The following is a 115,630-nucleotide window of genomic DNA, read 5'->3' as shown; positions in this document are numbered from 1 at the left end:
GTACAACATCTTTTTACGTCTTTTGTGGCGTCATCATACCGACAAGGATTACAGGATACATGTGTTCCTGATGCCATATAGACTATCGAAAGAATTGAAAAGCACGTTTAAATTTTTTTATCATTAATAATAAGACGATCTTATTTTGAATCAAAATTGGCAATAGTTTTATCTTTTTACATTTTTTTTCTTTAAGAAAACCTCTGTTTTAACCCGCACATGAGATCCAGTAGCCAGCTGTAACCTTATATTTTTATGTGTAAATCCGAAAATATAATTCTTTCTGTATATGCTAAGACTTTTGTATATCTTGCGTATGATCCTCGCCCCTTTAAAGATACTAATTTCCATGAATTGTCGTTTCATTTTAGTCCTTCATTTTTATAAAAAGAACGTTACAGTATTGTGCTCCGCGACAAATATCATATCGTTAATTAAATTTTTAGACAAACTGACTGGAAGAATCAGTTGTTTTATAGTAGCTGGTTGTTAACTTTATACTATCTTCTGTTATTTGATATGCGACGACACCATCTTAAGAATTATATTTTTTGCACTTAAAAGCCACATCCACAGTTGTTTGGGAGGAAAGAATTAAACACATTATTACCTCATTTTTTTTGTATGCGACGACCTTACCTTCGAAGAGAATTTATGTTTACTCTAAATGATCCTAGTAAACCCATTTTGGGGGACATGAGTTTAATGCTTGAAATATAAACATTATTGACTTTCATTTGATATGCAACAACCTTACAATCAATTAACCCTCATTACCAGAAAATAATGTGTGCGCTAAATGACCCAACTCTACTTTTTGTGAAAGAAAAGGGGATTCAAAATTTTTCGTATTTCAATACGGTTTCAATTTCTAATGTCACATGACCCCATTTTTCAAAGTCCCAAAAATATGCAATATCAATGTTATAAACATGATAAATAGAATTATGAAACTTACAAAAACAAAGTAAAACGTAAAATTTTCAAACTGCACATTTTCTTTCTTTTTATGCCCCACCTACCGTAGTAGAGGTGCATTAAATTTTCTGTTCTGTGCGTCTGTCCGTTCATACGTTTGTCCGTCCTTTTGTTCGTTCGACCGTTCGTCCTGCTTATGGAAACTTTTTGGTCAAGGTACTTTTTGTTGAAGTTGCTGTCCAATCATCTTCAAGGTCATGTTTTTCTCTGACTGTTTATGACGTCTTTACACTAAATCCATTGGATGTTGGATGTGTACGGATTGATAGTTTAGTCTTAGATGAATGATTTTTTTATTAGTTGTTAGTGGCTTTGAACTAGCTGTCAGATAACTGCGAGTACTCTCATATATGTTCCTAGTGTCTTTTTGTTGTCGGGATGTATAAGTAGCCGGCCACGTTCAATTGTATTTTTGTCCATCTGATGAGTTAAGACTTTTTCAACTGATTTTTATAGTTCGTTCTTATGTTGTACTGTTATACCATTGTCCCAGGTTAGGGGAGGGTTGGGATCCCGCTAATATGTTTAACCCCGCCACATTATTTATGTATGTGCCTGTCCCAAGTCAGGAGCCTGTAATTCAGTGGTTGTCGTTTGTTTATGGGTTACATATTTGTTTTTCGTTCATTTTTTTTTATAAATAAGGCTGTTAGTTTTCTCGTTTGAATTGTTACGGTCATCTGAACATAGAAAATGATATTTTGGTTGAGGTAGTTTTTGATGAAGTTGATGTTCAATCAACTTGAAACTTATCAAACATGTTCCCTATGATATTTTCATACTAATTTTAATGCCAAATTAGATTTTCAACCCAATCTCACGGTCCACTGAACACAGAAAATGACAGTGCGAGTAGGGCATCCGTGTACTGTGGATACATTGTTGTTTTTCAAAAAAGGGGACGAAAGATACCAGAGGGACAGTCAAACTCATAAATCTAAAATTAACTGACAACGCCTGGCTAAAAATGAAAAAGACAAACAGACAAACAGACAAACAATAGAACACATGAGATAACATAGAACACGAACACAACCAAAAACTAGGGGTGATCTCAGGTGCTCCGGAAGGGTAAGTAGGTCCTGCTCCACATGTGGCACCCGTCGTGTTGCTCATGTTATAACTAATCCGGTAAATAGTCTAATTCGGTGGGTCACATTCATGAGGGGAAGGGGATTGTAGTTACGACGTAAGGAACATATCCGATATCATTTGTTAAATTTGTCAAATGTTTTAGGTACTAATATTAAGTCAAACATATAACATGAAAAATTTCTTCCATTTCTTCCATTTCAGTAAACTAGCAGTTGTTGAATTAGAAATATTGACCCCTCACAAAGTTTCAAATGACAACATCTCTAAACGACAATAGATATTTCGAATATGCTTAGTGTAAATTTCTTTGAATGAAGTACAACACTGTTGATAAAAGAGGAACTAAAGACACCAGAGGGAGAGTCAAACTCATAGATAGAAAATAAACTGACAACGCCATTGCTAAAGATAAAACGACAAACTGACAAATAATAGTGCAAGAGACTCAACATAGAAAACGAAAGAAACACGAACCCCACTAAAAACTTGGGGTGATCTCAGGTGCTCCTGAAGGGTAAGCAGATCATGCTCCGCATCAATAAAAGCTGTGGCAATTCAATAGCTCATTACGAGTTCAAGGAATAATCAATTATATGATATAATACTTAACATGAGAACCAGAAGGTGTTAAGACATGGGACTACTACTATTCAACTTAGGATCACTTAACCTTTAAAAGGTCATACGGTCAAGATAAAAGTTTCCTTAGAAGGTGATGACCCTTACCCTGACCTAAATTTGAGATCTGTTAATCTTAAATACTGATAATTTATTTAGACAACAATTTTTTTTTAAAGAATTATCTCGTCGTAACTTTTGGAAGGATGATCGGGCAGATTTTTTTCTATAATGTATAAAATGTAGAGGTCTACAATAAGAACATTAAATACGCTATACAGAGGAACAATAAATCAGTATTTCTTATCATTTTCCTACAAATTGACGTCCTTCCACTTAGAGAAAACAGTGTGCCTGTCCATGCAAACTTTTTTTTATATTAGTCGGAATCCGTCAGACATTTGTCAAAAACGAGAAGATCAAAGAAGCCAGATCTTTTAATTTCACATTCAGATATATCGATGATGTTCTTTCCATTAGCAGTATAAAAATTCTATTATTGGATTCCATATACATGAGACAATATCTGAAAAAGTCTAATTTTTGGAAATAAGAAAAAACAACAATGTTTTTTTAGACCCAGTATTTTAATAGCACAAATCGAAGAACACACATTGGGGATCTAGGAACTGTTGTCTGTAATTCAAACAATTGTTTAATAAGGAAACAATGGCTATTTTAAAAATGGTACAAAAAAAAATCCAGTTCTTTCCTGTTACCAAAGTGAATCAATTTTAAAAAGTTTCTAATGGGAATAAGGAATAAGTTTAAGACACTATTTGTGGTTTACTAGTATATCCTGCAATAGTTTATCAAATGCCAATTATTGATTTTAGCATTTGCAATACAAAAGGTTTAGAAATATACGTAAATATAGTCAGATATGTCGGTAACATGAAAGAATCTTGAGTAACAGCACAACGGTAACATGACAGAGTTGGTAACAGAAAGGATTTTTCTGCTTTACTTTAATGTTTAAGAAAAATACATCATTTTAAATTGGTCACAATTGGAAGATAACAGCAAACAGTGTCATTTATCCTTTGAAACTGTATTTGCAAGATGAAAAATCTGCCTAGGTAATGAAAAATTCTAAAATAAATTCCTTTCTGTTACTATCTACTATACTAGAATTGCACAATGTTCTCTGCTGTTATCAAAAGCAAAAAACCTATTTTTTTATTCAATATACTGTATATTATTTTGAAATTAATTTAATATGGTGGTGATAACTTATATTAAATGAAATGGTTGGCATATAGTAGATTAACTTTTCGATTCTTCAGTAAAATTGTCTTGAACATCCTTCCTGTTACTGATGATGGTTATGCTGTTACTTTTTATCAGGTAACATGACAGAACGTAACAGAAAGGAATTACGCGATAGTTTTTGTCCTTTTTATCACATTAAATGTAAGTGTATTTCCTGTGACATATAACTTTTAAAAAAATGATATAAAAACACACTTAATTCTGTGGTGCACACTTAAAAATATTCTCAGAAAGTGTAAGAAAAGGCTGTAACAGGATAGAACACCAATAAGTATTTTTCTATAAATTCTTACCTTGGATGGGCTTGAATTTTCAAACCTGGCCGCCTTTCCAACTATTTCTTTGTACTAATGCATTCAGGAAATGATGCTCTTCACAATACATAATGGGAAAATAACTCTTGGTCTTGTAAATGTTTTCACAGGTAAAAAAAACCCAGTGGTAACAGGAGGGAAATCACCCCTGGGGACAAATTTTTTTTCTGTTAAAATTTGCAAAATTTTATTACATGCTATAGTTATAACATAAAAAGACAAATTAGGGGCAAGTTTATTATATAATATATGTGAGAATCGGACGCCTGTTTAATTAATTTGGATATTATTTGAATGATTTAGTTTTAAAAAAAAACACAGGGGACAACATGATTTTAGGGGGGGGGGTTGAACATTTAAATTACAATATTTTATTGGAAGAAATATAAGAATGAGTGTTTAATTGGCAGGCCATGGTGCATTATATAATTTAGTTTATACTGAAACTTAAAATTTTCAAAAAAGATGGTCGAATAAAAAAATAATTGCTGGTGAAGTGCGGGACATGAAAATTAGACTTTTTCAGATGTTGTCTCATATATCTTCTAGAACTTAAAATACAAAAACAACATTCACAGTTGTTTTAAGACTTATACTTCGAATTTGACATGAACTGTTATCTCAGTACCAGAATCTAGGACGAATAAGGCGATTGCAATTTTGAAATTTATTTAACAATTTTCCCCATCTTAGTAGCAATATAAATAAATAGATAGATAGATAGATAGATAGATAGATAGATAGATAGATAGATATTTTTATTTTAAAGTACAACTTGGTACATATACATGAAATACAATATTTTACAATTTTAAACATAAGTAGTCAATTAACATGCATATGTATACCAACCAGCCTTAAGAGGCTTATGATGCACTATCATTTATGCACTAAAAATTATATGAACAAATTTCAAATCCATTAATCCTTATTATATCATAGGCTTAATTCTTATTAGATACAATGTAGAATATATATACCAACTTCACATGCATATGAGATATACATTTCCAAACTCATTCGGTATTTAAGATCTTGTAGCTGCTATTCAGACTTTATTATTATATCACCAGTGTCTAAGCAGAAAGTTAATGAACCAGGGGTATGTCAATGAACGTCCCGTACTATAGTTAAAATGCAACCTCAGTATGTAATTTCCATGATTTATTATCAACTGTTAACTACCGATTACGAATTTACCATATGTTATATATTGTCTAATATTGATTGTGGAAACAAGATTTGTCCAATACGGAGGAATATTACGTCACATCTTTTAAAACTATCTTACATTTGTTTTCACAAGATTTATTAAATGAAATTTGACATTTGTCACCAATAATAAGAAAAATAAAACAGCAAACCCAAACCAGAACAGATAAATCTGCGCAAGACTATTTTCAAAATAGGGAACAAAAGTAAAGTCTGTGTTACAAAAAAATTAATTTTGTCATGACAAAACTAAGTTTTGTCCATTCATATTTTTGTATGACAACATCTTACAAAAAATGTACCACAAGAGTTCCATTCGGTGCCCCGTAATGACTAAATCGGGATCAGTGAATATACCTTTCCTTTATCTTGAAACATCTTTAAAATGTTAAGGTAAAGAAAGCGTACACATTTAATCAACGGGATTTTAAGTCACCAATCGGTCAGTAACTAAAGTATATGTCATCTCATAATAGCAATACCAACTACTTATTTTAAAGCACATGGATTTTTGAATAAAACATGTTCTTGTATGTTTTAGAACACACTTTTGCTTTTGATTTATTAGTACAAACCCTCCTATAAACAAAATATGAAGTATCGACGCTTAATTTCTGCTATGGTGCACTATCTACGTGGGTGTGATGCCAGTAAGGTCAATTCACATCTTGTATTTGGAACAAAAAAGAATACTTTTCAGGTATTGTTATTGTACATTTAATAAATGTCTTTTGGTATACTTTAAAACATAAAATACCTGTATCCTGTATTGTTTCATGCGAAGCGTTTGTTCTTTTAGTTTGGTAAGTACTTCTTTTGTTGATTCTAACTTCTCGAGGAATTTTGTATATTTCGAACTACAAGTGTGAGATGAGGATCTTCGTTCGCGTAGCAATTTCTCCTGAATCTTATCTAGGTGGCTGTTTATGTTCTCGTTTCAAGTATTATGGTTTCTATCGTCGATTCTTGTTTTTCAATTGTATCATTAGCGGATTTTCGATTCAGTATGAATTGTTTCGTGTTTTGCAGAACTCCCTCAATAGCCAATTCCAGGTCAGATAACGCAGTTGATTGTCTTGAATTTGTTGAAGCAATACTTGATACCATGATGCTCACAGACCTGCGATACCGAAACGTTTTCAATTTTTCGATAATCTTGCATTGAAATAACTTCATGGTTTCTTGATACCTTGCATTTTCTATGAAAATTTTCCTAATTTTCACATAATCCTTCTTCGCAATTCGTTCACCATCTTTTCGCATCCTTTGTCTGTTTGTCTTTTTCATTTTTAGCCATGGCGTTGTCAGTTTATTTTACAAATGTTTTAGATTTATGAGTTTGACTATCCTTTTGGTATCTTTCGTCCCTCTTTTGTGACGTCATCATACCTACACGGATCACAGCGAGCATGTGTTCCAGAAGCCATTTAAATAATCTGAAAACAAATTGATCAATATGTTTTAATGGTTTTCTTTTCATCCTGAAGGTAGATGGGGTGTCTAAATTATAATCCATAGAATAGATTTAATTAATTTGCCAAAATGCAGTTTATATTATGCGCTTTAAAAAATAACAATAAAAAGAATGGGTCACGGGGCTTATTTTCACCCTACACGGTGTTCAAAATTGACAGATTTTTTATAGATTATGCTTGGAAAACCCAATTTTCTGTTATAAAACGAAAACTACACCATCATGACCATAGAACTTTGAGATAACATATGAGAAGATACCTTTAATAGTATGCTTTCAGTAAAGAAAAAAGAAAAACTGGGGTCACCGGACCCGTTTTCTTGATACATTATAAAATATGTAAATTCCTAAAATATTCTATTGTAAAAGTCCCTTAATCTGAATTATCTGCCCTCATATTTGAGTTGCCTCTCCTTGTGTGGTAAAGTTGGAAAAAAATTAATCGAACAAAAGTTTTCTGTTTTTTGTAAAATACAACCATAAATATGATAAAACATGTCATTTTCTATATTGAAATGAAAGTTCTTACACATGAATTACATACCACTCTAAAACATTGCACATTCTATTAAAAATCTAGACGTTGTTTTCTAGTATTTCCGAATCCAAGATCGAGGAAGACACCCTATCTACCTTAAGAGTTAACGGCCCTTTTCTTTTACTAAAAATTGTGATAAAGTTACCTGTTTTACTTGTTTTTCTACTTCTTACAGAAGAGGTCTGAGATATAAGAATAATAAAACCTAACATGTTTAACCCCGCCACATTATTTATGTATGTGCCTGTCCCAAGTCAGGAGCCTGTAATTCAGTGGTTGTCGTTTGTATATGTGTTACATATTTGTTTTTCGTTCATTTTTTTACATAAATAAGGCCGTTAGTTTTCTCGTTTGAATTGTTTTACATTGTCTTATCGGGGCCTATTATAGCTGACTATACGGTATGGGCTTTGCTCATTGTTGAAGGCCGTACGGTGACCTATAGTTGTTAATGTCTGTGTCATTTTGGTCTTTTTTGTGGATAGTTGTCTCATTGGCAATCATACGACATCTTCTTTTTTATATTATCTACTTTTATTTGACTAGTTTTCTGTTCCAAACAATTGTTTATGATCCGTGTTCCTGAAAATGTTTTACTATCTTCCTAAAGATTGTCTCTTGTCCGGCCTGCGACTTTTGTAGCAAAAGTGATTCCACATTCCATGATCGTAGTCGTCGTCATTGTCGGTGGAGGTGTCTACAAATTTTCCATCTGTGGTTAAACATGTTAAAGTTTTTGAAAGTTCAAAATGTTTCTTAAACAATTCTAGATTTGAACCAACCTACACTACAAACCATTAAAAGTCTGAAATGGCCTATATCTGTACTCGACTGTACTGATTTTTACTCGACCAGTCTGAATTCGTCTGAGATTTACTTGATAATACTCGACTGTAGTCTGAACCATACTTAACAGTCTGAATGTGTACTTGACCAGTACTTAACCATTTTATACTAGTCTGAACCGTACTCGACCTAGTCTGAACCGTACTGGACCTAGTCTGAACCATACTCGACCAAGGCGTAAACATACTCGACCTAGTCTGAACCATACTCGACCAAGTCTTAACCAACCTAGACCTATTCTTTGTATCTATCAACTGAATTTTATCAATTTAGGATTTTTTTTGAAATAAAAATGAAATTTGAACAACAAATTGAAATTAAAAATTTCACAATAATCAATCATAATATAACGTCAACACAATATTAATCAACACTTACATAATAATATATATCAACTTTTAAAATATAAATAAAACAAGCTGATCACATAATCTTAAAAAAATGAATTGTGACTAACAAATGACTAATATTTTCAAAATTTATTCAAAATTTTATGAATACTTCGGAAGTATTTTATGGTAACTGGACTATTTTCACCATTTACTTAAACCTAGTAAAGATTTAGTTGAGTTGAATTAATAATGCAGTGAATGTTTTATTTTATTAATATATATATAAAATAGTATATAAAACAACTTAATAAATTCAAAAAAATGAGAGCTTAATTGTTTTGTTTTATTAAACCAAGAATTTAATGTAATCATGATAATAGAATTTCCATAGCAATCCTTGATAACCTTTTTAAAAAAAGTAACAGTAAATATTTATTTCAATTAATTTAAGTAATTTTTTTTTGTCAAATTAAAATGGCATACAGAAAGCACTTTAGTATGTTCTAATTACCTCTGTCAATACATGTGTGTTTTACAGGTAAAACGAAAGCCCTATTTTCTTAAATTCGTGTATTACTTATCTAGTACATACATGTATATTTGAAAGGCCTTGTTATTTAACTTAAACAGGATGTTGCAATTTTGAATCAATGTTATTTAGAATTTAATACCTCTGACCAGGTGTGATCTCATTTATGAGTTTGCCACAAGCAGAGGTTATTCTTTGTATTTCATCACTAATCAGAAAAACAATTTTATTTATTTATCTAATATTATCCTTTTTTGATATAAGTTTTATATAATATATTTTTTTTCATCATAAATATAATCATAGATATATTTCTAATATAAGGTTAAATTTGTTTATTAATTTTGTTGGCTGTTGTTAAATATGTCATTAAATAGAAATTTATTTTAACAGTTAAAAAAGTAGAGTTTTTTGGTCTAGTATGGTTCAGACTGGTCGAGTACTGTTCAGACCTTTGGTTAAGTATGGTTCAGACTGGAAAAATAGGTCGAGTACAAGTTGAGAATGGGTTAAGACTGTTTCAGACTGGTCGAGTAATAGTTCAGACTATTTTCAACGGCAAAGATAAGGGTCAAGTACGATTCAGTACAGTCAAGTATGGTTCAGACTGGGGTCGAGTAATGTCAAGTAAAAGTCAGACCAATTCAGACTGGTCGAGTAAAAATCAGTACAGTCGAGTACAGATATAGGCCATTTCAGACTTTAATGGTTTGTAGTGCTAGGACAAAAAACTTGTGTATGATCATAAGATAGTATCCAGATATTTTTTTTTAAATCATGTTGATCCGTATTTTACCTACAAATGAAATTAGTTTTTTCTCCAGTTAACATTACATACAGTTTGCAGTTTAAGCTTTTAAAACATTTATTAATACAGTCTATTGAACTGAGGACAGGGGACTCTTAAAATATTTTCTTTTATTGTGTATATTAATGATCTTGTTATTATATATTTTATTTTCATTTTGTTATGTTCTGTCACACACTATAAATATGTAGTTTTATGGCAATAAAGATTTGAATTGAATTGAATTTAATTTAATTAATAAGTCATCTTTGAATTTTACCAGACTTGGACAGATGTTTGTTAAAATCAAAAGATAGTATCTAGAGGAATATATTTGATATGTTTTAATCCATTTTTGTTAAGCCTGCTTTTAACATCAAAAGAAGACTAGACACTTATGCATATTGTTGTATCTTACTGGAACTCATTAAGATAAAATTGAAGAAACATTTTTTTTTTATAGTATTTAAATGTTTATTCTGTTTTATTTTATATGACTTGTTTGAATACATAGGGTATTTAGAAGATTGTTTAGTTGGTCATACACTTAACGATTGAGCATTGATTCTTATTATAAAAATCGAACTTGTACCAAATGGACTTAATTTTGCTAATCTAAAACAATGTAGCGAAAAATGTGTCTATCAATTACACAAATTTTATTTTCTGCATCTACAATTTTATATCTAAACACCGATAAATTTAGGAAGTGTGCTAGACATAGTCTTATGAAAACATAATACGACAGTAAAACTGAGAACACCACAGCTTATAGGTAAACCCTTATAACATAAATACATCTAGCAACACTACTTTTGAACTATAAAGATATTACGAAATACTGCGTTTGTATTATATCTTTGATTTTCAATACAGTTTTTCCCTCGATCAGTACTAAAGATTTCATAGTGCGTTTCTAGAGCAGTTCAATGGTAATCTTTGTAATTTAGTTAATTGCTCACAATAGAAAACAACTGTCCAACATTTATGTTATTGTAATCTCATTGGGCCTGAAAAGAATCTAAAGAAAAATAAACTCATCATAGAAACTAGGATTGAAATTTTGTATTTGCGCTAAACGCGCGTTTAGTCTACAAAAGACTCATCAGTGACGAATCAAAAAAGTTAAAAAGGCCAAAAAAGTACGAAGTTGTAGAGCAAAGTACATAGTATAATATCTTGATTAAAAATGTCGTATATGATAATGATTTTTTGTTGATCTTATATAACTAAAGATGTTGTCACCAAATATTCTGTCTATCTAATATGGTTTCAAAAACAAACCAAACATGTCAAAAAAGGTTTGTAAGTGCAATATCTTCTATAAGTGTGCAATTGACGAGTATTATTTGGTGCTAATTTGCTGAACCGGTTTTATTAAATTTCTGTTGATCAATTATAGTTTTCAAAATAAATAACAGTAACTGGAAAATTCCTCCTAATTATTATTTCAAGGGCAACAATTCAGTGATAAATCCTCTGATTTTACAAACTGGATGATATGAAAATATTCCATAAAATACTTTGCAACGAATGCAAAAATATGCGGGATTTAAATTACTGTATCAAGTTTTTTCACAGTGCTAGTTCGACGTAAAATTTATGATTAACAACAATTATCGAAGAAAGTAAAAAAGGCAATAATAAAACAATACACATTAGCCAAATTCAAGTTTACCTGTTATTTGTTACGAGCTTTTTCATCTTTTTGTCTGGACACACCTCCTTTATATTATTCGTCGTGTTTAATGTCATAGTTGAGTTATCTCGGTATAAGTTAAACTTAAAGCGCGAAATTTCAAACTGGTATTGGTATAACTTAACCGGAAGATTTTAAAGTCTTATAAAATAAGCTGGTGGACTAGTACTATCACTCCCCGATGGTATAATTAGCTTCGGTACTGATATAATTTATAACAAGCTATACATATGTCTGTTTATAGTTTAAATTAATTACACAGCAACTAAGGTTTCAACTACATCGGGTAAAGGTTGCTTGAGATTGATTTGGCTATTTTTAAGTACTTTTTGCATATGCCTGAATCATCAACAGTACGACAGGCTAAATTTCATTTCAAGAAAACACTAGAAAACATAAACGGAATGTTCTGAAGGAATTTTCTGGTAAAGTTTTATCAAGTTTAGCCCAGTACTTTCAAAAGAAAAGAATTTTTAGAAGTTTACGACGTGAACGGCAGACTCTCAGATCGATACCTTATGTTTTTTGCTATTATTTGGTTCTTATCGTTTGCGATTATGAGTCCGACTTGATTCAATAGATATGTATATTTTGTTCTTATGGTTTAATTCCCCATTTTCTACATTTGAAAATGCCTGTACCAAGTCAGGAATATGACAGTTCTTGTCCATTCCTTTTTTATGTGTTTTGTCATTTGATTTTGCCATGTGATTAGGGATTTTCCGATTGAATTTTCTCTGAAATCTGTATTTTTTGTGATTTTACTTTTAGGTAGTATTGTCTTAACACTTTTTCCAAAAGTAATGCAATACATATTAAAAAGTGCATGATCTAGGTGGATTACAAGTGAAATATAAACAAATTGATATGCGCACTGCTCTGACAGAAAATTAGATATCACTTATGAGAAAACTTCAAAAATATGGATGGATTTACAATCAAACTATCCTTTAAAAGAGGGACGACAGATACCAGAGGGACATAACTCATAAACCGAAAAAAAACTTACCAACACGAACCCCAGCAAAAACCAGGGGTGATCTCAGGTGCTCCGTAAGGGTAAGAAGATCCTGCTCCACATGCGGCACCCGTCGTGTTGCTTATGAGATAACAAATCCGGTAAATAGTCTAATTCGGTAGGTCAAATTTATGAAAGGGACGGGGATTGTAGTTACGACGTAAGGAAAATATCTGATCTCAACTTCAGCATTTGGAACTCTATATTTAATAGCTTCCTTGTGAGCAACAACCCTCTATCAAGAAAATTATGATAGGAAATGCAAGCAAGGGAATATCGTATCAATTGGGAGATATATATATATACCGTATGCATGTGCTTCTGGAATGTTGCTACTTAGAAATGGAAAGTTCACAATTGGAAAGATGAAATCATCTCTTTTGTCGTAAAGTTTGGTTTCAATCGACCCCTATTGTCAATTTCTAGATGTAAGTCAAGATATGAGGCCGACTTTAAGTTAAGATATTTGATGCATGAACCGTCTTGTTAATGGGGTAATGTTTCCTATGAATTTGAAATTGCGGAATAATTCATGAAACGAATGAAATCGTTAGTAAGACGTCTGAAAAAATAACAGATGTCTGTTATGCAAAATTTCAAAAAAAGAATACAAGAAGTATTAAAGAGAGTTGATAACTTTCTAGATCGAGAAAATCCGAAACAAATTCTGCTGACATTGTTTAAAAACTTACGATGATGCAGCAAGTCAAAGGTACGATTTAAATTGTAAGCATAAACAATATTATGGAACTAAATAAAATATCATTACAATAAATATGAAAATAAAAGAAGAAAAACAATAAGCTATGAAAATTCAAAAAAGGTGAAAAAAGGAAAATATCAAAAAATAGTTTAAATGTATTACATAAAAAACATGATCGTTTAAAAATTATTTAATCTGTGTTCTGCTTAGGTGTGAATATACCTGCATGCAATTATAAATGTGGTAATAACCTCGACATATTGTTCTTAAACAAATACCAGTCCTTATAGTTTCAGCAGTACATCAGCATATTACCAATATTTGAACAAATATTTGACGATAATAATAATGATTGCATTCAAGTCTGGTATCAATGATTAGGGTATTTGAATAGAAAGATAGACTATCTCATTAGTTTAAAAACATAAAAAAAATTTAGCTACGATGTAGTTGCAGAATAATATAATATTAATTCAGTGTTCTTTCAGTGACATACATGTTTGACGAAGATTGTGAGAAAAAGGGAATATATTCGAGGGTTTCGCTTGTGATCGTGGAAACCTTTCCACATATACTTATATATATAAGATTGAAAATTCCTGCAAGCAGCATGTACAAAATGTGCAAGCCATATCAACTCTCTTATGCACAAGACACTATCCTGCAGGAATTACAATTGTCAAATTCTTATGATTCATTGGATATTTCTTTTATATATAAAATATTAAGACGTTTTTCTGTAATCCCCCCTCCCCCCACAGCTTGGTTTGGAGTTGATTCCGGTGAAGGAGATACTAATTTAGCAGATGGTGTAGAACGTATACGTATTTATAGAAACCAAAAATAGCGCACAAATGTAGAACAAACATTGGAAAGGTTGAATTTGATAATTATTTAGACAAATTTCGTTATATTGGTCGTTTTGATTGATTTTGAAGTTTCTCCATATTACAAACTATGAATACCAGATTCTTGGATATAAGACGTGCATGATGGACATGCAAATGCAAGCTAAATTCAAAACGCCCTGAAGCAGCTAAAACACGTAAAATGTGAGATATTAATAGTAAAACATTTATCTAATTGAAGTATCTGATTAGTTGTCATGTATAATTATCACTTTGATTCATAAATCTACAAATATAAACGTTATAATTATATAAGCATGTACATTCTTTATCATTGATCATATCACATTCTTGTCCGTAGCTGTTGTTTTTAAATACTGAGGTCTTTCGTAACGATTGTTTCTTATAAACAAGATGGATCGCGTTACTGGAAAGGGTTATGCAGTTAAACCGTACAAAAATATGATTTACAATTTTGAAATTTGAGGTGTTATTTATATGCCATCCGGATAAGAATTTGGTTTGTTTTTGTCATCCATAGTCGCTTGATTACAGTTGTTATAAAATGCAAAAGATACTTCACAGATGGTAACGCATTTCATTATTTTACAGTGAGATTTAAAAAACGTCCAATTTAGTTTTTCTGGAGTGAACGTTTTGAAAGATGTTCGATGAATCTGCAATTGATGTTGCAATTGAATAGAAATTAGTACGAAAGAATAATAAATAAATTGATGAGAATACAGTACACTAAATTGAGAGAACATCTGTAATCAATTCCAAACGCAAAAAAAAGGGGGTTACAACTTTTTTAGGGCGAGGGGCTATTTCCCAACAGCATTAGTGTATTGCACAAAAGCAAAACAATGAATATAAATTAGAATCCTATAACCAATTTTAAGTTCTTTGAATACAGTTATTCTGTGTCAGAAACCTATTATGTGTCATATATTTAAGTACAATTCAAATTCAGAACTGTATCAAGCGTGAATATTGTGAACATTTTTGTCCCAACTTTTCTGGGTCGTATCCAGCTGCGTTCAGCAAAGCAATTTATATATACTATTTCGAATAGACCGACAACATATTACAGTCATTCCTTATGATGATGAGGTCATGATCACATACCCTGACTAAATTATGCATACCAGCTAGTATACAAAAAAAAAACGTTCAGCCAATTAGACAATGTGTTGCATCTAAAATGATTGTATCAGAGTGTCCGAACTTTCAATATACAAGACAGTGGTCTATATGTTAAAACATAAGTTTAATCTTAAATGGTCTTCTAATAGACACTATATTATCATAATTTTGTGTTCGTGTCGATAGTTGGCTTTAACAATAATCTCCTCGCGATCCATCATCCTTATCCCATTCCTGAATTTCGCCACTTAAAAAATATCAAAATACCACCATTTCAACTACACAGAAATTAACAAAGACATAAAACACTCTTCTTGACTATCCTGCCTTTGATGAAAATAATTGACATAAATTAACATACATGAATAAAAGTTGATAATGATACAAACAATCAACACAATAGTTTCATCATCGTGGAATTTCTATTTAAGACAAGATAAAAAAGATTGACGCTAATGTAATGATAAAAAAAGTATACATAAGATAGGAGAAATTCCAAATAAATTGACCATTTTAACTATTTTAAGCTTCTAAGTTTTAACACAGGCTATCGAACTCCTTTTCAGACGCATTCGTTAAAGTGGGTACCTTACTATATAATGAGTGGTTGGGTTGAGCGGCTGGTAAAACATGTTAAATGAGAAATTTCAATACAAAATATAACACGATAACTAATTAACCTGGATAGAAGGGCCAGTCGAGCTTTTCTCATCACTTGGCGTCTATCGACAGTCGTCCGTCGTCTTTGTTAACATTTTGAACTTCTTCTATCGAAATCCTGAATGGTATGAACCAAAGATGACATACATGTTCCTTTAGAAGTCCTGAGCAAATGTTCATACTTTGAAGCCGATCCATCATCCATGATGGCCGCCAGAGGGGGATATATTTTAACGAACGACCCTATTGGAAATACAAACAAAAAAGCAAAATCACAGCAAAAATGAACTCAGAGGAAGATTCAAAACGGAAAGTTCCTAACAAATGGCAAAATCAAATGATAAATCACATCAAACGAATGGACAACAGCTGTCATATTCCTGATTTGGTACAGGCATTTTCAAACGTCTTCTTTTAGAGAACCACTAAATAAAATGAAATAAAACATGTCATGAATGTCCCTAATGAGGTGCTGACCATGTGTTGTTACTTTGTAGGGGACCCGTCATCCAAGGTGGCCGATGGCGGGGGACTTCACATGACATAGAACCCTTTGTATAATACCTTTAGAAAACCACTGAATGGAATGAAACCTCACATAGCATGAATGTTCCTAATGAGGTGAGGTCCAAGTGTTGTTACTTTGAATCCGACCCATCATCCAAATTCGGACTTAGTTTCACGTAGGGCTTGATGGAAAATACATACAAATGTCTTCTTTAAGAGAACCACTAAATGGAATGAAATCAAACATGGCATGCGTGAATGTTCCTTTTGTGCTGACCAAGTGTTCATACTCTGAGGCCGATCCATCATCCAAGATGGCCACCAGAGGAGGGCTTGGTTTAACAAGGAAACCCAATGGGAAATACATACAAATGTCTTCTTTCATACGTGTTTCTATTTTTTTTTATAACACTAGACTGTTGTTTTATTTTGTTTGATTTATTTTACACTAGTCATTTTGGGGCCCTCTATAGCTCACCAAAGCTCCGTGTTAAAGATCGTACAAATATAAACCTATAATGGTTTACTTTTACACTCTGTGACTCGGTTGGAGAGTTGTCTCATTGGCACTCATACCACATCTTCTTATTTCTATTTTTATTGTAGTAAGCTTCAAGTGAGTATCTTGACCTTCAACATTTGAGTATATGCGAAATAAGGAAAATTCCTGGTTTAATTATATTTATCTATACAGCTATAGTGGATTGGGAAACAAGTTTTGCAACTTATATTAATCCCTTTACACTTTGCGGTTGCGAGTGCTGCCTTGTAGCAGCATTAGTCTGCTCTTTTATTAAATCTACAAGGGTGTCTTTAACGTGCAAGAGATATGGCTCTTTCTTAACACGGGTCAGCCATTTATCGTCCCCTTCCGGTCTATCATCGTTTCCTCAAGACCATACTCGCAAATGGTGTCAAGGGAGAGCCGAAAATTCAGTTCCTGAAATTTTCATCCCAGACTGGAATCAAACCAAGAACCCTTGTGTTAGTAGTCCGATGCATTAACCACTATGTTGCTTGTATGTGAATTTTAAAGAAGAAAACATATGTATGTACATAGTTTGATTATATTTATTAAGCTTGAAAGTTGACCCAGAACCTGCATTCAGGCCTGACCTTTGCAAAACTATTGTATTTGTTCTTTTTTGTTATTTTCGTTGGATGGTTGCTGTTCATTGAAAAATATACTATATCTGCTTTTATTCGTATCGATCAGTATATCAACTCAGTTTGAAACGGAAGATGAACTAATAAGTGCTCTAGAAAGGAAGCAGACTCAAAACCCATGTAAAGTGATCGCATCTTGTTGTATATCAGGCAATTTTACTAAAAATCATTGTATCTTGCTGTTACCGACAGCAGCATACAAAAGTCTTTTTTTTTCTCTCTGTTGATACCAGTCTCTATGTTGTGTGGATAAATCTTACAGACCCCCCCCCCCCCCAAAAAAAAAAAAAAACAACAGATGTTTGTTTCAGTGTATGTGATGTATAAATATGCAGCCGATGTCAGGAAGGAACGGTCACATTAGAGGTCAATGTGCCCTAGCTGGAGCATGAAAATATTTCTGCCCTTATTCAACAAACCATAGTTTTCTAGAGACAGTCAAAATGTCCAATACTGTTTTCCTCTAGACTTACCTTGAGCTTGCAAAACCTATTTGTTCCTTTTGTAATAACTGCAGTCCTTTTTTTCTTGTCCTGAAAATCCAAGAAATATTTGCCACTGGGTATTAAATAAGCACCAACCAATGATCCAGTATTTCGTAAGATTTTTTATATGAATTATCCATGTTGTATCATTTAATTTTGTCCACCTGCAGCTTCAGTTTTACTGTTGGTGGTAAATCAGAAATAGGACATTGAACTTAAACGTGTAAAGATGTACTTAAAATGATTGGTCATCATGGTTACAATTAAAACTAGACAAAAAGGTAAAAAAAGTATTATACAACCATACACAAAAGAGAGACAAAAGATACCAAAGGGACATTTAAGCTATAAGTCGAAAATTAACTAACAACGTTTTTTTCATCACTTACAGTCAGGACAAGAATGTGGTTCATTTATTAGTTATATTTCATTAATTTGAAGAAAACAAATTCGAAAATCTGTATAGATCTAAACATTTTCATCCAACTGTCCAGTTTCAAAATGTTTTGATAATAAACTTATTATGATTTTTAATCATAATTTTGTATCTGTGTCGAGTACTGGCTTTTCAATTATAATCTCTTTGTGATCCTTTGCCCATTCCTGAATCTCGCCACTTGAGAAAAATCCAAATACCACCATTCCAACTACACAGAAAGCTGCACATACATAAAACACGTTCCTCCACTCTTCTGGACTATCCTGCATACATATGATAAAAATAATTTACAACACAAAAGTTAATAATTCATCACAGAAACTGAATGAATTATGAAGTCACTTTTATGGCAGACTAATGTCATTGTTTTGTCATTGTACATATATATGTTCAATGAATTTATTGAATTAATATTAAATTACTGAGAACAATATTTGATTAATTTATTATTTTAATATACAAATGAAAATGGAATTACAAAAGAACATTAGTTCAATTTAATTTTAAAAGAAACAATTTCGCGTGTCTGACGTCAGAAAATATATACGACACATATTATACTTACGTTTGGTGTTAAGGCTCCAGCTACTATAGGGGCCACCATACCAGGTACAGTGGCAAACGTATTAGTTATACCAAACAATACACCGGCATATCTAAAAAAAAAATAATTAAGTATAATTCAAATTTGCAAGCTTTTACCATTGAAGGAATATTAGTTTAAACTTGCATTCGAATAAACACAAACAACCTCTTCCTAGCACCAGTTAGAGCGGAACTCTTTTCAAAATTTGTTTTACTTTCAATGATGTATAGCTTTTCAGGCATTTTCAAAATCAAAAACAAAAGAGTGCAAATTTTATATTTACTTTAAGCTTGCACGATGGAGTTTGATACACTATTTCCACTAAAAGATATATTTTTTTGGAACTGAGAACTCAACACAAAAATTGTGAGGGAGAGTACAAAACCATTGATTTGTATTCATAAAAGTGTAAGTTTAATATTTTTTTCGACTGCAAGCGTAAATAAAAAAAACAACAACACCGAATTAGTGAGGAGTGCAATTTGATCGTGATTTTCTATTAATAATTAGCATGCAAATAAAAGTTAAGCAAGCACTATTAAACCCACAAATTTTGATTTTGATGTGTGGTGTTTGGTTTTTTAACGCCACTTTTAAGAACACATTTATACTATTTCGCGGCGGCCAGTTTTTATTAGCGGAGGAAAACCGGAGTGCCCGATGAAAACCACCGACATTCGATAGGAAAACTGACAATCCTAGTCAATTGAGATTGGAGTCGAGTGCACCCTTTAAAGTGTAACAGGAAATATGTCAATCGCTAAAATGAATTCTAACATTAACAGTATTACACTCAGTGGTGATACGTAGAAATACATGTGGTGGTATACGTCAATAAGACAGCAATTCAACAACAAGAACATACTAAATGACAAACGTTTATGTAAAACTTACTTTGGACCGAAGTCTACATGGTTTACGACGTATCCAGCCCTATGAAATCCGGTAAACATAACAGCTATCGAGAGAAAAGCAACAGCTATATTACGCTGATCACATGACACAAATCCTGTACCAATCAAAAAGGCGCCTGCTCCGATAAACGCTGAAACAACATATATTAACATAATATTGAATAAGAAGATGTGGTATGATCATTGTAAACGAGACAACCATCAATCAGCAGCCAAGAGAGAGAGAGGTAATATATCAAAGGGACATTCAAACTCATAAGTTGAAAAAAGCTGACAACGCCATGCCTAAAAAAAAAAGAAAAAGACAAGAAGACAAATTTTAGTACACACTAGAACACACCCGTGGTATCGCGGGTCTGTGACTGAATTAAAGAATATAACTATGCGTAAGCCTTATTTTAGTATTGGTATTGTCATCTGATAAAGTCATGCCGATTATAAGATGCACAGTTTTCTCTGCTTTCAACATCTTTCTGTTTGAACCCGTCGACCTGGAACTTATCAATTATTGGTATTATAAATTTTATTTGGAAAACAAAAGTCCCTGGAAAGGAGTATTTTTTTTATCAACAGCATTGTCCTTAATGAGTTATAATTAAAGTTGAATTCTTTGATTCGCTGTTTTACGTCATTCCGGCTAACAAATTGAAAACTGTACATGCTGTACCTATACGCTTTATTTTAAGTCCAGAATTATATTATTCGTATTGTCATCTAATTAGAAATTAAGTCATACTGATTAAAATACTACAATCGGGAACAATGTGACAATGATTGAATTTAGTAGTGTCAACCCTGTAATTACGACCCGTGTATATAGCAAAATCCTAAATACAGCGTTTGATGGTGCGCTTGTCAGATGCGGAACGTACAGATAAGGTAATAGGTAACAGGTGAATATACTATTGGTATCGGTATCGGATTCGGATTCGACCCGGAACTTCTTAATTATTGGCAATAGTAATTATGTGGGAAATAAAGGGGTCTGGAGTGGTGTAATTTTTAATCAACAGCATTGTACTATATTAGTTAGATATCAAGTTGAATTCTTTGATTCGTCGTTTTACGTGATGACGGCTAATAAATTGGACCTCGTAATTTTAGTATTATAGATAAACGGAAAAGACAATCAAAGACCTACGTAACATGAACCACACCAACAAGTGGGGTAGATCTCAGGTGCTAAATAAAGGCAACAGCAGTATACCACTGTTCGAAATTCATAAATCGATAGAGAAAAAACAAATCAGGGTTACAAACTAAAACTGAGGGAAACGTATCAAATATAAAACTGAGGGAAACGTATCAAATATTTGATACGTTTCCCTCAGTTTTAGGTTGTAACCTGATTTGACCATGTACATGTACGACACAACAAAAACACACCATAAAAATGTAACATACACAGAAACGAACTATAATATAACAGTGGCAATTCGAAATTCATAAATCGACAGAGAAAAGTATTTAACCATTGTAAAATTTATATTATAAAATAACGATATAGCCTTATAATTCAGAACAAACAAGGAAATGAGTCATTATAATATCGCTCATGTTGCAACTAAAAACTGACATGCTTCGAACCAACACAATAAAGATGTTTTTTGTTGACCCTTTATAAATTACTTAAATTGAGAATGGAAATGGGGAATGTGCCAAAGAGACAACAACCCGACCATAGAGCAGACAACATCAGAAAGTCACCAACAGGTCTTCAATGCAACGAGAAATTCCCGCACCCGGAGGCGTATGTGCCAGAGTTACGTTTCTTTAATTCCGTTCATCAATAAGTAAGGGTTTGAAAAATGCGGAAACGTAAAACGCCGGTGTGAACAAGTTCATACAATTCGGTATACACAAATTATTACAGCCATTTTTCTCTTTTTCTTTCATATTTTGCCCATTATTATCTATTCTTTATATTTTTTCCCATTATTCGATATTCTTTATATTTTGTGCCCATAACCATTATTCTCCATTTTTTATGATTTAACATCCCAAATTATTCTCTATTCTGTATTTGTTTGGCCTATTTTTATCTGTATTTTTTTAACCCTATCTTGACCATCATTAATGTATAGTAGCTTAAGTTTGCAACCCGACTAAAATAAAATTCCCTCTCTATTGTTAAATTGTTGTCCAGTTATATCGACAGTTGTCAATTGATTTATGTATCCGTCGCCGACTACCGGTTTTAAGTGATTAACATGAATAATTTTTGATTTCCCTGTAGTGCACGACGTTATCTGATACGGATATTTGTGTTCCTCAACATTTAATTCCATCGTGTGGTTTAGTTGCGTTCAAAGTTATCAAATTATCGGCAAACAGGCCAATATAAATTCCAATGTTACCTCATTGTGGCCAGCTATCCATGCACTGAAACAAGTTCAGTTTAAACTCACAACACAGGGCTGTGAAATATATCAAACAACTACACCTTAATGTATATTATTACCTATGCTGCACCATAAACGTCTTGTCCCTGTAGTAGATAATAATTGTTTAGACCGCATTAGATCTGCAATTAGTCCTACCCCTAAGCCTGACACAGCTTGACATACATATGGTAAAGCAGATAACACTCCATTCTATATTAATAAATAAAATATATCAAGTCATCAACTTTTAAATTGTAAAGTCTCTAAAAAAGGAATCATTTCTCTTAAGTTGAATTTGACTGCTATTGACATCTGAACACACATTTACTCCAAAAAGTAACTTGAACCAAAGCTTTAGTTTACTCCCTGAAATATAGCAAGTACCTATAGGCGATCAAAAACCTAAATCGGATGAAGATCTGTAATACTTTTATATTAAGTTTTGTAGCTTTACTTTTGCTATCGAATAGGATGAATCAATCAAAAACAAATAAAGCAAAAAATTATCAAAATGTTTCGACCTTCTGTTTATTAACAGCAAAATCCCTAGCTGATTCGTTTGAAAACTGTTATGACGCATTCACGACGGGTGCCAAATGTAGAGCAGGATCTACTTACCCTTCCAGCACCTGAGATCACCCCCAGTTTTTGGTGGGGTTCGTGTTGCTTATTCTTTAGTTTACTATGTTGTTTCATGTGTACTATTGTTTGTCTTTTTTTATTTTTAGCCATGGCGTTGTCAGTTTATTTTCGATTTATGAGTTTGACTGTCCCTCTGGTATCTTTCGTTCCTCTGATAGCTGACCGTCATGGAATACTGGTTTGGCACATTACACAGATGTTGACACACAATGGACACGTGTTGTTGTTTATAAAACGTATTGGATTTCAAATCCCATATACGCAACATTACTGGTGGCAGCAGCGGAGCTAAATCACTTTTCTGTTTATAGACAGATCATCGTATCGTAGTTTCACCGGATTTCGTGTTGAATAATTTCGAGTTTTTTTATACTGTTTTGTGGTCTATATTTGCCTAACCTAATTTTTTTTTGGTAACGGGTTTGACGGTTTTCATTGCCTCTTCGTCTCTTCTCTTCTTTTTTATGAATAGTATTACACACTGATTAGAATACATAACCATATATTAAGGATGAACCATAACTGACGAAACTTTGATCCCACATATAAATGTCAAAAACTTACACTTTTGATGTTAAACTTCAGGACTGCTTTCATGAATGCCGGTAAACTTGTTAAAAGAGTATAATTTATCCAGTTATTACAGACATGCGCTGTTATACAAGCAATAACAGCTGGTGACTTCGCTATTGCAACCCATGGAACTGTTGCTGACTAAATAATATGCATGTAAATTAACAGTTAAACACAAATAATGACGTCAAAAAAACTCGAAATAGAAATTCATAAACTAACTATTTAGTCTTAGTTGCATGTTTTTTTGTCATTAGTTGTTAGTGGTTATGAACTAGCTGTCGGAAACTGCGAGTATCATCTGTACTTAGTGTCTTTTTGTTATTGGAATAAACAAGTACCCGGCCACGTCCACTCTTTGCTTTTGTTAATTGTATTGCAACCGTAATTTATAGTTTGTTCTTATATTGTACTGTAACACCAATGTCTCAGGTTAGAGGGTGGGTTGGGCACCGCTGACATGTTTATTCACGCCACATTCTGAATGTGTCTGTCCCAAAGGAGAAGCCTGTAATTCAGTGAAATGTCGTTTTTGCTGTATATTATATTCAAGTTTCGCTTATTGTTATTTTACATAAATCATGCTGTTAGTTTTATCTTTTAAATTGTTTTACATTAACTTTTTGTAGATTTGTAACCTTTAGAGCTAGTAATGCAGTATTGGTTTGCTCATTGTTGAAGGCCAAACGGTGACCTGTAGTTGTAATTGTTTTGGCATTTGGTTTCTGAGGAGAGTTATCAGCGGCAAACTTAACGTCAATTATTGTGTTTACATTTAATATAGGGTTGATTTAAAAAAAGTTTCGTTACTTTTGTTCGCAATTTGTCAAAAAATATCATATTGGAGGGTGGTAATAGGGGTACCTTAAAGACGAATAACGGTAAAAATCCTAGCGGTAATTTTTGATGCATGACGATAAAATCTACGCTATCTTTTAGGCGATAAACAAATTGACTGATTTTAACGAATCACGTTAATTTTTATCGAAAAATGACAGTGACGATAATTACTTGAGACCGCTGACGAATCACGATAAGGAAATTTTGACGAATCACGGTAAATTTTAAACAATTTTACGCTAACGGTAGCTATAAATGACCGTTTGATGCCTGACGGTACAGGGCATTACCACCCTCATATTGACCTTGTCCGCAAATTGTCAAACAGTTATTAATATCACGGGAACCTAGTATATACTATGCTATGGTTCCGCAGCTAGGGGTGTGAATGGGAGCTTACAGAATAGAGAAAAAAAAGAGCAAAATTTTTAAAGAATGGAGAAAATGGGAAAAAAGAGAGAAAAAAAAGAGGTTCTAAAATAAAAGATAATATAGAATAATTGGCAAAATTGATTTTGAGATACCGGTATAAGCAAATGAAAATTTGGCGGGAAATGATTCTCTCTAGACTTTTCATACATTTATGATAGCAACTTTTTCCAACTATAAACTATGAAAAATTAACAAGGATTTTATAAGATATATATAAATCTGGCATCCTAAACTATAAGTAATGAAATGATAAAAAAGCAGGTTTTAGCGAGCTGTTTTTTTCTATTTGCACTGAATCTAAAGTTTTCTTTGAAATCCTTCGTTAATATGTTTTCTACTTTTAGGTCATATTGTTTAATGCGTTTTTTCGTCTCATGCTTTTGATCTTTTTAAAAAGTTTTATCCACTTACCCTTTTTGTGTTGTCGTATTCTATGCTGTTATTTATATAGTCTCGTTCTGCTTCACTGATCCAGGGATGATCCGATGGAGTATCACGGACAAGTATGAACCATGCAACAACCCATATACAGGCTAAACCACCTATTATTAAAATAGTAAAGCTCAGACCTTACACACTGTCACATGTTTGACTCTTATATAGAATTTTTGAAAGATCTTATTTTGCATTTAATAGGCAGATCAGCACGTTTAGCAAAACCATAAAAAATAAAATACGAAAGAGGGACTAACTTCTAGTCTAGTACTATTGATTAATTTATGTTCGTTGGCACAAATTTCGAAATTCGTGGATTGAGGAAAAATTGCATTTACATGCATATTTTGACAAAGTCTACACATAAAGGGTGTGTGAAAAACTGTGAAAAACTTGCACGATTTAAAACCTGCACTGTTTAATCAGTTTTAAAAAATAACACATTAAACAACCTTATATTGTTTGCACCTGTCCTAAGTCAGGAATATGATGTTCAGTGGTTGTCGTTTGTTTGTGTGGTTCATAAATGTTTCTCGTTTCTCGTTTTTTATATGTATAAGACCGTTGGTTTTCCCGTGTGATTGGTTTAACACTAGTATTTTTTGGGGACCTTTATATCTTGCTGTTCGGTGTGGGCCTAGGCTCCGTGTTGAAGACCGTACCTTGACGTATAATGAATTATTTTCATGTATTGTGACTTGGATGGAGAGTTGTCTCATTGGCACTCATACCACATCTTCCTATATCTATTTATAGCATTAAAAATAAGTCGACCACGATACTGGTGTCACCTAACGTTACACACTCAAAGACGCAAGCCAAAATAAAAACGTTGGAATGCATGTTGTTCAGATGGCTTTTTACAATAAATTTTAAAGGATTGATTTTTTTCATAAGAAAGGATCAATTATTTTTTCTTAGATAAAAGATGTTGAGCTTTAGTTTTATTAACAAATTAAAAATAAAAAAAATAACTTGAATTGAAACCATTTGTTTTATATACATTTAAATTATTAAGGCAATCGATTGCTTTTTTTTATGGATAAAAAATATGCACTGCAAATGCACTCATCTTTGTACTCCAGAATGTCAAGGCGAAAGGATTACGGCATATCTAGCATGTCAGTTCTGCACAAATATATGCAAGGGAATTAGCGGGAACAATTATTATTGCTGGGTTTTTTTCTATTAATTTGTATTATGGCAGATCCGACTATTATAGTCCGGAAAACACTTCAGTTCCGCGAGAAAATCTCTCCCAACCCCTTCTCTATGAATCGATAGAGCTTCAACATAAAACATTAATTTTAAAGTTTTCTTATTAAGCAACAAAATGAAATAGTCGTATTCCAAATCGTCTGTGAAAACCGCAATAATGACAATTAGACGGAACGTTAGAAGTATATAATTTTATTAAATAACGTCAAAATCGTATGTGGGGACATTGTATCGGACATTTGAGTTTTATCTGATATCTCGTATATTAGATTTAATTTATGGGAATTTAATATCAAAATAGAGATAATTTTTTGTACTTTTATCCATTATACATTTTTTTATGTAGCGAATGGCACTGTATTAAATAAACATCATGAAAAAACAGAAAACGTAACCCTACGTTTAATTTGGTTTGAAGGGGACAAAATGTCGGACATTGCTATTCAACTCGAATAATAAGAATTTATTTTAAAAATTCCTGATTATTGCATGAGGCGAAAGTGTGATCTTTGTACAAAATACTAGTATAAGAATTATTTACTTTCGACATGGGGATTGCTCTGGAATTCCCTTTTTTGGGACAATTTAACAAAATTTACGGCAACCTTTCGTGCATGGGACACATAATTTGTATCATCTTGATCCCTTTTTTTTATATTTTCGTCTTTTCGAGAGAAAAAAATCGACATTACGTAATCGCCCAATTATGAATTGCTTGTTCTAGACAAACTTTTATATCGTTTGGTAATAAAATTTATATGTTTTTTACGGTATTCAAAATTTCACAAAACTAAAAGTGTAACGCGGGACAAGGAAATCATATTGCAAAATAAAGGTTTTATTGAGTTTTATCTAATGAAAATGGTCTGTTACATATACATTGTACAAATGCAATAATCTGAAAGAAGATTTTAAAAGCTTTAAAATGATATACAACACTTTATAATATCAATTTTTATGTTTAAAAATTAATAAGATGAATGTGTCTTGTCCGTGATTTTACCAAAGTAACACCAGTAGCGTGCGACGTTTCTAACAAATGATTGAGCCACGACTCATAAAAGATAATGCATTATTCAAAAACTCTTCATTATGGTACTTACCAGTAATATAGAATATAGACCCCCATCCATTATCAAAGCCATATTCACATAAGTACCCGGATGAGGCAAATGTTCCTACGTTACCAAACATGGTTCCTGCAAGTTGCACAATAGTTTAAATACATAAATTAAAACAAGAATGTGACCATAGTACACGGATTTCCCATCCGTACACTATCATTTTCTATATGTTCAGTGGATCATGAAAATTGTGTACAATCTCTAATTTGGCATTAAATTAGAAAGATCATATCATAGGAAACATGTTTATTAAGTATCAAGTTGATTGGACTTCAACTTCATCAAAAACTACCTCGACCAAAACTTTAACCTGAACCGGAACAGACGGACTGAATAACGGACGGACGAACGAGCGGATGAACGCACAGATCAGAAAACATAATGCCAATAAATGGGAAATAAAAAAGTATAATAACAAAAATACTGAATATCAAAGTAATTTCAAAATGGATCGTCCCTCATCAAATAACAATATGAAAAGTCCATACACATCAAACGAACTTGGTTCAGGTATTTCCTCATTGTAGGAAATGGTGGTTTAAACCTGATTTTATAGCTAGCTAAACCTCTCACGTGTATGACAGCCGTAAAGGATCATATTTGCAACAATATAATAAGCATAACTAATGATGAACAAAAACTAATAGTTTAATCAAATTCGGAATAATTTCTCCTCGGTCAGTTTCAGAAAGCAAACGTTTTTCAAATTTATACTTCCGGTCCAAATACCAGGGTTTTCGATACTGTAAACAGGGAAATTTTCGCGGCAGTTTTATTTTCGCTATTTTCGCGGTATGAATTGAACGCGAAAATAAAACGACCGTGAAAATATCAAGGAAACAATTTTCATAACATGAAGACCATACATTTATTTTTACAAATTGTGACTTTTATGGACAGTTGTTTCATTGGCACTCATACCACATCTTCTTATATCTACGTATATGAATAGAATATCTTGAGGACTACTGTATAACATTGATTTAATAGAGGGACACATCTATACCTCAAATCATAACGGTATTTCTTAATGAAAAGCAGTGTAAGATTAGTCATGTCTTTAACTCACGTCAGTAATCTTATTAACATAAAAGATATCTCTAGTAAGCGGACATTACGGATATTGTTATGTAAACAACACTCGTTACAAATATGTAAATGACACCTGTCAATCAGTCATAAAAGAATCACCTCGTTGAATCCACTACACAGATTAACTAGATCAAAAGATCGATTAATTAGCATTAATCCTGACAGCTTTTAATTTTAATTCATTCCTAATTAGGTCTACTTTTTGTTATTGTGAATGTGTTTTTACAAGCAAACATGACAAACTTTCAATCTAACATTAATGAACTGAAAACAAAAGATTTCTAATTGATTTTATCACTTGATTTAAGATACGTGTAAAGCTGTGCACTTTCCAAATCATTTATGAAAATATTTATATAGGCCACTGGAAAATCGCGAATTCAAAACGGCGCGAATTGAGATTGTGCTAGTAAATCGCGAAATAAAGACGGCGCGAAAATTTCCCGGTTTACAGTATCACAAACTAGTCAAAACATTTACTAAATTTTATCATCGGTATAAAGACATCATTCGTAAATATAGCTCAACATGCAGACTTCTAATACGTTCAGGTATTTCACATCCATTTTTTTTATCAAAATATTCTTTATAAAGCACAAAGGTGTCAGTATTCACCTCAGAAACTTACAAAACCTTTGAATAGACTTATTAAGAAGGGATATAATTACGATACTGTTGTCAAGTCATTAAAGATTGCATATTTTGGCGTTAATATTGAGTCACTGATAAGGTCTTTGCATCGGAACTAAACACTTTTTTTCTAAAAACAGTTGTTGGCATGACACGGGTTATGTTCTTCTCATATATGTTATGATGGTATGATACTAAACCCCTAACGGGAAGGATTGTGCCTGATGTTCATATGATGAAATCATAATCTTTCAGTCAGTTTAATTGAAGTCTGGAGCTGGCATGTCAGTTAACTGCTAGTAGTCTGTTGTTATTTATGTATTATTGTCATTTTGTTTATTTTCATTGGTTACATCTTCTGACATCAGACTCGGACTTCTCTTGAACTGAATTTTAATGTGCGTATTGTTATGCGTTTACTTTTCTACATTGGTTAGAGGTATAGGGGGAGGGTTGAGATCTCACAAACATGTTTAACCCCGCCGCATTTTTGCGCCTGTCCCAAGTCAGGAGCCTCTGGTCTTTGTTAGTCTTGTATTATTTTAATTTTAGTTTCTTGTGTACAATTTGGAAATTAGTATGGCGTTCATTATCACTGGACTAGTATATATTTGTTTAGGGGCCAGCTGAAAGACGCCTCTGGGTGCGGGAATTTCTCGCTACATTGAAGACCTGTTGGTGACCTTCTGCTGTTGTTTTTTATTGGTCGGGTTGTTGTCTCTTTGACACATTCCCCATTTCCATTCTCAATTTAATTTTAATTTTACAAGTAAGTGTAGTGAAATTATGTGTATTATAGTGCAACATGAATATATACATAGTTATACAATTTACAATACAAATATTAGCCAGCCTCCGTGGGCTAATAGACCAAATTGTTCCTAAAATATTTAAGATCAATTATATTGTATGAGATCAAATTCATCCTTCACGACACTAGATTAAGATTTGGTAAAAGTAGAAATAAATACAATGTACACGTCAAACTATTTGAAAATTATAATATAGATCGACACCATGCAGTTCCTAAACTGTAAGAAGATTATTTTTTACACATAATTTTAATCTAGTTTGAATAGTAAGTTTTCTGTACTAACCTAAGTAAGAGACGGTGACAAGTTTGCTACGTTCCAAAGGAGGTGCCCATCGCCCCCACATAGACTGCATTGCTGGGAAAGAAACTCCCTGGAAAAAAATAGAGTATTTTGATACGATAACGAGGTATCTAGCAACACTACAGATTTTATTATTTTACCCTCTTGTAACGAATATTAGTTTTTCCATTTGCTTCTTTTAGAAAACGAAATATTTACAAACGAATATCCTTTAATCACGTAGGATCTACTAGCAGAAAAAACTGTATTAACTAAAAGTTTGTAAAAGACAAACGAACGATACTAAACAGGTAGCCTATGGTTGCATTTCTTTCTAACACAAACGATACAAACGGCTAAGCGCGCGCATGTTTTGATCATTTGTTTCTAACATACGTTTGCAAAGTTAACATGTAAATTTTGACAATTAAACTATGCACTCGCTAGAAATGCGTCTACAGTTTGTCGTTCATCGTTTGTTAGTACAAACGCAATATTTGTTTCTACCATCAACCTAATTAAACGATGTATTTGTTTCTACGTTTGTAAAAAAATCTGTTTACCAACAACATGTGCATGCATTATTGAAAGTTCAAACAGGGTCAGTAAACAAAGATTAAACGATGAATTTGTTTCTACTTTTTAAGCGTTTCGAAAACAGTAACAAATACCACACGACGTTTACAAAATTTTGGTTAGAAAGAAATGCACTCTAATTCATAAGTTGAAAACAACTGACACTGCCAAAGAAAAAAACAGAAAACGACCAAAAGACTAACAACAGTCTACAAAACACAACATAGAAAACTGATAAACAATAGACCACTTTCGAGTTCATCCGTCACCGGAAAAAACTCCTCAATTATACGCGCCTTTATGTCGTCATTTACCAGATAGAGGGGGTCGCCTGTATCCCTGCATTATTTACGTTCATCAAGCGTCTTAGTGATCCTCATTGTGCAGGATAAACTAGAAATAATGGTTGTTCTGTAGGTACTTAATGACAATTCCCTAATGACAGCAATGCTGATTGTCAATTTTGAGAAATCAATTTGCCGAATAATTCGTAAAATATAGAATTATAGTTTTCCAACCACTCGCTCAACATTGGAATGGAAGTGACGACGCCCCTAAACGCACAAATGACGTTCACTAAAACCAGAGTTTTTGACGGAAATGCATCGAACTCGAAAGTTGTCTATTGTCTCACAAAAAAGGAGTTGATCTTAGGTGCGCCGAATAAAGAGGCGTTAGATACACACACAACAAAAGACAACTATTCGAATTACAACCATACAAAATATAAATCCGCTTCATTTGTCTCTGTTAGGACTAAGGTAGTTGTTATATTGGCAATCATACCACGCCTCTTTGTTTAGTTTATATTGTTTGTCAGGAACTTTTGTCATTGCTGTAGAATCATCTGTTTTTGGCATGAGCGATTAGGACAATGGTTTATAATTAAACGTTGACTTTTTTATGTTGTTTTGTGTTTTTTTTCTCTCGATATTTTGCTGTCTCTAGTCCATACGTCCATTCTAGTTTCCAGGGGATGTGTGATGATGAAACTGTATTCATTGGAACAAGATAAATGTTAATGGGTTATTCGTCTTTTTATTTAATCTTAATGTCCTGTTAGTTAGGATTTTCTGTTTCTCTATAGCATACTTTTTAGGATATCTTTTTAATTATGAAAAATAAAGAATGAGTTGAATCGATTTATCATGACATAAAATAAATAAGCGTACACGAAAACGACAAAAGCATAGAAACATCGCGTTTTTATTGCTATTCTTCATATCAAAGTCCCAATGAAGCCATCAACATAGAGCATAAAGTTTCACCTCACTGTAGTATCAAGACGGCCATACCCTTAAAAGTCAAAGGCCTAAGACAAAATCCTATTACTGTTTTTTTTAAATGTTACAAAAATGTACGAATTTTAAGTGTGCTGAACAGTATTATTAAACGTGACTTAATTGATCTTATTGTAAAGTTCATACGTGTATTATTTATTGATATTTACATGAGGTTGTAATCTGCGTATAATGCATTTTTTTTCTCACCCGAACTTAATATTAATAGTTTGTCAAAAAGTTGCAGATATCTCACATCACGAATCTTACCGTTGCTAGTCCAAGCAGAACTCGGAGAACGTAAACCAGGATAACAGATACTCTCGCACACACTGGCATCACCAGTGTACACACGCATGCTACTGCCATGGCGGTACCAAATACTCGTCGTCCACCGAATCTGTCGGACAAGTAGCCACCAGGAATTTGAGTAACAATATACCCATAGAAAAATGAAGCAAGAAGGGTTGATTGAATCTGTTTTTCCCATTCAAACTCAGCATGCTGCAATGGTCAATAAAAGTATGAATTCGTTATGCACTTGTGAAAAAAATTGCAATAGCAAGTTACAAAATGTAACTCTAGATTGTTTGCTTCAATTGGGATGGTTTTTGTTTTGAAGTATATAATTACAATAAATTAGAAATAACAGTATGTAGCCATGGTTTCCATTTCCAATATCAATAAACTAGAATATGTATCAGTATTCCAATGAATTATGATGTAGTGTGTATTTTTGGGTACTGACATGATTTAAAGGTGTACGTTATCTCGGAACTCAAATTCCAATTGATAATGAAAAAGTAAAATCACAAAAATACTGAACTTCGAGGAAAATTCAAAACGGAAAGTCCCTAATAAAATGACAAAATCAAATGATAAAACACATCAAACGAATGGACAACAACTGTCATATTCCTGTCTGGGTAAAGGCATTTTCAAATGTTTTGCTGTTTGTATAACGTCCTGTGGCAAATATCTAACCCATAGTTAGGACGATAACTATGGGTTAGATATAAAAGTAATGGGTTCAATTCACTGAGTAACATCTGTTAGAGGGTTGATTGTTGTGAATTGTAGGAGATCTAGGTTGATACTTAAAAAGAGCATTTATTTGATAGAGACGAACATTTTATCTTCAAAACAGGCCACACACACCCAGGCCAAACATAGACCTCTCAGAAAGTTGTTTTACATTGTAAGAGTCCGTAACTAACGACCAGAGAGAATAGCCTTTTCTTACTCGAGAAATCGCAGTCAAAGTCTTTATACATGGCGTTTCTTTATATACACGTACTTCTCATAACAGCCAAAAGGGCATCCAATAAAGAAATGAAGTTGAATCACCGCAGGCAATAATCATTTGAAAGCCTGTAGACACATGGACTTGTATATTTTTTCGATCCTTATATTTCAATATAATTACTTAATGAAAATTCAACAAGTATTAGTGTGTCTTGCAAACGAAACTGACATTAAAAAGTACTTTAACGGTACAAGTTGGAGATATGTTTTGCGCGAAAAACGGAGGCTGGCGTTAAAGGTTTGCGCCCAACGTGGCACATTTCCCCTAGAATTTCATTTGTTGATGAAAAGATGAGTTTTTAAAACGAAAAGTGTAGAGGTGCTTTCAAAACAATATATTTCCATCTTTCGCGTTTATGTTAAAAGATTTTACTTTTGTTTTTCAATCACTTTTTTTTAAAATAAATAAGGCATTAGTTTTCTCGTTTTACTTTTTTTACATTGTCATTTCGGGGCCTTTTATAGCTGACTATACGGTATGAGCTTTGCTCATTGTTGAAGGCCGTACGGTGACACTGACCTATAGTTGTTAGTTTCTGTGTCATTTTAGTCTCTTGTGGACAGTTGTCTCATTGACAATCATACCACATCTTTTTTTTAATATTCATACCTTCAAAACAAGTTATTCTAATACCTTTATTATTATTCAATACCTGATTAAAAATTTCTCTTTCCGCAGCTTTGCCTGAACATGTTGATGACGTTTCATTGATATCACTGATGTTGTTCGACGATGACGAGTTCAAAGACTTTACCATACAAACTATAGCAACACTAAAGTTTACTCGTAATGCGTAAACAAAAACAAAACCGAAGAATCCGGTATAAGCTAAAATCCAACGCTGTGAACAGCAACACGGTTCATCTTTAAAAAAAATATGGTCTTGTAGACATTCAAGAAATACTTTTTAAATTAAAACTTACTTTATTTACACTTTTATGGTGATTATCTAAACACTGTTGATCTAAATACATACTTGTTTTGATTATTTATTTATTTATGTTTTTGATAGCTACATGTATGCTTTGATCCTTGTATAATTTCGATATACTGTTCATTTTTTAATCTTTTGAAAAGTTGTATTTCTATAACTATACGTCTACTCGTGTGACCACAGCACGTGGTTGCGAGAGTGGTATCATTTTGTTTTGGATTTGAGCGTTCCTCATGAAAGTTTATCTTATTAACTAGCTATATATAGAGTATCTAAAGAGCTGTGTTGTCCTCCTAGGTCTATGTACAGCTACATTATTATGAACACTTTGCAACATTGTTGAAAAGAATACAATTGGAATTCATGACTAAAATCTCTTTTGGTAATCTTGTATTGATGATAATTTTGTCGATGTACTCTTGCTTTCAATCGTCTTTACTTTTTGCCACAAATAGTTATTATAAGGTAACTTGAAGAGTCTACTAACGATTTTGACAAACTTTGACTTAGTTAAAACATGTATTTGTAGATATTCTCTTGTTGATAATTTTTGCTATTTGAAGAGACTATCATTTATTGATATAAAAGATACAAACGAGCAAAAAAACATCATTATAGAATAATCACTTCAGTTCATATGGAGTCATACTTCTGAAAATGTTACCCCCAATGAAACAAATCAAAATACTGAAGTACTGAACATCATACGTTCTTAAAACAAATATTTTCATGAATATTTATTGATGAAATTGATATATTACAAGCGATAAGAATGTAAAATTTGGCCTCGATAATATCCGTGTTATTATACGGTTACCATTCAAAAACTCATGTCACGTGGGTAGAAATGTCTGTGGCAACAATACGACGGGATGCCCTCACGGTCATCCAATGTTAAATGCAGTACGGTGTTCTATGAGGGGCTGGATAGGGTTTCATCATATTTTGTCCAATATTCTCTATATTTTATATATTAACACACTATTATTTTGTATAGTTCTTTTATGGGGCCTACACAAAAATTGGTCATTTATTCTGCAATTCCTGTCTATTTATTTCTATTCTGCATATACACTCAAATGCAGATCCTCACCATGTTGTATTCAGTCAGATAATAAATAAAGGCAATAGTAGTATACCGCTGTTTGAAACTCATAACCAGGTTAAAATTTAATACGCCAGAAATACGTTTCGTCCACACAAGACTAACCAGTGACGCTCAGATGAAAAAAGTTCGAAGGCCAAAACAAGCACAAAGCTGAACAGCACTGAGGACCAAAAGTTCACAAAAGTTGTGCCCACTACGGCTAGGGTTTTCTGCTTGGGATAAGAGCATCCTTATTATTTAGAATAATTTATACTTTTGCAAACTGTAAATTCTATAAAATGACTATATATTAGATACTCATGATAAAACAGAATTATTGACCAACTACAGAATAAAAACGGACAAAACTTTCTTTTAAAATTGCATATATTAACTTTTTCTGAGGGTACAACTAAGACCAATATTGTCGAGAAATCGATTGAACGGCTTTTAAATTCATGTATACAATTACGTAAAAAGAATGAGTTCTTACCTGTTTCATTATCCTCTTTTTCAACCTGTTTACCCATTTTGATCTTTAGTATATCGTTAGACTGATAAGTTAAACGTCAAATAATTTAGAAGTAGGGTCATATCTGACGGGATTAGAAACGGAGGAATTGTAAATGTATAATAGTTGCGATATAATTTTCGGCACGTGTATTATCATTTGCTCTTTTTTAGTTAAGACCTTTTGATTTTCCTCCGCCAATTTTTTTGTTTTTATATCGCAAAGGGCCGCGTAGATGTTTGGTATATGATATTGAGTAGTTTAGGCATTTTAGAAAAATAAATCGTAGCAAACACTATTGTTTGTAAGTTTTATCTCCTGGGAAACTATTTGTCTGAAATCATTCTACTATTTTGCAACTGTAAAACTGATTAATAAGTAATGGATAATATAGGTGGCGAAAAAGGGGAACATTAAAATGATATAAACAAAGATATGAATAAATACATTGATATTCTTGTTTGAACTATTTTGTATTTATCGTAGCTTATTTTGACGTATATATTGTGTTAACTTTTTGTGTGGTACTTGTATTTGTTTTTTTATAACGATTCTTTGACCTACACTTTCTACGTGGAAAGGAATAAAACCATAATATATAGGGTAAATAAATGCAATAGTAGTACACCGCTGTTCAATAGTCATAAATTGATTAAGCGTAAAAAAATCCGGGTCACAAACCAAACCCGAGGGAAACAATCAACAAAAAGAAGAAAAAAATTAGAAACATTAAACTGCTTCAAAAACAAACGCCAATATACATAGAAACAGACTATTTAGTATCAACCGTCACATTCCTAATGTGTCACAGGACATTTTAAGGAAAAAAAATGTGGGTAGAGCCTGTTTTATGGCTAGCAAAACTTCCCGCTTATATGCCAATGTAAAAATACCGGTTAAATGACACCATAACTTGACATGAATACAGTATAAATAAATGCAAGAACTCACACCACATCTGCCTTTATCTAAGAACACCCAGGACAGATACATAGTTACATAAATAGATGATATAATAGTACGAAACAGCATGACAAGATCATCCAAATACAATTATGAACTGTTTGTCGCACGAATGTACAAAAGCCACATATAGTGACGTCACAGATAAATTGATAAACATAGAATATAAAATTAGGATTAAGTTTGTAATGGCGCTATATTATATATTTTGATACGTTACTCTAGAGCTAGCTCAAAGTACGTTGATTTTGTTGAACGAGGAATACTGCTTTCTCAAAAGTTTCTAAGACAGGGCTATGAATCAATCAAATTAAGGTCATCACTCAAAACATTTTAGGGTTGCCATCATGAGCTGATTGGCCATTATGACAAAAGTGTGTCAGAAATCATATCTGATATTCTTTCTCAGTAATAACAACCTTCCATCGTTACCAAACTGAACAAAGAAGTAACACGACGGGTGCAGTATACGGTGCAGGAAATGCTTACCATTCCGGAAAACCTGATTTCACTCCCAGATTTTAGTGGAGTTCGTGTTGTTTCTTATTTATTATTTATAATTGTTGATGTAAATGTCCTTTGGTTTTTTGAGTCTTTGTTTACTCTTTTGTTTTAGTTTGTTATTGTCTTCTAACCAATACAAGACTATTAAACATGTGTTGGTAATGGTGTAATTATTTTCTAACCTTGTCAGTAGTAAGAATTGTTTATGACTATTAACAAACACGTTCTCTGTGAATAGGAATAAAACGATATATCTTAGGTAAACGTGAATTAAATACCCGCTATGGTTTCATCACTCCCGCATCCCCAAAAACAAAAAAAACCATCAATTAACAAACGAAAGTCATTTATTCTTCAGAAAATGCATGTTCCATGTCAGGATCACAATATTCCTTTGGTTAATAGAGTTGGACGTTTGATATTGTCAGGTTGTATGAACTCTCTCTCTTAAATTTAACTGGGAGTTTTATATGTTTGTTGATTTTCAATAATTCAGCATATAAACAGATTGATTCTACATGATGCCATTACGGTCAAACATGTTTGTTTTTTATTGAATACGAAAGAAATATTATATCCTTGAAGTATGTTAAATCCATACTGCAATTATATGTTTGATATTATTAGAACATGATAAGATTATCATCAATCAGACGACTCTCCGCCAATGAATAAAGTCCGCCTGCACCGATGAACAAAATTCAAATCGTACATGGAGCTATATAATGTCCAAACATAAAGAATATCGATTTTATTGTAAATGTTATCGTATTACCGAGAATATAACCTTACTTGTCATGACTCAACCCAAATCCTATTCTGTTCATGTGTGCAGATTGATCAAATCTTCAGACACCGTTCATAAAACAAATATCTCACTAGGACAATTTCTGAACTGTTCTTAGTTTTATCATTTGAATTGGTTCGCATTTTATTCATTTAGGGGACTTTTAAAGCTTACTAAACTGTATGAATTTTCACATTGACGACAGCCGCACGGTTGCTTGTACTCTATTACTTATCAATATGAACTCTTGTGGGTTATTGTCTCATTGGCAATTATATATTATGCCTCCTTATTGTAATACTTTTTTAAATTCCTCAGTAGGAACATTAACAATATACCAATATTTGATCCATTTGAGATAGTTGTGTATCAGCAAAAAGTAAAATCACAAAAATACTGAATTCAGAGGAAAATTTAATCGGAAAGTCCATAATCACATGGCAAAATCAAATGACAAAACACATCAAAAACTAATGGACAAGAACTGTCATATTCCTGACTTGGTACAGGCATTTTCAAATGTAGAAAATGGTGAATTAAACCTTAAGAACAAACTATACATATCTATTGAATCAAGTCGGACTCATAATCGCAAACAATAAGAACCAAATAATAGCAAAAAGCATAAGGTACCGATCTGAGAGTCTACCGTTCACGTGGTAAACTTCTAAAAATTCTTTTCTTTTGAAAGAGGGACGAAAGAAACCAAAGGGACAGTCAAACTCATAAATCTAAAACAAACTGACAACGCCATGGCTAAAAATGAAAAAGACAAACAGAAAAACAATAGTACACATGACACAACATAGAAAATCAAAGAATAAACAACACGAACCCCACCAAAAACTAGGGGTGAAAGCACTGGGCTAAACTTGATAAAACTTTACCTGAAAATTCCTTCAGAACATTTCGTTTATGTTTTCTGGTGTTTTCTTGAAATTAAAAAAGTAGAAACTTCAAAGACTAAATATAGAAGACAGAATTCAGATACTTAGTTACATTTATTATCAATTCCATTGTTAGAACGACGTTGTCCAGATCTTGATCTTTGAGATTTCATGTCTTTAAAAGGGCTTTACAGCCCGGAACAAATTTGTTTTCTTCTGATAAAACTTTATGAGTTTGCATCCACGTATGTGCTACATATCCATTGTTATTTCTTTTAATTTTAAAACTGTTAATCAAACAATCGCTATAATTCCAAGCGATTTTAATATAATGATCCTGCTTGAATTGTTTAGCTTATCTACATCATTTCATCATAATTGTATTTGTATCTGTGTCAATTGCTGGTTTTTCAACAATAATCTCTTCGCGATCCTTCGCCCATTCCTGAATCTCGCCACTTGAGAACAATCCAAATACCACTATTCCAACTACACAGAAAGCAGCACAAACATAAAATACGTTCCTCCACTCTTCTTGAGTATCCTGCATTTAATAGATATAAAATGATTAAAAACATATAAATATTGAAATGATATAAACCACTATTTGATAGCCTCATCGTTATCTATGTTGTGACATTAAACTCTGTTGCCTTTGCATTATTCAATATTTAGTGACGTTATCTCTTTGACATATAACTTTCGCCTAAATTTTTTTTTTTCAATTTTCAGCAGTTATTCAAATTACCTTTAGGTTTTAATAAAATGACAGCATTTTGCATATCCAAACAATACCTAAGCATATAGTGTGTTAAACAGTTTGTTAAACAATTCAAATTGTTCGATTCTTCAATTGCATAAAAGAGACAATTGGGTTACGGAAGTTCCCAGTTACCGAAAAAAAAATACATCTGATCTTAGATACAAGCCCTTTTATTTCAGTATCATTTTTTTTTTTTTATACAATAATAACTATGAAAAAGAATTTAATTGTGAGATCCGGTTTTCATGTCATACATAATTTGGTTTTAATAACATATTTTGAAATTTACGACCATACTCATAGGAGGTATTTTGCTCGAAATATGAACGAAATATACGATTTTCTGCTCTTTTGTCGGATTGTTGAGACGCATACTCCTTTTCCATTCTCAATTGTACTAGTGCATCGATCGTACGAGCATATATGCCTAGTATCTCTGATGATTTTTATCATATATTCCTCTGAGTAGGACCCACATTAAGATTAAATACATTCTTATTCAAACAAGCAACATAATATGATAGGTGTATTTCAAAATGAATAACATGTCTTTAAACATGAATTAAATTTCAGGGTGTCTTTGCATGTCCTGTTTTGGATTAATACTCTGTAGGTATTAAAGAGCTTATACGTCTATATACACGAGCTATTCCCTCTTTGTCTGATATTTCATTGTCAATCGTTTGGCCTATAAGAGCTTTATCTATATAGATTTAGTAGGTGTATTGTGTACCTTTTCTATCTAGGCAATGGCCAACCTTTGAATTATTTAATTTTCTTTGCATTACAGACAAAACATTTTTGCGTAACAAAAATTACTTTAAATATGTTCTGTAGTGAGTAAACATAGGTAATCTATTGTGCTAAAGTTCACAATTCTCCTTTACCTATTTCATAGTTACTTTACTATATTCATTTTTCAAACCATGCATGAAAATTATTCTATGATTTCGTGACTACAATGTTCAGTCATGTTTTATTTCAGATTTGTCCTTGGTTGATTCAAGCCATTGGATTAAATGATTCAACTAAAATAGTTGATAACTATATGATTCAGGACAAATTCGTATTGTATTGTATACTGTTAATAGGAGGTACACATGAGGTAATGCACTTACATTTGGTGTCAAGGCGCCTGCTACTATAGGGGCCACCATACCAGGCACAGTGGCAAAAGTATTAGTGATACCATACAAGACTCCAGCATATCTAAATAAGATAATTACATTTAATTGAAAAAATTGAAAGCTTTTATTACACATGTATATTAAAGGGATGTGAATCTAGATCTATTCAACACGAGTAATTGAAATCCAAAAGCTTTTGCAAAGGAAGTTGATTGATACCACAGTCGTTTTAGCAGTGATATGCATATACAGTCACTTCCGTTTAATATCCTTCGCTACACCTATCACTTGGAGACGTGTAATGAATCGAGGAAACGTCTGCGAAGCAGTCATTGACATAAACTCCTTTCTCCAAATTTCTCCTACCAAAACGAAACAACAAATATTTGTGCCCACATAGAAATGTATACATAATTTGATCATCGTTTCTCTAAGAGCTATTTGATGATCAATCATTATGTCTTCCCTTTATGAATAATTTTGATATGGGTTATTTAAGATGCCCCCCGCCGAGGGGTAGAGGCATTAAGTGTTACCCTTGTCCATCCATACGTCCGTTTGCTCGTCCTAAGTTTCCGTTCTCTTACTTTAATTTGCCTCAACCAAAAGTTTCCTGTTTACAAAACTTTGATTTTTTTGAAAAGGATTATATCATCCCAGGCATACAATCTCAGGCATATAGAACCTAGCCGTTTTTGGAAAAACTTTTTGGAATTTTGGGTCCCCATTACTCTTCAACTTAGTATTTTTAACTATTTTGATCTGAGCGTCACTGATGGGTCTTATGTAGACGAAACGCGTGTCTGGCGTATTACATTATAATTCTTCTATTTTTCAAAACTAATTAGGAAATTTATGAACAATGCTTATAACCACAATACAAAGATCAAGTTCTGGGATGCGTCTCTTTTACCGTTCTTGAGGTATGTTTCTTTACGATATATGCAAGAGGCTGCATCATATATGTTCAATGGACAGATTCGGCGTTCTTACCAATAGTTTTTTTACGCAGAAAAAATATGTTTATTATAAAGCATTTATCTATTTAGACAGTAACTATGTGTAAATAGCGTGTTTTTGTTTTATTTCAATGTGAATGTGCCATTGAAGGATACTCATAATTGTATACCCTTTGTGACCATTAACATTATTTTACACATACAATGACCTCTAATTATCGTAGTATGATTTTCTTATAGAATTGAACTTACTTTGGGCCAAAGTCTACATGGTTAACGACGTATCCTGCTCTACTAAATCCGGTAAACATAACAGCTATCGAGAGAAATGCAACAGCTATATTGCGCTGATCACATGAGACAAATCCTGTACCAATCAAAAAGGCGCCTGCTCCGATAAACGCTGAAAAAACAAGCATTTATTTTCACTATATCGTAACAAAAGACATAAGAACAAAATCATAGAATAAAACATTTGTCATCGACTTTTCCTCAATGTAAAAAATACAAAGAAAATCCTTTGGACATTCCAGAATTTGGTTTAGTGTATACATCAATGAATTTGATGAAACATTTTATAGCTTCTTACTGTATAAACTGGCCATAAAATTATGGGAAGAACTATAATGCAAATATACATTTTTATTTTGCATCTCGAATAATAGTTTGTTACGATTTGCAGAGCATCTTGAAATTATCATTTAAGCAATAGTTGGTTCTTATTGGTTGTTAAATGGTGTTGTCATGATCCTATCAGATGGAATGGGGTTAGGAAATAAGGAACACACAACGGTTAGGAAATGGAAAAGAAATTATAAACAGTTAATACAAATTGTGATTGAATGAAATAACAGAAAGGATATATGTTACCCGATCAATGGATGTATTGTTATAGGATCACTAATTGTAGTACAAGTGCTGATTCTAAAACATGAAGCAATATTTTTTTATTGTAACACCTCCACTGTGTTTAACTTCATATCGCAATTAGTTTTCTTCAATTTTTCCCCATGTATGTTTAAAGTGTATATCTATTAGTTTATTACGTGTATAAGAAACAAGAAATATATAGATATGTTAACCTCGATATAAAAACAATATTTGATACTTATTTTTTATTATCATATTTCTTGTAAAAATTTCAGATTTTGATTGATTAATACGAGGAGACATTTTATCACTTTATAACGACTGTACATGTAACTCTGTCTGTTCATGAATTAATAATACATTCCCTACCATTTAATTTCTAAAAGACAATAATGACAGAACATTCAGTATCTAAGTTTATTTTTTCTTGAGATAACGTTGTACTCTGATTTAAAAAATGGTAAGTCATCGATACTATAGTCACCTATGGTGTTCCATAAGCGTCTTGTCCCTGTTGTGGATAATAATTGTTTAGAACGAATAAGATCGGCCATTTGGCCTACTCCAAAACCAGACACAGCTTGACATAGGTAAGGTACAGCAGATAACACTCCATTCTATAAAAATACAAACAAGTAAAACAACAACAACAAAAATCCGAGGAAAATTTAAAACTTAGACCCTAATCAAATGGCAAAATCAAAAGTTCAAACACATCAAACGAATTAATAACAACTGTCATATTCCTGACTTTGTACAGGGACTTTCTAATACTGAAAACCATTAAACCTGGTAACAATCGCAATTGGAAATCAAATTTCCCGAAAATGAAAAAGAATGTTCAAAAACGTAAGGCTATTTTCAACCCATTATAGTTTATTCGTTGTCAATCACGTGTTCACTTCAGTTCTAGTTTTGATCGTATTGTGCAGTCTAAATTTGTTCGTCATGATGTAGTCCGGTGTTCTTCATTTTATCTTATTTTTCTATCCATTTAATAATAAAGTGCATGTGAACAAAAATGAATAACAACAAATTATGATATAAAAATATGATTACCCTAAGTCGACATAAAGCAAAAACTTACACTTTTGATGTTAAACTTCAGGACTGCTTTCATAAATGCAGGCAAACTTGTTAAGAGAGTATAATTTATCCAGTTATTACAGACATGCGCAGTTATACAAGCCATCACGGCTGGTGACTTGGCTATTTCAACCCATGGAACTGTTGATGACTTAAAGAAATGTAATGGAGTATTATAATCAGTTTTGAACACAATGAATTAAGGAAATTATGTTAGCTATAAAAGAGAGACAAAAGATACAAAAGGGACGTATTAACTCATAAGAAGAAACTAAACTGGCATAGTTATTACGTTTATTTTGTATGATTGACTATAGTTGCCCATTTTTATCTTAACCGCTCCTTTGTTTTTATTTCAAGCTTTAAACACTCTTGGAATTAAAGCTACAATGTATCTATTTAATTATGATAGTTTATTTTTAGTGATCAGCATCAGTTGCAATTGAATAACACCTAAGAGACATTTTTCATTTTGCTCTGTCAGTCTTAGACGTATAAGATTTTGTTTATGAGAAACGATGTTATATGTATTTATTTTATCGTCTAGTGTTTTGATTAACCATAATGTTATGCATTAAAGGTTGGACATTTGTTGATTCACCAGATAAGAAAAAACTGAAATAACTAAACGTCACAAAAATGCGTCACAGGTGTACGTTGTTATTCTGCGTTTCACATGTTACTAAAATACTATTATTTATGTATGTGTTTATCTACGCTGAGCATTCTTTTGTTGTTTGTTTGTACTGTTTTACTGTTCCTGTCATTTTATCGATATTTTTTAACATTGTCATATAAGCGGGAAGTTTCGCTAGCCATAAAACCCGATTCAATACATGCACTTTTTTTACATGTTCTGCAGCAAAATTGAAATATGGATGTTTGGCAGTTGTTATCAAATATTCCGTTTCTATGCATGTCGGCATTTTTTGTTGTTGCGTTTAAGTGTTTCTATTGTTCCGGTGTTTTCATCTTCTAGCTGATGGGTCTTCCTCAGTTTTAGTTTGTAACCCTGATTTGTTTTCTCTCAGAAGACTTTTTAAAAGCGGTATGCAACTGTTTCGTTTATCAAACACATACCCGTTTTGTGTTGTCATATTCTATGCTGTTATTTATATAGTCTCGTTCTGCGTCACTGATCCAGGGATGGTCAGATGGTGTATCGCGAACAAGTATGAACCATACAACAACCCATATGCATGCTAAACCACCTGTTATTAAAATGTTTACATCTTAAACCTTATACGAATAAAAAACTGCACATGCATGTATATTGAAATATTTAAACAATTGTTAGGCTTTTCATTCTGCAATTTGCTTAAGGACATTCCGCTTCGAATTTTCCATGGAATTCGGTATTTTTGTTATTATACTTTTATTCACAATCAGTCGAATTTTTTTTTGTAAATAGGCTTGTTTTCATGAATCTACTTTAGATTTACATTAGTTCTTCCACATGCATTTGGTTTGAGAACCTGATAATATAGAAATAAAAGGAAAGAAATTTTACTTATTCAGACCAAGCGTTGCTTGTATAAATCTTTGTTATCTGATGTTGACGAACATGCATAAACTATGCCATTAGTTTTCTCGTTTAAATGGTTTTATATTGTCAAATCGGGGCCATTTATAGCTGACTATGCGGTATGGGCTTTGCTCACTGTTAAAGGCCGTACGGTGACCTATAGTTGTTAATTTCTGTGTCATGTTGGTCTCTTGTGGAGAGTTTTCTCATTGGCAATCATACCACATCTTCTTTTTTATATGCTTATATCATCAGTGAATGCTTGTGTTGATAAATGTGTCTTGGCTGCGTTTGAATCTTGCTAAATAAAGGCAACAGTAGTATACCGCTGTTCAAACTCATAAATCCATGAACAAAAAACAAAATCGGGGTAACAAACTAAAACTGAGGGAAACGCATAAATGGTTTATTAATTGAATTTATGTCTCAATATCATAGATATTTTTAAAAATATCATAGATATTATTAAAAAAAAAGTCCCACGGGTGAAAATGTATAGCTGAAAAGATAAATCGGATGAGAAAGCCTGCGTGAAAAGTTAAAGATATATACATTATTGTATAGGTTTATTAATTGAATTTATGTCTCAATATCATAGAACACCAAAGTTCGATTTGCTTTTTTAAAGGTATACATGCATATTGTTGCGAGAAGATGTATTCGACCAATGAACCGTTTTGTCCTTATTTCAGTGTAATATGCTGAATGAGAACTTCCACGTAGAAGTTATTTTCAGGAAACAGTATGGATAATTCCAATAAATGCAATTCAAAAGGAATAGTTAAGACCATGATTCGCTTAAAAAACTACAAACACTACGTTGGATATAAGACAACATGATGTACAGTAGCATTATATGGTCTAGATTCTGAGACATTTCAATAAACTATTACACAGGCGTATAGATGTGTTACAGATACAATAGTTATCAAAGGTAGTAGGATTATAATTTAGTACGCCAGACGCGCGTTTCGTCTAAATAAGACTCATCAATGACATACTTTATCAAAATATGTATAAAGCCAAACAAGTACAAAGTTGAAAGCATAGAGGATCCAAAATTCCAAATAGCTGTGCCAAATACAGCTAAGGCATGCGCAATCTATGCCTCGGATAAAAAATCCTTAGTTTGTCGACAAAATCAAAGTTTTGTAAACAGAAAATTATAAAAAATTACCACATTATTGATATGACTGGTGATACCCTCGAGGTTTGTTTGTACAAGTTTGTACAAGTTTGGCACATTGATAATGCACGTGTAGTAAGCAAGCAGTAAGATAGTACGCATAATGCCAATTATTAAAAAAAAAAGTCACACGGGTGAAAATGTATAGCTGAAAAGATCAATCGGATGAGAAAGCCTGCGTGAAAAGTTAAAGATATATACATTATTGTTGCATTCCATTGAAGTTTTGATATTAAAAATATTCGTAAACATGCACAATACTACTTACCAGTAATATAAAATATAGATCCCCATCCGTTGTCAAAGCCATATTCACATAAATACCCAGATGAAGCAAATGTTCCTACGCTACCAAACATAGTCCCTGGAAGAAAGTGCCAATATTAAATGAACAATAAATTGAGAAAGGAAATGGGGAATGTGTCAAAGCGACAACAGCCCGACCATAGAGCAGACAACAGCCGAAGCCCACCAATGAGTCTTCAATATAGCGAAAAACTCCTGCACCAAGAGGCGTCCTTCAGCTGGCCCCTTAAAAAATGTATACTAGTACAGTGATAATGGACGTCATACTAAACTCCGAAGTATACACAAGAAACTAAAATTAAAAATCATACAAGACTAACAAAGGCCAGAGGCTCCTGACTTGGGACAGGCGCAAAATTGCGTCGGGGTTAAACAATGTTTATGAGATCTCAACCCCCCTATACATCTAGCCAATGTAGAAAGTAAACGCATAACAATACGCACATTAAAATTCAGTTCAAGAGAAGTCCGAGTCCGATGTCAGAAGATGAAACAAAATAGAATAAATAAAATGACAATAATACAAAAATAACAACAGACTACTAGCAGTTAATTGACAGCTCCAGGCCTCAATTAAACTGATTGAAAGATATGTTTTCATAATGTGAATATCAGGCACAATCTCTCCCGTTAGGGGTTTAGTATCATACTATCATAAAATATATGAAAAGAACATAACCCGTGTCATGCCAACAACTGTTTTTTAAATAAATGTGTTTAGTTCCGATGCAATTACCCTATAAGTGAATCAATATTAAAGCCAAAATATGCAATCTTTAATGACCTGACAACAGTATCGTAACTATATCCCTTCTTAATAAGTCTGTTTAAAGGTTTTGTAAACTTTTAATGTGAATACTGACATTTTTGTGCTTTGTAAAGAATATTACAATAAAAGATTGGATGTGAAATACCTGGACGTATATTTTACGAATTATTTCCTTATATTGATGATAAAATTTAGTAAATGTTTTGACTAGTTTGTGATATCGAAAACCCGGGTGTAATAATTTTTCAGCAATACATAAATTTCTCTCGCTAAAATCTAATACGTCGTTACATACACGAGCGAATCGTACAAGTCGAGATATATAAACACCATAAGATGGTGATAAGGTAACGTCACCATCTAAAATGGATAATTAACGATAGGAAATGAAAAATCATCTCTTTTATCATAAATTTTTGTATAAAGCTTCTAGTTAATGATATAGATATCAAGATCGAGGGAAGGGCGGTGGTCATTGTTAGTATTAGCTTTATTCAAAGTAAGTTCAACAGGATAAATTTCTTTAGTATACATACTGAAGTCGTCATTATTGAGAGCCAATATATCATCCAAACATCTAAAAGAATTGTTAAATTTTTTATGAAATGTTGTTTCGATGAGTCTTTGCTAATTTTAGTCATCAGTTGTAACTCATAACAATACAAAAACAGGTCCGCAATAAGGGGTGCACAGTTAGTTCCCATTGGAAATCCGATAACTTGACGATATACGTAATCTCCAAAGTAAAAAAAATGTTATCAAGTAAAAATTCAAGCGCATATATAGTATCAAAGCATGTCCAATTGACACAGTTCTTTTGTTTATTGCTACTAAAAAATTACCTAAAAGAGTTTGAACATATGTACTCGCAGTCTGACTTTTTAAATGCCCAGTTAATTAGGAATGTGATTTTTTTCTTAATGAGAATATGAGGCAAAGTGGTATATAGGGTAGAAAAATCAAAACTTTGAACCGATTCAAAATCACCAATATATGCATGCAATTTATCAAGTACTTCCAACGAGTTTTTGACACTCCAAAAGTACTTAATTCCACTATTTTCAAAGGCCTTATTTGAAAAATTTATTATCAGGTTTTTTTATTGTACCAAGTGTACTAGTTTGCTCTATGGTCGGGTGGTTGTCGCTTTGACATATTCACCATTTCCTTTCTCAATTTTATTAGTAAGTAGAATAGACAATTTAGTAGTGGAACAATGGCTTAAAGATGAACTAAATCTATATTTGTAAGGTTTTTTGTGTAGCTTCGGAAGCCAGTACTTAGTTGGGACTTTCATTGTATTTGGTTCTGCTTGTAAAGAAGTAGCTAAAAGTTTGTGTTTGTTACAGATGTTGTTTTCTGAAAATGAAGTCAGTTGGAATGTTGGTGAATTCGTGATTTCCTTTTGCAGAATAGTATATTATTGATAAAGGTGAGCAAAACTCGATATGTATGTCGTGACCTTGAAATGTAATTACTGGTGTTAAAGATTTAAAGAAGATTATCCCTTATCTTTATCAAAGCAATATTTGTTTTTAATCATGAAATATTTGCAGTTTTCTTTTGGTGACAGTTTGCCCAATAAGACCTTTTGATTAAATATTTCCAAAACATATATTCTGTAAAATGATCGTTTATGTCTGATATATGAAAACTGAAATGCTTTTGAAATACAAAAGTGACGTAACATGTTACCTCTCTGCAACTATGTGTTCAGATTGAATCAACAGGTGAGTGCTTGAACAAAATAACAATTATTTAAAAAAAGAAGGTATTTCAAGTTTAACTACTTTGTGCAATTTCAAGTGCCTAAACACGGTTGCATGTATTCCCTAACTGGTCAAAAATATAAAAAAAAATATTATTCACTACTCAAATATAACCGGAATGCAGCAGCCAATACTCGACAGTCAACGTGTATACATATAGAAAAGGCATTGCAATAAGATTGGGATATAAGAAGATGAAAACTAGACAATTTGAATAAATTACAAAATTCTTAAACTCGAGTGAAATGCACTATAGAGATTAAAAGATGAACTTGGTATACGAATTAATAAGGCTTTACATACCAAGGTAAGAAACAGTTACGAGTCTGCTTCGCTCCAAAGGAGGTGCCCAACGTCCCCACATAGACTGCATTGATGGGAAAGAAACTCCCTGAACAATTATATTGATACAATCGTTAGTATATTGTTATAAAGAATACCTAATCAGTCATGCATCCTAGTTTCCAGTAACTACATTACTCTTAGTTCGGTACTTTGTATCAATTGTTTTTATTTGGTAGTTATAGCTTTTTAGTTTCTTGCTGATTGGATAAGCCCATTTTAACTGATTTTTTCTGTTTGTTCTTGTGCGGTAATGTCAATAAGTCTGGTTTACAGAAAGGTTGAGTGCGCACAAGTATATTTGGCCTCGCTAAATTTGCTGGAAGCCTGCGATTTTTAGGTTGACTTTTGGTTGTCCGTGGTAGCTTTCTACCATACTGGTATTACGGTTGGTATATTTCTACTATAATGCAGTGCGCTTGGTCACGAACATTATCTATCCTGAACGCTTTCGGTGTTTAAATATACATGTACCACTGAAATTTAAATATCACTAGATATGACATGTATTTTTCAGTGTATATCCTAAGTTCAGCAAGTCCCTTTAGTCAATGATTAATAGACATAATGCTACACGTACATTTCGATAAATTTAAATGGCTTTGCAGAATGGATGTACATGTATCTGCCATTGATGAGCAATTACAATCAGTAAACCCTTGTTGATAATGAAAATGAGTTCAAAATGAATTTGATAATCAAGTATTTTTAAATCTGGTTTTAATGGTACTTCGCTCTTCAGATGAGACAGCTTTTGGTTGATTGATGTTTGCGCAACACATCAGCGAAGCTATATCATTGCGAGAACTTACATAATACTTGCAGCACCTGCATACGGGGTATATATCTCCCAATTGATACGATATTCCCGTGCTTGCATTTCCTATCATGATTTTCTTGATAGAGGGTTACTGCTTACAAGGAAGCTATTAAACCAAGAGTTCCAAATGGTGAAGTTGAAATCATCCCTTCGTAAATTGTACGGACGCCATCACGAGTTGGTTGACCGTTATGAAATAACCGTTTCACAAATGATATCGGATATGTTCTTTACGTCGTAACTAAAATCCCCTTCCCTTTCATGAATGTGACCTACCGAATTAGACTATTTACCGGATTTGTAATCACATAAGCAACACGACGGGTGCCACATGTAAAGCAGGATCTGCTTACCATTCCGGAGCACCTGAGATCACCCCTAGCTTTTGGTGGGTTCGTGTTGTTTATTCTTTAGTTTTCTATGTTGTGTCATGTGTACTACTGTTTTTCTGTTTGTCTTTTTCATTTTTAGCCATGGCGTTGTCAGTTTGTTTTGGATTTATGAGTTTGACTGTCCCTTTAGTATCTTTCGTCCCTCTCTTAAAATATCTTTAGGAAGAATGACAGATTGAAAAATCAGGAAAAAAACAAAACCTTTTCATAAAACAATAGCATTTAAAAGGGCCTGTAGTTCATTAGGTGATTGATTGTTGTCGGTTGCAATCTGCCAAATTTGTTGTTCGTTTATTGCTTTCGGCAGAACTATTGAAGTAAATTTTCTATTTCAAATTAGTTCACATTTTTATCAAAGCAAGACCTTTTACAACTTGATATACTGTATTGGTTTAGCTCGTCTAAGGGCATTCAATAATTGTGAACATTTTTACGTCTAATTCACAATTATACCACATATCTTGTTATATTTGAATTATAGATAATATCAAAATGAGATTCTTACAGTTGCTAGTCCAAGCAGGACTCGAAGAACGTAAACCAGAACTACCGATACTCTCGCACACGCAGGCATCACCAGTGTACACACGCATGCTACTGCCATGGCGGTACCAAATACTCGTCGTCCACCGAATCTGTCAGACAAGTAGCCACCAGGAATTTGAGTAACAATATAACCATAGAAAAATGAAGCAAGGAGCGTCGACTGGATTTGTTTTTCCCATTCAAATTCAGCATGCTGTAATGAAACTATTGAAATTCTTAAGCGTTTTGAAACAAAATATCATTAAAAAGCCAATATATATTTTTAGGTTTCACATACGGAATAAGATAATCATATCATATGTAAGAATAGTTTTCATTTCGATTGAAATAAAACAAAATTTGTATTGTACAATATTCTTATTGTAATCTGCTTCTTAATATCATATTTCAATAATACCGAATATATAGGGAAAGAAAATGCGAAAATTGTGTTATATATACATACTATCTGTTTTGTTGTTTGTTGCTTTTGTATGGACATTGCAAAATCTATTTTCTATATCGAATGATTGATGTTTGTCTAACTTTCTTTGATTGGTAGTGTATGCATAATAAAAGATGAGAATAAATTAACAATCATCCGTTTGGTAGATGTTGTTGTAAATTGGGGTAATCTGGATAAGTTGCAGAGGTAGTCATCTTTTATAGTTGTTTTTTTGGATGTTGCTTTTATACGTGCTGCATTGCATGCAAAGTGATCAATATATTAGAAAAAAATATTTTATCTCCTCCGACAAATATTCTTAAACAATCTCGTGTCAGTTTGTTTAGCAAAGTTTTCGATTGTTTAACCAAATATTTCACTAGTTTTTCATATCTAATGATAATTTGAAAAGGTTTGAAAAGTTTGAACATATTTTGCATGCAAATTGTGGTAATGAGTTTTTAAATTGCAAACGTTTATGTTTTGTTTGTGATGAGTTTACGAAATATGGCGTTACTGGTTAATCTTTGCTGGCTTTTATTCACGTTAAGGATTGATTGAACTCCAAATACTTGGAGTCAGATCGAGATGAGCTCTTTAAAATTACAGGATTATGACGTATTATAGTTTGCTTACATTATTAGTAAAGTAAAACTATTCGAAATACTAAGGATTTTCTTATCCCATGCATAGATTACATAAACCGTACTTTTTTTTGGAATTTTGGATCTTTATACTGGTTTGGCTTTTTAACTTTTTTCATCGGAGCATCACTGATGAGTTTTATGTAGACGAAACGCGCGTCTGGCGTATTAAATTATAATCCTGGTTGATACATGTTATAACTTTTATCATTTGAACCAGCTTTGTAGCATTTGTTTTTAAAGTAGATGACAAAAATGTCTACTTTTACAGTATGTTATTGTGCGAACCATTATAATTGAATACCTGATTAAAGACTGCTCTTTCCGCAGCTTTTCCAGAACATGTAGACGACGTGTCATTGATATCACTGATGTTGTTCGAAGATGACGAATTCAAAGATTTCACCATACAAACTATAGCAACACTAAAGTTAACTCGTAATGCATACACAAATACAAAACCGAAAAATCCAGTATAAGCTAAAATCCAACGCTGTGAGCAACAACTTGGTACATCTAAAAGTACAGTAGTTTGCTTACATAATTTTATATATCTTTCATTTTGATCAATACACATACAGATAGGGGAAAATACGATATCGATTAAAAAATGATAAAAGCTCGGCAAAAGTGGAGTAATTTCTTATTTGAACCAATACTAACATTTAATTCAATATGATACTCACTTTTCTTACCACTTTATCAAGATCCAAACAGAACGATTGATAGCTGAAAACAGATGTCAGAAATTGACCATATATCGACAAAATAAAAGTAAGAATGGAAATGAGGAATTTATCAAAGAGACAAGAACCCAACCAAAGAGCAGAAAACACCGAAAGCCACTAGTTGGTCTTTAACACAGCGAAAAATCCCGCACCTGGAGGAGGGCTTCAGTTTGTTCCTTAACACAATTACTAGTTTATTAAATTATAATTCTGGTACGTTCGATAACTATTATTGAAGATGGACATACGACATCTTCCTATATCTATATATGAATATTTATTATGTAAGTAAATTACCTTTGTCATCATCATCCTTCTTTTCCACCTGCTTCTCCATTGATATGTTTAACATTGACTGATAACGTGATATAACCTATAGAGTATGGTCATATCTTACGGGATTAGAAACAGTGGAATTATAAATGTATATAGATGTGATATATATTTATTATCAACTCGCTTATTTTTCAATTTATGTAATACATGTATACATACATATATCATTTAATAATCTGCCTTTAGATTATCTTTGATATTTGGAAGACTGATTAGTAATAAATGGAAAAAAAACGAGGGAAAAAACGAAAATATTGAAATGATAAATAAATAATTAAAAGAAATGTATTCAATGTACAATAAAAAAAAAATTGTTTTACACACATTTCTTTATCATAAATCACCAACGTCCTAATACTTACTTTTTAAATGAAATATTTTTCTATGTAAATATGTAGAGAGAATGACAAAACGATGTTCAAAGAAAATGTGACAGCTACTGAACAGAAAAAAAATAAAACTTAATGATATTGAAGATCAAAATACAGTTTTTAAGGTGACTTTATCATGTTTTTTCTATAGTTAAGGTCCCCTTTAAATTTTGTCAAATAGATCTTCAGGTGTTTATATATTTTAAAGGACTGTAATATACGCGGGTTCTTAAATGCATGAATTTTTTTAGGTTATTTCGAAAGACATAATAAATGTAACAGTCACTCATTATCAATAAATTTAATTCAATTTAAATATTGAAGAAGAAAAAAACATTGATGACTCGCAATTCAAGGTCACATGACTGTATTATGTATATGTGCTGATAGACAGACATTTTCAGTCATTCAGAAGACGTTAATTATCCAAAATCAAATTATTCATCCTTAAAGTTGGAACGAGAGTGTTCCTAGCTTGATGCATGTACATTTAAAAACAGCGCATTGAAAGGACAATTATAATAAAGTTGAAGCAGTATGGGTTTACTCATTGTTGAAGACCGTACGATGACTTATGGTTTTTAAATTCTTGTTATTTGTTCTTTCATGAGAAGTTGGCTCATTGGCAATTTTATCACATCTTCTCATTTTCAAATTTGGTGGTATTTCCATTTAACAGATTTAGTCGGAAGCGCTTACTATTTGATATATATCTTAGGTTGTTAAGACTTTTGATTTTTTTGTCTATTGTACATCTTATAACTAAAATCATAACCTTTATAAGTTCTTCAAAAATTGTATATCTTTTGGTTTTTCCAATATTTTGGCCTAATGCATTGACGAAAGACACACTATATAATACAACTTAGAATGGACATGGGGAATATGTCACAGAGACAACAACTCGACCAAAGAGAAGATAACTACCGAAGGCCAAAAATGGGTTTTCAATGCAGGGACATTCCTGGAGGTGGGCCTCAGCTAGGCCGTAAATAAAAATGTGTACTGTTTCAGTGAAAATGGACGTCATCCTGAACTCCAAACCTAATCAATGAACTAAAATTGCCAAAAAATAGCAAAGGACAGAGGCTCCTGACTTTGGTCAGGCACCAACATGCGGCAGTCTTAAACATGTTTTGAGAGAGCTCAACACTTCCCCTGCTCTAGCCAACGTAGAATTAACAAACACATAGTATACACACAGTAAAACCCAGTAAAACGTGATATCTGTGGTGAGTTCATTTAGTGTCATACACGACACAAGAAGTTAATGATGTTTCAATGTATACATCTAGTATATATTACGTTCATTATGAAGCCCAGGTGGTGGTGTGGTCTAGCGGGACGGCTACAGTGCAGTCGATTTGGTGTCACAATATCTCAGTAGCATGGGTTCGAATCCCGGCGAGGGAAGAACAAACAAAATTGCGAAAGCAAATTTACAGATTTAACATTGTTGGGTTGATGTTTAGACGAGTTGTATATACATAATGTACACAGCCATGTATCACATCAATGCTGGTGATCCGATGGATAAATCTGTTGTAGAGTTGTCACTGGCTCAGACGTACTTACGTTCATTATATATATATATATATATGTTACAGTCAAATTTAATCTAGTGGCGTACTACAGTACATGATATATAAGGCATGGAGATGTTATTGTTACAGATCAGCTCAATTATCTATAGTAAAGGATCCTACAAATCAATGCAAGATACAGCCACAGAAAATAATTATATAAATAAGTACGTCTGAGTCAGTGACAACTCTACAACAGATTTATACATCGGATCACCAGCAATGATGGTGATACATGGCTGTGTACATTATGTGTACATTATGTATATACAACTCGTCTAAACATCAACCCAACAATGTTAGATCTGGAAATTTGCCTAGGCAAATTTTTTGTTCTTCCCTCGCCGGGATTCGAACCAATGCTACTGAGATATCGTGACACTAAATCGCCTGCACTGTAGCCGTCCCGCTAGACCACACGTCCACCTGAACTTTACAAAAATAAAGCTTTCAGTGGCCGTGTGTTACCTTTCTTCGTCAGTTTTAATCTAGCGGCGAACTACAGTACATGATATATAAGGCATGGAGATGTTATTGTTACAGATCAGCTCAATTATCTATAGTAAAGGATCCTACAAATCAATGCAAGATACAGCCAAAGAAAATAATTATATAAATAAGTACGTCCGAGTCAGTGACAACTCTACAACAGATTTATCCATCGGATCACCTGCAATGATGGTGATACATGGTTGTGTACAGTATGTATATATATATATATATATATATTTATATTCGTCATCGGAAATCTACGAGATGAACAGTTTAATATCCTTAATTACACACACTTCGTTCAAAATGTATCTGATCAATATACGTAAGATGTTTTTGTTTGAAGTAGTTTGGTGTTTAATTTTTTTATAATCTCTTTACAATGCGGTCTCCGCGTTTTGATGCATTGTGTCTCCTTAGCATAATTCATTGAGTATATCGAATCGAATAAATAGTTCTTCTATGCTGACATGAATTATCATTCAATAGGTCATATTTATAAATTAACTGTTTACACAACTTTTTAATTATTGAAATTATAAGGCTTTCTACCTCCGGAATAGAATACCTTAGCTTTATTTGGCAAATTTTTAGAAGTTTTGGTCCTTAATGCTCTTCATCTTCGTACTTTATTTAAACTTTAAACTTCTTTTTAGATTTGCGCGTCACTGATGAGTCTTTTGTAGACGAAGAGCGTCTGGCGTAAATATAAAATTTAATCCTGGTATATATAATGAGTTTATGTATTATGATAACAGTCATTGTCATTTATAAGAAATTTCAAGGAATCATACGTCACTGTACTATTATCTAAATGTATATGCATCAAACTAAGCTCAAGATAGAATATGAAAAAAATCAATTTCATTTAGTTATGGATAATCTTTATGCGACGTATTTATATTCTTACTTTAACATGCATACTTCTTTCACCGGTAAAAATAATTTCCGGACAATTTATCCTTATTGTCAATACTACGTAAAATTGATATGTTAGTTGTTTTATATGTTTTACGCATCTAAAATTATATTGAAATAAATTGTAAACTCGAAATACTTAAATTGTACTGGAATATCAAGGATTTAAGTGATATATTCATATAAGAGAAACATTAAACTGATGGAATTGGTTGAAGAAAATGATAAACATGATACGTATTTACAACAAAACGATAAAACACAAGGTAACGATTCATAACATGTATTCCATATTATCAAAACAATGAAAACGAAGCTAAATAAAGTATGTATTATATTTTTCAAACTCTTATTGGTAGATAGTATGTTTACAAATGTTAATCAGATAACATTTTAAATTGACAAAATAAATAGAAAATTCAGTTTAGAGAATTCCATCGAATAAATTAAATACAACAAATGCGTTTTTGAAAGAAATGGATCCGCACACACAGTGATATTATTATTGTGTCAGATTTGATGCTTTTGTTTTATTTATCTTAAATATGTGTTCCCCTCTTTTAAAAAAATACAAAAGAACAGCCCGTCACTGTTACCAAAGATTGGCTGGAGTGGTGTCACTGGGTTTTTGTTTTGTCGTGGAGATAATTTTGTTTGATTCGTCCATACTTAAAAAAAAAGAACTTGCCTAGGGGATATTTTCGTGATTACCATGATTCTGCTAAAAAAACCAGAGAAAATACATCCATCGTGATTTTTGAAAATGTTTTTCTAACTACAGATATTCCATGTTGTTGCTCTCAGCGCTGGATACTGGCATATACTTCTTTCTTTGGAGTTGTGTTAGTGTATGCCGTAAGAGTTAATTTGAGTGTTGCTATAGTGTGTATGGTCAAGAATGTTAATTCAACAACAGAACTTAACGGGACATCGATAGATTCAAATACGTGTCCAAGTCATGCAGAAAGTCAAACAGTATTCAATAAGGTATAAAAAAAAGATATTCATTTTCTGACAAATACTAAAATCATACATAATTTTGTGACAAAATTATAAATTGTATTGGAAAAAGACGTTATGACAAAGTGAGTGGCATACAGAAAACTTTTCCATTAAGTATATACCGAAATACAACCTACATGTATAAACGCTTGCAAAGTATCTGTTAGAAGATAGAAGGTTGTAATGTGTTGACCTACAATTCCTTAAATCTAGACCATTTGAGCTTTGATAGATAGTTCTCTCTCATTGGCAAAACTAGCCTGTCATCTTATTTTGATTAGTTATACCTTTCACAATATGTAAAAATCACCGAAGTTTTAAGTAGTTCATCTGCACTTGTCACTAGATTCGTTCGAATTCAATCGTAATTTTACGAGGACTGTTAGCTGTCTTGCCGAAAGTCGGTGTTTTTCCAGGTTCTCCGTGTTCACCCAGAAACAAAACTGGCCTGCATGATATATAGAGAAGTATGTTGAAAGTGGCGAGACACAGACATTTCGCTAAATTGTCACTTGTTCCTCCGTTTTTCTATAAATTTTTATTGCAGCATGCTGAGTTTGACTGGGACAAAACTACGAGATCTTCAATTCTAGCATCATTTTTCTATGGATATATATGTACACAAGTTTTAGGAGGTTGGTTTGCAGACCGTTATGGTGGGAGACGTGTATTTGGTGTTGCTATGGCAGTTTCATCTGTCTGCACCATTTTGACGCCAGTTTGTGCTAGGACATCAGTCATTTTAGTATTTGTCTTACGTGTAATCATTGGATTAGCGACAGTAAGTAAAATAAATTCTACAATTCCAATTCCTTTGAATATATAAACCCCTTTTAGATTTTATTGACATATATAATGCATGCATTATCCCAGAAATAGATAAACTTAGCCGTATTTTCGAAAAACTTTTTGGAATATTGGATCCTCAATGCCCTTCAACTTTGTACTTCAACTTTCTTTGGCTCTATAATTATTTAGATCTGAAGCTTAAATGTTTGAAAGTATAAAACCTTATATACAAGTGCATTTCCTATGGCAAATTTAAGAACCACACAACCATATACGATCTCGAGTTTTGCTTACTTGGATATTTTTATAACATCCATGTCTAGATTAGTGGATTAACCAATCTGTTTATGAAATATAATAAATGTACCGACTATAAACTGTTTATCTTAATGTAATGGAAATTTGTCAAAATTCAAAATGTTCATTTTTACTTAAACATTTACAAACTTGCCTATTTAAGTTTTGTCTTCTGAATGTTTATCACTTAAAATTGCCAAAAACATGCCTATTTAAGTTGTGTTTTCTGAATGTTTATCACTTAAACCTGCCAAAAACTTACCTTTTTAAGGGTACAGTGTTTCCAGCAATGCAGTCTATGTGGGGACGATGGGCACCCTCATTAGAAAGAAGTAAATTAATGACGTTAACCTCTGTAGGTATGTGTGATAGAAACGTAAATTAACGTAGTCGATATCATTACAGATCCTTTGCAAAAATGTTAAAGGTATTTGAATATCTTATCGTTTTTAAAACAATAAAATGTATATGAAATGCATTTTTATTGGAAATATATCATTATGCATATGTAAACTTATGAATTTGAAACGCTTTCTGAATAAATCTTCATTTGTATTGCTAAACTATAACAAAACGGAAAATCGAAGAAGATGAACGTTTGATTTTTTCAAGTTTTGATGGACTTTGAATTTCAAGTTCTGTAGATTTGGTTTTACTTTTTTACATACTAAAGGAAATTAATAATATTAATTCAAAACTAAATATACACCATTTACAAAGTAATAAATGAGGAGATTCAAGATTTTGAAGACACAATTTAACCAAGATTAATTCACTTTAATTTATATCAAGACAATGTATTATGTTTTTGCTTTAATTTCCTTTGAGAAGAGTTACAAAAATACACGATTCCTAGTACAAAATTAAAATAATTCAATAGAAATAAAACAAACAAACAAACATAATTTTGATATGTTAATTGGCTTGCCCCTGTAAAAGAAGTATTTGGAAGATGGTTTCGGCGTAGAAATTAGGAAAAATGTAAAATGTACGCAAGATGAAAAAGGCGATCAGTTTCGATTTCTGGAGAAAAACAGCATCCGTTCGACAGAATCCATACTGAGCATTATCAATCAATTAATCCGCTTTAACGTAGGTGCTTCAGAACATATATAAAGTCATGATTTAAAGATATATAACCAGCAAATGTGTGTTAAGCAGGATTGGTTTACCCTCTCACTATCAAATATAATCTTTTAAGTTCGTGCTGCTCATTTGAAGATCTGCATACCCTTCCGGAGCACCTTAGATCACCCCTAGTTTTTGGTGGGGTCCGTGTTGCTTATTCTTTAGTTTTCTATGTTGTGTCATGTTCACAGTTGTTTGTCTGTTTGTCTTTTTCATTTTTGGCCATGACGTTGTCAGTTTATTTTCAATTCATGAGTTTGACTGTCTCTCTGGTATCTTTCGTCCCTCTTTTGTAGTGTTTATGAAGTATTTTGAATACTATCGTTCGTCTTTTTGTCGTTTTTCGTCGCTTGCTATTGCAATCCTTTACCTTTGAATTATGATTTCCGTTGTGTCCCTCTGGTCTCGGTTGTCCTTTCATACACACATTGTGTATTGTTCAATTTGACATTTGACATTTAAGAGTACACGAATCAGATATATTCAGATCATGTTATGTTCCTCTTGTATATATATTATTTCAGGGACTATGTTTGGTGTAGTTGGAACATTTGCCTCATCCGGTTATTTGTGTGAATATGGCTTTGATAATGGATGGGGTTCTATATTCTATATTACAGGTACATACAACGGAATTATTAAGTAATTGAAGTAAAAAGTTTTTTTCAAAGTTAGAAATCAGACCTTGAAAATTAATATATCATTAAACAAAAATACATGCCCTAGAGATATCAGAATACAAATAATGAAGAAGTGTGTCATCAGCTCAGTAGTCTGAACTTCGGTACTGACATAATATATAATATGTATAACAAACCTTTCTAAAATTGTCCCTTAAAAAACTAAGGTTTTGACTCCCTCAGGCATAGTTGACAGCAGATGAATTTGGCTATTTGTTTTATGTATTTTTGTCATTTAGCTCTTCATCTGTTTCGATACTTTTACATCCCTTGGATTTCAAATGTTTGGCTTTGAGCTTTCCTGATATAGGTAAATTCAGAAAAGCGCTTCGGACGCATGAAATTATAAAAGTGTTGTTTTCAATTTTTTTTTATAGCATTTTTCTATTATTGTCTTACCCAATTCTTCGTGTCTGTCATTTTCCAATTGTTCCGTCTTATAAAAAAAGTATGTGTCATTAATACTTTTTTATATTTCACCTTAATCAATGTTGGAAGATAAATTGGCAATTAAACGAAGTGCGAGTAATTGATTTTATTCAATTATATCTTAAATAGTAGTTTCCTTGGAAAGATTAAAAACAGTTGTTTTTTTTTGCAGTAATTTGCATGAAATCTTGGTTTTTAAATTGCTTTGAATTAAGGATTATAGAACAATTTAAAGTATTTCATGAATCGATATCTATATTTAAGGTGGGTTTTCGTGTATTTGGGTGGTAGTTTGGTTCATCCTGACACGTGATACACCTTCGGAACATCCTCGGATATCTTCTCAGGAAAGAGATTACATAATCAATTCTATTGAATTTGACACAACAAAAAGGGTAAGTATTATCTACAGAAGAAAACAAACAGTAACAGTTACGTACCAATTGATCGAATACTATGGATTCATTTATTTTCGTGGGTTCTGATTTTCGTGGATAAAAGAAAACTTGTATGTTCGTGGATATTTAATTTTGTAGTTTTGCATAGGTGTGCATACAAGCCTATAGAAAATATGTCATTTGTTGAATATTATATTTCGTGGTTTATCTATACCCACAAAATCCACGAAAATTGGTATCCAGCGAATTATAATGAATCTACAAAAGTATATCATTGGGGTTACCTTAACAAATATTCTAACATGTGCGAATGTTTTGGTATCTCGAATATTTAAGGAAAAGTTTTAACTGATGAGTCTTATGTAGACGAAACGCGCGTCTGGCGTACTAAATTATAATCCTGGTACCTTTCATAACTATTAACATCTTGAAATATGGTTTATTCTTTGGCATATTTCGCCTCATGTTTACCTTCAATTTTCTAAGTACATTAAACTACGTTCATATATTTTTGTTTCATTGGTACTTTAATTCTTTCAAAAACCTAATATGAAGATATAGATAAGAATGTTGAAGTGTTGATATATCAATGAATCCTCTGTAACTAAGACAGGGTCAGTGAGAATAATGGTGAATTGAAAATTAAAACCGGCACTGATCAAAAGATGTAGTTGTATCGCATATAAAATATCCGTTTCACAGATAAAAACGGATATGTTTCTCATGTATCTTATGTCGTTACAACCCTGTTCCATTTTCACAAATGATGCCTACTTTTTCTGTTGGTCATGGCGTTGTCATTTTTTTTCGATCTGTGAGTTTGACTGTCCACTCTGTTATGAAGAATGGATCGTGTGATATTTGAAGATGTGCTACTTATTGTTTTTATTTCGTAGACGTCTAAAGTGCCATGGATTGAATTCGCAAAATCACCAGCATTGCTAGCTTGCATAACAGCTCACATGTGTAACAACTGGACGAACTATACATTGCTAACAAGCCTTCCAGATTTTATGAAGTCTGTTATGAAATTCAATATTAAGAGTGTGAGTACGTTCGTTTAAATTATGATTTTATCCTTAATTGCCAATTCACGTTAATCGAAAGGATTGAATGAACACGTTTTTGTTTCAATTTTGAAAACTAGTATCAATATACTTAACCACCGATACAGAAACGAAAATCAACTTTCAGCCTATAGTTGCCAATTTCTGTGTTATTTGGTCCTTGGGAAAAGTCGTCTAATTGGCAATCATAGCACATTACTTTTTACATTATAAATTTTGTCTTTATCTTTTCCATGATGAGTAAATTCGAAATATGTTATCTTTTGTTTTAGAATGGTCTCCTTACAGCTTTGCCGTACTTATGCCAAGCTGTGTCAGGACTAGCTGCTGGACAAATAACTGATCTTATACGAAGTAGAAAGATTTTATCCACAACAGCAACAAGAAGATCCACTGGTGCTATTGGTACGTTTAAATTTTTTTACAGATATAAAACAGTTTATGGAATTTATCGTAGAAAGTTATGTCAAATACAATTTAACGTGTATTCACTGTAACTAGTAACTGCAGTTTAATTCAACAGTCTACAAACAAAAATAAGAAGAGCTTGGTGGTGTTTGTGTTACTTAGTCTTTAGTTTTCTATATTGTGCCTTGTATACCATTAAAACGTTTAATCCCGCTGCAATTGTTTGCACCTGTCCAAAGACAGGAATTTGATGTTCAGTGGTTGTCGTCTGTTAATCCGTTCATAAGTGTTTCTCGTTTCTCGTTTTTATATAGATTAGACCGTTGGTTTTCCCGTTTGAATGGTTTTACACCTCTAGTAATTTTTGGGACCTTTATAGCTTGCTAAGCTTTGTGAGCCAAGGCTCCGTGTTGACGGCCGTACCTTGACATATAATGGTTTACTTTTATTCGTTGTTACTTGGACGGAGAGCTGTAGCACTGGCACTCATACCACATCTTCTTATATCTACTATTTGTTTGTTTGTCGTTTTCTTTTTTTGCCATTGCTTTCTCAGTTTATTTCTATCTATGAGTTCGACTGTCCCTCTGGTATCTTTCGCACCTCTCTTAAAAAGAAACCATTTCAATTGATTTCTATTATTTTTGTTTCAGTTATGATATTGTGACCAGATGGAATAAGGCTTAGATAAATTGAATGCAGAACGTTCATATATTTTAATAAATATAACATAGAATAGAAGGCAACGACAGATCTGAAATATACAGATAATGACAAATAAATACAACTTTACATATAAATGCATATGAATATATCATTTTGTAGCAACTAATGTATATTATGTTTAATTACACAATTGCAAATAAATAATAATGCAAAACACAGCTAAATGACAACTCTGAATGTAAACAATTTGTTAATTAATGAAAACTGTTCACTAAAGTAAGTTGACCATACTACTATATAAAATACTATACAACATTGAAAGTTAATTACAGGTAAGTAAAAAAATATAAAGTGTGAAATACAATTAGCAAAGTAAATGCAACTAAATAAAATATTTAAGTCAAAACATTCAACCATGAACTAATTTGAAAACCCTTAAATGTAAATACCTTATAATGCTGGCTACGGCTCTTGGTGTTGTTTCTGGTGTTTCTTATTCTGCATTGACAATATAGTTAAAAAGTACAATATATATAGTCAAAAGATGAACTGCTAAACTAGATAGAACCAGATAAAACAACTATTAAGTAAAGTAGTTTATCCAATAGCCAGTGGTGAGTATATATCAAAGAGCCTAGATAGAGTATTTTGGATTCATTAAACCATATAATACAAAATATGTTAAATATAGTAAGATCATTATAGTATAGGGTAAAATAGATATAAATTAAGTACAAAGTTCGGAATAATATCAAATAGATAATATGTATATAAATGAATTTGTCCACAATATATTGAATGTTTAAACCCTTCCTATGTTTAAGCATTCACAGGGGCAGCAGTTTTCCTGGTAGCTACTGGTTTTATGTCATGTAATCACCGTGACATGGCTGTTGTTTTCCTATCGCTTGCAGTCATGTTTACTGGTTTAAATAGAGCAGCATTTATAGTAAACCACAATGACTTTGCCCCTAAGTACGTATGTTTTGCTTAATTTTAAGAAAATCATTTAAATTTAGATTTGGAGAGCACATTCTAGTTGACAACTGTGTAAATAAACTCTTCATAGATACCATGATTAAATTTTATATTTACGCTAGACGCGCGTTTCTTCTTCAAAATACTCATCAGTGACGCTCGAATAAAAAATGTTAAAAAGGCCAAAAAAGTACGAAATTTTGAAGATTTTGAAGTTATTATTTATTTACCCAATGGCATGAACTTAAATTTCCTGACATCGAATCGCCGGTTCGATACATTTTATTTGCAGTTTCACCTATGCTCGTCGTACAAGTATTAGACTAGCATTTTAAACACAAGGATTTACAAGTACAATGTCGTCCGATTAAGTTACAATGTAAGTTACACTTTTTTTTAGGTATGCTGGTGTACTTTTTGGAATAACTAACACATTTGCAACGATACCAGGAATGATTGCTCCACTCGTTGCAGGTGCTCTTACACCCCATGTGAGTAATCTCCCTTTATTTGAATTTTCCAATTCATTTTGATAGTATAGAAACAAAATGTGCTCCGATTTCTATTTATACAACTATCTACAATAGTTGAAAACATCTACCTCTCACAATCAATATTTTTAAAGAGGATTTTTCAGTATAAACAATACTTTAAGTTCAACTGGCAAAGTGATGTTAATCTGTCATTGCGTAACACACGTAAAAGTATCAATTATATACTGTGTATTTAAATTGTTGGCAATGAAATGTTGTGTATATAAACAACTTAGTAATATGATTCTCAAAGATACACCAAAAGTTTTCTTTCAAATCAAACTGTTATAAACCTTTATTTTAAATAGACAGATTAGAAAAATAGATTGATGTGGTGTTTAAATTATCTTGTGACACATTTATAAACCAACTTAACCTTGAAAGTAAAAGGACGGAATACCTATTGCTGTTCGTAATCTCATTGTCATAGGTGAGTCGTCATAACATACTCAACTACATATCTAATGCGATAGCTAGAACATTTTGAGGCCGAAAATATGCCAATTGTCAATCACGCTACAAATGTACGTAGCTAGTCATAATTTCGCAACATATGATTTGTTTGAGGTAACATACTTCAACCAAAACGTTTCGTCGAAATGACTTTCAAATTCTGTATTATCGTAAAGAGCTTACGAAATATTATATATAGTAACTCTTTTATGAACATATGTGATGATATCTGAATACTTTAAAGAAATGACAGAAACTAAGTGGTATAATGTAATGTCCTTCTACAAAATAAAACAAAAAGGTTACTAAAATTGAGTAATCTTTAAAGTTTGAAAGCGTTGTCTATAAATATTGATACATATAGGACCAAGGTCTACATTTTAGAAAATCAATAAAACTTTGAAAATTGACCGAGCGTGGTTTAATCAAACAAAGTTTTATGTTTTTTATGCCCCACCTGCGATAGTGGAGGGGCATTATGTTAGTTAGTTTTTGATGAAGTTGAAGTCCAATCAACTTGAAACTCAGTACACATGTGCCCTATGATTTGATCTTTCTAATTTTAATGCCAAATTAGTGTTTTGACCCCCAATTTCACGGTTCACTGAACATAGAAAACGATAGTGCAAATTTCAGGTTAATTTTTTTGGTCAAGGTAGTTTTTGATGAAGTTGAAGTCCAATCAACTTGAAACTTAGTATACATGTTCCCTGTGATATGATCTCTCTGATTTAAATTAGAGTTTTTACCCCAATTTCACGGTCCAATAAACACAGAAAATGATAGTGCGAGTGGGGCATCAGTGTACTATGAACACATTCTTGTTAACGAATGATATAAGAAGTAACAAAGATGATTCCTCTGATTCATCTTTTATTATTACTTTATTTAAATATCGATATCGATGTCCATGTGTACGCCATAACAATTAGGAAATTGTATTATACAACTCAGGACAAATGTTACAAACCAGTCTAGGTTCATCGTCGCCTGTAGAATTTGCAAAATTTGTTTCAGACAGATAGAACATGTAAGTTATCTATGAGGTAAAACTTCAAACAACAGTTTATTAAACATCGATTTACAAGGAGATAGCCGGCCTGTGCTATTAAAATGTTTCAAAATTATAACGTTTAAATATAACCATTATATTAGTACCATCGTATTTTATATGTTTTAAAATTATGATTTATTTATCATTAAAGTCCTATGATGAAGCAATGCAAAACATCTCAGTTGATATAAATATTTCTATGACGTTGGATTCGAGATTCAAACACAGATCTTATGTGTTTATTTTGCAGGATACCTCAGAAGAATGGCGAAATGTATTTTACGTATGTGCAGCATTCTGTCTACTTGGAACGTTGGTGTTTGGAGGCTTAGCTCGTGGCGAAGTACAGGATTGGGCCAAGGACAATAGTGAAAAATTATGGATAGAAACAACATCAAATAACCCACCAATGAAAAAATAAGCATTATATACATCTACTAAAAATAAATGCCATGGTTTTGACAGTCACTATAGATTGGAATGACACACAAATATATCACTACACATTAATAGTTGTAGACACTAAACTTATTTACATGTTAACTGAAAGTTATAATTTGAAAAATAAAATTATAGCATGATAAATGAATACGGAGTTGTTCATGGACCTGCCGTGTGTGAAAAAAAAAAATATTATTAGTTACATAGTATGCTAGTGGCCTATATGTTCTACGATATCTATGGAGCCAGTAAATTCCATAAGTGGTGATAGCGAAGCATATTAATTAAATAGTAAGCTATTGATCCAATATATTAGTATCAGGTCACACGAATTAATCCTACCACCGACTATCTTAACATGTGGTATTTAGACAAGTAGCTTATCGCTCAGGCCTTTCAAGTTATCAACTTTTCAATACGGTTAGTACTGAGAACCTACGTCCTTGGTCTATACAAAACAGATGCTAAAAAATAACAAATAGTAATCTTTACCTTGTTTAACGAATTTGTTTCTATCGTTCATCATAAGTTTTTTCGTTTGTAGAAACCTTTAATATTTTTCTTAACTCAATTTTGTTTTTTATAAAGGGACGTAACACTAGTACTAACCGTGTATTGAACTAATATTCGCCAACTAACATAAAACGGAATATACACAGTCTCCATGCGATGGCTTTTAACCAATCATATTCCTAGAAATGTATAGAAGGTAAGATAAATTATGATGTTCTAATTGTTATATATTCAAATGCGATTAGATGTTTGGATACCAAATTGGGTTATATCAATATAAGAATGAAGCATTTTTCTTCTCAAAAACATGTGCAATTTGAAACAATCTTATTCTTATTTGTCCACCACAGCGCAAAAACAAAATGAGTTTGTTTTATAACATTAATTTTATAAGTGCTCAAGACTGAGTAAAATATTGCATTATTCTTAAGACAGAAATTTTGTAAGATCGATGAATCAAATATTGAATCTTCTTTCAAATATTTCTTGACAAAAAGGTTGCAAAATTGTAAGTTAAAAGTAAAATTACGAAAAAAAATAATTCCAGATTCAGACAGTCCCTTATCAAATGACCAACGAAATTTAGAATTAAAAGAATACAGGTATTTCATGATGTAGAACATGGTGAATTAAACCTGGCGTTTTATCTATTTACATTGATGCGTAAACTAAACAGAAACAATAAATAAAATAGTCAAAATATGGGTACATCAGTCATAATCGTATAACAATTTTTAAAGGGACAATATAACAGAACACAAAAACACATTCATTGATTCATTCATTCATATGTATCTAAGACATTTGTCATCGGTACAAGAATGTCATTTGTAAATTTAAATCAACATACATACATCTTTTACGTTCAGGTACTTCATATGTAATCTTTAATGGTAATGATCTCACAAAAATGTCGTATTCAACTCACAAGCATATCAAACCTTTACACAGACTTTTCAGAAGGGATATAGTTACGATACTGTTGTCAGGTCATTAAAGATGGCATATTTTGGTATTAAAATAATCATAGGGTCTTGGAATCGGAAATCAACACATGTATGTAGACAAAAGGCGCGTCTGGCGTATTTAATTATAATCCTGTTACCTTTGATAATTTTTCATTATAACAAAATACTCACTGATGTATACTTGACATTTTTTCCTATTATGTCTGTTTGTTTTGTTCACAAATCGTTGTCGTTACAATGGAAAATGATGCTACTGTCATGCAAGTGAGCGGATTAGCCAGTAATTAAACCAGGTTTTTTCATTTATTTTGGTACATTTATTGTTACATTCCTTTGAATTTTACCTTAATCACGTAGTAAGACTTACCACATGATTAAGGGCATTTTCAGAATGTTTCAAGGAATGTTTCATCTATGTATGCTATCTGGTTAGCAAGCTATCGAACCAGGTTCAATCCACCATTTTCTACATCAAAAAATGACTGTACCAAGTCAGGAATATGACATTTGTTATCCATTTGTTTGATGTGTTTGGGCTTTTGAATTTGTCATTCGATTAGGGACTTTCCGTTGTGAATTGAATTAAGTGTTTTTGTGATTTAACTTTTTAATCCTTCCATCATTTTTATTGAGTCCTACATGTTAGTAACTGGTAGTAGACCATTGTTAATAAGTGCATCATTCTCATATGGTTTAGTTTGTTTTGTTTTCTATTCTGACATCAAACTCGAACTTCTTTTTAACTGAGTGTTACGGTTCGTATTGCTGTGTGTTTATTTTTTCTATATTGGATAGAGGTACAGGGGGAGAGTTGATATCTAACAAAATATGTTTAACCCCGTCACATGTTTGCGCTTATCCCAGGTAAGGGACCTTTGGCCTTGTATGTCCTGTATGTAATTTTTTAATATTAGTTCATTTATCTGTTTAGTGAGACAATCATTTTATTCTGAACTAGTGCACATATTTTATTTAGGGGCCAGCTGAAGCCCGTCTCCCTTGACAATGTTTTCTCGGAGTAACAATCTGCTCTATCATTTTTCTCAGCTATGTGTTATTTATATGTTATATAATACGGAAACATTATACAGTCAATCAGAAGATATTGTCACATATAGCCGTGATAACACCACATTTAACTTCAGTACAGACAGACTAGTGCACTGGAGAATGTTTGAACACAGAAGAGCAGGTTTGTATGTGCTAAGAGTAAATAGTGTGATGTAAACACAGCCATATATTTAAATCTATTACTCATTAAGGGAAGAACATTTCATTGAAAAAGAAATGTCTATTACTTTTGAAACAAGACTTTGCATTATCTGTAGACTACAATTTCTTATAATTTCACCTTTGCAACAAGTCATATTATCTTCAACAAAATGTTTTTTGAAAGAAGAACTGTTCGAAATAAAATGTTCATGGATTTTTGTCCGTTGTGTAGCTTTCCGCTTGGACTATTGGGTCCTTTGATCCGTTTATATATTTGTGCTTATATCGTCTCCAAACTGGCACATTTCCATCTGCGTTGGTTTTGTGTTTCGTGCTTTAATTTTATACGAACAGTTGAACTATTATATATGCATTTTAATCTTTAATACATTTGAACAATTCAAATAGTTATCAAAGGTACCAGGATTAAAATTTAGTACGCCAGACGCGCGTTTCGTCTACATAAGACTCATCAGTGACGCTCAGATAAAAATATTAATAAAGCCAAACAAGTACAAAGTTGAAGAGCATTTAGGATCCAAAATCCCAAAAAGTTGTGTCGAATTCGGCCAAGGTAATTTATGCCTGGGATAAGAAAATCCTTAGTTTTTTCGAAAAATATAAAGTTTTGTAAACAGGAAATTTATAAAAATGACCACATTATTGATATTCATGTCAAAACCGAAATGTTGACTGCTGAGCTGGTGATACCCTCGGGGACGAAACGTCCACCAGCAGTGGCATTGAACAAGTGGTGTAAATAGTTATCAAAGTAACCAGGATTATAATTTAGTACGCCAGACGCGCGTTTCGTCTACATAGACCCATCAGTGACGCTCATATCAAAATATTTATAAAGTCAAAAAAGTACAAAGTTGAAGAGCATTGAGGATCCAAAATTCCCAAAAGTTATGCCAAATACGGCTAAGGTAATCTATGCCTGGGATAAGAAAATCCTTAGTTTTTCGAAAAACTTAAAGTTTTGTAAACACGAAATTTATAAAAATGACCACATTATTGATATTCATGTCAACACCTAAATGTTGACTACTCAAAACCTGATGAAAAATAGATACGTGTAATGCCCACCCAATGTTTAAATAACCTGCAATGACTTTTATAACAAGCAATATACAACAGAGATGATACATCATTAAAACAACTATGCACAATCACCTTGTCCAGTAACATAGTACTTAAATCTTATGTGTATATTTTTCATATAAACAGGGATATCTCTGTGATATACATGTACCATTTGCCATTAAAACGGGTAACGTGATAACATTGTTACTGAATTAATACATTCTCTTTAAAACGAAATAGAGGATTGTATTGCTTCTTTATCTCTATGATTTAAAATGCTTTCAATGTTTTCCAGTTACGGATTCGTTACATGTTCGGAATTATCTTGGTCATATAATACACAATGGAGACGTGTGATCAACTGTGGGTATCTGTTTAGCTCTGCTCTCTTCTGCCTTGCTGTCCAGTGATATCTCAACTAAATATTTGTATCCTGGATAATCAATTAACTGGACAGATATTTCATCATCCAAACTTATTATGTATTTCTTCTTTATTTTCAGATAACAAACTTACTATATCCTCATGGTTTTTAAAACAAGCAACAAAAAGATAGATGCCCCGTTATCTGCACGCTTATTTATATCTGCGTTGTTATCCAATAACAACCTAACAATATCTATATGTCCTTCTTGACAAGCAATAAGCAAAGGAGTACTTCCTTTATATCCACACATATTAATGTCTGCCTTGTTATCCAGTAACAATTTAACTATATCTAGATATCCTTCTTGACAAGCCATAATCAGGGAAGTAGTACCTTTTTGTCCACGCTGATTGATGTCTGCCTTATTTTCAAGTAACAACTTTACCATATCTTTATATCCGTTCTGACAAGCCATCAACAGGGGGAATAGTTCATCATTGTCTGTGCAATTATTTATGTCTACCTTGTTGTCTAAAAGCATCTTCACTGTATCAACATGATTATTCAGACTCGCGCAAAACAAAGGAGAGGACCCGTTGATCCCACATTTATTAATGTCTGCTTTGTTGTCCAGTAACATCTTAACTATATCGTTGTTTCCATTTTGGCAAGCAATACAAAATGGAGATGTTTCGTTATCCATACACTTATTTATGTCTGCTTTATTGTCTAGAAACACCTTCACTATATTTGTAAATCCGTTCTGACAAGCCATAAACAGGGGAGATATTTCATTAACTGTACATTTATTGATTTCTGCCTTTCTATCCAATAGCAGCTTAACTGTATCTACATTATCATTTTGCACACATGCAGCGAACAATGGAGAGGCTCCTTTATTTCCACACTTATTAATATCTGCCTTGTTGTCTAGTAATACTTTTACTATATCTGTATGTCCTTGCAGACAAGCAGCATACAAAGGAGATGCTCCTTCGAATACTAAATTGTTCAGGTCTGCCTTATTGTCCAGTAACACCTTTACTATATCTGTATATCCTTTTTGACAAGCAATATATAGGGGAAATGTGTCGTCATCTGTACATTTATTTATATCTGCATTGTTGTCCAATAGCATCTTCACTGCTTTAGTGTGCCCTTCCGAAGCTGCTAAAAATAAAGGACATTGACCATCCACCGTACATAGGTTAATATCAGCCTTACAACAAAGACACCATTGAATTAAATGAATATCACCTATAAAAGAACAGTGCAGCAGTGGAGTGCCCATGTGAAACACTTCAAAGGTTTGCGCCAATTGAATCTGGAACGATTTATCAAGAATATTCAAATAACGAAGCAATCTTTGTCTGAACGTTGGTATGCTCATATTTTTATTACAGAACACAGGTATTATTTCACCATTAGACCAGTCAAAAATCATTCTGTAAATGAACAACTTGTGATATCTAGGCGGAACTATAATGATGAACTGGTCTAGTATGTCTTCTTTTTCCAATATAAATCGTTCCATGATAAAATAACTGCTTGCATTTCTAATCAAACACTGAATGATCTTTTTTCCAAAATAATAAGATAAAAAGTCAAAAAGTTTAGCATGTACAATTTTATATACACCTTGTTCTTTTTTTATGAATGTGTGTTCAAGCGAATTAAGTTCATCTAATAGAGTCAATCGTGACGTTCCTTTATCTAGTCTACATGCTTCACATGTATTTTCTATGATGGTTTTTGTAAACAAGTGTATCTCTTCTGTTAACACGTTTTCTGATAAACTATTGTTAAAGAGGACACACAAAGCCAAGGCACAGTATTTACCAAACAGACTCTTTTTCACCAACTCTTCCATCTCTGCTTCATACACTGAAAACGGATTCTGGAAGAAATCTGTGATATTAAGTTGAGTATTATCATGATACAGTTTACATAGAAGTGGAAAACATTCATATAAATTGCAATACTTTATAATCTCAGTAGACTTCGTATTCAAATACAATTGTGCTATTGATTCTTTTTCAGTTTGTAACAAGCTCATTTCTTCAGATAATAAGTTGCAAACGTTGGCTCTGAAAATTGACAAAGATTCGAATCTTCTATCTTTGAACACCTGTAATCGACATGCGACAATCAGTTTAATTAACTTATTTTGAATAAGTTCTTCGACACGCTTTATGACTGGTTCCCAACTGTTGAGGTCAGCTTGGTTTATAGAGTATGTTCCACAAAAGTCATCAATAACGAACAATGTTTTCTTATTTGGATTACAAAAGCTAAATATGTCATGTGGATTGGTAACCATAAGTATCTGATACCCTTCGTCTGCCATTTTCAAAACCACATGTCGGAGTGTTGCTGTCTTCCCAACACCAGCACTAGCAGTTATGGTAACACATCTGTTCCTCTGGACACATTCTAGTACTTGTTTTGCAGCTCTAGTTTTTACAAAATTACCATCATTCTTCTGCCACTGATCCAAAATCTGACTCATTTGTGCTAAAATGCATTTATAATATATTTTGAGTTACAAGAGAAGTATTTATACTATTTGTATCAGCACATGTTTTCGAATATGCTTTCAGTATCGGATAATTACATTGAAAAAGATACTAAAGTATTGCAAAAATCTAAGTCAAACTCATGTCTGAATACTTATCTTAAAAATACCAATTAATAACCACTATAATAATAGTCAGTCATAATGATGACTTACATTTAAGGCATTGCCTTGAAGATAATCTACATTCAAGGCAAGTATATCCATAGGTTTACATACTCGTAACGTAGACATATATATTGACTGATGTATGAAATTCCAACTTATTCCCCATCGTCAATGAACCTTGCCGTATAGGTCACAAGCTCAACCGTTAATAAACAGTAAAGAACCAAACAATGAGTAAGTGCGTGTTGAAGAAAAAGGATCAATAAATTGTGATGTTTATAATCTGTTTCAAACCAAGATCTTATCTGAAAAACGTTTCGTTTTAAAAATTTGACGATCCTCACTAAAAGTAATCGTCAGGTAGACAAATGTCTTTATTGAGGGACTTAATATTTCGTAAATATTAATTGTAGTAAAATTTAAAATCAATAATGAGCTGGTTATAATTGCCATGTCTTTCTTGGTAAAGAGCTATAGGTAAGTTTAGCTTCTAACTGCAATACGGTATTGTCGTATTTCTTTGGACACGACGACCACAGTTTTGCCAAATAATATTGAATTACTGTCCTTACCTCTAATATTCCAAGGTATCGTTGACTGGTCCAAATGTTTTGTTCTTAAATCGTTACATTCCTCATGCATATTTGGACCACCTAGTCTTTCTATAGCCTGTGAAAACATTTTTACAGGAGCATTTTATATTTATGTTTTTTTAATTTTACTAAAACGATACATCATGTACATAAAGATACACATTTTACAAAAAAAAAATAACGTCAATTCCTAACAAAAATGCGTTTTATACAGGTAAATGTGAAACTAAGTTTAAAAAATTTGTCTGTTTAACATAAGTTGCAAATTGTTGTTTTTATTGGATTTGGTAGGCTGCTTGCTAATGGGGTAAAAGAGGGACGAAAGATACCAGAGGGACAGTCAAACTCATAAATCGAAAATAAGCTGACAAAGCCATGGCTAAAATGAAAAGGTCAAACAGACAAACAATAGTCCACATGACACAACATAGAAAACTAAAGAATAAACAATACGAACCCCACCAAAAACTAGGGGTGATCTCAGGTGCTCCGGAAGGGTAAGCAGATTCTGCTCCACATGTGGCACCCGTCGTGTTGCTTATGAGATAACAAATCCGGTGAATAGTCTAATTCGGTAGTTCACATTCATGAAAGGGAAGGGGATGGCAGTTACGACGTAAGGGACATATCCGATATCATTTGTGAAACGATTATTCCATAACGGTCAACCAACTCGTGATGGCGTCCGTAAAATTTACGAAGAGATGATTTCAACTTCACCATTTGGAATTCTTGATTTAATAGCTTCCTTGTGAGCAACAACCCTCTATCAAGAAAATCATGATAGGAAATGCAAGCACGGGAATATCGTATCAATAGGGAGATATATACACCGTATGCAGGTGCTGCTGGAGTGTTGCTACTTAGAAATAGAAAGTTCACAATTGGAAAGCTGAAATCACCTCTTTTGTCGTAAACGTTTGTTTTCAATCGACCCTCATTGTCAATGTCTAGATGTAAGTCAAGATATGAGACCGCCTTAACTGTATTTGCGCCTTTAAAATTCTTATAGCATAAATATAATATATATATATAGGCTCATTCCTTAATCTAATTTTAGTATAATTAACATCTTGGCGAGTAATTATATGAAACTGTGTCGGGAGGGTTGAATGTATTACAATAACGTATACATGATAGCAAGGATAAAAAAAAACAGAAAGAAATTTGAAAAAAGAATGAAACAAAGCAAACAAACAAACAAAACAAAATTATAGTTCCTATTGAAATATAGATTTTTAACTGATAAGCCTCGTCAAATTGTTTAAATATTTTCACCAGGTTGTTCACCTTTTTGTCGTCTGAGATATACTTATAAAAAGAAATAATATTATAAGAAACAACGATTAAGATATGTGCTAGTTAAATGCTTCCAATGTCTCTCCACGATTGATGTAGCATATAAAGAATTCTTAAGTAAAGTTTGAGATTTTGTTGTTGTTCCTTTTCTGAAAAAAACAGCCGCGATTATTGTCCCGATAATGGCTATACAACGTTATACTGCAATACACAGTAGACAATACATAAACAAAGGATATTGTGTGATCCATGACACAATATCAGTACATGACCATTATATGACTACTGAAAGAACACAAAACGGCATAGGAACAGTGACAATTCAGTTCTATATAAAGAGATCTTCAGAATACTATGAATAATATCAGTATTCTCAGTGTCGGATAACAAAGGATTAGAGTTAGTTATGTATGACAATTTACTCAGCATAAACTTTCGAAGTATTAAGCATTCCAGACAACACATTAAAAGGTTTTCAGAGGTTTTAATCTGACTAAACATGTATTTACAAAAAACAATTCTATACAAATGTTGAATCAAACGATTGCTCCAAGTCATAGTTCTAGTTTACAAAATTTGTTCAAGTGTATTTCCACTGTAACAAAAGTTTTGGGCAACACAATTTTTTTTTTAATAATTTTTGAAAATATGTGAGGACGAATTTCAAATATCAATCGGAATCCTAATCCAAAAACATAAATTATAAGGAAGAACACCGTTGTGATAATAATTTGTTCAAGCAGGCATGTAAAACACGTTTCCTGCATTGAGTGTCCCACATGAATGTGATTGGCCAAAGTTGGTAGAGGCAAGATTCGAAGGATAGGCTGAAAAGTTATTGTTAGCCATCAGATGAAACAAATTAAGCTTGTGATTTTTTTCGTCTTTCCATTAGAGTTTTCCACCCGGTCTCAATTGAAAGAATTTGTACACTAATGTCTTGTTAACTTAGTAGCCTCAGTAACTTTGCGTGCTGCCTGATAATAAATTGTTCCAATCGACATTTCACAGGGTGCTACAGCGTAGCTATATCCCTATATCTTGTATATAGCATTTCTTAAAATTAGGAAACACTGTGGATTCATTAATTTATAGTGGGTATCAATTTGTGGATTGAGGACAACTTTAATGGATAGTAAATTTCGTTGTTTTTCCAATCTCTTAACACATATCTTATTATCTTATTAATTAGTTGTAATTAGTTGTAATTCGTTGAAAATGTTAATTCATGCTTCACTTGTACTCAAAGAAACCCACGAAAATGGGTATCCAACGAAAAATAATGAACCCACAGTATATAACTGTTAGCAACACATTTAGCATATTTAAATGACTATATCATTTGACATGAAATTGAATGCTGGACTAGTTAAATTAATGGTAAACAGCGTGCAATATATCGTTGAAAACAAATTGATACATTTCTATTTCAATAACATGAAACTGTGACAAATATTTTGAAATTGCAAGGAAATTAAGGTTTTAACTTTCTCAGGCTAAGTTGATTTTTGGCTTTTTAATTATTTGGATCTGAGCGTCACTGATGAGTCGTATGTAGACGAAACGCGCGTCTGGCGTATAAAATTATAATACTGGTACTTTTGATAACTAATTAGATGGATTTGACATTATTTCAGTTTTTATTTTGTCTATAGCTTTTTAACTGGTTCGATTCTGATACATTCTGGGCTTTTCAAATATTTGTCTTTAAGTGTCCTGATGAAGGTAAATCAGGAAAACCTCTTCAGACGCATGAAATTATCAAACGTATTGTTTTCAGCTTTTTACAGCACTAAAGCGATAGCTTTGCTTGAAAGACACTCAGTTCCCTGGAATAACATTAGCTCAGTAGTCAGTTCTGCTGTACTGAAATGAACCTTTTAAAAATTATCCGTTTATTAATTTTGAAATTGTAAATAAAACTAACTTAAGGTTTCAACTCCCTCAGGCAAAGTTGACCTTAGATGGATTGACTATCTTTTAGGTACGTGTATTTGTTGTCATACAGTACTTCAACTGTTACGGTACTTATTAATCCTCGGTTTCAAATATTTGGCTTTGACCGCTCTTGATGAAGGCAAATCCAGAAAAGCGCTTCGAACGCATGAAATTATTCACCGTCCAGTTTCATTTTTTTGGTGATATACATATGATATAGCTAATAAATAAAATATATTTGTAAAACTATTTTTCATTTTAATTTCCTTAATAATAACCTGTTGTCTCACAGTTCTAACAGACCTTTATCTAAAAGCATATCTTTCACCTTGGTTGCTATGATAATTTCACTTTGGAAGGTTGTTGCTAAGGTTCTCCCTTTGAGGAACGTGCTTATCAAATACAGAGAAAATTATGCATTGTGGGAGTTTGCTTTTTGTTGCTTGACCTTCGACCTTGCTTACATTTTGTTAAACCTAATAGTCGTTAACTCACAAAGGGGGAGGAAATATCAAGCATTTGCAAGCTTGGACCTCTGAAGAAGATTTTGTGGAATTTGAAGGAGAATATGTCATCTTATAAGCTCTTGTTCACATCATAAAACCCACAAGTAAAAATTTATACCGCGACAAAAAAGGTTTATGGTGTTGTAAAGTGAAGCCATGACCATTTGCAGGATATGGACGATTTTAATAGCTATTTGTTCAGTAAAATAACGAACACGACATAAAAAAAAATAACAGAATAGAACAGGCTTATTCTTAGGGAAGACGGATGCCTTTATGATAATTTCAAGTTACCACTGTTTTATTTTTTTAGAACGAATACTCTAAGTCGTAATTCCTCGAACAGGTGATTGTGATTGTTAGTTGACTCGTCGGATTTGTCTCTGAGGAACATCCAAATTGTGTATGGTTAAAGGCTTGAGCGTTTGAGTATATTTTTTTTATTACCATAAGGTAACAATTTGACAAAGAATTTGGAACCCAGCAGGATTAAAAGTTGAATGGAAATTTTAGTTCCGAATTTAAAATATAAAGAAAAGAGATGTTAATAATTTTGTCGTTTCTTTTTAGTTTCGATTCACTGTTTAATTTTTTTCAAGTTTGATTGAGTAATGTATAGTGAATCTACAAGCTGTATGTAGTTAAAACGTAAATTAAATAAATGTTATAGCAGAAATCCGTGAAAAAAGTATAAACACACAAAAAATATCAGAAATTATTTTCTCTTCAATAATGCAAAGGGCCAAAATACTTGAAAATCCAAAACCTCGTTAAAAAAACTTAAAACTAAATTGTAGACAAGTAAAATGAACTGTAATCTGATAAAATACTGAAACACTGACCACGAATTCATAATTTATTATTCAGATCTCTCAGATTATTTCAAGATCGAACTGACTGTTCGATCTGAAACGTGCGTCTGCCGCAAATACAAAATTTCAATCTTGGTATCGATAATAAGTTTAATCATTCTACAGGTAATCAATATTGAGACCGTGTAAATATATTAGAGTGATCTGGTAAGTAAAGACGTATTTTGTTTAAACAGATTTGGAGTAATTAAGCCGGGAAATATTGCTTTTAAGAAGATTTATAATAGCTAAAGAATATGCCTACCCCAGTTAAATCCTGCCAAGCAGTGGAAAATAATTCTGACTCAAGCTGACCACCTCCAAAGTGGGATAATTGGTTTCTGTAGTGTTTGATTCTCGCTAGGTCTGCTGTGAGTGTGGTATCAGATTTTGTTGGTAGTTGGTCATATCCACCCGCAGGTTCCGGTAAATTTGTCAGATTTCTTAGTAATGCTACCATTAACGTGACATCAAAAGTCTTAGAGGTTGGCGTACCTGTAAATATACAAGTGTTATGGGCATCATTATATATGATTTAACATGAATAATAAATCCAAAAATGTAAATTAAGGAACGTTAAGCTGTATATAACTGTCTTGATATCTTAGCCGTTCATATGGAAACAAGCTGACATTGGCTTATTTACTAAGTAAGTTGAATCGTCATGTGTCTAGCATTGGTTTTTGAAAGGGTAATGTTAAGTTATGCACCAAGGAAAATTGCCATGTAACTAATAAGGGATTTGCATTAAATTTAATTGTATTAGTTTTCGAAGACAAACTAAATGTATAGTTCCAACTCATCCCCAATTTTCAAGTATAAGAAATATCCATTAAAGGGGTTCACGTTTGTGATAAGCTCATTGAATGTATAGTAGTGTTAATTTTTCCATCAACTCTGTACCTTTTCTACTACCTATCTCAGTAGTCCATGTAGTCATGGGAGTGGGCTAAAAAGAACATACTTTATCATGTTTATGTATAGTTCCAACTCATCCCAATTTTGCAAGTATCAGAAATATCCGTTGAAGGGTGTTATGTCTTTCTTGCAAGCTCATTGAATGTATAGTAGTGTTCATTATTTTTAAATGGCGGAAAAAGGCTGACTCGGCTTTTTACCTTATATTTGCGTTGGTACTATTTTGGTTTAAAATCTATAGCACAGAAATCAAGAATCTACTCTAAGTGTTGTAAATGACCTATTATGAACTTTTTAAGTCATGTTATTTGACAAAATATTTTACCCTGTAACGTAGAAAAAACCAAGGAGTCCGAATTATCTGACAAAATATCCTAAACTAATATCCCATCAATTCAATACCATTTTGAATAAAATCTGATGTAAAATGATACTATCTTTCGGTTACACAATTTCATATTAAGAAAGTTGAAGCAATAAATTCAACATTTTGCAAGACACAGAATAAAGATGGTTGTATTATCATATGTAGAAATCTTTCCTGGAGAGATAAATTGCTCAATTCAAGGTTGCTTTTTTACATATTATCTTACATATCATTCAACCGTTTTTCTTGATAACAGAAATCATTTAGTTTAAACATATTTATTCATAGTGGATTGGGAAACAAGTTTTGCAACTTATATTAATCCCTTCCCTGGTGCGAGTGCTGCCTTGTAGCGGCATTAACATACTCTTTTTCGAAATCTACAAGGTGTCTTTAATATGCAAGAGATATGGATCTCCCTTAACATGGGTCAGCCATTTATCGTACTCTTCCCTGGGACTATCATCGTTTCCTCAAGTCCATACTCGCAAATGGTGTCAACCAATAGACCACGGCTAAAATAATTTGAAAAGTTGCAATAATAAATTAATGGTATCAAGCGTCTTATACATACCACCACGAGGAAACAGTAAAGTCCACTGAGCTGCGTTTATAACTCGCTTTATTTTCAAGTCATACAGTTTGGAATATTCTTTCTTGATAGTTTCATTTAAGAGAGATGGATGGAATTCTTTATCAAATAATACACGAACAGCTCTCGGGGAAATTCCAGTCAACAACAAATGCATTCTCAAATAATTCTCCTCTTCTTCTGAAACATGTTGTACACTTGAAATTGAAGCAGTTGCCATCGTGTTGGTATGCTTTCACAATCTTGAAGAAGTTTCTTATGGAGGAAGTTCAGGATTGCTTATCTTGTCACCGCATTTTACTGGCATTGCGAATTAAGGTACTGCCTCAATAGTAACTGTAAATTGCAGAATATAAATGGATATAACAGTTAATAACAATATTTACTTATATTCGAGTTTGTACTACATGTTGTACTTGGTTATTCGTGTTAATGGTTTGAAGGTGAAACAGATATGGGTGCGGGAATTTCTCGCTACATTGAAGACCTATTGGTGACCTTCTGTTGTTGTGGTTGTTGTTGTCTCTTTGACACATTCCCCATTTCCATTCTCAATTTTATTCCATAACATTCAACTAACCCGTGCTGGCGTCCGTTAAATTTTCAAATGGATTGTTCAATTGCACAACTTGGAACTTTTGTTAAATAGCTGACTCGTAAGCTGCAACCCTTATCAACGAATTCGTGATAGGAAATGCAAAGTCTGGAATATCAGGTGAGAGATATGTACTCCGTATGCAGGTGCTGCTTGAATGTTGCTTCAAAAACAAATGGAAAGTTCATGATTGGAAAATTGTTATCTTGGTGGGTTTTTTTTCATAAATCATCAACCGACCCTCAATGTCAATTTTTCTACGTAAGTCAATGTATAAGACTGACTTTACTGTATCTGTTTCATGATAACCCTGACTGAGACAAAATATTTATATCTACTTTGACCATTCTTTTTTTCTGGAAAAAAGGCAGAACTAGTTTTGCAGTATTTATAACGTTTGTTTGTGTGGAGTGTAAAAAAAAGAAGATTTTTTTTTATTTCTAAGTATCCAAATCGGATTCACGCCACACCTAGACATGCTAGAGTAGGTGATTTCACATTTACTTTAAAGCACGGCTTTTATTTTGTATTGCTTATACAATTGATATTATTTAATTTGTTATTAATAACGAGTTTTCATTGGACACTTGGAAGACCTATCACTATAACGTTATTTATAAGGACACTATTGCAGTTTAAGTATGCAATACAACTGACGGCAGATCTAGACCTTCATCTTCTTGGGGGAAATTCTATAGGAGCAAAGACAAGACTTATGATTATTGAGGATTGGCATTTTCTGGTGGACACTGATTATTCAGAATTGGCACCTTCTTGTTGACTTTAATTCCCCAAAGGTAGCATCAGTTCAATAGCCAGTATTTCGCTACTGGCATGAAAATACATATTTTATGTTACAAAAATTTTCCGTTACAAAATTTTAGAAATTTTAGAAATTATTTTAAATTAAGCAATATATCTTTCTCACGCAAAGCTCTGATTCCTTGGTCGACAATGGTTACTTTTTTTTGTCATTTTTGGTTTATAAGCTCTTCATTTTTTTACCAACTTAGGATTTTTAAATAATTGACCCGAGCATCACTCAAGAAAAATTACATTAGTCGAAATGCGCATCTGGTGCAGAAAAAATGTACCGTTAATGTCATCACAATAAATGGCTAGGTTGCTTCACTAGTACGGTTATAATGAAATAAGATATAAATTAAAAGCAATATTAAACACTTATTATGCATTGGATTTCAAAAGATTTCTATCTCCAGAAATTATTAGTGAAAATGTTATAACCATTGATTTCACCTTCATTTTATGTAATGTTATAGTTTACTATTCGATTTTAAGTATTTGCACTGTATGAATATCAATTCTGAATTACTAGTAAGGTTTTACAAATTCAAAATGAAATCATTTAAATGCATTTTCTGTTCATAAGTATGTTATAGTTTTTTCATTGTTGCAATCCATCAATATGTTTTTGATATTCAAATTTTATTTTGAAAAGAATCTTCACTGGTTTAAATGTTTTTTCATGTTAAAGATTTAAGAGCGACATACCATTTAAAGTTTAACATCTATTAAATCTAAAAAAATACATCAAAATCAATAACTTTTAGAAATCAACGTTAACCTGTTAACTTAACTTAAATATAATTGAGATAACCTGTATTTTTTTTATATCGAAAGTAAATACTTGTACGATGATTTTTCAAGAGGACATAAATTTCAATACAAGCAGACATAACAAAACATTATTGTACCGTTCGTATTTACAATGCACTTTTGTCATTATAATTTCAAAACAATCACTATGCTTGCATACACATCAAGACAATTTGAACCCTACACATTTTGTACATCACTTGTCATCCATGGTTCCAGATACATATCATTGTCAAAATGACTTACAGTAAAGTAACAATCAAATTAGCTCACATGACATGAACATAATATTAAGAATGTCAATTATTGTTCCTGAATTCGAAAATATTTTAAAAAACAATTATGGCAAATGTTAAGAGAATTCAATCTTAAAAAGATTTTGGAAATGAATATAAGTTTTGTTTTGTCAACAACGGAACGCAATGTAATGATGTAATGGAATTGTGTTTTGCATGATTAACTTTGAGTGGAAAAAGCATGCTTATTGCATGTATTATGATAAAATATGCAAATATGCGTTAAAAATAATGTCTAATTATGGCTCCTCAATAGTTTCTTTATGAAGGTGGATCATCAGTAGATATTTCCTTTTTTCATACTTTGCCAAAATGAGAATTTGTGAATACGTTTTCAAAAATATTATGAAAAAAATGCTTTTAGTAAAGGTACAAGTCGTGCAAAATTTCTCAAATTTGTTAAAATTGTTTATAACAAAACACATTTTTTGTCTTTGTCTTTGTCTCCATTCACGGCAGTCAGTTTATACTCATCGATAGATGTGAGGATAAGGGGTCAAAATATACACAAATACACACAAGAACAGAAACAATACCACAAACAATTCATTGAAAAATAAACAATAAAGAGTTACAGGGTTTTGCCTCAACAGTAGGGTAATCTGTAAAGAAGATATCAATTCAAAGCAATTCTAAACACTTACTATTTTTATTGGTTTTCAGATGGTTAATATCTCCAGAGAAAATCGAGGTTTAATTTGAATCACTTCGATGTAGTGTGAAAATGAAATATATAACCATTCATTTTGCCTCCATTTTGAGTTATATAAATTTACGTTTAGTTTGGGATTATATTTGTACAGTATGAATTGAAATGCAGAATAAAAGAAAAGGTTTTACAAATTCAAAATGCAAACATTTAAATGAAATATATGATCTTAAGGATATTAAAGTTCTTTCTTTGTTGAAATCAGTTCACCGTATCGAATATGTAAAAATGCATGTATTACGTTCTTTCAAAAAGTGATTTAAACTGTTTTGTAAATAAGAAATACATACAAAGTGAATTTATCGAACTTAAAGAATTAATCAAAATCAATAAAGGTGCTGGATCTAGTCTAACATAGTTGTTTACTTATTATCCGAAATTCAATTAAAATTATCGTATTTGTTTTATCATAAATAAATTATACGAGGCTTTTTTAACAGAACAGATTTTACCGGTTAGTAGACCAGAGATCATTGTCGTATTCACATCAATGATATATACAATTGAAATAAGACTCGTTCTCGTAAAAATAAAATGAGAGGATGTGTTATAATTTCCTGTAAGGCAGCTATTTAAAAGTCTTAATGACGTTGATTTAAGCAATAATACAGTATTGTACAGACTTCAACAACAAACAAAACCGATATTGGGCATGTTTAGCTAAGCTATACAAGGCCTCTTCTCGATAAAATATAAAACAATTTAAACAAAAATCATAATACATTTAAATGAGTTGCATTTTTTTATATTGTGAACGAATGATACAAGAATCTTAGCACAATACTATATAAGCATTTAGAGGCAAAATGGGCAATACATATGAGACACGTGTACATATGATAAGCCATGCACTTAAACGTCTGTAGTCAAATATAAAATAGGTAGGAAAAAATCACGTTTTAAGCTCTTTCATGTGGAAATCAACATTCATAATATATCTATGACTTAACACCCTTCATATAAACATATAGTCAATGATAGAAATAAGGATACACTTTATTATTTCTTATTAAAAAGACTTGACTTTGTTTAATTGTTAAATAATCAATGTAATCAATATGTAAACACTTGTATGAAATTGAACTTAATTGTACTGCTCAAATTATTGGGCGTCATAATTGACAATAAAACACTTCGTATTTGTATTTATTACATATTTCGATTTGAAGTGTTTAGTTGGTATACTCCTGTTTTCAAGTTTGTTCGTCATGATATTGTCAACTTATCAATTCTTATAACAGTTCTGTACTAATGCATCGAAAACTCATTCATATTATTAAATGCAGAATTTTGCTTTTGTTAACAATTTCAGGGACCCGTTAATAGCGCTTATTCTCATTTCATTTAATGCTTGGTCTGAGTTTCATTGTTCCGTGATATTGTTTCTCCCATGCTTCGTATCAGAAAATACTGTTTTGGCATTTCAATTTACAATCGTTAGCACCAAAGAGACAAATATTAAACGCACAAAAAGAATGATGTATATATTAAGTAATACACGTAAACACTGTAAAACCTATATGTATTTAAAATGATCCCAATTCACCAGTCATTTTTTTTTTAGCAAATCATCAATAAAGATGACGTCAATTAGATATAATCAGATATACGATTTTTTCTAAATTATAGTTGGTCTGCAATAAAGATGACCTGTGTGGATGCGAAACTGTATTCTTGAATCGAATAAAAAAAAACATTATAACATTAATCAAAAACCGATAATTCCCAATTTGCTTTTGTATATGCATAGCCATAATGATCATCAACTGGTTTTTATAATACCAAAGAGATAATCTAGAATTGTGCGAAACAAAACTAGATCCATAACATTATTAGACAACTATCAATCAAAGTTAAAATAAAGGAAATGTAAACTATTATAGGCAATTGCACATTTTTTGCGTTAGGCCTTCAAGAATGCAAAAGAACAAACCGTATATTCGGCTATAAAAAGCCCCGACATGAAATATGTGAAACAATTTAAACTAGATAACTAACGACTTTAAAAGTGAAATTAATAATTTTAAAAATACTCTATTCAAAGAAAAAGAAAAAAAAAGAAAAGCCCCTTATCAAATGGCAATATGCAAAGCACAAACACGTTAACCGAACGGAATACAACTGTCATATTCCTGGCTTAATACAGTCATTTCCTTATTTAGAAATTGATTGACTAAACCTGGTTTAAACGCTAGCAAAACCACTGGTATAACAGTCGCCTGAAATTCAATGATATTGACAACAATGTGTGAGCAAAACAAATAGACATTATAGGTAAAAAATTTCAAAATTGTGTAATGTTTAACTTAATCGCTTAGTATATAATTGATAATAAAACAATATACAAGAAGCACATCGAAAAGGCTAAACCAACGACGACCACAGAAATGCAACCTTCTGTTTGGGACCGGCCAATATAAATGGTGGTGTGAATCAATATATTTGTAAAGTATCAACCCTCAACAAACCAGAGATAGTAGTGCAACAGGACAACAAACTATCAATACAGCAAACTATAAAGGTCAATGCACTTAAAGTTATTAAAATAACCGGTACAAGAAAATGTAAATCTTTAGGGTAAATTCAAAAAATGAAACAACATAGAAACTAAAAAAAATAAAACATTAACAAACGGAACAATTGAAAACACCCGCCATGCCCTGACTTGGTAGAGACATTTTCTTGAGAAAAAAAAATGTAAATTAAACTTGATTTTATAGCTAGCTACACCTTTCGCCTGTATGACAGCTGTTTATAGTGCCATTATATTGAAAAAGTTTGGCGAGCATCTCAAACAGAAAATGATTCTTCAGTTGAAAGTTCTTTAAAAAAAGAGAATATTAGATTCATTGTTAATTGACTTTACATTCCTGGAACAGAAACTTTGCAAACAACAGAATATGGTTGAATTTTTTTGTACGCTCCATCAAATTTCCAAGATGGATAACAGTCATTTCCTGTTAAAGTTGACTAAATTACTAATAAAGTTTAAGTTCCTATATATTCCTCATATCTTGACTTACATCAAGAAAGTGAATGAGGGTCGGTTGAGAGCATCAATAGTATGATTTTTTCATATATTTTAGGATGATATGATAGTGCTTGATTTTCAAATAAAGAAAGCAACATTTTTCAATCAGTTTATTTGAGGTTTGAGCTAGCATGTCAGAAACTGCTAGAAGCCCTTTGAAAATTAATCCTTCGTTGTAATTTTCCTTAGTTTCTTCTGATATCTATTGTGAAGTTGGACTTATTTTAAACTGAGTATAATTTGCATATTGCTGTTTGTTTGTTTTTATTCTACAATGGCTAAAAGTTTAGGGATAGGGTTGAAATATCACAAAAGATGTCTAACCTCGACGCATGTTTGCGCCTTTCTTATATTGGTTTCTGGGGTTGAAGTTATAAAACTTTGCTCAGTGCTCGGAGCACAAAAAATCATGTTCGAAACATGAAATCCAGCATTTTGATTGGTTGATTTTCGAGTTCGAGTACAAAAAACAGACTCGAAAGTTTTATGACCGCAAGGCCTGGTCGAACAATAGGTCTTCAACACAGACAGAAAATCCCGCACCATGAGGCAGACTTCTGCCGGCCCTGAAATAAAAGTGTATACTAGTTCAGTAGAAATGGACTTAAAACTAAACTCCGCGTAGCACCCATTTTTCAGCTTTTTATTGTGATCTTCCCATTTCTTAGAGACAATATCTTCAAATCAGTCTGACATGTAATTAGTGATACGTTTATCATCTATATACAATCCCAGTATTATTTAGACCAATATAACATAAGCATGGTTTTAGCAGGCTTACTTATATTGAAATAGTTTTGCAGTGTCTTGTCAACGTGTTCTCCATTAATTATGTTTTTAAATGAAAATTTGAGATATGAGAAGATACAATAACAATCAAAACCAAGGAGTAAACACAGACTCATAAAACCAAAGACATTTACATCAACAGTATCAACACGAATTCCACTAAAACCCGGGAGTGAAATCAGGTGCTCCGAAAGAGTAAGCATTTCCTGCACCGTATACGGCACCCATCGTGTTATTTCTTTGTTCAGTTTGGTAAGGATGGAAGGTTATTATGACTGAGGAAGAATATCAGATATAATTTCTGACACACTTTTGTCATAATGGCCAATCAGCTCATGATGGCTACCGTAAAATTTCTTGAGTGATGACCTTAATTTGATTGATTCATATCCCTGTCTTAGCAACTTTAGAGAAAGTAGTATTCCTCTTTCAACAAAATCAACGTACTTTGAGCTAGCTCTAGAGTAACGTATCAATTGAGACTCCATATGATGGTGCCCTGGGATGTTTCTACACAGAAATAGAGAGTTGACTTTAGGAAAATTAAAATCATCGCGTTTGTCATAAATTTTGGTATTTAACTTACCATCAGTACTCATTTCGAGAAAATATGGAGCAAATTTATCTGTGTCGGTAGTATCTTACGTTTCAAGTTCACTTGGATATATTAAATCTATGTGATCACTGAGTCTATTATTATTAAGAGACCGTACATCATCAATATACCGAAAGTTGAAAATAAAAGACTCGGCTAATTTCTTTTCTCCTTTCTGTACAAGCCCTTGGATAAATTCTGCTTCATAGGAATACGAAAAAAAATCTGTAAGTAGAGGAGCGCAGTTGGTACCCATATGGATTCCAATAGTTTGATGGAAGACCAAACCTCCAAATTCAACAAATATGTTGTCAATTAAAAAGTCCAGCATGGTAGTGATATCCTCTTCGGTGTATTTTTTGCTTGACTCTGTATGATTTTTCACACAGTAAGCTGCATCCCTGACAAAAATTAAAAATTTTAAAACGTCTAGTGCCCTGTTTGTTAAAGAAACATACGCTGAGTTCTTCAAGTCGGGCTTTAAGTTTAGTATCTGGAATAGTGGTTTAAAGTTGAAAAATCACAGGTTTTAATGTCGGTACAATGTTTTAATGATTGAGATTGTAAATTCACCAATAACTGTTTTGAATTTTTCAGTAACCACATTTGATTACCACCACTTTTTGAATATTTCGTTTCTGAATATTTTTGAAGTCCTTCTTTAACTGCAGTGAGTATGGCAGTAAGAGCTTTAGAAAGGGGTTTAGTGGAACACTTGGAAGAACCTGCAAAATACCTTTCCTTATAAGGATTCTTTTGAAGCTTAGGAATCCAATATAAGGATGAAAGAACTTATAAACGTCTTTTTTGTACTGTACTTTTCAAAACTTGCAGAAATCAATACATCTTAGAATCATTCAAAATGTACTGACAAAAAAGTTTCATTTACATTTTGTAATTAAATTTTATTTATTTTCTTATTAATATACGTCATTTATTTACTCTTTTCTTGTTACATCATTCACAGGCGCAGGATTTTTCATGGTAGCTACTTGTTTTATATCATGTGATCAACGTGACATGTTTAGGTTTTTTTTCGTTATGTTTGCTGGTTTAAATAGAGCGGCGTTCATAGTTAACCACAATTACTTTGCCCCACAGTATGTATATTTTAACTATTTGTAAAATTGACGGAAAATTCTCATGAATAAACATAAAAATAAGTAGATGTGTTATGATTGCCAATGAAACAACCCTCCACAAGAGACAAAATGACACAGAAATTAACAAATTAACTATAGGTCACCGCATGGCCTGCAAAACGAGCAAAGTTCATACAGTCTATAAAAGCCTCAAAATGAAAAATGCAAAACATTTCTAACGAGAAAATTGACGACATAATCTATATACAAAATATTTAACGAAAAACAAATATGTTACACAGCAACAAACGACATCCACTGTAATACAGGATCTTGACTTGGAACTATCAACTACAGTATGTGGTGGGGTTAAACTAGTTAGAAGACGCCAAACCTCCCAACAAACATGGGACAGTGGTGTAACAGTACAACATAAGAACAAACTACAAACATCAGTTGAAAAGGCTTTACTCATTAGATGGATACAAATAGAAATACATATAACAAAACTAGCAAAAACACAGAGTGGACATGACAGGGTACTTATAAATCCCCTCAACAAAAAGACACTAAGTACAGATCTAAGTGTACTTGCAATTACTGAAGCTAATTCAAAGCCAATAACAACTAATAAAAACGATCATGCATCTAAGAATAACATATCAATCAGTACACATCCAACATACAAAGGATTTGGCGCTCAGTCAAAGAATACACGGCCTTGTGCAACGCAAAGATATAACTCTGTTAAGCAACTGTTCATTTACCTCTATGACAATAACGTATGTCTCATGAAAGCAAATATATTAGATAAAGTATGTAACGCTTTTACGACCTTGTCAATTTACTTTAAAAAGTATGTGCATTCAGTTTTCATAATTAGATCTAAGCACATGCTAAATCCTGATTCTGGAAATTAATAAATAAATAAATGTTTCTTTTGTCTTTTTTTCGTTCCTTACCTATCAATAACATGTAGTGATGGATGTTATGAAACTATCTATTCGAAAATCTTAATGATGTAATATTTAACATACTTAACAGTAAAGAATTTGTTTGTACTAACACTAATGCAACTTGCTCTTATGTACGCTTGTGCCTTTTTGGTACGCACACGGTCTATGTATTGTTCGTTAGTCTACCTCATGGTATTAATAGCTTTTCATTTCCAAAGTACACTTGAGATAATTTGTGGTATACCTTTAATCTTTGTTTACAAGCACTCTAGTATCCTACGTATATTGAATGTTGGTAGCTTAACATCAAGTGGCAAATATTTAATGCATGTTCAGGAAAAATCAATAAACTACAGTTGTTAGGTCCTGAAATAGATGCCCTCCGGGATGAAGGTCAGGAAAATTCGGCCTGTCACTGGAAAATGAGGGTTATATTGGAAAGGGACAGAAATCTGGCCTTGTAACAGGCCACCTTCGGACCCCTCAAACAGTTTTTGTGAGGGTTCAAACGTGATGAGAGCGTAGAGATCTCAACACGAGGCATCAGATTAACGTCTCCATTTTGAGCGGACATGACTGCGTACATCCTGCAAAACGAACTCCCCACTTTGACACAAGTTTTACTGCTGGTCGGAAAAAGACCAAAGTGACCATAGTGCTATTCCCTAGTCACCCTTGGGTGTTTCTTTTTATAATTTTATCTCATAAATACCTTGATCCCAAGTACAAATAGTTTTTGTATAGATTACATATCTCAGTAAATACGTAATGCTCGTGCAAGTTTATATAATTACGCACTTAGTAAACATGAATACATAGGATGTGCTCCTTACACATAAACTGTCCCTACAGAGTAATGAGCAAGTATGATTGAAATCGACACTTTATCGGTCGCCATCATGAGTTTATGACCGCCAGGATATGTCGGTGTCTTAACTTTTCGTGGTTTCAGCTTGTAAGATACCAGTAAAGTCGTCGGATATGTAATTTTTCTGATTTTTTCCTATTTCTAATTGGACCAACTTTTAAATTCTAATAGAAGTTATTCATGCATACCAAGAGATGCGTACCCTGTCGAGTTCAAGTGATTTACGCAGATATGTTTGTTAAAGTCCTAATAATTTTTTTGTGATTTGAACATCGGAGAAATGCTGGTTTTTTTTTTTTTTCATTTAGATACTCTGGTGTACTTTTTGGAATAACTAACACATTTGCAACAATACACGGTATGATTGCTCCGATTGCGGCAGGTGCACTCACACCAAATGTAAGTAGCCGTCCAATAATTTGATTTCTAGTTTTATTTAGCATAAAAATAAGAAAATGTGCTATAATTGTCAATGAGACAGTTCAAACTATCACATGAATAACAAGGGTTATTCGGTGCTTATATAACAAGGCTTTTCAGTACTCAATTTCTTTTCTTATAGTATATACAGGGCACAGTTAAAGCACGCAATTCGCCATAACTATTTAGAAAGAAGATCTCCATAGTAAATACCTGTTTAAGCATTTATTGAGGTCTCTGTTTTAAAGTCATTGCTAATGACATATTATGTTTATAAAAATTAGTAATGATTTTCGAAGAAGCACTCAGAATGTTCTTACTATACAAACGATACTTTTTGAATAGTTTTAAATAGTTTCAATTATTTAGATACACAAGATATATCAATCTATATGATGTTTAATTTCTTGCTGCAAAATATCCAAACAAACATGAAAATTAAAAAGCAGAGGAACAGCGCATGTAATTCTCTTCGTCGTCTTAGTAACTACTGCATATTTAATGCGATAGCCAGCACTCTGTTGAGGGAATGCTGGATATCGACCAAGCTACATATGTACATAGTTAGTCATTATTCGGGAAAAAAGATGTTTTTTTCTGATGCCACAAGCTACCAGTCACAACCAAAACATTTATAGAAATCACCTTTCAAGAAAATGTTTAAGCTGATAAGATCATATAATTGTATTAGAGCAGTCTTTTAAGATAGTAAGCATTGCTTATTATGATTTTTAAAACAAGCAATCAAACTATTAATAAAACAAACAAAAAAATAGACAATTGGGAAAATTAATACACAAAAATTTAAAAATTGACATACAATGCAGCGCTGTTTCAGCTGACACATGATGGTGTTTTCAAGGTAATGATAATGATATTTCAATTCTTGAATTCAATCTTTTGTTATAACTTCATACACAAATTATAGATACAATTTTTCGGGCGTTTTTAGATTGCACGATAAACACCGATGGCGGAATTGACAAATCATTATATGTTGGTTTGTTTTACAGTGGATTTTGCATGCTACAATATTAGAACATTTGAATTATATATGAAATGAACCTCTCCATTACAATTGAATTACACAGCCACTAGCTAAATGGAAGCCAAACTGTACATGGGTTGTATTTTAGATTTTACTGTAAGAACAACCTACGAATTTGGATTTTCTAAGATTTCAATATGTGTTGCTAGGTGTTTAAGCATCATCATATTTTGTACCTGTTGCTGTACATATTTTTTATGTCTCTTTTTGTGTTTTCTTTTATTAATTTATGGGAAGGAATTTTCCTGAATTTCTTAATATTAAAAGGACAGATCACGAATAGATACATGTAAACGCTATAATAAATCAGTGCTCAGTTTTTAATGATATGTATAATTCTTATACGACCTATAACAGAAAATATAACAAAAAATATGCATTTTTAAGGATACATCGGAAGAATGGCGAAATGTATTTTACGTATGTGCTGCATTCTGTATACTTGGTACGTTAGTGTTTGGAGGTTTAGCTCGTGGTGTAGTACAGGAATGGGCCAAAGACAAAAGCGAAAACTAAGCAATTGGCTAAGAAAAGTATAACTATAAAGGAATTTCAAGTATTTGATTGACCTGAAATATGTTAAAAGAAATATACAGTTTTAATTAATTATCCTAAAATGTAATTTGAAACCTGTATAATACATATTTTGTAAAACTTTACATGTACATGCATATAAAAGAACAGTTCATTTTTTGAAAATATATAGATATATAACAACTTTCTTTAACTTTCAACCATTTTTCAAAAAATACATGCATTTGTTGTTTAACGTAAATGTCAAACGATGCAAAATTCTAAAACGCAAATTCTATAATTCTATAACACAACGAAACATAGCTTTCTTACTGAATGGAGATATTACTATTGCATGGAATAATCACCGTGTAAATGCTACGAAAAACAAAAATGAATTAAAACGGTGTATGCGGGTCAGTGTTTATTCAATGACATTAACGGTAATTTGTTTCTCATATTTCTTTAAATATGTTTATCAACTGCTACGCGTAAGAACATAAACAATTCATGAAAATACGGGACTATGCATGCAGAGAATTTGTTGGTTACTACAGGTAATAGCTTTTGAAATATTAGTTTTATTCGTTGTTTGAAAATAATGGATCTGTTATTCTACTCAAGCCAACAAAACTTGGGTACAACGAAGTTAACTTCAAACCTGATCACCCCTTCGTTACCTCTTCTATGTCGATTGATATGAGACTTCTAACTCAATAGTGTAGCAAGATCTGCGTAGTCTTCTAAAGCACACACCATGTTTGATGGGATTTCTGTTATATATTATTGACATTTTAATGCATTTGTTGTTTGTGTTTTCGTCTTATTTTGTGTTCATGTTGTCAGTGCCTCTTCGTCTTTTAATCTACCCTGGCACTTTTTGTTTCTTGGTCGTTTTGTACAGCTAGTTCCCTTGATTTTTTTTCTTATTCATAGAATCAAATTAAAGGACAATTTGTAAGAACTTGTTAAAAACATTAGCTTCCGTACACTATCATATTGTGTTTATCAAGATATACTATCACTGAATTTACAGTATAATATAAGATGAAAGTTGCAATGGGAAGCTACACATGTTATTAAAATTTGATATATTATGGATTAAAACCAAGTTGGAAATGTTTAAGATTGCATTTTAGCCTTGACTAGCTCGGAATCTCCCAATGTGTTCGCTAAAAAGGATGATCACTCATTGTTGAGGCTAAACAACAGTCTGAAGCTTATTTATTTAAGTCATAGTTTGTCCCAATTACTATCATACCACATCTTCTATTTATTCAATGGTGACATAGAGTAAACAGAGGTTATGGTTGACAGAGTTGATTGCTCATCATTTGCATTTGCTTTTCAATTAGTACCAGTTTTGATAACAACTGCACTATATCTTTATGTCCTTCCTGACAAGCAATTAAAAATGGGGATGCATCGTCACTCGTACATTTATCAATGTCTGCATTGTGTTCTAATAACAACTGTACTACATCTTTATGTCCTTCCTGACAAGCAATAAATAGGGAAGACGCTTCTTCATCGGTACATTTATTAATATCTGCTTTGTTGTATAGTAACAGCCGAACTATAACTATATATCCTCCCTTACTAGCTATGAATAAGGGAGAAACCTCATGATCCATACATTTATCAATGTCTGCCCTGCTGTCCAATAACAGCTGTACTATATCTGTATCTCCTTCCCGACAAGCCATAAATAATGGAGATTGTTCATCATCGTTACACTTATTGATATCAGCTTTCCTTTTTAGTAAAAGCTGTACTACATATATATGTCCTTCCTGACAAGCAATGGATAAGGGGGATGTATCATTATCTATACACTTATTACTGTCTGCCTTGTTATCTAGTAACAACTGTACTACATCTTTATATCCGTTCTGACATGCCATAAACAGGGGCGATGCTTCATCATCTTTACACTTATTTATGTCTGCCTTGTTTTCCAATAGCATCTTCACAACTTTAGTATGACCTTCTTGTGATGCTACATGTAAGGGACTCAAACCATCATTTGTACACAGATTAATATCAACACAATGATACAAACACCACTGTATGAAAGGAATATCACCTTTAAAACAACACTGTAAAAGAACAGTATCGTTGTCAGTGTCATCACATGTTTGTGCTAGTTGTCTCTGGTATGAAATATCAAGGGTATTTAAATAACACAGAAATCGTCGTCTGAACTTTGGTATATCCATATTGATATTATTGAACACATCAATAACCTTACCACAATACCAGTCAGTGACCATTCTCTGTATATACATTTGGTGGTATTTAGGCGGAACTATCGTGATAAGTTGGTCACTGTTTCTTTCTATCTCTAATAAAAAACGTTCCATAATAAATTCACTGGTTGCATTCTGGATTAAAAAATGGGGCATCTTTTTCCCAAAATAATACGATAAAATATCAAACAGTTTATCGTGTAAAGTTCTGTACACACCATGTTCCTTTCTTATGAAAGTTTGCTCAAGTGAATCAAGTTCATCCAAAAAGATTGACCTAGACGTACTTTGTCCAGTCTACATGCCTCAAAAGTGTTGTATATTATGATTTTTGTTTTCTCATCTATTTCCTCTGTCAACACTTTACTTGTTAAATTATTATTAAAAATGACACACAAAGCTATTGCACAGTATTTACCAAAGTTTTTATTCTTCTTCAGATGTTCCATCTCTTCTTCATACACTGATAAAGAATTCTTTAATCTTGACTTTAGAATTAACATGATACAATTTACAAAGCAATGGGAAACAATCATGTAAATCACAATACCGAATGATCTCAGAAGCGTCATCTTTCAGATATGACTCTGCAATTAACTGTTTTTCAGTTGTTGACAAGCATAAGTCTTCTGATAACAAGTTGCATGTATTGGTTCTGAAAATTGATAAGGATTCGAAGTGTCCATCTTTGAAGACTTGTAATCGACAGGCAACAATAATCTTTGTTATATTTTATTGTTATTTCCAGTTAAATCTTTAATACGTTTAATGACTGATTCCCAGATGTTTACATCGGATTGGTTTATTGAGAATGTTCCACAAAAGTCATCAATAACAAACAATGTTTTCTGATTTGGATTAAAAAACTGAACAATTTCATGTGGATTGGTTACCAGTAAAGCATCATACCCGTCTCTTATCATTTTCAAAACCACATGTCGGAGGGTTGCTGTCTTTCCAACACCAGAACTAGCAGTAATAGTTACACAACTATGTTTCCTGATAAGTTCTAACGCATGCTTTGCAGCTCTGGTTTCCACAAAGTTGACATCATCTTTCTTCCACTGATCCAGTATCTGACGGAATTGTACTAAAATATGAATTAATAAAATATAGTCATATGAGAAATATCTATACATCAACAAAAACAGAGTTTTGTTTGATTTATTTTCCCCATACACATGAAAAGAACGTTGTACCATTGGAAATTAAACAATTTTTAACAATGGTGACGTAATAAAAATCAATAAGACATGTGATGTAAACGAAACGCGAAACTATTTACGCAAACAAAACATTCAAATCACATTGTTTTGTTTCTCTAGAAGATCGCTAATTTGCTTATTTATTCTTTCAAGCACTATTTAATTGTTCTGCATGTCTTTTTGCTTTTTAAATCAGAATACATTTTTATTGGGCATTGCAATATATTATAAATTTGTACATTTTTTTTTGAATTTCCTAAAATTAAACCTACTCTGATATACATCCTCTGATATTAAAATGTAGGACGGTATGTTTGCATATTCAAGTATTTGGAACTTTCTTCAGTATCAACTAACATTCTTTGGTACGATGTAGTTAGTTCCAAAAGTTTTGTTTGAACATGTTGTTTATCTATCATACATTTTTTTTAGATTTAACTTGCACTTATCTAAGTATTGTAATTTCATCAGTGATAATTAATCATATCAACCTATTTATTTTCACTTTTAGAATTTGGTGTTGATGGAAGTACTTTGAAAGTCTATGTGTAAAGTAATTTCAATATTCTAAAAGTGATTTTTTTACAATTCAAGAGTAAGGGTGACAAAAATGTGATCGTAATAGTAGTGAAATTTATTTTTGCACCAGTTCTTCTGAAAATTGACAGGCCATAATTTATGCTCATATCTTTTCAGTTTCATGAAACTACAGATTGGTCCAATATTTTGGAAGTTGTTTTTATCATTTCGTCAAATTGACCTTGGAATAATTCTTACATTGCTCATTATAGAGTAGGTCTCAGTGTTACACCATCGATGTAGTGTTATTAAATATTTCATTGGAATACAATAAATAGTGTTAGTTTTTGATACTTTAAAACATTTCAAAATAAAGGAAATTGGTTCATTGCTTTTCTCCTTACTTTTAAGGTTCCAAGGTACTGTTGCTTGATCCAAATGCTTTGTTCTTGTCTCTTTACATTCCTCAACCATATCTGGACCACCTAGTCGTCTTATAGCCTATGAAAATGAAATAAAAAATTAGCAAATGCCACACAATATATATTGGAAATTCACGACATATAAAATATATAGACATCAATGTTTAAGGATATGAGATCGAACTAAGGTGTCAAAGACAGGATTGTTTATGTGTGAATCTAATTATTTGTGTTTTGATATGACTTTGACTTTGACGGGGCCTAACAAGACAGGTCTATATTAAAATAAACTGCCCATCTTTATTCTCAAATCATCTCACATCCACTCGCACAGAGCATCATACGGGTCCGACCTTACACCCTAGTAACCTGGAATAGACCGCCCTCGAAACGGATTCAAACGTACTACATGATCATATCAGTTTGCATTGTATCAAAATTAAAGTTGACAAACTTGAACCTGTTAAAATGTCTAAACTATATCAAAACTTAAAAGAATTTAGAGCTGAGTTCGATTGTATTCAATCTGTGCAATACACATCAAATTATTTTAGATGATTTTATTTTGTAGTCGTTTCTTCATTGCTATACGACAAAAAAATAAACTAAAAAGTTTACCAGACCCAATTTTCTCTTTAATATGGATCTTTACAACTTTTTTGTCAGATATATAATGCTGCACGATAAAAGATCATAAAGCAATATATGAAAAAAATGTACGTAAGGTGATATATTCATGTGTTGACTCTTCACTATATGTGCATTTCAACGATTTATATACGAATACGAATAATTTATTAAATACAATCAAAGAGTACGTTTCCGGGCATATACACACATATATAAACAAATTAACAGATCTAACATTGTTGGATTGATGTTTAGACGAGTTGTATATAAATATATACATATATAGTATTAATTTTACAGTATTTTCAAAATATATAAAATTGAAAATAAATGAATAAATAATTATCCCTCTTAAAAGATGGTGTTTAAAGATAAATAAATAGAATATTAACCCTTTTTAATACGTGAAACATAAAAAAAATGCATTACTACCGCATGCATACTAAGTCATTGGAATGAATCATTTTTTGATTTCAAGACAAGTACTTATAAATCTTGACACTGATATATATACATTTCAGACTCACTAGACATCAACCAAATACCTTGTTCGTACTTAAAACATATAAGCAGTGTTATCATTGAATACTTGCTTCATCAAGAATACAATTCTTTTCTTTTCATATATATTTTATCACTGGGCGTCAAAATAAAAATTTGGCAACCAGTGATAACTTTTGTTAACATTAAAAAGCAAAAAGACGAAAAATTCTTTAGCATTATCTGTCAGTTTTAGGAGGATAGGCTTTGATTAAAAATAATAACATCTTTTAATGCATTTGAAGGTAAAGATATTCAAAAACAAAAATCTTTTATATTGCCAACTGTAGACGTTTATATTGACATTATAAAGTTCAGCATGTTCTTGTCCGATTATGATTTCAAATAGTTGTTAAAAACTGTATATTCTATAAATTACATGGCACCCATGATAAAAAAAATAATAAACAAATGGAAGAGCGTGCTACTTTTGTAGTTAACCTCCGCTTCATTAGGTCTCAGCTGGATAGATGTATCATTGGTTATCAAACCACATATTCTTATTCCTGTACTTAATAAACTCGACGTAAATTCCAGGCCCGAAACCCTTCATGCCAGATGCCGAAACAAAAAAGGCCAATCAGTGTTCTATTTAAAAGAGCTAGCAATTAAAAAAAGTAATAAGTTGAAGACGATTGACTACCAAACAATTCCTAAAAGTTTGCAAAATACATTTATTGAACTTATTTCTTAGCATTTCAACGAATTCAAGTCTTTTAAACGACAAGTTATTTTATATATTTTTCCTACTCTAACCTTTTTGTTTCAACATTAAAGGCTTTTTTTTCACCACAAGCGACAAGTATGATGTCATATTAATGATAGTTTTATTTTAAACTATCAGCAATATGAAGAATTGAATATATCTAACAATTACAATGAAACAAACCATTTTTTTACTGAATGAAATAGTAAATAGTTGAAATTTTTGATTTTTAGGAACAGCCTTTAAATTCAGCACACACATTGTGCCGGTTACGCCCATTAAGATATTCTTACCCCACTGATATCTTCCCATGCAATTGCAAAGAATGTTGAATTCATCTTTCCGTTTTTTAAATGAGCTAACTGGTTTCTGTAGTGTTTAATTCTTGCTATTTCAGCCATGGGTGTGGTTTCAGTCTTCAATGGTAATTGGTCAAATCCACCTGCAGGTTCAGGAATATTTGTAAAGTTTCTGAGCAATTTTATCATTAATGTCAGATCAAAAGTCTCAGATTTAGGTGCACCTATAAATATAAAATAAGAGTTGTATCCATTTACATAAGTTTAACATATTCAAGGATTCCAAACAGCTAATTATTTTAATTCATAAATGTTTGTGATTCTTTTAAAGTTTTAAAGAAATAATACTCATGCTCACATGAAATCCATTTATATACAGATAATATTGATAATTACAGCACTTAAAATTGGTTAAATCAGAAATCCTTTGTGAGAAAAAGTCCCTAATCATGGCAAAATGCAAATGACAAAACACATCAAAAACAAATGGACAACAACTGTCTTAGTTTTGTATTGAAAGTTTTGAAAGCTTTGTTTTCACTTTTTTACATCACTGGGTCGATACCTCTGCTGGTGGACTATCAGGTCGCGAGGGTATCACCAACTCAGTAGTCAGAACTTCGGTACTGACATGATTTTACAAACTTTACTTAAATTGTCCGTTTATAAATTTTGAAATTATTAAGAAACTAAGGTTTCAACTCCCTCAGGCAAAGTTGACTTTAAATGAATTTTGCCATTTTCAGATATTTTAGACACATAGCTCTTCGACGGCTTCGATACTTATACATCCCCGGATTTCAAATGTTTGGCTTTGAGCGTTCCTGATGATGGTAAATCAAAAAAACGCTTCGGACGCAAGAAATTATTGAACGTGTTGTTTTCAATTTTTTAAGAAATAATGTGTCAAGTCATACTCCCAGATACATATAGAAATATGAATAAAAGTAATTCGTGTTTTAATTTCAATGAGACAGCAGCTCAAAGGGAGGCGGGGGACAAACGAACGACATCAAGATATCTAACATACAGCTTTTTACAATAGAAGATGCACACAGAATACATCAAGTCTTTCGCCAACATATAATTGTTCAAGTTTAAAACGAACATTCAAATATGATATACAAAAGTACTTAAGAGGTTCCAAACGTGAGTCATATATGTAGTTATTTAGCAAGTTTAAACCATTCTTTACCCCCTACTACTTCTCTATCATAATCAGTCATAGAAGTCTACTACCAACATGACCAACGACCATTAAAAATGCAGATATAGAAAAAGCACTGTTATATCACTGTTTATTTGCAAACAGAGTACAAACAAACCATACTAAACAATAGTACTGTGGATTCATTTATTTTGGTGGGTACCAATTTTCGTGGTTTGAGGAAAACTTGCATATTCGTGGATATTTAATTTCGTGGTTTTGACAAAGTATGCATATATTCCTTCAGAAAATTTGCAATTCGTTAAATATTTAAATTCGTGGTTTCCTGGTACCCACGAAATCCACGAAAATTGGTATCCAACGAATAATAATGAATCCACAGTATCATGAATGAAATTGTCGCAGTAACAGAACAACCTCAAAAAACTTAACCTGCTGATTCACAGTCTGATAGTATTTGGATCATAAGTGAAATTTGTGTCGTTGTGTTACGGTTTCATTCCTAAAATGATTTCTATTTTATTTAAAGTGCTTCAAACATGCCCGAAACATCTTTAGTGAGTACAAATGTATGTCATACCTATTATTCTATTATTCATTGTGTTATTGTTCTATGTTAAATTTGTGTATTCTTGTCTTAATTTTTGCTAATACGCTTGGTCTATATACCATTTTGTGCTTCTGTGTTACATATTTTTTATTTAGTGATTTATATTATAGCACAATATTGACTGCTGTACCCCTATTTTTGACATTTTAACCTTTTGTGTATGTTTGATGTGTTCACGCATCGTTGTCAATATAATGGAATATAATGCGACTGTCATACAAGTGAGAGGTTTAGCTAGCTATAAAAACAGGTTCAATCCACCATTTTCTACATAGAGAATGCCTGTACAAAGTCAGAAATATGACATTTGCTATCCATTCGTTTCATTTGCTTGAGCTTTTGATTTTGCCATTTGATTAGGGACTTTCCGTTTTAAAGTTTCATCGAAGTTCAATATTTTTGTGATTTTAAATTAATTTCATCAGAAAATGCAAATGAAAAACAAAAGATTTAAAAAACCTTACAATAAATCTCCTGAATCCTTCCACTTATAGATGCCACGCATCCAAGAATTTACCAGGCTTAATTTAACCTTGGAGGGTTTAAAATCAAGGCAAAAGAAACCAGAGGGATATGTAAACGCAAAAACTAAAAACAAACTGGCAATGTCACTAGTAACCCGAATTTAACTTGATCGGACGAAAACGTGTTAACGCTATTTAAATGAGATTGGTCGTTATTTGATAAAGATTGACAAAAATTAAAAATTATATTTAATTCATTTCAATTCATATCAATTCATTTTAACGCCAGTCAAATAGATTTCTCTGCAGTCGATCAATTGAAATCAAGTTAGTGGTCAGTTGGGTCAAACTAATAGGCCACGCCCCTGTTAAGCTATTTCAAACATGCATTAATTCGTTTTAAACATGGATTAGACCCGCGGACTTTTTACAGGTAAATCACTCAAGCAAAACGACCTCGATGTATATATCGTAAGTAACGTGTGGTCCTTTGCAACTATTTACGAAACTTTATGTATTCCTGTATATTTACCGTTTCTCTTTTTTCTGTTTTACTATATTGTACTCGTAAATCAAATGTAGACACGGAAAACTACATAATTTGTGTACATAATTTAAATCGATGTGTCTTGAAGCAATATGTATTCATTCTCTTGCTGTATATTGATATTTGGAAAAGCTTGTAATGAAAAACAAGATATTGTTGAATAATAAAATCGACGAAGATAATGTTGACGTTGAATATGATAAACAGAAAGGCATGCTCAAAATTATAAATGAAGCAGCAGCCCACTGAACTTCTAAAACTGTGTTAAATTGTAATACCGGTCACTGGCCAAATCGGGCGTTAATTGTGGAAGAGAAACAAATATCAAACAAAAATATTGTTCTTACGACTCTGTAAAAAGATTATTGTGCTGTCATGCACCCTGACGTACTTGTAATAAATTAACATGTATTCTGTATATATGAGATAAATTTTAGTCTGCGATAAAGATGGGTAAGTTGATTTAAGTTTAACGACCTTGACAGGCTATTTGTCGGCATACTCTTACGTTTTTTAATGTTTTAAAAGAAAACATACATTTACGTTTTGGGCATTTAATATAAGTCTACTTTCCAAATTGAAATGAACATAAACATTGTTAAAAAAAACAGAAAATGGAAAAGAAACATTCTGCATTGTTGCTTTCATATAATTTTATTTCCTATATATTTGAGCGGAAATTTCTAAGTTAAAACTGATTGTTGTATAGATAAAATATTTCATCTAGGTGCTCTCGTTACATATTAAAATGAATTTCATTGGTCGGAACGTTTGCAAACTTTCAATCCAGGTGTTCTCATCGAGGTCCTCGTTCATGTTTCAAATCAATACACAATATGAAGTCCAGTTCGGCAAAAAGAAATCAAATTAAAACTCTACGATGTCCGATTAAACAAACAGAATTCAGAAAAATAACACTTTTACGATTCTTCCAATCACGACAAAAATATCTATCTTTTTCTCCGATGAAAATCATTACTATTTATATCAGAACAAGTCAAAAGTTGCCGGAGCTTGATTTATGATGCATACGAAACTTTAATAAATAATAATCCGGTTTGTATTTTTCAAAATAACTTTTATATCCGATAAAAATCGAAAAATAAATTATCGATTTTTCTATGAGACGAAAATTATCCTTATTGGAGTCAAATTTGTAATAAAGGACAAACCATATCCTCATGTTTTTTTATGCAGCACTAGTAAGCATAGTTCGTCTGTTATCGCTTCAAACCAAGCCATCATAAATACACCAGAGATTTATACTAAAAAGTTTTTCAGAATTACGAAAAATATGTTATAATCCTTGACCTTCCCGAATCAGTCGATTGTATGAAAGTTTTTTTTTTTTAAAGAAACAGGTCTTTTACTGCAAAAAAAAAAGAAGATAAAAGCGATTTTTGTTTGAAGTAACGAATGTCATTCTTGAAAAAAAGAAAGTTTTCGTGTTTTAGGTCATCCTGATGCAAACGTAAAAGTTGAAATAAAAATTACACTCCGAGATTACACTAAAGACATTTCGCTAGCACACACGGGACTAGATTTATTAATCGTTCATGTGCAAGTCAAAAATAATAATTATGCAAAACAAATGATAAAACTTCCCAATTTAAAATTGAGAAAAATCCGACAGGAATCCAAAGTACAAAGGTACGGCATTTATCTATAAACAATTTCCATCCAACTTCAAAATGTGAGGTAAATCGATTAGCTTATGCTAGCCAAGCAACCAACAGACAAAATAAATCTTGCCTCTCCGATGAAGACTATCTATAGACACGGAATAAAAACTAAGGAAATTATAATAGCATGTTAGATTGGTTACAAACACATTTATGCAAACATGAATCAGCTGTTTCTTTACTGAACTGGTCAGTGGTAATACAAAACCAGGGTTTCAAAAAGATGAAGAAAAAGAAAAAGACATTTAAACATGTTAAAATTTATTTAAAAGCAAATCATAAATAGTGTTTAACTGAAATTGAAAAAAAAGAATCATAATAGTCTATAATATGTATAAATTTATATCAGAAAGCTAACAGCAAAATGAAAGGAAAATATGTGTTGCTTAAGAACATTGACCTGGGCCGTAACAGCTTCATGTTTGAAATTTTAAAACAAAGTTGAAACAAAGGCTTGTCTTCATATCAAATTGTTTTCACGGCGAATGTCTTGCAAGAAGCAAACTCCCATTACTCCGGTGTCGCCCCTGCATAATTTTGCGTGATCCATGCATGTTTCTGAATTACTTGTCTTTTGTGCATTTACTTTCCTACTAAATGGCTATAGTACAAGTATTAATTTTCATTTGTAAATGTCTGGTTTCGCAACGATGCATGTCCACCAATATCCAGACATTGTGCGAAAAAATATAGTTTAGAAGATATGATTCTATGCTGAATACAGAAAACATATACTAGTAGTCGTTTCTTCATGAAGAATTGAACTCTAACATTACAGAATACCAAACTGGCTCTCCTTTTTGAGTACTTCCATCTGGTATCTTACATTTAAGGGTTTAACTTGTATTAAGTCGTGTCAACTTACTGTCACGACAGACGCCTTTATAGAAAATAAAGGAATATGGAGTAAAGGTACACGGGACCTTATCGAACACAAAGTCAGAGCTAAACAAAAATACAAATTATCAATGGTCAGCGTTTTATTCCTGTTCATCTTTTATAGTCGCTAGAGAGTCTTCAACAATGAAAGAATCACTTGTTTACCAGAAGAACAAAACGACAATAGCAAGAAAAGATCTGAGAGTACTTATTAAATAAGTTTCTGACAGCTAGTTCAAACTGTTACGTTTGAAGTCTTCCTGTCCGTCATCTCGCAATCGTTTTTTTGAAGACCTTAAGTGAATGAATAATTTGATTTTCTGTCTCAGGACCTGCGCATATATAAAATACTTGCCACTGAACATTGAACCAAGTAAAATCAATACACATCGTTTCATATATAAAAATCAATCTACAGATGATAAAGCATTTCTTTGTTGGTTAGACTCCCTTTTTGGGAGTTGAACACTGTGCGGGACAAATTTCTTCTCATGGGTAGATATATTTTTCCCATGGGAAAATTAGTTTTTTCTTTTATTTGTTTCAGAATTTGTAAAAGTGCTATGAAATATCGAAATGGACTGACAATCACTAGTAACCAATGACTGGAACAATTTAACAGGCATTACAATAAATTAATAGTATTTCTATCATACTTTTACACTCAATAGTCTTCTTTTTCTTTTTTTTTTTTTTATCGTTGAATGATTGATAGAAATTCTACCGTCCAGCGGCTGATTTTACAATTTAAATCTTTCACCTTTGTTTTCGGTCAATATCATCGTGCATTTCATGTAATAGTGTTCGCTGAACTGTCAAGTATCAGAAACATGTCTTTTGAATTTCAGAATTTAATTTAAGAATTAGAAAATTATAATTCTGTTTTAATCTATATACATGGGGAATGACGAATCGTGTTTTAAATTGTTTTCTAATTATAACCTTATAATTTCGTGAATTTACATCATAATCATTATGAACTTATTCTTTTCGTCTACGTAGCTCGATATACGTGTTTTTCGCCACTAGAAAGATGTGCACTTACATTTTTTGTTCAAATTTCCTAATCATGCTTATGCAATGTTGTAACTCGTCTACACAAAAATCTTTTATTTCAATTCATTTTTGGCAAACACCTTTGGAAGTCTTTTCTAGATCTTTTATAACCTCTCGGGTAATTATCAAAGAAAATCCAGAGTTTTGCATTTACAAGGACGCGTACGGATGATCTTTGTGATATATTCACTTGTACTTTACCCGTAGGCTGTCTTCGTGTACTGTAATTTATGGTTTAAAGGAATACGAATACTTTATTTCTCATAAAACTTCAATTGCTAGTTATCAAGAACATACATAAACATAACTATAAGGTAAAATTATCACATGCATGTGTAAACGATACAATTAAATAAACTTGGAGGACTGACTTTCACATTTATAACTCTTACATAGTTTTTCTAATATTACAATATTTGATGAGTTTAACTGTTGAACAGCTTTAAAGATATAAGGGTTTGACTAACAGTAGTTCCTTAAACATTTCCTTCTTTTTCTATATTTTAAATGTTTTACAATTCATTATGTAATGGTACTCGTCATCAATGTTGTTTGTGTCACAGAGACGGCATATTCTGTCTTCTCTGTGTAAATCCTGACACCTTCTAGACTCAATCGGCAACTACCACATCTATATCTGCGTAATGTATTATTTTAGAAAGGTAAAAAGGAAAAGTAGTTTTCAAATTGATAATTCTTTTTGAAAATACGACAACATTATGTTTTATGCGATTCTGCAATAAAAGCAAAGAATTCTTCTTGAAACTGGTCTTTGGGTTTTTGCTTAAGACATTTTGACACCCATTTATCACAAACTGTGCACAAGGACGGATAACTAATATACGTCCTTGCTGTGCATTATAATTCAAAATAGTTGTAATTTGCAATTGTTTTAAATTTGTATTTTTTCCTCACTAGATAGGTGAAAGTATGTATAAAATTTAATGTAAATTGCGAAAATGCATTACGAGCATTAATCTATACTTTTAAGTTAGAATTTAGAGTCTCAACTTTTTTCAAAATCTTTGTTATATTACCCATGTATTATTTAAGTTTATGTCAAAGGCGTTTGATTGGATAATAGTTAAAGGTAGGCGTGGTTTTTGGTAACTTTCCTCCAATCAACTGGCCTATTCGACAAACCTGTGTGCGCTGATGCGTGTAAACTGGGTATTGTAACGGTACGTGTCTTACATCAGAATCTATCGTGCATGACCAATGTTTATTGTATAATTTCTTGTCATGTGGTTAAATTATCTGAAAAAGTTCCAAAGGTTACAACTTTTTGAAAGATTTTTTTCGGCAGAAACCAACAGCAATATTTGACGAAGACGAAGACGAAATAAAGGATTAAATTTTAACGTCCAGTGACATATATTACAATGATGTCGAAACAGAACTTGAAATTGACAATAGGTTTTCATAGAACCGCCGCTTTTCCAAAGAATTCACGCTTAGTTGCTATTTCACAACTTCGGGTTCGCATTATAGTTATACATGTACAAATAACTAACAATAAACAAATTCTGATGATTTCTGCAACTGTTCTAGGACCTTTTAGTTGTAATATAAATCTGTGATTTTTCTATATTCGTACTTTCGACGAAGCAAAGCAAGTTCGATCTAGATCTGGACATTTATGCATTAAACATTTACAATATTCAATAGTTGTATAAATTTTTTGTAGTACATGTAGAAAATCCGTCTTTTCGGATAAAATCTTAATTTACGTACCATTGTAAAATTGAGAATGGAAATGGGGAATGTGTCAAAGAGACAACAACCCGACCAAAGAAAAAAAAACGACACTGAGCAGAAGGTCACCAACAGGTCTTCAATGTAGCGAGAAATTCCCGCACCCGGAGGCGTCCTTCAGCTGGCCCCTTAACAAATATATACTATATATATATATAAGTACGTCTGAGTCAGTTATGAATATAATTATTTTCTGTGACTGTATCTTGATTACATTAATTTGTAGGATCCTTTACTATAGATAATTTAGCTGATCTGTAAACAATAACATCTCCATGCCTTATATATCATGTACTGTAGTACGCCGCTAGATTAAAACTGACGTGGAAAGGTAACACATGCCCACCGAAAGCTCTTTTTTGCGTCTAGCGGGACGGCTGCAGTGTGGGCGATTTGGTGTCACGATATCACAGTAGCATGGGTTCGAATCCCGGCGAGGGAAGAACCAAAAATTTGCGAAAGCAAATTTACAGATCTAACATTGTTGGGTTGATGTTTAGACGAGTTCTATATATATATATATATGAGAGCCCAGGTGGTCGTGTGGTCTAGCGGGACGGCTGCAGTGCAGGCGATTTGGTGTCACGATATCACAGTAGCATGGGTTCGAATCCCGGCGAGGGAAGAACCAAAAATTTGCGAAAGCAAATTTACAGATCTAACATTGTTGGGTTGATGTTTAGACGAGTTGTATATATATATATATATATATATAGTCCTGTGACAATAAACGCCATACTAATTTCCAAATTGTACACAAGAAACCAAAATTCAAATAATACAAGACTAACAAAGGCCAGAGTCTCCTGACTTGTGACTTGCGCAAAAATGCGGCGGGGTTAAACATGTTTATGAGATCTCAACCCCCCCCCCCCCCCCCCTATACCTCTAGCCAATGTAGAAAAGTAAATGCATAACAATACGCACATTAATATTCAGTTCAAGAGAAGTCTGAGTCTGATGTCAGAAGATGCATATACGGACCCTGGATTTAAATCAGATATGATCTGGCGGTTTTTCAAAATACATATTTTTAATTGTGACTATCTTTAGTTCCGAATCTTTCTATCATTCTATATTATTAATTTAGTTTAAATGAAAATAAGGAACTTGGAATTAAAACACTGTTGAAGAGAAACTACATATTCGGGTTAAATTCACCTCAGTTTGTTAATTCAAGTTTGACATCTAACATCTTAATCCGTAATCCACATTTACCTGACGACCTTAAATTGTTTATTGTTTTTTATCAATCGAATATCCTCACACAGGAGACTGAGACAAATATGTTATTTGTAATGGTATTTATCAAAACTAAAATGATGGAAAATATCTTTGTAGAAAATGAATTTGCCTAATAAGCGAATAATTATAATACATAGATTTCAACATCTTCAATAGAGAGATTACTGATAAGATGTCCAAAATATCATGTACATGTATATTGCGATTAGTGCTATAAAGTATGTCAATGACATTGAATGCCGCTGAGTGTAAAATATTTGTCAGCTTAAAAAAATATTTTTGACACTGCTGGTTTTAATTTTCTGACTCAAGTATAAATTTAAGAAAAGTTTATAGTTTCTAAATATTTTTAGATTCAATATTTTATCATTATTATTATTTCAAAGTCTCACCACATACAAACATAAAATGAGAATCACAGAACTAAACAATAATTTAAAAAGATAAATGAGAGCCGTATAAGACACAATATATATAAATATAAACAAATTTTTACTCATTTACATTCAAAATTTACAGTGTCCGTATACTAAATGAAATTAAACATCTTTTTCTTTAAGAACAAGTGAAATAAAATGCCGTTTCTTTTCAATATAATATTGTTGATGTTTCTGGCACCTATTGCAGCAACATTGTCGTTATTGAATAAATATATAAATTGTTCGCTATTTGATATTTATAAAATAAAATGTTAAGCTTAATGTATCATGATATGTCTATAATGGGCATTTTAAAAGCCCAGGAATATAACAAAAGAAGATGTGGTATGATTTCCAATTAGACAACAGTCCACAAGAGACCAAAATGACAGAGACATTAACAAATATAGGTCACCGTACGGCCTTCAACAATGAGCAATGCCAAATCCGCATGGTCAGCTATAAAAGGCCCCGATATGATAATGTAAAACAATTCAAACAAGAAAACTAACCGCCTTATTTATATAACAACAAAAAAAATGAACGAAAAAAAATATGTAACACATAAACAAACGACAACTACTGAATTGCAGGCTCATGACTTGGGACAGGCGCATACATAAATAATGTGGCGGGGTTAAAATTGTTAGCGGGCTCCCTGTCCTCCCCTAGTCTCGGTCAGTGGTATAAAAGTACATGTACAACATAAAAACGAACTATAATAATCAGTTTAAATTGGCTTAACTCATCAGATGGACAAAAACATGGAGGGTAGAGTGTAATATTTGTAACTGGTCGTTAAGCAACCATGAATCATTTAATCTATTCTTTATATTTTCATCTCTTTATTCTGTAATTTAAAATGCTTATCCCATTATCATCTTTATTTCTGTAAACTCTATTTATTTACTTTCATAGCCTCATATATGTACATGGTATTTGTTACAGGAACAATTTTGACATAAAAAAAATTACAACAAAGTTAGTGTCCATATTTTCAGGACACGATAAATGACTTGAATTTAGCTAGAAGGTTTTTTTTCTAAGAAAATCCAGTTTTTAACACACTTATGCTTAATACTCACACTATCTGCCCACTTGTGAACTTTTGCACTTAACCGATTTGAGCTCATGTTATTTAATCTACACCACAAACGAATAATACTTTTCCACTGTTTATCAAAATTAGGTGGTATTCCTAAGTCTCTAGTAACTGTAGCATTTGGTGCATATTTTTGTACTCCGAGAAAAAAATCTACAAGCCCTATTATGTATAGAGTTAATACAGGAATATGTTTTTTTTTGACCCCATATACCTGCTCCATATTCTATTATAGGACAAACCAATCTTTCATACAATTTTACAAATACAACGAAACAAACACCACCTAAAACAATCGTTTTACAAAAATAAATCAACTTCGAATTACAATGAAGTTTGACTAAAAACCAAAAAAAAAGTATCATAAAGTCAAAATAATTAACCTATAAAAAAAAACACTCAAAAAAGAAAGAAATACAAAGTTTTGTTTTAAATCCTACAAAAACAAACAATTATATAACACGGCAAACAAAGAGGTAGAAGCCGTGTAATTGTTATGTTTCTTTATTTCTGCATGGGTCAGTGATTTCATTACCTTGTTAATTACTGGCACGTGTCGTCGGACAAAACCTTTAATGACAGAAAAAATCAAATTACGACTTAACTACAATTTCTAATGACTAAAAAAATCAGATACATTATCTTAAAAAAAACAGCGTCCGATGGTATCTTGTTTACATTCATAGCACCATCCCATCATGGGCTTAGTGCAGCTTCTTGAGCTTAGTGCACTAAGGCGGCCTAGGTGGTGTTTAGACGCTCCCTAATATACCGTCGTATATTACAAAAAATGAGAATGGAAATGGGGAATGTGTAAAAGAGACAAAAACCTGACTATAGAGCAGACAAAAGAGGAAGGCCTATATTACGGGTCTTCAATGTAGCGAGAAACTCATGCGTATACATGTACATACATGCATTATTGTATGCACATGTTTAGACTTATAGATGCATATATATACTTGTACAAGTCCAAGATTGTGTTATAAAGTATTTCTTATAAAAATACAGGAACATTTTAATGCTAATCCAAACGCACAGGTGTCAATATCTGCAAATCTTCCGGTTGATACAAGTTGTCATTTAAAAAAAGTGAAATTATAGTGTATTTTATGGATGAATAGATAAATTTATTTTAAAGAATTACAATCCCGTAAAAACGAGGCACCATCATATATACTTATAAAACAGCTCAAATTCAAATCACTGAAGAGACATGTATTTTCGAAATGCGCATCTGGTGCAAGAAAATTGGTACCGTTAATTTTATTCTATATTAACCAGTGACCCGTGTACTAATTTTTAGGAAAAGGGATAGAAAAAGTATGAAACAAAAATAACCGGAAACTATATTTTCAAAATGCACTGCATAATTTAAACCGCTTTAAGGTGTTTCATTTTATTTTATGTTTGTGCGTATACGAAAAAATGATAGCAAGTTAAACTTCAATGTTCATGACTTACAAGTATTATATTTCTTGTAAAATTGATAGATGAGCGTTTTTCACAAATACCGAACATAAGAATATAGCGTAAACGTCAATAAATGGACAAGCAACCCAACGAGAAAAATATAATTTCAGAGGCATCTACATGTACATGTATAACTAGTTTTGAGTTAGAGAAATCATTCAACATTTTCAATGCCATGCATACGATTTATTTCAGATTTGTGCGTTTTTTCGATTTACGAATAAGTCAATAAGATACAAAAAAGTTTTGAAGCAAAAAATAAGATACATGAAATAACGAATTAACAAAAGTTTACAAATACATACCTAGGTGCTTTTAATAAAACAACATTTATTTTTTATATTATTATAATTTTATGTTTATGTACCCGATATGGAGTTCTTCTGAAATTAAAAATCACTTGAATGGGTATTTCTGGTGTATATACATGTATAACACGTGATACCTACATGTACAATAGAGCTTTCTTACAAATTGACGAAAGGTACGTATGCTTGACGAATCATACGTAAGACACGTTTAAGGGATCCTTTCTTTTGACATATTTAAATAATTATAGTCGTGGAATTTCGGACAATTATCCTACATGCAACGACACTTATTAAATTGGATTTTTCTTGGGATATATTTAGGATTTCGGGACGTACGATAGGTTAAAATATGATACCACCAGGTCGGAGGAGATACCACTTCAAAATATCCTAAATATAGAGTAGTCTGACGAAAACATTTCCCTAATAGACTAAAAACCTATTCAATATTACAATGTTGCACTGTTTAACCTAAAAAAAAAAGTCAAAGCAAATACATTGTCTTCTTCCCTTACAGAAAAATGGGAAAAATCAAAGCACAAATACTTCCTTGATTCAAAATTTACAACGCTCAAAATAATAAAATGAAAATGAAAAAAACAAGATGATCTTCAAACTATGCCATATGCTGGTGCTCGTTTAATAACTTTTGAATCATCGCCCCTCCCCTGGTAATATTCATTGCTCCCCCCTTAATGTGTATATATTATACACCGGAGCAATTGAAGGGTTGTTTTAGTGTATAATTACGTTTTGCCTATTGTCCTGAACCTTCATGAAATATTAGCCACTTGACGATAAGTGACAACTTTGCGTCTATCTTCCAAACATGTGTACTGTTAAATCGTCATCATAAAATCCACAAAATTGTAGATTTATTTTCTTGATATACAAAATCTGTTTTTCTAGATTTATTTAACATTTCTTTTTAAAAACATTGTAGCATATTTTTTTTTTTTAGCAAATCTCGATATTCCACTTTGACAATTTGCTGAAAGTTTACTATAAAAAATAAAAATAAATGTGAATCTTGACGTTAAATTTAGACTAACGTACTTCAATAATGCCATTGAAATGTTAATCGTAAAACTCGTGCTTAAAAAAATCCCGCGGAAATGTGTGTACTCGTGGTTTACGTCAGTAACGTATCGGACGTAAGTGTATTTGACACTATTTTTCTCTGTTTGATTATATAAAAATCGTGTATTATTTACGATATCATTGTTTTTGAAAAAAAAACTTGATTTAGAAAAGAATGCTGTTTTACTGTATAAAACAAAGACTCTTTTAACTGTTATTGTGGAAATGAAATACGTGCTCCCTTTACGTTCGTTCGTACCTTTCGTCAATTTGTAAGAAAGCTCTAATATACGGAAATGACACGGCTGGGTATTGTAAAGTTACTGAAGGTAGATTACTGGCAGGTGTATATCCCCGGGCGAAAAAAATACTGATTTGTGAAAACGGTTAGGTGTAATTTGTCATATTTTAAACGTTTGAATAGCGCTCATCTCTTCTGTTTTATAATATTAAATGCGCCAATAAATGGAACTTGACACATTCCCCATTTCCATTCTCAATTTTATTAATTGTGTCATATTTACCTCGAAACTATTGCCCAAACTATTAACATATTTACACGTACATGTAACATTAGAATACTTACTTCAACTGTTAAATAACTTTATAATTACTAAAATTCGAAATTATATACTTCTCCTTCCGTATGCCATGTTTTTGTGTCAATTCTATCTTTCCATCAGGTCCATTGTGCACTTTTTTGTCAGTCTAAGTGCACTAAGGAGGCCCTTTCGGTTTGCGAATTCTGAACCTACATGTAAATACCAAAAAGGACCTCCTCAGTGCTCTAAAAAGAAACATTTGAAAACAAGTGTATAATATTTCAGTGTATGTAAAGTGCGGATCCTAAAATATCATTTTTACTGTATATGCCATAAATGTCTAATGTAGAATGATAAATAAACAGACGAACTTTTTTTAATTTTTGAAGAAAATGAGGAAAATTGGTTAAAATGTATATGTTCAGAAATACATAATACTAATTAAACAAAGTAAGAGATGCGAGCGGAGTTTTATCGCGCCTAAAGCCATCCAGCTGTGAAATATATACCAAAATAGGTGAATATTTAGGACATTTCACGAACAGATCGTGCAGGTGCTTTATTACTGAT

At 32.2% G+C, this 115,630-nt stretch overlaps 5 protein-coding genes across 8 annotated transcripts; 1 reads left to right on the top strand and 4 right to left on the bottom strand.

The window, feature by feature from the left end:
• Positions 1 to 18,636: 18,636 nt before the first annotated feature.
• LOC139500093 (sialin-like) lies at positions 18,637 to 36,344 on the bottom strand. Its single transcript, XM_071288830.1, has 11 exons — positions 36,308 to 36,344; positions 34,446 to 34,657; positions 32,758 to 32,991; positions 30,635 to 30,722; positions 27,795 to 27,890; positions 25,450 to 25,580; positions 23,758 to 23,907; positions 22,629 to 22,761; positions 20,148 to 20,298; positions 19,233 to 19,323; positions 18,637 to 18,930 (listed from the first exon to the last, which is right to left on the bottom strand). The coding sequence occupies exons 1-11, from the start codon at positions 36,342 to 36,344 to the stop codon at positions 18,763 to 18,765; spliced, it is 1,491 nt and encodes a 496-aa protein (XP_071144931.1). The 3' UTR covers positions 18,637 to 18,762.
• A 3,217-nt stretch (positions 36,345 to 39,561) lies between these two features.
• Positions 39,562 to 54,089, bottom strand: LOC139501221 (sialin-like). Its single transcript, XM_071290220.1, has 11 exons — positions 54,020 to 54,089; positions 53,299 to 53,510; positions 51,886 to 52,119; positions 50,130 to 50,217; positions 47,251 to 47,346; positions 45,352 to 45,482; positions 44,273 to 44,422; positions 43,670 to 43,802; positions 42,568 to 42,718; positions 41,348 to 41,438; positions 39,562 to 40,010 (listed from the first exon to the last, which is right to left on the bottom strand). Exons 1-11 carry the CDS (start codon positions 54,072 to 54,074, stop codon positions 39,831 to 39,833), a joined length of 1,521 nt encoding a protein of 506 aa, XP_071146321.1. The 5' UTR covers positions 54,075 to 54,089; the 3' UTR covers positions 39,562 to 39,830.
• Positions 54,090 to 56,788: 2,699 nt separating this feature from the next.
• LOC139499957 (sialin-like) lies at positions 56,789 to 94,150 on the top strand. 4 transcript variants are annotated; one of them, XM_071288617.1, is made up of 11 exons: positions 57,453 to 57,688; positions 58,204 to 58,409; positions 58,972 to 59,205; positions 59,782 to 59,869; positions 61,163 to 61,258; positions 62,012 to 62,142; positions 63,042 to 63,191; positions 63,485 to 63,617; positions 65,111 to 65,261; positions 65,665 to 65,755; positions 67,555 to 67,893. In XM_071288617.1, exons 1-11 carry the CDS (start codon positions 57,625 to 57,627, stop codon positions 67,723 to 67,725), a joined length of 1,515 nt encoding a protein of 504 aa, XP_071144718.1. In that variant the 5' UTR covers positions 57,453 to 57,624; the 3' UTR covers positions 67,726 to 67,893. The 4 variants fall into 4 exon arrangements, with proteins under 4 accessions (XP_071144722.1, XP_071144721.1, XP_071144718.1 ...); XM_071288620.1 differs by lacking the exons at positions 65,665 to 65,755; positions 67,555 to 67,893 and adding an exon at positions 94,032 to 94,150 and having other exon boundaries at positions 56,823 to 57,688; XM_071288619.1 differs by lacking the exon at positions 61,163 to 61,258.
• LOC139499956 (uncharacterized) lies at positions 70,793 to 84,912 on the bottom strand. Its single transcript, XM_071288616.1, has 5 exons — positions 84,791 to 84,912; positions 81,621 to 81,974; positions 80,027 to 80,256; positions 75,147 to 75,243; positions 70,793 to 74,405 (listed from the first exon to the last, which is right to left on the bottom strand). Exons 2-5 carry the CDS (start codon positions 81,856 to 81,858, stop codon positions 72,040 to 72,042), a joined length of 2,931 nt encoding a protein of 976 aa, XP_071144717.1. The 5' UTR covers positions 81,859 to 81,974; positions 84,791 to 84,912; the 3' UTR covers positions 70,793 to 72,039.
• A 1,311-nt stretch (positions 94,151 to 95,461) lies between the features above and the next one.
• Positions 95,462 to 96,562, bottom strand: LOC139500091 (26S proteasome non-ATPase regulatory subunit 10-like). The gene has a single exon (XM_071288829.1). It carries the CDS (start codon positions 96,560 to 96,562, stop codon positions 95,462 to 95,464), a length of 1,101 nt encoding a protein of 366 aa, XP_071144930.1.
• Between the last annotated feature and the right edge of the window lie 19,068 nt (positions 96,563 to 115,630).

This window comes from Mytilus edulis, chromosome 13, assembly GCF_963676685.1.
Source record: "Mytilus edulis chromosome 13, xbMytEdul2.2, whole genome shotgun sequence".
Lineage (NCBI taxonomy): Eukaryota > Metazoa > Mollusca > Bivalvia > Mytilida > Mytilidae > Mytilus > Mytilus edulis.
This window is presented reverse-complemented; position numbering and strand designations above follow the sequence as displayed.

Bases quoted from the DNA above. Each gene is read 5' to 3' on its own strand.
- LOC139500093 (XM_071288830.1), bottom strand. From the start codon at position 36,344: ATGGGTAAACAGGTTGAAAAAGAGGATAATGAAACAG. The intron at 20,299-22,628 runs GTAATAATATAC...ATGTTGTTTCAG, and splicing joins ACGTTTATGGTGCAGCATAG to CGTTTATCGGAGCAGGCGCC. The intron at 18,931-19,232 runs GTAAGTATAATA...ATATGTATGCAG, and splicing joins CTGGAGCCTTAACACCAAAC to GATAGTCCAGAAGAGTGGAG.
- LOC139501221 (XM_071290220.1), bottom strand. From the start codon at position 54,074: ATGTTAAACATATCAATGGAGAAGCAGGTGGAAAAGAAGGATGATGAT. The intron at 47,347-50,129 runs GTATGTAAAGCC...ACTTTCTTCCAG, and splicing joins CGTAACTGTTTCTTACCTTG to GGACTATGTTTGGTAGCGTA. The intron at 45,483-47,250 runs GTAAGTAGTATT...TTTTAATAACAG, and splicing joins ATCTATATTTTATATTACTG to GTGGTTTAGCATGCATATGG.
- LOC139499957 (XM_071288617.1), top strand. From the start codon at position 57,625: ATGGAATTGGTTGAAGAAAATGATAAACATGATACGTATTTACAACAA. The intron at 58,410-58,971 runs GTATAAAAAAAA...TTTTTATTGCAG, and splicing joins GTCAAACAGTATTCAATAAG to CATGCTGAGTTTGACTGGGA. The intron at 63,192-63,484 runs GTGAGTACGTTC...CTTTTGTTTTAG, and splicing joins TGAAATTCAATATTAAGAGT to AATGGTCTCCTTACAGCTTT.
- LOC139499956 (XM_071288616.1), bottom strand. From the start codon at position 81,858: ATGGCAACTGCTTCAATTTCAAGTGTACAACATGTTTCAGAAGAAGAG. The intron at 80,257-81,620 runs GTATGTATAAGA...GTATATTTACAG, and splicing joins TTTACTGTTTCCTCGTGGTG to GTACGCCAACCTCTAAGACT. The intron at 75,244-80,026 runs GTAGGCATATTC...ATGTTTTCACAG, and splicing joins CTTGGCAGGATTTAACTGGG to GCTATAGAAAGACTAGGTGG.
- LOC139500091 (XM_071288829.1), bottom strand. From the start codon at position 96,562: ATGCCCCATTTTTTAATCCAGAATGCAACCAGTGAATTTATTATGGAA.